At 41.1% G+C, this 144,179-nt stretch overlaps 1 protein-coding gene across 2 annotated transcripts; it reads left to right on the top strand.

Annotated features, from left to right (window-relative positions):
* Nucleotides 1–83,843: 83,843 nt before the first annotated feature.
* Nucleotides 83,844–127,654, top strand: LOC147443661 (bidirectional sugar transporter SWEET6b-like). Of its 2 annotated transcripts, none has more exons than XM_086526465.1 (6): nucleotides 83,844–84,091; nucleotides 84,672–84,708; nucleotides 85,161–85,377; nucleotides 125,777–125,944; nucleotides 127,034–127,153; nucleotides 127,244–127,654. In XM_086526465.1, exons 1-6 carry the CDS (start codon nucleotides 84,052–84,054, stop codon nucleotides 127,460–127,462), a joined length of 801 nt encoding a protein of 266 aa, XP_086382591.1. In that variant the 5' UTR covers nucleotides 83,844–84,051; the 3' UTR covers nucleotides 127,463–127,654. The 2 variants fall into 2 exon arrangements, with proteins under 2 accessions (XP_086382591.1, XP_086382592.1); XM_086526466.1 differs by having other exon boundaries at nucleotides 83,856–84,091; nucleotides 125,783–125,944.
* The last annotated feature ends 16,525 nt before the right edge of the window (nucleotides 127,655–144,179 follow it).

Below are 144,179 nucleotides of genomic sequence, written 5' to 3'. Positions count from 1 at the left end.
GATCAAATATCAGGAAAATTCTCAGAAAATGGAAAAGAACGAACGCGAGAACAAGCGAATCGGGAAAGAAAAGCTCGGGCTCAAACAAAATCACAAAAATATGAAAAAACAAAAAAAGAACCAACAAAATACCAAGAGTGGACCAAACTAGAGCGTAAACAGAAATACCAAGAACTGAAACGGTCTTTGAGGGAGATCTGGACCACTTAAGAGGATAGTGATGGTAAAGCGGAGTCAGAAAAGGGCAACATGAACGTACCACCTCACTATAGGAAATTTACTATCCAAAAAAGAAAAATCATCTTGACACCACCAATCAGGGAGAGAACCAACCAAGAATCTTACGACGGGCCTGAAAACGCAAAAAGAATAGACCTCGCAGAACCAGGTGAAAAGCCTCAGCCGGTCTATATAGCTAATGATTTAGAGCCTGAGGAGGAAGCACAGCTTACACAACTTCTAACGAAATATAAAGATGTGTTTGCTTGGTCCTATAAAGACCTTAAAGGAGTTGATCCATTAATATGCCAACATACAATTCCTTTAAAATCAGATGCAAAACCTAGCAAACAACGTCCTTATACATATAATGACACATTTGCCAAACGAATCAAAGAAGAGATTGATAAGCTGGTGGACGCTGAGTTTATCTATGAAATTGAACATACAGACTGGGTTTCACCCATTGTGGTCGTTCCCAAGAAGAATGGAAAACTGCGAGTGTGCGTAAACCTCAAAAAGGTGAATGCGGAAACCGTAAGGGATAATTATCCCTTGCCAATTACAGAACATGTCCTTGAGCGAGTGGCCGAGAAACGGGCTTATTCCTTTCTGGATGGGTTTTCAGGATACAACCAATTGGCAATAGCAAGGGAGGATCAACACAAAACAAGTTTTGCCACAGAATGGAGGATTTATGCATATCGAGTTATGCCATTTGGCCTAACAAATGCACCAGCCACTTTCCAGAGGTTAATGACTCACGCTTTCAAGGAATACCTAAGAATATTCTTAGAAATTTACATGGATGACCTATGTGTACACTCTCTTCTGCGAGAAGAACATATTGACCATTTGCAAAAAGTCTTTGAAAAGTGCAGAACATATCGAATCTGTCTAAACCCGGAAAAGTGTGTATTTATGGTTAAGCAAGGATGAATCTTAGGACACATTGTCTCAAGAAACGGCATAACCACAGACCTGGACAAAGTCAAAGTCATTGTAGACCTACCCAGGCCTACTAATGCAAAACAAGTGCAATCCTTCATGGGGCAGTGTGGATATTATCGAAGATTCATATACATGTATGCGGTTATCGCACAACCTTTGTATTGTTTGCTAGTCAGTTTCGAATGGACCAATGAGTGTGAGACTTCATTCCAAAGGCTGAAAGAAAACCTTATATCCGCACCTGTGCTAAAGGCACCAGATTGGGACAAGATATTCCATGTGCACATTGATGCTTCGGCATATGCCATTGGTAGCATTCTAGCTCAACCTGGAGACAGAACAATGGATTTTCCAGTTTGCTATGCGAGCCGACAGTTAAACAGTGCAGAAAAGAACTACACAACCACCGAAAGGGAACGGTTAGGAATGATGTATGCTGTGAAGAAATTTCGGCATTATTTGCTTGCAAACAAATTTGTGTTCTTCACGGATCATCAAGCTCTTTTATACCTAGTAAATAAACCTTGCAATACAGGGAGAATCGTACGCTGGTTTATTATATTGCTAGAATTTGACTTCACAGTGGTGGTCAAAAAGGGAAAAACTCATCTGCGAGCTGATCATCTTTCAAGAATACACAACGGGGAAGCCCCTCAAGGGGTAGATGATGACATACCAGATGCTTATCTTTTCAACATCGAAATGGTACCCAAATGGTCTCAGAAAATAGTTAGCATTCTATCCTTTGGAAGTGAGTTTGATAATACAGGATGTAGAAACAAACAGCGAACAATTCTACAAACAAAAAACTTCCAGTTGATAGCAGAATGGTTGTATCATCTTGAATCTGACCTAATCCTACGATTATGTATAAATCCGGAAGAATTCAAGTGCTACCTGGAAGAGGCTCATGTCTAGGGTTGTGCATTTCATTGTTCAACAGTGAAAACACACCAAAGACTGAAACAATTAGGAGTTTATTGGCCAACTATGTATGCGGATACACATTCTTACGTTACCAATTGTACAGTATGTAGTGCCAAGCGACCAGTGGATCACGCAACATTGTTTCGGGTGAACATAGCACCTGCATGGAGTCAATATATCATTGAATTTCTAACCACTAGGACGTTCCCTAAGAACACTACAAGAGCCAGCGAGAAAGCTATAGAGTTGGAAGCTCGTGACTTTCAGTTAATTGGAAATCAAGTCTATAAACGGGTCAAGGACAACCAACTCCGAATCTGTGCAAGTGAAAGCGAATACCTGCTGATTCTAGAACATGCACATAGCGGAGTAAGTGGAGGCCATTTTTCGGGAGATAAGACGGCGAAAATTGTCTTAACTGCAGGAATCTGGTGGCCTACATTGCACATGGATGCCGAAGAGTTTGTCAAACGTTGTGATGCATGTCAATGCACCAAGGTACCAATCAAAAGAGATGAGATGCCATTAAGGCCAATGATGGGGGCAAGGGAATTTGCAAAGTGGGGAATTGATTTTGTGGGACCTATATCACCCCTTGCATATCGCACCCATACCCAATATATCATTGTGGCTACGGATTATCTCACAAAGTGGGTCGAAGACAAAGCAACACAAAAAGCTGATGCACGCACCATGGCTCAATTTTTGTATGAGAATGTTTTTGTACGTTACGGGTTACCGATAGAAATTGTCAGTGACCGTGGAACACACTTCCTCAATGAAGTCATTGAATATCTACTAGAGGATTTCATGGTCATACATCGAAAATCAGCACCATACCATCCACAGGCCAATGGGCAAGCGAAGGCCACAAATAAAACACTATGCACGGTCCTCACTAAAATAGTGTCACATTCAAGGACCGACTGGGATCAGCAGCTACACTCAACACTATGGGCATACAGGGTAGCTTACAAAACCTCAATAGGAACAACACCATACAACATGGTGTTTGGGCTAAACGCTATACTACCCATAGAGTTTTTAATCCCAACTCTATGCGTAGCAACAAACTTGGAATGGACAGGGCATGAACTCTCTTCAAGAATTAATGATCTTGAAAAGCTAGATGAACTCCGCTTACGAGCGGTCGCTTCGATCTATGCTAAAAAGAGAAGGCAAAAGGAGTTTTTTGATAAACATGTGCGTACCAAAGAGTTTAAAACAGGAGATTATGTACTTGTTTATACATTGAAGCAACATGCCAAGAAACTGAAAAAGCGAGGGATGGGACCATTTGTGATTCATGATCTATCACAAAGTGGGGCCGTCAAGCTTACTATATTAGCAGGTGAAGAAATGCCAAACTGGATTAGTGGGTGTCGACTAAGGAGATATCACCTTCCACTCACACAGGAGATGCTCCAACAAATTCATCAAGGAAAGCAAAGAATGAAAGAAAAAGAGAGAGTACGAGAGGAAGCTCAAACCGAAGCACAAGAACGCATTGCAAAAAGACGGCTTCTGCGACAACAACAACAAAGTAAACCACCATTGAGAATCAATGCCATTAGACTCATGAACTTGGAAGAAGACACAATCGAGCCAATAATTACAGTCAAGGTGGGCAATGATCAAGTTGAATCACCAGCCTTGCTCGATTCGGGTGCTCAAGCAAATTTGATCTCTTACGGATTATACCAACACCTCCAAGTCGCAGATCAACTTCATCCTACTCCCCAAGTGCTGGAAAGTAGAACATCACATCCATTGAAAACATTAGGGTGGATTATATTGCATATACAGTTACATCAATATATTTACCGACACAAATTCTATATGGTGACAGATGAAAGCACACAACAACCAATGCTGCTAGGGCAACCTTGGCAAAAAGCATACAATGTCCAAATAGACTGGAAAGCACAGGCAGTCAAAATCCAGCACGAAAACGAATAGCAGGTGGTAGCTTTTGCTCAAAAGGAACATCCGGATCAAATGCAAGCCATGCAATCACTGGAAACAAATACCAAAGAACAAATACCCTCAACGATCAACACGAAACCTGAGACCAACTACCAGCTAACGGCCAACCATGCTCATCACAGACAGCTGAAATCACCGACTACACTGCAAAAATCTAGACTACCACAACAAGGTAAACAAGTATGGATGCGGAAGGATAGAAACGCCATGAGGGGGAAAACACAATGTGACAACAGAATTCTAACAAAGCAGATCGTGCAACCAAAAACCAAGGTAACCGAGCAGATATGGATTCCAAAGAAAATGCTTAGCCAGAACCCTCATGTCACTCACATTTGGATACCAAAGCAAAAGACAAAGCAAATACCTACGGTACAAGCAACGATGGAAAGTAGACATCTACAGGTCAACCGGGCAAACAAATATAAGTGGGTGCCGATGACAAACCAACAAGAGAAAAAGTTGGCCGCACCACACTACCAATGGAAAGCCAAGGCCATACGGCCCATAGCTATCACATCCTCCGAAATAGCTACGACTCCATCAACAGTGTCGGCAACGGAGTTGCCTCTGACCAAAAAGACCATTAAACAAAGAGCAGTAGAGTTACAGCTGCTACTTGCCAAGAAAATAGGAAACCTCGACGGCGAATGCCAATAAGCATCTTGCTTATTCCCTTCTCTTACACAGTATTAATTTTTCCATGCATTGATCGAGTATGCATAAAATAGGGCCACATTAATCGGCCACGCATTAGCACGACTTTTTCAACCTATGCACGGCACATACTCTGAGGCGAAACCTTGTCGCCCGGGAGGACTCCGACTAGGAGGGGGGGAGGCATTCTCAATGCGGAACCAATAACAGAAATAGCAAATAAGGGCACAATTTTCGACTATTTTCAGGGTTGACGTTTGATTGCGAAATTTTCTGGAGTAACCCAAGTATATATGCCCTTATACAGCATGAAGCTACAGGAATATGGGGCCAAACGCCAAATTAAGCCCCTAGGTGTGTGTATATATGTAGAAATAGCCATTTTTCAGGCAAAATATTGGTAAAACGGAGAAATCTGGCCACAAAAATTGCATGAGAGTGTATATAATGTGTTGCGGTGATGTTTGTGATCTATTATGAATTATGGACATTTTCTGGGTTTGATTTGCTATTTTCCTTTTAATTTTGCTAATTTTCGGCAGAAAAAACTTCAAAAATACAAAAAGCAGGTGAAAAACAGTCGTAATGAAAAACAAAAAATATGGGGATGACCAGTGACTAAAGAACAACCTATGGTACAATGGGGGTGCAATTATGAGACTGAAGCGGAAAGTGTGTTTTGGCCAGGTTTTGGCCGAAATGACAAATTTTTGGTAAACAGAGCAAATGGAGTCCAAATCAAGAATTTTTTGAGCCTAAAACGCATCTTGGAGAAAGATAGGAGCATATGTCAAATTTCATGAAAAATGGTTCGGGGACCTCCATTATAAGAAATTTTCACCCCATTTTTAGCTCATTCTCACTATTGACCTTGTGGAGAGAGCTTCTGCCACCTAGAGCGGATTGACCTTCCAGCAGCTTCTACGACGCGCACGTCTACCCGACCAACTCCAGACATGAGAGGTAGGCTCACCACCTTGAGCTTTTCGCGCATGTTTGTCATTCTGTCGCGAAAACTAGCGTAGAGGTCACACACAAAGCGAGCGATAGAGACCTACAAGTAGAAATGGCAGCCTAACGGCTAACCCGAAAGCAACAAGACTTCATCAGTAGCTTACCCTAGTCTAGGAGACCCTTCCTGGATAGCCAATGGCAGTGGGAAAACATCGGGAAAAACCCTAATTCCCAGAAACCCGCAAGAGGCCACCAAATGGGAAATCGACGAAATGGCGATCAAATGCTACCAAAATTTACGGGTAGGAGCATATCAACATGCTCGACAAGTCCATATGACCCGCATGACCAAAAAGTGACCCGAAGCGATACCAAACCTCAGAAACGACATTAGACAGACAAAGCGTCAAAATGCACTTGTGGCCAAACCGCAAGTCCGTTTGCCACCAAACTTCACGAGCTGCTTTCCTAGACCATCAACAACCAAGTCCTATGGTGGTGGACCACCACAAATCATCAAAGGTATGTAAACGCCTCCACGGGTGCTTCTAGAGCGACAAATTGCCAAATGAAGCTCCGGTGAAGCCAAAGTCGACAAAAATCATACGGCAAGGATCCCCAAAGGATTTGGAAGCTATGAAGACCAACATCGAGGAATTTTATCGCCAAAAACCACTCCAAAAGTCAGAAAACGGCTCAGAGGCTCTGAAGTCCACACAGGGATTTTTTACTTACCCCATTGACTTTTTTGTTGAAATTGGGCTTAAAAGGGACTTAGAGGAGCAAAGGGCAAGCACTGGGAGCACTAACAAGAGAAAAATCACAAGGAGACATCCTACGCGTAGGATGTCTCAAGGGCAATTCTTGGCACAAAACCCAAAAATTCTTGCCATGCACATGTTCTGAATGACATTCACAAGCCCTGCACCAAATTTCATCACCTTTGGAAGAGATTGGATCTCATATGCATGGAAAAACACAAAGATAGGGCATAAAGGCACTAAAGGGCCATTAACCTACCAAATCTTTTTCAAATCTCATGAAATTTGCACAACACATTCACATACACATCAGCTAACTTTCTGTGTGGTCTGGGAGCAAAAATGAAGAAAAAGACATCCTACGCGTAGGATGTCTAATGGACCTTTTGGGCATGAAGGAGAAATTTTGTCATTTCAGAAGTAATAACCTCATCAACAAGAGCCCATATGTAAATTTTGAAGCCCTTCTAATCATTTTTGACCCCCAACACCTTCAAGACACATTTTTTGAGCCCAAAAACACCTCATAGAGCCCTACATGCATCAAATATTATCCAAATACAAATCCAAGAACATGGCTATGTTCCACAGGTCAAGGACAACCCACTGATCAGGTTTCATGCAGTTCTGAAGAAAAAGACATCCTACGCGTAGGATGTCTTAAGCTTAGATTTAGACTTCTGTGCAAGAAATGACATCATAGGAGCTAATACCATGATGCATTGAGCCCATATACCAAGTTTCAACCCATTTGGACATCAATTGCTTCCCATGATGGACAATGTACCAAAATTGTGACTTAAAGCCTAAATCAGCCCAAAAATCAACTTTTTGACATCCAAATTCAAATCCAAGCTTATAACCATGTTCCATGAGCCTCACACTACCTACAAGTCAAGTATGAACCAGTTCTGAAGAAAAAGACATCCTACGCGTAGGATGTCTAGATGGATTTTTTTGGTCAAATTTGCACTGTGAGCACATGCACAGCTTCACAAGTTCCTTTTGAGCTATGATTTCAATTTTCAAGTCATTTGGATAAGTAAAACTCAGTTTAGCAGCTGATATGAAAAAAAAAAAAACGCTAAACTTTGGATTGCTGAGTACAACAGGGTCTATGGCAGCCTCGAAGTCACCGGCAAAGAAGAAGAGAATGACAATCAAAGACTATCTGGACGAGGTGGAACCATTTGTCATTCCACAGGGAACATTAAAGCCTACAAGCACCTGGATACAGGAAGATCTATTAGAGTCAAACGACCTAAAAATCTACCAAGGAGTATTCAAGGACAATGACGGAAATATAATAGAGCTGCCAATGCTGCCAAGGGAGCTCAATGAATTTGTCTGGAGCAAAACGGCCGGCTACTTGGAGAAAATTGACCTCCATAACTATTTTGAAGCAATCCCAGTAGGGGTGGATGTCAAAAGAGTATGGGAGTTTGTGACCAGCATTAGAGAAGATGGAGTGGCCAAGGTGACGGATTTGCACGGCAGACCCAACACAGAGATCATTATTACGGAAAGGGTTGTCGCCCATGCACTAGATCTCTCCAATCAGGGAGACAGTGTGACAAAGAGAAGGGCTGAAGTAAAGGTGTACAAAGAGAAAAAGGCTAATTACACTTTTGAAGACATCGCCAACCCAAAGGTGGCGATCATGAGCCAATTGTACAACCAATACTTCCACATGTGCACGAAGAGGCCGCAGAAGTACAGGATGCCGCCAGGTGCAATTGCCACAACCTTTACTTGGGAAATGACGAAGGGCACCCCAAAGATAATCAATTATGCGGCATACATACAAGACAGCCTGGTAAAGATGGGAAACAAAAAGCCAACCTACATAGTGCCAGGAGAGATGATAACCAAGGTAGTTTATGCAGCACTACATGCCAAGGGAAGGTGGAGTGACCCCCCATCTCAGAATGACTGGCTAAGGATAAAGGAAGACAAAGAAGACGAGCCACAACGAGCACCAAGGGTGGCTACAAAGTTGAAGAGACGACTGGAGCCAGTGGAAGAGGAGCAACCTGAGCAGAAGAAAGGCAAAAAAGAATCTGCTCAAGTGCCAGCCAAAGAGACTTGATCACAAAAAGCGGCTAGACTCGAGAGGCTAATGGAGGGTTTCCGAGCAGAAAGAGCCCTCAAGGGCGATCTAAACGAATTATGGAAGCCATCCCTTGAGTCAATGTCTGGATCCTCAAGAAGAGTGCAAAGGGACCGCTTCGAAAACTATATCAAGAATTTCGAGATTCTTGATGCTGCGGCGGAAAACATTCCACACATCCCTTTCACCGAGGAAGAAGTGGAGCAAATACGGCAAACGTTGCTAGATGAACAAGAAAACAAGGAAAGAGAAAGAAAGACGAAAGCAGATAGGGATTTCAAGGGAAAACCTACAGCTTTACCAGGTAGCCCTAAACCTAGCCCACCGCCATCACCACCTCCTAGCAGCCCTCCTCCAGAAGATCAGAAGGTCGGAGACAAGCAAGAAGAACACCAGGATGAAGAGCAAGAGCACAGGCCAGAACCTGAACACAAAGAAGAAGCCAAGCCTGCATCTAAACAAAAAAAGCTCGAGGAAGCATACTATGCATTTTTGGACCTGCTAGCTGCAGGCTATTCAAAGGAAGAAACCGCCACAGCCGCATTCGACTTGGCAAGGACACGAAGTGAAGAGCAGCTGCCAGGCATCCGGCTAGTTGAACTTAAAAAGATTGCTACTGACACGGTAGACCTGCACCCGCCCTCGAATGATTGGGATGTGGTGATGACAATGCTAGCTGGAATAAGGGCACAATCTGTGGCATCAGACGAAGATTTGATAACTCTAAGAGCCACTGAAGTAAAGACCAAAATGGAAAGAGATCTACTGCAGGCAAAAAGCCAAGGACACAAAGAAAGAGAAGCTGACCTCCAGGCCAGCCTAGCCACTGCTCTACAAAACTGCCAAACAAAGGAAGAAGCAAATGAGGCAGTGACAAAGAAATTGCAAGCAGCTGAAGAAGAGTGCCTGCAACTCAGCAAGTCATTGCGAAATGCAGAAAAAGAAAGGGATAATCTGACACTCCAGCTAGCAGAAGAAACAAAAGAAGTAGAGGCCTTGAGGAATGCTAAGGAGAAGGCGGAAATAGAACAAGAAGCAAGCCTGGATGAAGTCCTTGAGCTCAAGGACCAATTAAAAGTCAAAGATCAAACCATCCAGAGGCTGAGAGCATCACCTCCGTGAGTTAGAGCTACAAGCTCAACTCAAATTATTTCGGAGAGTCAAATGTATGAAGAGCAAATGCAAGAACTCCAAAAGCAGTTGACTCTCGAGAAGAAGCAGAGGGTGATCATGGCTGAAGGTTCTATTTCAATGCAAACCAGATTGGAGGATAGCCAAAAGGCCCTACAAGAAGAATTGACGAGCATCAAGATAAAGCTCGAGGAGGCAGAAAAAGTAAATGCTGAACTCAATGACCTCCTTGTGACTATGGGCGGGAAGCAGAAGCGGAGAAGCAGACACTCCTCACGCAAATAGAGGAGTTGAAAATCTGCCAACAAGCAGAAACAGAGAGCTCAGGGCCAGCTGCCAATGAGGGGATCGACCTCGACAATGTGTCGGATCCTGTGGACACACCCATGCCAGAGGAAAGCATAGCAGGCTCCTCTCAAGAGCCCCAGGATCTAACACAAGAAGAAGAGGAAAAATTGTGAAAAGCAATAGAGGAAGAGCTCAGAGAGAGCACCAAAGAGGCCTTGGAAAGGGAACAGAGGGTTTTCAAATCAATGAAAATTCAGAAAATCGACGCCAGCAATCTCAGGCGTGAATGGCTACAACCCTCTCTCCCATATCCTTTGCTTAAATATGAAGCGGCAACAATAAACCAACGGATCAGAGAAGAACCAACGGTCCCTCTCTACAACGCAGACACCTCGAGGCCAGAAGGAGTAAGGCTGATAGTAGATTCTCAACCCAAGTGGAGGAAAGCTTGGCTTACCAAGTACCCGCAGTACCTAATACACTTGGTAGAGGCACCTAAACACATCAGGGACAATCTCAGCTTCTGCCCTCTACCAAGGGTTAGGACGTGGAAAGCACACGAAATCATACAGAGAAGCCAACCCACTTGGCTGAACTACCCAAAGCTGCCAGGCGTGAAGGAAGGTTAGAGAATAAGTGTACAATACATGGTGAAAACCCTAATGGGCACCATAAAGTTGTTCACTGGCTCACCTGACCTTACATGCATCATGATGAGAAAGATCTGCAGAACCATCCTAGCAGTGTTTGAAACCTTCAAGCCAAGACAGGTGACTAACAGCATATTCTTCTTCCAGGACACATATAGATGTGCGTATGATATGTCAGGGCAACCTTCCAAGGAGGTGATACATGCATTATATCAAAGAATCATGTTTCTCCCATCTTATCACCTCCAGGTGTTTGAAGAAGCTTTCTACACGGGGTTCTTTACCATGCATACAGAAATCTTTGGGCCAACAATGCTGAATCTACATGCACGGTACGAATCGCTGCTAAAGATGCGGGAGACCATAAGGTGAAGCAAAAAGATCAAGGCCATGTCGGGGACAACATGAACAAGGAGGGGGGGGATGTTAGAAGCTGGACACACCCCACGGCATCTAACTACTCGGCGGATTATTATTTTTTGTAATTAGTTATTCATTGAGGAAAACCCGGTTTTTCACCTTGTAAATATTGGGACTTACAGAAGTTTCCAGATTGTATCCCAGTTTTGATAGTTAGAAGGAGTAGATGGATGATTTTGAAACTTTAGGGTTTGAGAAGTTGTAAGGTATATATATCACTTTTTGACCTTAATGAAGGATCTTTTGTCATTTTAAACAAGTTTAAGTTTGTGAGTGAGCGTACTGTGTACGTGAGAGAGAGTGTGAGCTTTGTCTTGACGCTACGTGTGCTACGATGGTCGGAATCGAGTGCGGAGAAGTGCAACGTGTTGCCCCCGACTAGAGCTACGAGCCGATACCAACATTGCGCGCATACGATCCGGCTTCAGGAGCTTCTTCTACGAGCTTCATCGGTTGTTTCGGTGAGCATACGTTGTTCGATTTTGCATTGCAGCATATCCACACGTTCACATTGAGTAGAACCACACATTAGGAACTTCAAATTTCGGAAACGAAGACCTGCAGATTTCGGCCAGACATCCTACGTGTTTCTGCACCGGGTGTTTTGGGTCGTGTTTTTGGTTCACAGACCTTAGGGAGAGTGGCCTATAGGTATTCGTAGGGTCTCCTTCAAGTTCTGTGGTGTTGCGGAAGTGTTTGATAGGTGTTTGGCTCTAGCAAGCGTTGTAGGAAGCATCCTCTTTTGTTCTCTTGAAGACTGTGACTTAGACAATTGGTAGGGGCCTCTGTAGGAACTAGTTAGGAGTCGGTCGAGTGCAAGTTGACACCTTATGCTTGCTTCCACGCGCCTGCGGGTCGAGCTTCGTCCTTAGCTGACATTACTTGTTAAGTGAGTTCTCGCTGTGCTGAGGTCCGTCGCGACGTATCCATCAAACAATAGCAATTTTAGATGAAATTATTTATATCTATTTTTTTTCAACTCCGTACATGCCTCGAGAACAAATCCTTGAAAGGTTTTGATGAGATTTTTTGTGGTCCATGAGAACAAGAATTTACAAAGAAGTTGCTTATAGCCACAAAAGTGGCTCATGTTCACACAACCCTAGTGTAAGAGGAATTTAATAATGAGCGGTTTCTTTCCGAGAGAGAGAGAACCAAAAAGTGAGACTAGAATTTTAACATTTGTTGTCACAATATCATGTATTTTGAAAACAGTGAACTATTTAGGTTATGATATATTCCAAAAGCACAACAAGGTGAAAGTTCACTATGGTTTACATAAGGCTATGAGAAGAATTTAATAATAAAAGGTTTCTGTGTGAGAGGAAACAAAAAAGTGACACTAAATTTCTTTAAAAAACTTGTTATCATCATATAATATTATGTTTATTGAAAAAGTGTAGCAATAAGCTATTTAGACTACAATACATTCCAATAACATAAAAAATAATGTCCAAAAAAGCACTTGGAAGCATTGTAGCAAATTGAAACAAGGTGAAGAATCATGGTGGCTTGCAGAAATTTAATTGAGTTTGATTGAGTGTGGAGTGGAGATATTAAAGTTGTTAGTAGGGGATTATAATGCATGTTGAGGAGTGATCTAACCACAGTACATTAAGTTTGTTCCTGTTTCACACTTGGAGATTATGGAGCTAGCCCATATGTGGTCCAGGGATGATCCGTGGATAGTTGTAACATCTTTTATTAATTGGTTGATGCCCCATTTGTTCAATGTGGAGGACAGATGGATGTATGAAGTATTTTGAGCATTAATGTCAATGTCAAAGTCACCTAAGATAACAATTGGAATTTTTTGTATCATGCTTTTTGAGAATTACAAACAATGCATTGATCAAATTTGGTAGTGGTACCATAGGGGAATTGTAAAGAAAAGCAACCTCAATGATTACGGTGCTCGTGATTTTGATAGTTTTGTGCAATATCTCTACTCCTGGACGAGAGATATGGGTTGATTTCAAGTGCGGAAAATTTTGTCGGTGGTGTAGGGAGACACCCATATTTGTATTGAATTGGTGTTGCAAGTACCCTGGTATGGCATGTGGCAAGTTATTTTCTATTCTTGTTTATTGCAAGCAGAGCATATGCGATGCCATTAGCATGGAATTTGTGGTAATCTTTTCACTGTGTTTGTTGAAAGACACGACACTTAGTGATCGAATGATAATGTGTGTGTTCGAGTAAGCTTTCATTGTCTTCTGGGTGGAGATCCATTTGGCTTGTATGTGGATGCAATTTCATTCTTCCAGCACAATTTGGTCAACTTTGATATGGGGAGGCTATAGTGTTTTGAGCAAGTGCATGTTTGCTGGGTCTCGGACACGTGACAACACGTATGCAAGGCCATGTGTTCATATGTTTTTGGGATTGAAAGCTAGTGTTTGCAATGTTAGGCCTTGTGAACAGTGGGTTGTTCATGCACTAGCTAGTCGTAGAGGGGATTGTGATATCGGCATTGTACTCAAATAATTTTTTCCCACCTGAAACTCGCACATGACATGTTCTATTAGAGTCCATTCTCTCATAATGGTCGATGAGTATAGTGCTTGATTTTCATAGCATTTTTTCTTTCCAATGATAGGGCTTGCAAAATGAACCCATATTAGTGCTTTTGTGAAATTCTTGTACTCACCTTCAGCACCATTAACCAATCCATCAAGAATGTCTATGTTTCCTCCACATAGCTCGACAACCATGCTTGCTTTTGAGATCAAAGTGGCATGCAACCCTCCAATTAGTTTGGGATTTATTGAAATATTTATTGTTTTGTTGCATGAGTTGTTTCTTTTATTGATGGTGATGAATGTATGCAGTTCTCCTTCTATTTCGTTGAATACTTGAAGGTTCTGGGTGTCCTTGTCTTTGTTAGAGTAAAATAGGTGAGATGTCATAATAATCAATATCTAATTCTACTAAATGATTTTCTCATGTTAAACTGATCATTTAATATGGGAAGTGCCAGGGGATAAAAAGCTAGAATATTGGTTAAGCTAGCAGACCGGCCATAGTAGGGATCCAAAGGAGGGAAAATGGGCTCAAAAAACCCTAAGGTTCAGTCCATTAAGACTTCCAAAATGCTCAGGTTCCAAAATTCAAAGGTTGTGTCCAAAGGCCAAACACTAGGGAAATTGGATGCTTAGTGTGTGTCACAAAAATTCTTTGTCAATCCCTACATAGGAGGGAGAGAGCCTTGCAAGTAGGGGATGAGAGAGAAACCATGCTCCCTTTACACAAAGGGAATGAGGGATACATGTCAGCTCCCTAGCCCAGATGCCCACAGGGTGTACCGAATTCCTATTGGATGGCCTTGGAGGTGGACCAATGAGAATTAGGCTAGAGTAAATCTAGTTTAATTAATTTAAAAACACTTAATAAAAGAACCAATAATAATTAAGCTCTTTAGAAGACTATTGGAAAGTCTCCTAAGGGGACCAATGAGCATTCAACAGCCCAATGGCTTGCCTGATTCCTATTGGCCAGGAGGCAAAGGGGTCCAATGAGAGTTTAGTTGAATTAAATAATTACCTAAATCTCTCACAAAAGAGGAAAGGGGGCCACATGTCAGAAGGCTATCACTTATACTGCTTAATTCCCATTGGCTAAGCCTGGGTAGGTCCAATAGGAATGTAGCAAGAGAAAATAGCAAGAGGGGTTGACCAAGAGAGAGAGGGGGATGATTTTTGCAACGAATTATCACACACACACTCACACAATCTCATGTGTGAAGTAAAGAAGACTCTCTCTCCTTATCAAGCTTTAATGGAAAGCTTATCACCTACTCCAAGCTTGTGAGAAGGAAGTCCTACACCAACAACTCTTGGCTTTGTGATGCAAATCCAACCAAGAGCTAAGCTTCAATGCATGCTCATCTACTCTACCATGCTAATTACTAAGCTAAGCTATGCTAATATGAGTGATTATGTAAGGAGATGTACATCTTTCTCATAAGAATACTCCTTCTTCCTCTCAATCTACTCTCATACCCCGCTAGGTCTCACCATCTTCGAAGGTGTGTGAGGTCCTAGGTTTGAGAACGTGAGGGAATCGATGTTGTGTTTGATAAGTGTTTTGAATAGTGCATGAAGTTTCCATCTTCATTGCACTATCTAGTATTGAACGAACACATGAAATTGTATTGTTAAATGTCTCTCTTGATGGGAGAAACCATAATACAAAGCCTTTTGGAGGGGGGACCGCCGGCTCCATGCAAATCCGGTCCTCAACTGTTGTCAATTGCTTAATTTCTCTCTCTTTTGAAGTATTGTTCATGCTATCTAACTAGGTGTTATGCTTTTTGTTGCTCTCCCCACCCAAGCACTCTTGTTAATCTCATTAGGAATCTATTCTAATGAAATGCTCGCTATGTTCATGCTATTTTCCGCTACACACAAGTTACTAGGCCATTAAATGTTACATTCATATCAGAGCACAAGGTTTCTCTTTTCTTGCTGAGGAAGGGAGGTCCTCAAGCTAGCTATAAATGGTTGGTACTATTAATTGCATGTGAGTAAGTAGAATAGGGATTTTTCAGCCTTGCAGTGCGCCTACCTTTGTGCAGTTAACGGGGCATCACCGTCGAGAGCTATGGTCTTAATAGTGGAGTCCTACGGGGCTTGCCTATGGCTTAACCACTATTGAGCTATTAGAAGCTTTGTGCTATTTTGGTGTTGAACGACCCTCTCTTCTATTCCTTGCAATTAATGGTATTTGAGCCACAGGTACAGTAGCTTGAGTGCTTTTTCTAAAGGGGTAAAGAGGAGTAGCAACTAGGGCTTGAAGTGCCAAAGTACACCTAAAACGTTTACACCTAAAAGTTGTTAGAATGGCTGACAATAGTGAAGAGAGTGAAATTAATGTTGATAACTTTGATTTTGGTAATGAGCAAGCTACTAATGATGCCCCAATACTTGTTAACTATCTTGTTTCTAGGCTTCAACAAGCCATGGGCAATCTATCCCTCCAAAGTGAAGTGCAACGGCAGCTTTGTGCTCATGGGATTCTCCAAGCTCCCCACCATGACGAGAGAACACCTAGGAAGCCTCCTTGCGAGACTTCCAAAAGAGGTCTCTCTCCGATTCGGGAAGAAGAAGAGGATCCCTATGAAGGGCTCAAAAATTGCTCCTTGATGACGCATCTCCTTCTCAAAGGGGAATTCAAGAGCCTCCACCAAAGGAACGAGAAAGAAGTGAGTCTCCCGCCACCTCGGCGGAGATGGCTCCACGAAGACGGCGGGCTAAACGCTCTCCATCACCTCCAAAATGGAGAAGACCATCGCATACTTCTCCACACCATATTTCAAACAGGGATGACAAAAAGCAAGAGAAGAAAAAGGCGAGAAAGAGGAGACCCTCTTCTCCATCTTCTTCATCCTCTTCCTCTTATGAAAGTGATGGTCTGGAAAACGAAGATCAAGGAAAGAAAAAGGAGAGAAATAGGTCACCTTCTTCTCTATCTTCCTCAAATTCTTCATCTTCTGAAGAAAGTGATGGTGCAACCTTTGAACCATAAAAAAGGAGAGGCCATAGGAAATCCTATGCCGCGTGGAAGAGGTCATCCAAGCTCAAGAAGTTCAAAGAGGGAGGGAAGAGCATCTCTTTCCTTACCTACGATGGCACTTTGGGTGCTACAGACAAAGTCTTGGCCTTTATCCAACAATTCGATGTGGCGTTTGGAGATGAGGGCTTCACATTCCTCTAAGCTACGCCATGTAGCTATGCACTTTCAAAAGTCCACCACACAATGGTGGTCTAGCCTAGGGGACAATGGTGAAGCTCCACGAACATGGAAAGCTTTAAGAAATTCCATTATGAAGTAGTTTTTGGCCACCAATGCCAAAGACAAAGTACTCACTAAATAGTGAATCTTGAAGCTCTCTCCCTATGAATCCATCCACAAATATGTAGACAAGTTTTGGGACCTACAACTCAAAGCCACTGTCTTCAAAAAGTTGGATTTTGGAGAGCAAAAGCAGCAATTTTGTGCGGGCTTAACCGAAGAAATGATGGAGTATGTCAACTCCCAAAGGCCATGCACCATATCGGCGGTAATACATCATACTATGGTGGCCTCTCGAATCAATTTCCAAACAGGGGGCTAAGAGGAATTCTAAGGTCCCTCAAAACAAGGGTTCAAATGAGCCTAAGGGGAAGGACAATGTCCAAAAGTCTCCTAAGGGAAATTCCAACAAAGCTAAGGAGAAGGAAGTTTACAAAGGCAAAAATAAACTCTCTCTCGAAGAGCTTGAGCATTATCGCAAGGATAACCGGTGTTTCAAGTGCGGCGAACAAGGGCATGCGTACCTCGCTTGTCCCCAAAAGAACAACCGCCATGATCCTCCTAGAGCTACCTTGGTCAAAATCCAACAGAGGAGGAAACTCACCACAAAGGATCTCCTCTACGCCATGCTTGGGGAAAGGTAAGAGAATATGATGCTTTTATTCTCTGACCCCGGTTCTACTCATAATTTTATATCTATAGAGTTGGCCACCAAGCTAGGCATACAAACCTACGAGATGGGAGATGTCCTACCTGCAGACAGTTCTTTCAAGGGGCAAGAAGCTTCAGTCACTCCCTTAATCAAGAAATTGAGGCTCCACGTACAAGCTATGTGGAAAAAGAGGACTTCTTTATCTCTCCTCTCAAGCATGAGGATGTAATCCTAGGGGCACCATAGTTTGATTCCATGGCTGCCAATGTTAAATTCCTTGAAAGGAGAATCTCCTTTAAGTTCATGGAAAAAGATATGTATATAGATGCTAAGGAAATGGGTAACACTATACCCATTGTACATACACAAGCTTTCAACAAGTCAATAAAGAGCTCTATTTCCGTGTACATGATTTTTGTTAAAGATTCTCAAAATGAACCTAATGTTTTAGCAAAAAAAAAAAAAACACAACCAAAAGGAATTAGAGTTATCCAATTTTCTCAAGGGGTTTCAAGATGTCTTCATTGACGACATCCCTTGTGAGCTACCTCCTAAACGAGGCAATGATGACCATGCAATTGAACTTCTTCCAGGAAGTTCACCGCCTAAAAAACCTCCTTATAGAGTTTCTCAAGCTCAACAAGAGGAGATTATGCGGCAAGTGCATGAGTTAGTTGAGAAGGGCATGGTTAGGCCTAGCTCATCTCCATTTTGTTCTCCTGTGCTACTAATGCAAAAGAAAGACGACACATATCCTATGTGTGTCGACTATAGAGCACTAAATAGGATCACTATGAAGAATAGGTTTCCCGTTCCACGGGTAGAAGACCTATTTGATAAGGTACAAGGGTCCACCTACTTCAGTAGGATTGACCTAAAAAGTGGCTATCATCAAATAAGGATAGTTGATCAAGACATTGTAAAGACCACATTTCGCACTACGTTTGGTCTTTATGAATACATTGTCATGCCTTTTGGCTTGACCAATGCACCAACCACATTCATCCGCTTGATGAAGAAGCTATTCAGGCCTCACTGAACCTTTACTGGAGTGTTCTTTGATGATATCATCATCTACTCTAATTCATTAGATGAACAGAACACAAGAGACACCTCCAGGTAATATGTCAAGTTCTAAGAGAGAATAAAATTTATGTTAATCGAAAGAAAAGTGAATTTTTCTTACAAGAGATTCAGTATTTAGGTCACATTATCTCTCAAGATGGCATCCAAATGGATCCATCAAAGTTAGAGGTAATAAAAGGATTGCCTAAACCAAGGAATCTTCATGAGTTAAGAAGCTTTATAGGTATGTGCGCATACTATAGATGCTTCATAGAAAAGTTCTCACTAATAGCAAGACCATTACATGACCTAACAAAGAAAAATGTTAGGTACACATGGTCTGCCAAGGAGAACAATGCTTTCGAAAATCTTAAAGAAAAGCTTATCTCTCAACCTGTGCTTACATTATTGGATCTCTCAAAACCATTTGAGGTCCAATGTGATACTTGCGGTGATTGCCTTGGAGCTATTTTGCTTCAAGAAGGGCACCTCATAGGCTATGAAAGTCGAAGGCTCGACCCTATTGAGAAATCTCTAGGCATATATGAAAAGGAACTCCTTGCAGTTCTACATGCCTTAGACTCATGGAAGCACTATTTATTGGGGACTCTTTTCATTCTGCGAACCGATCACCAAAGTCTTAAGTACTTCATGACGCAGACCAAGCTCTCCAACAAACAAATGAGGTGGGCAAATTTTCTTTCACAATTTCATTTACATATTGCTCACATTTCTCGCAAGCATAATCAAGTAGCCGATGCACTCTCAAGACGGCCGACAATGAATGCGGTTTCCATAGCAACTCACAATGATCTATCTTCTATGATAGATGAGTATGCTATTGATCCCGATTTTAGAAATGCGATTTCAGCCCTTGCACTAGGGAAGAAAGAGGAACCATTTACTTTACAAGATGGTTATCTTCTCTATGGAAATAGACTATGTGTTACTAGCTCACTACGTGAGAAAGTAATGTATGAATCTCATGCTTCTCCCTATGCACGACATAGAGGGATTCAGTCTACCCTAAAGGGAATTGAAACATATTTCTATTGGCTTACCATGAAAGCAAACATACAAGAATATGTTTCTAAATGTGTGGTATGCCAAAAGACGAAGTTTAATAGAGGGAAGCAACTTGGATTGCTTCAACCTTTGCCAATCTCTAATTCACCATGGGAGAGCATATCCATGAATTTTATCTTTGGATTCCGTAAGTCTATCCATGGGAATACGGGAATATGGAAGATAGTAGACATGTTTAGTAAACAAGCTCATTTTATACCTGTCAAAAAGACTATCAAAGCCCATCAAATGGCAACCCTCTTCATTTCACAAATCTTCAAGTACCATGGCTTGCCAATGTCCATAGTGTCGGATAGAGATCCTAGAATGACTAGTAATTTATGGAAGGGTCTCTTTGAGAATTTAGGAACAAGGCTAAACTTCTCTTCGGCCTATCACCCACAAACGGATGGCCAAAGTGAAATAGCTAACCTAACAATTCTCGATCTACTAAAAGCCTATGTAATGGAAGTAGATCAAAGATCCCAATGGGAGAAGTACTTACCCTTAGTGGAGTATGCCTACAATAACACTGTACATACTTCCACAGGAAAAGCACCTTTTGAGGTAATTGAGGGAAGATCAAAAAGTCCCTTGCTACTTAAGGTACACGCGAAGATCTTCGCTGCAGATGAGATATAGCCAAGACTTACAAGAATATTTCCAAAAGATTAAGGATGCTATCTCTATCTCACAGCAAAGACAAAAGGCTACTGCTGACAAGCACAGAAGAGCCCAATCCTTTAAAGAAAATGATTGGGTATTACTCAAATTTCCCAAGGCTCGATTAAGGCACACAACGGGCAAGAATCCTACGGGACACCAAAATTACTATGCTAAGTTAGCAAAAAGGTACTATGGTCCCTTCCAAAATCTTAGGCCAATCAATGAGATGGCCTATCAACTCAAGTTTCCCAACCATGGGCTCATACACAATGCTTTCCATGTGATGCTACGAAAGCCTTACAAAGGAGAGCCACCACAAGAACCAACAATTGAAGACCCACCGGAGATCGAGGACCAAGAAGAGGTGCTGCAGCCCAAGTCCATTCTCCGACATGAAAACAAGGTACTAAGAGGCGGTATGACTATCCGACGATATCTTATAAAGTTTAATAATTATCCTTTTGAAGATGCTAGATGGATGCAAGACTTACAATTAAAGGATAACCTAAACCTTGTCAATGCTTACAATGCTTACCAAGAGTAAGCAAATGTACAAATAATAAAAATGAAACAAATTTTTTGTCTTATAAGACTCTCCTTTTCTTTATTGTGCACAAAAATGAAGTAGTATGCATGCATAGATCAAGTTTGCGGAGACGATGTCTCTCGAAAACCAAGTAGAGCTTGTCACTCTACTATGGAAGATGATAGGACTAATGTGCAGACATGCTTGCGGGAGCCTTAGGCTCTCAAGCGCCAAATGGACTAGTCATCCATTGTGGAATGATGTCGTAGGGTAACATAGGGATCCTCTACCCGCTAGGAAAAAGGACTAATGAATATGCTTTATCTTCTCTACCCCATAGTCGAGGACGACTCTGATTTCAAGAGAGAGGTAATGTCATAATAATCAATATCTAATTCTACTAAATGATTTTCTCATGTTAAAATGATCATTTAATATGGGGAAATTCCAGAGGAGAAAAAATTAGAATATTGGTTAAGATGGCAGCCGGCCACAGTAGGGATCCAAAGGGGGGGCCATCTGCGAAAGAGCTATGTGCAACAATGGGCTCAAAAGACCCTAAGGTTCAGCCCATTAAGACATCCAATATGCTAAGGTTCCAAAATTCAAAGGTTGTGTCCAAAGGCCAAACACTAGGGAAATTGGATGCTTAGTGTGTGTCACAAAAAGTATTATGCTCCCTTTACACAAAGGGAATGAGGGACACATGTCAGCTCCCTAGCCTAGATGCCCACAAGGTGTACCCAATTCTTATTGTATGGCCTTGGAGGTGGACCAATGAGAATTAGGCTAGAGTATATCTAGTTTAATTAATTTAAAAACACTTAATAAAAGAACCAATAAGAATTAAGCTCTCTAGAAAATTGTTGGACAGTCTCCCAAGGGGACCAATGAGCATTCAGCAGCCCAATGGCTTGCCTAATTCCTATTGGCCAGAGGCAAAGGGGTCCAATGAGAGTTTAGTTGAATTAAATAATTACCTAAATCTCTCACAATAGAGGAAAGGGGGACACATGTTAGAAGGCTATCACGTATACTGCTTAATTCCCATTGGCTAAGCCTGGGGAGGTTTAATAGGATTGTAGCAAGAGCAAATAGCAAGAGGGGTCGACCAAGAGAGAGAGGGGGATGATTTTTGCAAGGCATTATCACACACACACTCACACAATCTCATGTGTAAAGTAAAGAAGACTCTCTCTCCTTCTCAAGCTTTAATGGAAAGCTTATCACCTACTCCAAGCTTGTGAGAAGGAAGGCCTACACCAACAACTCTTGGCTTTGTGATGCAAATCCAACCAAGAGCCAAGCTTCTAAGCATGCTCATCTCCTCTACCATGCTAATTACTAAGCTAAGCTATGCTAATATGAGTGATTATGTGAGGAGATGTACATCTTTCTCGTAAGAATACTCCTTCTTCCTCTCAATCTACTCTCATACCCCGCTAGCTCTCACCATCTTCAAAGGTGTGTGAGGTCTTGGGTCTGAGACCGTGAGGGAATTGATGCTGTGATTTATAAGTGTTTTGCGTAGTGTATGAAGTTTCCATCTTCATTGCACTATCTAGTATTGAAGGAACACAAGAAATTGTATTGTAAAATGTCTCTCTTGATGGGAGAAACCATAATACAAAGCCTTTTGGAGGGGGGACGGGCTCCATGAAAATCCAGTCCTCAAATGTTGTCAATTGCTTAATTTCTCTCTCTTTTGAAGTATTGTTCATGCTATCTAACTAGGTGTTATGCTTTTTGTTGCTCTCTCCACCCAAGCACTCTTGTTAATCTCATTAGGAATCTATTCTAATGAAATTCTCACTATGTTCATGCTATTTTCCGCTACACAAAACTTACTAGGCCATTAAATGTTACATGAGAAACTTGAAGGTTGTTCAGAACATGTCTATAGTAGTTTTTGTTAAGGTAGTCTACATCTTTAATGATATGTTTCCCAACTTGAAGCCTATTTAGGATATCTATGAATATTGGGTTAGTTTGTCACATAGGTATTGTGAGTTCATAGCACTTTGGATATGTATGCCAATATGAAGGAGGCACAATTTCTAACAATGCACGGTTTTTTGTAAAGATCCATATGTCTTTTACAGGATTTTCTTGACATAAGTCACCACATAGAATGACATCCAATCCATCCACCAAATGGGTTTCATGGACTCGTTTGATTGTACGCAAGCGTGAATCAATCATTGAGAAGACTCTAGAGAAGATTAAGGATACCTCATAAAAAACTATAGTTTTTAAATCTTTGTAGAAGAGAGTGCATCCAATTTTTCAGCGCTTAAACTTGTTTGCAACAATGGAATCAGACTTAAGTGGAGAATGGAGTGGATAGTTGTGCCACCGATATTGAAAGCTGTCTTTCTTGTGTAAGCCATTAGCAATGTTGTTGGGAAATTTGGATTTGGTGGTCTTTTATGGTTATAGAATCTCTGCAATCCTTCTACTACCAATAGCGAGATGAAATTTTTGTTTGTTGCGAAGCATTACGTGTTGTCGAGTATGTGTCGTTGTTGGGGGTTAAGTTTTTCAATGCCAGCATAGTAATGATCATTTGTCATCGCGATGTACTTGAATTTTTGTAGATGTTGTTGTGTCATAGAGCATTGTGGAATGTTCAAATCATCGAGAATATCTACTTCATGTGATTCTTGTGGGTCATTCTTTGTTGTGGTAGTTGTCGTTGGGGAGAGAATGTGTTGTTTTGTTAGTTTTTCTATTGAAGTGCTAACTTTATTGAAATTTTTTTCATTTGATTTTATGATTTGGGAATGTTCATCGTATGTGTCCCTCCATGAAGAGGATTGTTTGAGATGTTGGTTCTTATTTGTGCTCCAAAAGAGGTATAGCAAGCATTGTTCTCTATAGTAGTATTTTGGGCTTTTCAGAACATTATATTTCACCAATTGTATGATCTTAGCCTTACATAGTGTTTTGTATGTTTTTTCATCTTGCTTAATTGTTGATGCATATTCAGCCAAAAACCGGAGATAGTGGAGGCTTTTTTATCTTTTGACATATTTATCGAAAATAGTGTGAAAGAATATGTCTTTTCTTGATGGGTCAAGTTTTTGCAAGGAGGATTTTCTTTTTAGGACCAATGCACATTGATCAGAGAAGTTAGTGTTTATGTACACGAAGTCATGAGTTGCACTATAAAGTGGTATGATAGTGCTATATAAACTGCTTGTTGTGCACTAGTTTGTTGTGTATTTAACATAGTGTTGTCCACCTTGCATAGTTGCTCAACAATTGTTGCATTATCAGCCACACATATGTCAAATTGGGATTGTATTTCTTGGATTAGTGTATTGTCCATTTTGTCATGTATGAAGTGCAATAGCTTGCTGCACCGTGTGCATTCAAGATGAATTGAGTGTTAGTGTTTGCATCCCATAGTGTTGCAATTGTGGCATTGAAATTGTTTGTGTGCATGTCCTTCATGCGTCGTTTTAGAAAGAGCGTTGTAGTGGAGAGTGTGTCACTTATTGCCAAAGTGTACTCATCAAAAGCTATTTGCAAGCTTTGCAACCATGTATCGAATGGAATGTCATCTTCTAAGCTATTGAGGTTGTTTTTAATTTGTCTGAAAGTTGTTTTGTTGCTAAGTCAATTTTAGTGTTCATTGGAATTGAGTCTTAAAATGATTGTGAAAGGCATGGGAAACCTTGGAAAACCAAAGCGGCAAGATTTTCCTTTTTTAAAGAAAGTTTTTCTGTGTCAATTTCATTGTATTTCTTGAAGCTCTAGTGGGAGTATGGAGCTATATATACTTATGTGCTTATCAACAAATGTAGTGATGGTGCTATCTTTGTCATGATTGAGTAGTGGATCTTCTTCAACCCACAAAAGGACATGATCATGCTGACTACCACGGCTTTGAAACTCTGTTTTTGAGATTTGTTACAAGTGGGCAAGCCAATTTTTGTTTATGTTTATGTTCTCCTTTTTATATAAAGAGCTGTTAAGAAGAGCATAGGTGGCCTTTAATGTCAATAATGGTCTCACCAATCCAGATAAGTAGCAATGTGTAAACTCTAACTTACGTTTAATGCCTACCAACATTGAAGCCTAGTCTTCAATAAAGAAAGACAAAACTTGTTGTGCTTTTTGAATGTTTGTGAGAAAGTTTTGACTGTATATATATATATATATATATATATATATACATAGAGAGAGAGAGAGAGAGAGCAAGAGATTGTGTATGAGAGAGAGGGTGTTTTCTTGCTTGTGTGTATGTGTGTGTGAAAATGAATTCTAGCAAAAAGGTACATGGATCGCGATCCATGTTGGGAAGCATCTGGAAATTTCAACTAGTGGGGGTTGTTCATAGCCACATAGGGATGCTAATGTGCAATTTTCTCTGGTTTTGGGGTTTGAGGAACATGGATCGCGATCTAGATCGCGATCCATGTTTGGTAGCATATTGAAGATCTGATAATACCAACTGGTAGGGCTCATCAAGATGGTGCTCTGGTCCAAAAATTTTGGAATTTAATTCATTGGTTTGGTACTTGGGTCAATTTTTGGAAATCATCCTCAGACTTAGAGAAATTTGGCATTTTATATTGGATTTTCAAATCCAAATGGCTTGAAACTTCATGTCTAGGCTTTGGTGAATAGGGGGTGAATATACTAGGCTAGATGGTATGAATTTCTCTCTGGTTGGACAAAAAGGTACATGGATTGCGATCCATGTTGGGAAGGATTTTGATACAGTCTTTTGCACACGTGCTCCTATACGTCTTCCTAGCACACTTGTGAAATATTTTCAAATTTGGACATGGTTTTCTTGTAGGTACTTTCTTGATTTGCTTTGACCCTAATTACCTCTTTAAGTTACATTTCTTTAATGATTGTCTTCCACCTTTTTCGGACTTCATTCTGTTTCAGCTGGTTTTGGAATACAGTCCTAAAAAGTTCCATTTGCTACTCTGGCCTATGGGGTAGCTTCATACTCTTCTCCTAACCCTAACCCATGAGTTTTTTGTTGGCAACATACCATTTTTCCTTTGATTACTACCAAAAGACCATTTGCAGACCAAAAGTAACCAACCATGAGGATTGGATGATTTTAAAAGCCCTTTTTGTGATTATTTTTGCATGGTTAGTCATAATTTTGCATCCCCCAGCTAGTGAACCACTCCTGCCCTGATTTAGCAAAAGGTACATGGATCGCGATCCATGTTGGGAAGCATTTTGCAATTCCAACTAGGGGAGGCTGTTCTTGGGCCTATGGAGTAGCTTCTGTGTAAATTTTTCTAATTCTAGGGTTTGGGGAACATGGATCGCGATCCATGTTCCACCACATTTTGTAACTGTTTTTGCACTCCATGATTCTGCCAGTTACCAAGGATCTGTTGATAGAAAGGTTTTGGTTTTGGGTGAGTTTTGAAGTACCCCATTGGCCTTAACAGTTTGCAAATTTTGCAACTTTGATCTGGTTTGATCTGTTGTTTTGGTGTTGTTTGTGCAGTATGGGGCACACACAAATGTTCTTGTAGGGTTAATGATCATACCTGTCGAACTCGGTGTAGTAAGAGTTACCAAGGTGGTCGCAGCAGGCAGAAACAAAGCGCAAAACCCTATGCTTCTGTGGATCTCTCTCTCTCTCTCTCTCTCTCTCTCTCTCTCTCTGTGTGTGTGTGTGTGTGTGTGTGTGTGTGTGTGTGTGTGTGAATGCAAATGAGATTATGTTGCCCCATCATGGCTATATGTTCCCAATCTACCCGGAATGCCCCATTCATACTTACCTCCATTGATCATATCTTGTTGTTCATATCCACTACAGTTTGAAGCGTTCTTCATTTTGATATTTGTTCGACAAGTGGCCTTCAATCTACAATTTTGATCCTTTAGAAGTTGGCTCAAAATCCGTCGTGTGTCGAATCTTTTCATATTTGCCATGTTTGAAGCCCTTGCTTTGAAGTTTTGGCGTTTGCTTTCAAAAGTCAATTCCAACTTTCCTGGCTCAACTTATTAATTTTAATTGATTATTCGTCTTTTTTAGCTTTTTAGTAAAGGAAAATTAGTTATAATTATTATTAGTTGGTCAAAATTTTGCCAAAATTAGTGTATTCTCTCATACATACATATTCTTAACTTGGCATTTAGATGGTGTCAATTATGGCTCATGATTATGCCTACTAACAGTTAAAAAGTTTTAAAAATTTGTTAAAGGAAAAGAAAAGAAAAGAAAAAGAGAAAGAAGATGCTAATATATACAAAATGATGATCTTGCTGCATTTTCCCCCCTTCGTAGAGTGAGTCGCCCTAGATGAACATGTGTCAGAGTGCATGGGAACGAAGATGTGTCTATGCATAGCCGTATATCATGTCTCTATGATGTGAATCGAGGATATGCATGTGGTAACAAAGCGTTGTACAAGAGATGGGTTCTGACCAATAAGTTCATTGGTTTTTGATGGTTGGTGAGGTTATGGTGAAGCTGCGTGGTCCGAAAAAAAGTAATTGTAGAAAACGTGCTCTTTGTTGGATAGTGGCCTCTAGAAGTTGTGACTTTACCTTATTTTTTGATTGAGGGCTCTGTTTTGGTTGCCACTGAAATTGCTTGGATGTGGTCTTCATTGGCGAGGCATCCGGTTAGTACTTTGTTTTGGTTTCCATACCCACTTGACCTGTTTTGTTTGTTGATGTTGAGATTGGATTGGCCTAGGTTGCCTGACAAAAGCCTTGGTCGATTTGGCAAGGTCTAGTTTCTGTTGATGCATTGTGGGTGGGCTAGAATTTCCTTGTCGCTTGGGTATCCATAATTTCTTCGGATTGGTTTTCATAATGGACTTTTTTACCCAGATTCTCTTGACCTCTGTTGGAGAACCTCACTGGATTGCATCAGGTGTTGACTGAAGAGGTTCCCATACATAGTTTGTTTGTACAAAGGGTATGGCAAAAGATTGGTCATCTTGCCTGAGCTGCAAAGTATTTTCATGTGTGGCTTGATAAGTGTGCGTCCATGGCACTCCCAGAATAGCTTTTCATTAAGATCCTTATTCTCGACTACATGAAATTGATAATGATAAACTGTTCCATCAACCATTATTGGTAAATTTATATGTCCCAAATTGTTCATTTTTCCTTTATTGGCTACTTTGAACCCCATAGTATTTGGCATGAGAGGTTCCTTTGTTAATTTCCTGAAAGTAGAGTAGTTGTTTGACAACATTTTCTCTTGCCCAATGTCCACTAATGCACGCTCAGTGGTGCCATTGGCAAGTTACAACATAATGCGTAAATCCATGCCACCTAACCATGTAGTAGCCTCCGTTTGTATGGATGCTATTGGAGGGGAGTTGATACAATTGCTCTGTTTGGCCTTTCTCTGAAGGTTTGTCTGCTCCTTCCGCTTTAGTATTCTTCTTGTTGTGCCTGTTCCTGAATGTCGTGGACTCGACTTCTGTGCTGAGCCACCGCATGTATTTTTTGGATTTCTTCTGGTGTCAACGGAAGAAGATATTTCTTTAATCTGCAGGCACTCATTCAATTAGGCATCTCCTCTCTTGCCAATGTTGCAAGCATGATGGCACCACTTTGTGATATATCATGTATTACAAAAGGTCCCATCCCTCGCTTTTTGAGTTTTCTGGAGTGTTGTTGCTCGTGGGTGATAGGGTACCGATTCTCAATGGATCACCATGAATTCATCCAAAGTAAACTTTCAATGACGCTTTTCAAGAAGTGTGTTCCCCTATCGCTCACTATTTCAATGGGTAGACCATATCTTGTAAAGATATGTTCAAAAAGGAATTGAGTTGTATTCTGTGCATTGTTTTTCTGTGTTGCCTTCACTTCTGTCCATTTGGTCATATAATCTATTGCTACTATGATGTATTGTGCATGTGACCTATATGCAGGCGGTATTATGGGGCCAATAAAGTCAATGCCCCATTTGGCAAAAGCCCGTACGCCCATCATTGGTCATAATGGCATTTCATCTCTTCGTAGGGGTGATTTTTGTTGGAATTAGGGTTCCAGAGAAACACACACAGCTTGGAGAAGATGAAGGAAGCTCAAGGCACACAATAGAGAGTGTATAACTTAGTGTGCAATGGAAAGATAGATAGCCCTAGAGTGATGGGCATATATACAATGCACGGGGGAAAAAACCTCCTAAAGAGGGAAAAAATGCCCCGGCGGTCCTAGTGTGTTCACACACATCACTACCACATGTATATGGTAACAAATCCCCCCTGGAGTGATGTGGTGAACAAGAGCTGGCACATGAGTAAAGGGAAGTGCCATGCCCTGAGGATAGGATCAGTCCACAAAGGGGAGTAAGCCCAAAGCTTTGCAGAAAGCTTCAAGCTTCTCATGAGACAATGCCTTTGTGAAAAGATCTGCAAGGTTGTCCTGTGGTGGCACATAAGCCAAGCTGATCTCTCCTGCTGAGAGCCTCTCTCTGACATAGTGGTAATGCAATTCCTTTTCAACACTATAACCAACAAAAATACATTTGACAACCTTATCATCCAATTTTCTGCGTTGCACTTGTGGCACCAAAGCATATGCCAAACAGCCAAAAACACGCATGTGCTCAATAGAAGGTTTTCTATCATGCCATGCTTCATATGGAGTAATAGACTGCAAAGCTTTCGTAGGACACCTGTTAAGTACATAAGTGGCACACATGATGGCCTCAAGCCAAAAAGAATGTGGTAAAGCTTGACTTTTGACCATACATCGTGCCATTTCCGTCAGTGACCTGTTTTTCCTCTCAACAACACCATTTTCCTGAGGTGTATAAGGCACTGTACATTGGTGTTTTATCCCACGACTAGCTAGAAATGCATTAAATTCATGAGACATATACTCCCCCCCTTGATCTGAACGGAGGGTGTCCATAGTACATTTCGAGACATTTTCAGCCATAGCCAAAAATTGTTTGAAGCACATAAAGACTTTGGACTTCGCTTTAAGAGGAAATACCCATGCATTCCTGGAGTAATCATCAATGAAAGTCACGAAGTACAGGTAATTGCCCAAGGACGGAGTTTGCATGGGCCCACAAACATCACTATGCACAAGCTGCAACCTGCACGTGGCCCGAACTGAACCATCCTTTGGAAACTTAGAACGCTGCATCTTACCCAAAATACAGCCTTCACAAACATGTTTGATAGGTGCTTCAAGAGGTGGCAAAGAAGCAACCATATCAGATGTCTGCAAACGCAGCAAACTGGCAAAATTCAGATGACCAAAACGTGCATGCCAAAGTTTTGCATCTGAAATAGCCCTTGAATCTGCAACAGCATTTGTAAAATTTTGTCCACACTTGTCATACAAAGTGAGCTTATACAGCCCACGGCACAAAAGCCCAGATGCAACAATTTCATCACCAAAACTGAGATCATGAACTGTACATCTGTCATCCACAAATTTGACTACAAGTCCAAGTCCAGCAAGTGCGGATATAGACAAGAGATTCTTCTTGATCCCAGGTACATTGCATAAAGACCTGCTAAAATATCCCAAGCCTGTTTTGCAGATTTTGCTGAACGGATGTGAGGAACAATGGTGCACTTCACAGACAACGCAATCAATGCATGAGCCTGCGCATCCTTAACATCCCAACAAGCTTGTTCTGCCGTAGGCAAAACAACTCTAACAGCTGCAATCCTTGCAGAAAGACCTGCAACATCCTCAATATCGCCTACATCCTCAGAACCAGGACGTACATCAATGCCCTACACAATGTTCCAGACACCCTTTGACACAAGAACATGTTGCATCATATAAGCCCACATAGGGTAGTTGTCCCCATCCAACTTGTCCTCAGCAGCAAACATCTTGAACACATCTGTGTTGTTGTTGTCAGCCATGGTAAATGTTGCACCTGATGTGAAAACTGCCCGAAAATAGGAGAAATGGAGCGGGAACAACTTGTGCTATATAGCACAAACCGTAGAAGACTATAAGGCACCTGTTATGTAGAAAACGACACTAACTGAAATTCTGCACAAAATGGCGAAATAGCCTGTGCAGTACTGTCTGTAGTGGAAACGGAGGCCGAAATGAGCCCAAATCAAAATTATGAGCAGACCTTGCTCTTCGAGCTTTCCCAAAAAATTTGTCGACCTGCAAACGCTTGCCAAAGCTCACTGAAATCGGAGAAAGTGAGTAGGCGTGTGCTGGAGCAGCTGGTGACTAAGCCCAGGAGGACGTGACCTGCTCTGATACCAATTGTTGGAATTCGGGTTCCAGAGAAACACACACAGCTTGGAGAAGACGAATGAAGCTCAAGGCACACAATAGAGAGTGTATAACTTAGTGTGCAATGGAAAGATAGATAGCCCTAGAGTGATGGGCGTATATACAATGCACGGGGGAAAAAACCTCCTAAAGAGGGAAAAAATGCCCCGGCGGTCCTAGTGTGTTCACACATATCACTACCACATGTATATGGTAATAGTTTTGTGTGTTAATATTCATCAAATTGTTTGACATAGGCCTCTGCATCTCCAAACTGGGTTGGCCATTATATGCCTGAGTGAAGTACTAGCTTTGCTGTTTTATCAGCAGCAGCAGAGAAATGTCCCCCTGACTAGCCCGAGTGTGCTTGTTCTAGGATAACGTAATATTCTCTTTCCATAGCATACAATTGTACTTGTTCATCCTCTCCCCGCCTATATAGTTGGTTTGTGATTAGCAGATAATGTTTTGTTTCTGCTACAATTGTTGTTCTTGCTTTACACCATCCCTCTAGGAAGGTCTTGTTTCTTAAGTACACAGTTATGTGAGTACTTCATTTGGGTGCTTGTGCTACTCAAAACAGTGTGGCATGTTTCACTGGAGGTTGTTTCGTACAAATATCACATGGATTTACATAAGTATGGATGTTGTGTTCCATGTTTTGCCAGTAGACTCCCAGTATCTTTAGTCTTTGGTATGATTGCATTTCCCCATTGTGAAACCCCGTATATTGTATGTGAACCTGTTTGAGGTAGTATTCATATTCTTTTGGCTGTACACATAGTCTCAACATCACATCCTTACCGTGCTTGTACAGTCGTCCTGCTAAAAGCTGGAGATTTCTTGTTCGATGGATTATTGATGGGTGTCTTTCCACTTGCAATGATCCGATCGTGAGTAAAGGGATGACCTCTTCACTCGAGTAAAGGGATGACCTCTTCACTCCACCTTGGAACCATTTTAATGTTAAACAGGTACAAATCTGGAAGATCATGGTCAATACCTTCATGTGCTTCCCCATGGAACTGTCTCAAACAATGATATTCATGTGTGTGTGTGTGTGTGTGTGTGTAGTCCCCTTTCTTCCGACTACTGTGAAATCAAACTCATGCAATAGTAATAAACCAGCGAACAATCCTTCCAGTGGTGTAAGATTTATTGATCAGATATGATAGTGCTTGGTGATCTACGAAGAAAATGAACTTGTTTGCAAGAAGGTAGTGTCTAAATTTTTTGATAGCATATATCATTCATAGACCTTCTCTTTCCTTAGTGGTGTAATTTTTCTCCACGTTGTTCAGTTGTCAACTAGAGTAGCAAATGGGAAAATCCATTTTCTTCTCTTTGGGCTGGGCTAATATGCATCCTATGGCATAGGCTAATGTGTCAACATGAACGTGAAAGATCTTTATCCAGTCAGGGGCTTGAAAAATTGGAGCAGAAATTAGTTGCTCCTTCAATTTGTGAAAAGCCTGCTCGCATTCTTCTGTCCATTCAAACTTAGCCTATGAGGGCATACAATGTCTTAGCTATTACAACATACATGTATATGAAGCGCCAGTAGTACCCACAATGTCCCATAAATGCCTGCACTTCTTTCATTTTCGTTGGTCTCGGTAGTGCGGCAATTATTTGTATCTTTTCTTGATCAGTGGAATCCCGTTTTTGGACACAATCTGGCCCAAAATTTTACCTTGTCTTATAAGCCATGAAGACACATTTTTCAGGGTTTAAGAAAATACAACAAGTCCTGCACTTTTCAAAGACTTTCCCTAGATACGTTATGTGATCACTTCTCAGATGAGAATGAACACAAAGATCATCCATGTATATCTCTAGAAATTGTCAGAGATATTCCTTAAATGCATGAATCATTAGTCTTTGAAAAGTGGCAGGTGCATTGGTCAGGCTGAAATACATTACCCTATATGCAAATATACCCCACTTTTTTGAAAAAGTTGTCTTATGTTGATCTTCTGCTTTGATGGTTAACTGGTTGTAGCGGGAGAACCCATCTAAAAAACTATAGGCCTCTTTCTTCGCTACTCTCTCAATAACATGATCCGTTATTGGTAGTGGATAGTTGTCCCGGATGGTGGCATCATTTACCTATTTGAGGTTTACAAAGATACGCAATTTGCTATTCTTTTTGGGTACTATCACAATCGGGGATACCCAATCGGTATGTTCAATCTCATAGATAAACTTTGCATCCTTCAGTTTGTCTATCTCTTCCTTAATTTTCTTGGCAAAAGTCTCATTAGTACGTTGTCTGCGTGGTCTGGCATCACTTTTAAGGGGTATCGTGTCCTAACAAATCTCTGGATCTATTCCCTTTAGGTCTTTGTATGACCAAGCAAACACATCTTTATACCGTCTGAGTGTATCTATTAGCAGCCACTCTTCATCTTCGGTGAGGTCTGTGGCAATGTATGCCGGTTTAGGTTCCTCACCTAGTTCTGCTAAATTTATGCATTTGGCTTTTTCATGCTTATCATATAAAGTTCCAGGCTCGTTTGGGTCTCGTTTGGGTTTCTGCACCACAATTTTTCTATCTTGAATAATGTACTTCTTGTAGTGGGAAGGTGTATCAAATATATCATCATTTAATTCCTCATTTATTCCAGTTCTGTTGTTCAAACTTCCTTCAAAGCTTGTTTTAATTCATTGTACTTGTTTGTGTGCTCGGTTTTGGACAATTTTGTTGCTTTTTCAATAATACTCTCTGTTTGTGGTTTTTGTGTGTTCTTCTTTTTCATTTTCTTTTGGTTGAATCAAATTTCATGTACCTCTTTGATATCCCATCTTTAAGGCAATCAGTTGCTTCAACCAACCTTAAATACTGTGTTTTGTCTAATAACAAAGATACTGAGTATTCTTCTGTCTTGTTTTGTTTGTTCATGCATTTATTCGGATACCTACACTGTCTTCAAGGATGTTGGTTTGGAAAATCATAGTAGATCACTTGTTGATCCTTCTGTTTGATGTTCTAATTTGAGCTACTAGAAAGCTCATCGCTTGCGTTGTCTTCTAGCAGTTTATCCGTGGAGTTCTGAAATGCTTCTTCATCCGTTTGGTCAAGGTCCCTTACTGAGATCTCATCCACTATGCATCGACAATCTGCAACTTCTTCCTTGTCAGGGGCTTCCAATTCTGATTTTGAATTTAGGATGACACTCATCATCTCGAATGGAATGATATCATATCCTTCCTCATCACAAAATTTGGTCAGGGTCACCTCATTTACACATACATCAAGAATGGCCAGTATTTGCTGCCATCCAAAAGGTTCGAACATCTCTTCTGGAAAAGGCTCTGGTACGTATGCCACATCTTGTGTTGGCCTATCATGAATGCAATCCTCCTTTTTTAAACTACTGCCCTCAGAAGCGTCACCTGTCCAATTGTGAGCTTTGTTTTGTAGCAAAGCCGATATTTCTCCCTCTTGGTCAGCTGTGGAGTTTCGTTCCTCTCCTGGAGTTCGTTCCACATCTCTATAGCAATGGTCCATGACACTAATCTTCGTAGTGACATCCTTGTTTCTTAGGTAGATGTAGTCATAACCCCAATCTTGTACCATTTTGAGCTGACGCATAAATGGTCTGCCCAATATGATATCGAAAGTGCTTCTCTCATCAAAATTCATAATGGCAAACGTATGTTCATATGCAATTTCGCAAGAGGTCACTACGATTTGCTCCAAAATGCCAATAGGTCTCTCCAGATACCCATCTGTTAATTTGAGTTTCATTCTAGTTTTTCTGCGAGCAGTTTTTTCCCATTTTTCCCACATTGCTTTGGTGGCTATGGCTATTTCAACTCCACTATCCAATATTGCTATCAATTTTACGTCTTTGTACTCCACAAGCAGGGTAGTATTTCCTTCTTTCCCTTCACAATAATCTCCTACCTTGTTCACTAGCACTGGCTCATGTTTATCTTGTTTTAAGATTTGGGTATTCAGTGTTTTTGGAGAAGCATTTGGTGGCAGAATTACCAGCCCTATTTTCTCCAAATTTTTGCCCACCTCTGTCCAAAGATGAGGTCTTATATGCAATAACTCTGATAGAGTTAACGTACAACGGATAGGGTATGACATCAGCTCATAAAGAGTTTTGGTATCCATCATCTTAAGATTACCTTCCATTGAGATGATACTTTCTTTACCTGTGATCTGGTTTCATGGTTTCCAATAAATGAAGGTAAAGTCTTCAATGGTTGAGGTTTGCTGTCTTCCAATATCTCCATACCTGCATCACCATACAATGATCTAATATCATTTGGGTAGAGCCCATGCTCAAGGTGGATCTCCATGATTGGTGCTCACTGAAGAATTGCGCTTCCATATTTTCTATTTTTTATGTGTTCCCACAAATCATGTGGCCATTGTTTTTCCACCTCAAGAATTGGCAAAGGTTCTTGTGAATACATTCCATATGTTGTATTGGCTGCTATCCTTGTATCCAATGGCGTTTCCTTTACAGAATCTGTTTGGTCTCCATCTCCGATTCCACGTTCCTTTAACTCTTGAATCTTTTCGCGGATTAACACCTTAGTTTTTGGAGCAGTTGAAATTGGTGGTTCGATAAGCGCTTGAGCGGCTTGGATGAGCTCCTTGCACATCTTTAACCTCTCTTTTTCATACCTTGGGTGAGGGTACATTAGCCACCTATCCTCCTGGGTTTGGTAGGCATTAACTTAGCATCATAAGCTTTTAAGATCGCGTCCAAGGGTTCAAAGACCTTGTCTACAAAGACAGATCCTCCCGATGGTATTGCTGATGACTTTGCTACATCGTCTTTTTCCTTAAGGTCTCTTTCCATCCTCAAATGTTCCTCTATTTGCAGTAATTTGGTTTCCAAATCTATTTTTGCTTTCTCTCTCTTGGATTTTATATTGTCTCGTTTTGCCTTCCAAGATCTCCTAGGGGTTCCGACAAACAAATTTTCTATCTCTGTTTGACTGGCTAGGGCGCTCCTTGTAGCCTCATGTGTTTGGGCTCTAGTTACTGCATTGATCGGAATGGTTGGTTCTATTTTTGATCCACTTGAGCTTGGCACAATTCCAATTTTGTTTATGGTTGCTTTCCCTTTGTTATCAGGGTTTTTTGGACAATGTGGAACGAGATGGTCATTTGTACACCCTTCATACAACCCCAAAAGTTTGATTCATTCTCCTTTGTGTGGACAAATTCTTACCCAATGATCACCGTCGCATTCATAGCATGGTACTACAGGTGGTGGAGAAGCTTGTGGAGCCCCCATCAATTGTCTTGTTATAAGAGGATATCCCCTAGGTGTGTAGTTCTGGTTTTTCCATGAACATAAGCATATTTTCATCGACCAAGTAATGGTTTTTCGTTGGTTGTGCTATGTATGGGGGCTATTGCATCTCTTCAGGAACCGTCCATGGAATTTGTCCCTCCGAAGCATATGCATTCCCATCAAACCCCCTCTCATAGGTGTTATCTAAATCCTCGCGGTATGATACCACCTAGACCATACTCTGATCAGAAGGTGCTTCTATAGGTTGAGAAATCCTTACCATGGTCCTGTTTTCTTAGGGTAAAGGAGGTTGATGCCCCAACACAAGTTGAGGTTTTTCCTACCCTTGGATTGCGTTATTTGGCCCAACTTGGTATCTTGGAGGGGGTGGAAACTGCTACCCTCCATGTGGCCTGTATTGTAGCTCTCTAACATAGTTTCTATTAGAGAAACATTCGGTGGTTTCATGGTTTGTCCATTTTTGTTTAGTAGCACACCACTTTAGTATAGGTGGTACGTTTACTCCTAGTCTCTGTTGAAGGTTGCACCATTGAGTTGGGTGATCTCCTCAACAAGTGTCACATTTTTGGGTGGGTGATTGTCGTGTGTTTGGGTTTGTTCTATTTCCTTGGTTCATTCTTCTGATCACTTCCTCGATCATTTGATCAACGTCCGACGCAGTTGCGGTTTGCCCATGAAGTTTCATTGTGGACCCACTAGTAGTTGAAGAGGTGCTACTCATCCCTTCTTCTGTGTCTTCTATCACCTCTCCATATGGCTTGCAATTGTCTACCAGATACAACGCCTCTTTTGTGACTTGCTCAAAAGTAACACATGCCTTTAAGTGCAAGCCTTTTTTGACAGTGTCATTTCACAATCCTTCTATGAAAAGGATTGACAGTCTCTCATTCTAAGGTAGTTCTCTAGCAGGGCATCTTTCTATGTATTGCTTGAAACGAAGCAAGGCTTCCTTCATATTTTCCTTCTCCTTTTGTCTAAATGCATAGATCTGGGAGACAATATTATTCTTAAATTCTCTTTTTGAGAATTCCTTAGCGAATTCTTGGAGAAGTTGCTCAATACTTGAGAATTCCAGGCTGTTTAAAGGTTGAAACCAGGTCAAAGCAGTACCTTCTAAATTCAATCCAAAACCTTCATATTGAGTATGGAAATCAGTTACCTGTTTCGCCCTCAACACTTGTTTGAAGATCGAACCATGGGCGTACAGATCTCCTGATCCACTATACTTTTTGGGTACACATTTTGCCACTCGAGATGGTCGCAAGCATTTGGACTCCGCAACCATCCTAACCACCCTTGGTCCTCCTGGTGTGGTCTCTCTAGGTTCATAATCTCCCCTCGGCACTAGGATTGATATCCTATCCACTGTACGTTCATCAAGTCAATCTCGTGTAGTAGTCGGAGGGATTCTAGTGGTGTGAGTCATGTCAGGTGCTGCACTACCCCTATGTGTGTTCATAGAAGCCCTAGATCCCATTGATCTCATAGGCCCTCTGTTCGGAATTCGTTAATGTCCAAAAGAATCTTCCACTCTGGCTCTCATTGGGCTTACATGCCCAGTTTCCGGTCTCGTGTGAGTAATTGTGGTTTTCACTTCTTTTGGATTTACATAGCATTGGTGAAGTGGTCCCCCAAAATATGTATATCGTTCTAACTCCTTACAATCCATAGGAGAGTATTTTTTGCCATACTTGTCCATTATGACCACCTGAATACTTTTCCCCTTTGTGTAAGTGAAAATGTACAGCTTTTTGCTGTTCACTAGTTCCTTGATGTGGGGTTCATTACGTCTATAATAGAGTGTTTGTTCTCCATTATTGAACTTATATAGCCCCATGCAAGTGTTTTCTATATTAAGAAGCTCTGTCTCATTGGTGCGTCTGAGCACTGCATTTTGCTTGTCCATTTTGGGTGGTTCATCTGCTAGCTTTTATCTATCTTATCCTTGGTGCCAGTCATCCCCCATTTGTCCACGATAAAGGGGTTGTAAGCCACTAATTACATCTTTCCCTCTCTATTGAAATACCTATCCCTGTCATAATCCACATCCACAAGGTCTCTGAACTCGCTTGGCTTATTTTCCAACTTAGCACAGTAGTCGTCCATTCCATCCTTATAGATTTTGGCCTTAAGCACATTTTCAAAGTGAAACTTCAAGTAGGCTGTATGATCTTTCTGACGAGGTGTCATAAATGCTCTCCTCTATAATAGGTTTTAAAAGATGCAGTGGTCTTTGATTCACGCTACCTTCACTTGAGTGATTGCTCGCTTGGTCTATGATGCTAGGATTCCTATTCTGGTACAATCTTCCTCATCACAAATTCATGAAGAATTGGTATTGCAAAATCCAAACCAAGCTACCTCATTAGCTAGCCTGCATTCTCTCTTCTGATCTTACTTGTTGGGTAGTATTCTTTAGTACGTGCAATCAATCAAAAAATGGTTGATAGCTATGAATTTACAGCCTTTCCTGTTAGTCCTAGCTTTTAATCGACAAAATTTACCGAGGTTTTCCAATAGCACACAATTTTACTCACACATCAACAATTCAAGTCCAATTTCACTTTTGAAAAAACCACCAGGTTCCTATGGGCTACCTCTGTGTGGTACAATTCTGCTTTTATTCTAACTCAAGGGAACATGGATTTCGATCCATGTTGGGAAGCCAATTGACTTTTCTTGGTACCATTATATTCAACATGATTAGTAGGTACTATGGCATCAAAATTTCTGGGAATGAACCTCTGGATTTGAAATTAGGTCAATTCTCACACTTTGCCAGATTTCTTGACAAGTTTGGGCTTTTGGTCTGTTTTTTTATATCCAAATTCAATTTTGAAAGGGCCACTAGACTCCTTGTTGATGTCCTCTAGCTATGGTGCAAACTTTGTATCAAATTGTGCTAGAGGAACATGGATCACAATCCATGTACCTCAGTGCCAGAATGTACTAAATCTTGACACACAGCTAGTCCTTGGTCTATTGATGGTGGCTATGTGGTTTTTGAGTGTTTTGGAGTTTTTTAGGTCATTAAAAAATCAATTTTAGGGTCTCTTCAAGTGGTTTCTCCCTTTATCTTTTTTTTTTTGCCCTTTTGGCCACACCTTTTGACCTTTTTTTATAAGAGTTCTTTGGGAGAAAGTACTTCAAATGTTATCACTTTTCTACCTGTCAAATATCAGCTCAAAATTCCAAAAAGATACATGGATTGTGATCCATGTTTGGCAAGATTTTGGAATGATCTTTTGTGAGTTTGTGATAGAGGGTATAGTGATGTTCTTCCTAGAATCTTTTTGGATTTGACCAACTTTTTTTCCAAGTCAAAAGCAAGATTTTGTGTCTGCTTTGCGGTTTTTTTACAAAAAACTCCTTTTTTGGTATTTTGATAAGATTTTTTCACTTTTTTGTTGTGGCTCCTTTCGAAAAAGTTGTTCCCTTAGTAATCAGGAGCACACTGGTCAAATTTTCCTTGCAAATGTCTCCTAGGTACATGGATCGCGATCCATGTTTGAAAACATCTGGTCATGATTTTTTGTTCTGCTGGTGCCTTGCTTCTATTTGATCCCAATTCTCACCCCTTTTTGAATTGGACAAATAAAAGTTCAGTTTTCCCAAATTTTCTCAATTTTCAAGGTTTTGCTCTGCTTAGCCCAATTTCTTGATTTTAATGAGCTTTTAGCACTCTATTTATGGCCAAACCCAAGGTTCTGATGCTTGAGAGTCTGTTCTAAGCAAAGGAAATAATTTTTTCTCATTTTGCCAAAAAGGTACATGGATCACGATCCATGTTGATGGACAGACAAACTAGAAAAACCCTGCACAGTCTATATCTTGCACAATCTGTCTCTGGCAAGCTTGTATATCCCCTTTTTGCAAGTTTTGTTGGGTTTGGTTCAGCTTTGAGGCTCTGACCATCAATTTTTCAACTTTTCAGAGTTATGGTCTTCGGTACCAAAATAAGGTTTTGGATAGTTTTTCCCTGATCGTTTTGGCCCAAATTGATGGTGGAAATTGTTACTTAACCTACTCCTATAAACTGAAATAGATGCACAAACATAAATAAATTTAACAGTACAAAAAATGACAACGAAGTGTGTGGTGCAACAGTCCTTTCCAAGCATGGAAAAATCAAAGAACAAAATACTCTCTTGTACTTCACTCACAGCTTTCTTTGCTCATAAGGAGTAGCATTGGCTAGTCTCGGACTCCAGACTCTACTAAGCACTAAACCTATGTCTAGATGCTTTACTGTCTACGTGTAAACGAATTGGGTGTCAAAAGGTTTGGAGGGGAATTTTTGTATGTTGAGTCACTCACCACCTACTTCACTCACATCTTTCTTTGCTCATAAGGAGTAGCATTGGCTAGTCTCGGACTCCAGACTCTACTAAGCACTAAACCCATGTCTAGATGCTTTACTGTCTACGTGTAAATGAATTGGGTGTCAAAAGGTTTGGAGGGGAATTTTTGTACGTTGAGTCACTCACCACCTAAGGATCGAGTTCTTTGGCAGCGGCACCAATGTTAGCGGGTCGTCGCGAGACAGACGTCTGTAGCATAGCTTTTTGGTACTAACATAATGTCAATATGCAAGGAAACTACTTGGGATGGGGCACGGAGACTTAACAAGAGTGTCAATCTCACCAAAGTGAACTCAAAGAGCTATTCATACTACGTCAAAAGCAAATCAACCACTTCCTAGTCACAAAATCAGTCTATGTCCGATCTCACCGCTCTAGGTTATCACGCCTTTTCGGCATCCAAACGAAATCGGAATGCAATGAAACTTATGGAGAGGTATTACAACACCTAAGGGTACAATCCTACCAAGTTCTACAGTCATCTGGGAAGGTACATAAATCACGACCCATCACAAAAAATGTGCAAAAAACTGAAATAGAACTATACGGAAAGGTCTCCCTTTAACATAGAAAAACTTATCCAAGATCAAAACTTCAAAAACCATTTAAGATCTCAAATCAATGCATTTAGCTCACAAGCAAGAATTTGAAACTACAACAGAATCGAGAATGATTACACTTAAATTGTAGAGCAAGAGACAAGGAACTCAATGTGCTATTCGAAAAGGAATTCTGATTACCAGACAAGGAGAAAAGTGGATTACAAACTGTTACAGCAAGAGGCTCTCACAGTGAACGTCCAATCCTCCTCTTAGCTAATGATCATGTGTTTTCAAAAACTAAGGGTTTTGACTTAAGAGCTAAGGGGACATTCCCGCGGCCATTCGGCCACTTACAAGGGGTGTAAACTTAGAGAGGCTAAGAGAACATGACAAAATATATTACAATTACAAATCCTCATTAGCTAAATTACATTGTTTCGAAAAAATGAGTGAGTGCTATAGGGTTTGGTGTACATCCGTCTTTTACGTGTCAGTCCGCTATGTCCACCAATCAGTGTGTGACCCATATTCAATGGTCCTCTTTAAAAAGAGAGGTACACAAATGTCAACACCTCTCACAAAGACCTAAAAGAAATATGATTTTTTGTTGCCATGTGGCACTTATCGGCAAGCTTTATCCAATGGGCCACAATTGCATAAAAAATCCAACGCTTTACTAATTATTCCTTATGTAGTCCAAAAAGAGGTCAAGTAATGTAAGGCCATGAAATGAAGGAATCTTAATGGGCCTATAATCACATGTCATTTTTGTTGTATATGTGTGTGTGTGTATGTGTGTGTGTGTGTTCGAAAGAGAAAGAGAGAGAGAGAGAGAGAGAGAGAGAGAGAGAGAGAGAGAGAGAGAGAGATGGAGGGAGGTAAACTTCAAATTAAACAAGTCTATACTATTATAAAAGGGGGAGGGATTCTGGCTCCTCCCCCTAGACACATGGCAAAAGGAGGTTCCTCCGGTGGTGCTCCCTGTAACCCCAGCAATTCACATCAATTGTGCGAATAGAGAGAGAGAGAGAGAGAGAGAGAGAGAGAGAGAGAGAGAGAGAGAGAGAGAGAGAGAGAGAGAGAGAGAGAGAGAGAGCTTGGCCGGTTGTGACAGAAGACGTGTCCAAGGGAACCGATAGCTTTTGGGAGAAGAGAGAGAGAGAATCTAAAAGTTGTGACATCGGGCCCACTTCCAACGTCTCTCGTACACTGCTTTTCAAATTTCCCCGCAATTCTTTATTGGGCATTTCACTTAATGCTTACCTTCAAGAGCTGAAAGCTTGCAGAGGTGAATTAATCTTGGACGATGGCACTGCTAATCTCTCCCAAACCTGTGTGTGTGTGTGTGTGTGTGTGAGAGAGAGAGAGAGAGAGAGAGAGAGAGAGAGAGAGAGAGAGAGAGAGAGAGAGAGAGAGAGAGAGAGAGAGAGAGAGAGAGAGAGGCAGCCCCATTTTTTGATAGGTGAATGTAGCGAGTCAGCTCATGGTGGAAAGTGCATGTGTAGGTCACAGATACAGAGGCACACGTCAAGGTTGAGGTAACCTGATCGAACACTTCTCTCTACACTTAGAGAATACACACACTCTCTCCTTCAAAGCAGTTAAGGACGGCTTTGGGCTGTCGACTCCAACAAGTGAGCAACACGTCTCCCTAACTGGTAGCAAAGTTTAGGATGAAATCCTGATTTAAGGGGAGAGGATCAAAGGCATACCATGATAGCAGGCTGCTAGGAAAATTCAAAGGGAAATATGAGTGTTGGAGCCATGTGTGGGCCAAAGAGGGGGATCGGCCAGTCAGTTGGTCCCAAGGACAATGGAGCTAGCCCGGTTCACAATGTCGGCGGGAGATTAGGCAAGAGCAGCACTCGAAGAGGGGGGGGGGGATTCCGACTCCTCCCCTTGGAAACATGGCAAAAGGAGGTCCATTTGACGATGCTCCCTACAGCCCCAGCCATCCACAACAACTATGCGAAGAGAGAGAGAGAGAGAGAGAGAGAGAGAGAGAGAGAGAGAGAGAGAGAGAGAGAGAGAGAGAGAGAGAGAGAGAGAGAGAGAGAGAGAGAGAGAGAGAGAGAGAGAGAGAGAGAGAGAGAGATCTTGGACGGTTGTGACAAGAGACATGTCCAAGGGAACAGATAGCTTTTGGGAGAAGAAAGAAAGAGAATTTGAAAGCTGTGACATCGGGCTCACTTCCAACAAGCCCGCTTCCAATGTCTCTCGTACATTTCTTTTCAAATTTCCCCCGCAATTCTTTACGGGGCATTCCATTTAATGCTTCCCTTCAAGAGTTGAAAGCTTACAAAGGTGAATTAACCTTGGATGATGCCACAGATAATATCTTCCAAACATGTGTGTGTGTGTGTGTGTGTGTGTGTGCATGAGGTAACCCCATTTTTTGATAAGTGAATGGAGCAAGTCAGCTCATGGTGGGAAGTGCATGTGCAGGTGGAAAACAAAGAGGTAGATGTCGACATTGATGTGACCTAAGCTTGGATGATGCATTGGTAATCTCTCCTTAACCTCTCTGTGTGTGTGCTTGTGTGTGTGCAAGGCAGCCCTCACGACTAAGTGGCACAGGCATGGGAGGGTGGGATCTACGGTCAGGGGACTGTGGGCCGTAGATCTGGAATGCGGGTACCCTAGATTACTTTTGTAAAAAGTAATCTAGGGTACCCGAGTATTGAAAGCAATCTAGGGTACCCACGTTTGCGGGGGCAGTTTTGAACCCGTGACCTCACCCATGGGAGGCAGATACCCTAACCACTACGCCATGCGCGCGTTGTGAAACATGGGTGCCCTAGTTTACTTAAAACTTGTTTGTACAAGGGCCGCAGCCAAAAGTAATTTAGGGTACCCTAGATTACTTTTTAAAATAAAAGTAATCTAGGGTACCCTAGATTACTTTCGGCAGGATTTACGGCCCACAATCCCCCGACCGTAGATCCCACCCTCCTCAAGAACAACCATAAGTTTTTGTGATTCTTCTAAAGTGTGTACTAGAAGCACTACATCATCCGCATACAACAAAAGCATGATTACCGCATTGCAAATAGTGACCTCTTCAATGCCTTCTTCTTGCATAAAGTCAAGTACCATTTGTTCCAATTGATCAATGCATAGACCAAAGTGCAAGGTTGAAAATATCACACATCCACTAATGGGTAAAATCTCCCGTCCATTTGATCATCTCTGGCTTGATACCTTGAAGATCTCCCGCTTTGCGAGCGTGGCCTACTTTTCAAGCCCACCGCACACATCCTCAATATTAAAAAAAGAGGGCATACATTGGAGTGAATCATAAAATGACATTTTTTCAGCATTTGCTTACTTATATAATTGCCTACAATGTGTGTACATATCCACAAGACTCAAGTTACCAATATTCTCAACCTGCTTGCCCCTCAAGTTTCTCCAAAATCTTCCACATGCATGTGTCTTTTCTTGAACTTCAAAAAGTTGTTGCTTTACTTCCCATATTCTTCTCTTCTTTTGAATCAATGCCTTGTATATATGCAAATGAATTTGATAGTTGTCTTTGTCCCCTTAGCTGCATCAAGCTTTATCAAGGACTTTCAAGCATCTTGACATTCCTTATCGAACCACCTTTTGCGTGATCTATCTTTGTTGATACCATGGAGATGCTTTATGGAAAAGAATTCTTCGGCACAAGAACAAATAACTTTCTAGAAAGCTTTCCATTTAGTTTCCAATGGTGCCTCATATTGAATCTTTTCATCCATAACTTTGCCCAACCATTTCAATGTACATTGGTGCCCATTTGAAATCCATACATAGTGATAATTTCTCTTTCCTTTGGCTTGGATTATCATGCTTAGTTGCTTCTCCACATGAAAAGTCAATACATAAGGTCCAATGGTCGGATTTCGGTGTCCATTGGCCAAACATAAAACTCTTTATAAGATACATGATGGCTTCGTAGAGTAGCATATAGCCAATCACACTATTCTCATTATGTTTCCTACATGTAAATCCATTGGTTCCACTCCACAAAGATACACCATTGGCAATGAGCATACCCGTGCTATTACACATGTGTGAAAGTGACTTTTCATAGTGATTGGGCTCTTTCTCATCCATTGAAGTACGATCATACAAGTGAACTTCCTCCAAATCCTTTAAATGTATGGCAGATCAAATTGTTGAGTATCATATTGTAATGTTTTTGTGCGAGCATTCATATCCCCAGATACAATAACATCACCTTCGCCTTTGAAATAAGCATTGTCTTCTTCTAAATCAAAAAATGGATGATCTCTATCCATGCAACCATAAAAGGGGGAATCATGATGAGGAATGTAGCAACCAACTACAAAAATGGGTGCTCTTTCTGGTGTCATAATTTTTAGCCATATATAATGTTTGTACTTGTTATCTTTCACAATTGACACAAAATTTTCCAATCCTTTCTTAACTATATATTCTACCCCATCTTGCCCTCTTCGTTGCTTGAGATTCTTTGACCACATCAATGAATGTAAATTTTAATCCTCCAAACTATTAATCCCTTGTATATCATGCTCCCAAGTTTCAACAAGAAGTACAATATCGGCTTTGCTTGTTAGTTCATCAATGCCAGCCCCCGTATTCCATAGGTATCCATTACAATTCCAAAAACATATTTTCAATTGTAATTGGGTCTCATAGGTTACGCATCCCTATTTTCTCGATGGACTTGCCTCCTCCTTGAGCACATTTTCTTCATGAGAGATCTCTTTGTTTTCCTTATTCTTTTTCTCATATGCCTTGTCATAAAATATAATATCTAACTTTACCAAATGAAACTGATTATTTAATATGGGAAGATAAAAGGAGAACAAGAGTTAGGATATAGATATGTGCTTCTAGACCTATCTCAATATGGGACCAAAAAGAGAAATGGTTGCATCTCAATAGGGGTCCAAAAGGAGACGGTCTACCAAAGAGCAAGGTGCAGTAAGTGCTTCTAGATTTACCTCAGCAAGCATTAGGAAAAGTTTGAACTAAAAAATGGGCCTTGTAAGAAATGCCAGGTCAGCTTAGAGAGAGGTAATAAAAAGTCCCTAATTTCATTTTTGATATTCACTTTAAAAAAAACTCAGATATTAGATTTGGGGGGTACGTTTATTAAAACTCTCAAAAAGTGTTCAGACAATGATAACATACGACGGCTCCGAATTGAACGCCGAGTGTCTCAATCTTTGGGATTTTTCAAAACTAAGATTTGACGCTCAACGAGGTGCATTGAATGTTATTCTTCTTCTCATTTTCGCGTCTCTCTTGCTTTCCGCCTGCGCGTAGTCTCCTCCCTTGAGCTCTCTTCCATTTGCTCCACTCTTGCGCTCTCCTCTGTTTTGAGCTTTCTCATTTACCAAGTCATCTCAATGTCATTATCATCTTCACACAGAACTCAGACGAGGAGTCAAAACGATGTGTATCATATGCATATTGAACTGTCCAGAGAATATGAGCCCCTCCACAAGAAGAATAAGCGAGGCATCCTTTCCGAAGCTTCAAAAGAGAACTTCAGATTTCAAGGTAAAAAAAGCGTTGATCTTTGGGTGGATGGCAGGATATATCCTGAGCATCCTATCACCAAATCAACTCCACCGTTTAGAAACATAACGTCATTGCTGAACTATGTAGGAGACGGTTATTCTGGTTTATATGGCTACACCAAGCATTTGGCGGCCAAAAGTGATATTCTTAAGCTTGAGAGAGACCTTGCACACAAAGAAAAATTTTGCTTGAAGCAAACTGTGACAGAGTGCGCTCACCAACTGAAAGGCAAGGACGAAAGCATCACGTAGCTCACGCAAGATCTCAGAGAAAAAAATAATGTCTTGGGTCCTCGGTTAAGAGAACGACGCTTACGAGACATTGAACAACTAAAGGTTGGTTCTGGGGGTTTGAAGAAGAGGGTTAAAGCAATCAAGTAAGATTATCATTCAAGCAGTTTAATTCATCTTTACATTTGTAGTTTTATATCTTAATTTTCATATTTATGCTTAGATCGTTGTTACATCCTCAGTCAAATATTGACATCAACACACCAACTTCTTCAATTCCTTATGGTCTCATACTAAAACGCAAAGATGTCACCAGAATTTTGGACGATAAGCGCTACTGCAAGATTGTTGCTAAGCAACTTGACACTCTTTTGAAACAGAATCAACTCCTAACACGTAATGTTCAATCAATTCTAGATGAAGCCGGAATATCCAACAAAGGTTATTCTGCAATTTTTAGGTATGTCTGGTGTTTGAATCAATTGTCTTCACCTGTCAAATCAAATGTCTGCAATTTTTAGGTATATTGGATATGTGTAGCATTTGAAAACTTGAAAATAGTCCATTTACTTAATTTTCTGTTTACAGAACTATGTAGCAACAAAGTAAGAAGTTCAATCTCAAGCACACGTTGGTGCCAAATCCTTTCTCCATTCGAAAGACAAGACTGGAGATCAACCAGGAAGTGCTTCGGACATTGGGCACTCCTTTTCACATTGAAGCAATGTACAGACCGCCATCAGCAGAGGAAGTGGTCTATGACAAATACAATAATATATATTATGATTTAGTAGCTTTACAGACATATATTGTTCAATTGTTTGAGGTTTCTCAAGAGGAATGCAATGGAGTTTTGAAGTTTGTGCTTAAACTGGATGAGTGCGAGCTAGTGAAAGAGACAAAGGTTGAGCATGTCACAATAACACTTATGAATAGAGCATTAGATGAAATCATTGCTTCAGACGACCCTAGAAACTTTAGCGTGCAATCTGAAAACAATATTTTCTTATTAGCCACATTCAAGGTTTGATATCAACAAGTTTTTGCTTTAAAAAATGGTTAGACATGTTTCATTTGATTGGTTTGGTTTTCCCATTTCAGGTGCTTGCAGAGAATTTCGATATTCTTAACTAGGATTTCCATCAAACAAGTATTCCTGAAGTCATAAGCGAACAGAGAAATGGAAAGACACTCGATGTATTAGGCATGGGTTCATACACAGTAGAGTGGCATATGGATGGAGATCTCAAAACCCTAAAGTGTATGTACAACATCTCAAAAGGAGCAACAAGTAAAAGCCCTTGTTTGTATTGCATGGGAGGAGTCATTGGTCTTGACAAAAGAAATTGGAGGAGAGCACCGGACAGGCACTTGCAAGACCTTAACTTCCGCCCAGTGTTGGATATTCCACTATTCAGAGTACATATTTGCACGATGCATGCACTTTGCAGAATCATTGAGAAACTTATGTTTCTGTACATTTGTTTTTCTTGGACCACTCAGCCAGCATCAACAAAACAAAGGGCTATATTATCATTGGAAACAGTTTTCTCAGATATGGGCTTGCATGGAGGACATGTGAAAATAGAGCAGGACGAGAAGAGGTCTAAGAATGATCGAGATGTGCCAAAGAAGTTGTCTATTGGCGGTGTGAAAGCCCGTCTCTTCTTGTCAATGCCAACAAGTGGCAGAAAATGCAAAAGCCAAAGTGCTCGAGAAAGGTTGAAATTGAGATACAACCGGTGGATAAACCTGCACAATGCAGTGGTTGACCACGCAAACAATGGTGCAGCAAGAACTCGCAAAGCGAACGTGTGGAAAATTTTGGATTCCATATTCAAGTTTTGTGAGCTCAATACTTGGAGAGATACTGACTATACATTATTTCAAAACGCTCTGGAGACCTTCCACAGGTCTTTCATAGCTGCATGGACAAATCAACACATAACTCATTACATGGTATATTACTTTATTTGATAAAATTGTGATTATATATTTACATATAAACAATAGGCTGTTTTTTTTTTTGAAAACTCACTACCAAGCCCGTACTGGCTATTTCAGCCACACTCGTCACGGAGGTGGTGCAAACAAAGCCAACAGTTTGGAGGAACTACATCAATGGACTTATAGAAAAATTATGCATAGAACACACCGAAAGGAATGTGTCAAAGACAGTCAGATTGGCCAAGCAATGAGATTAGCAAGCAAACGACGGAAGAAGGAAATATGGGAGGCATCTTTTGCGGCATTGTGACATGCAGAGTGGCGACTTCAAAAAGAACGCATTGAAAAAACTTGGACAACTCCGACCCAAGTTGTTTGAGACTTCCTAAAGATAGCGCATTGTAACACAATATAATTTTTTATGCCAAGAGAAGACAACCAGTCACAAAAGTGAGAAACATAATGTACTCATTGTTTTGATAGAAAATTAACTATTTTTTGGCATCGACAATATACATTGGAGCTTCTCTATTCTTCATCTTTGTCAAGAAAAGTTACAAAATATTATGGCCTTTTCGCCTGTTGTGTGTTATCGTCTTCTTCTTGCCTTGGTCTTTTGCAACCTAGTCCTGCAGGTTCGTTTGTCAACAATACATTTGTCTCCACCTCCACAGCCACAAGAGACATTTCTTTAGTAGGCAGATGCGCAATTGGTTGTTTATTGCGAAACATAGCATGCTTGTCATACTCTAGTAATTGCGCAGGGTCAGTGATTCTGCATGCCAAACCATATGCTGCTTGGGTCAAAAAATAGCGACTACGCAAACCATACATTCCTGGCCCTTGGCCAAACATATACAATGCGGCCTTTTTTTCTAAAAGAATTATTTTATCTACGTTCCACCTGATGACGGCCCCTCCTAAATATCTTGAAAGTGTCTTCAACCTCATCAAGGGTAGCTCCGCATTGTCATTGGAGAAGGATGAATGGAAGACCAAAAAACTCAGATACTTAAGATTCTTTAAGTATTGGCCGAGAGAGGAATTCTTCCCTAAATCTCCCATGCCTCGTCCACGAGGGCGAGGAATGAAGGTATCATCATAGACCACCAACTGCAACAAATTAAAGTTATGAAATGAGATAAGTAGAAACCAAAAAGGTAAGGCAAATAAAAAAATATTACCTTCTGGTTTTCATCTTCCTCAAGTAAGTCCTCATTCCATAGGTTGATGCCGCCCTGACCTCCAGTGGGGGCGCATTGGAGGTTGAGGCCAAAGATGATGAAGAAGTGCTTGCCTTACACATTTCTTCAATCCCTAGCTTTTTTTGCACTTCTATGAACTCCTTTTCTGTTGGAAGAGTGCGTTCATACCTAACAACATCATTGTAAATCATCACAAGTGCACTTGCGGGGTCAACGAACTCATCGTCATTTACATGGGCATCTATAACAGAATACTTTTCGTGCTCAGGGTCAATGATAGCATCATCCTCTTCAACATTCTGTACCACAATGGCAAGGCAATAGTCCTCTCGAAGGTCAAAAAGCTCCATAATTTCTTTAAGAAAGACATACTACAAATCACCAATAGGTATGGTAGATAGAACACTAGTAGGCAAAGCACCCTCCGGAAGCTGCACTCCCTCTGAAACCTGCAAGGCAAGGCTTCCCCGAGACTTGGGCTCTTGACCCTCCCCAGTCTGATCCTCTAGCGAGGCCTCTGCAGCATCAGCATGCTCATCCAAATATTAAATGCAAATATAAAATAAAACCTGCATAATATTCAGCCACTCGACACTTGCGGTTATGAAGTGTACACTTGTAGTCTGTTATCCGCAAGTGCACTGGCAACTTAAGGCAACTCCTAGAAAATATGTGTTTCTTGGAGGAGTCCAAATTGATATCCTTCATGTGAACAAAACGAACTCCTTGTATCTCGACAATGCCACCAGACGTTTGCTGCTGGTAGGTCTGCTCAAAACCTGATAGGTAATGTTGCGCGGAGACAATCCACTCATGCAAAGAAAAATCTGGAATGAACATCGGCCTGATCTCTGTCTCGCACTGCTGAAGCCCAATGCGGTATAGAAAATGAGATAGTTTGTCTTGGGGGGCATCCTCAGAGCAAGGCACTTCCTCCTCTGTTTCAACATTGAAGGGGTCCATAATGGAAATTCAAAAGCGAAGATAGACGAGAGAGCACAACATCCAAACAAAGGGCAAATGGGGGAGCAAGTCATATTTAGAGGACTCCTGAGGACAATGATGACATAGATTGATGTGCATCATGGGGCTGGCGTGCATCATGCAGTCGTCGTGATGATTACGCCACGTGTTAGCCCCGCCGTGGAACGGTCGCGCCAAAACGCAAAACCCGTGCCGCCACACCAGAAAAGCTTCGCTATCGCGTTTTGGTGCAACAACTTATTGTCGCGTCATAACGCGATACGGCCAGTCAATAGTGCTATGGTCCGCCTCCTCGCGTTGTGCCGCGATGCCTTTTTTGTCGCGCCACGCGTGCATCATGCAGTCGCCGTGATGATTACGCCACGTGTCAGCCACTGTAGAATGGTCGCGCCACAACACGAAATGGGTGCCGCCGCTCCACAAAAGCACCGCTATCGCGTTCTGGCGCGACAGCTTGTTATCGCGTCATAACGCGATACGACCACTGCAGAGTATTTTGGTTTGCCTCCTCCCGTTGTGCCGCGACATACCATTGTTGCTAGGGCAACCCGTTGGAACGCTTCTTTCCTCGTCGTGCCACGTGGCGTAATCATTATGCTCGCACGCTTCCCGTCATACCTTGCAATGTCATGATTAATGCAGCCGCCTCTTCTCATTATACTTATTCCGCTAATATAAACACCTCCCCCCTCCCTCTTTTTTTTTCACCGTTTTTTTCGAAGTGTCTCTAGTCACTTTGCCTTTTTACCCACATTCAGATTTCCATATTTCCTTGCATTGTCCTCGTTCAGGTCATGGCCGGCACAAAGCAAACAGCAAGGAAGGTTTATCCTGGCCAGTCTGTTCCGCAGGGCTAGGCTAGCTCGTCTACAGTGCAACCGTCAACATCGCATGTGATTCCGGGCAAGACCATGCCGCAGTTACGCGCAACAATGCGAAGAAGAAGATACAAGTAGAATAGGAGCGTTCTACTCGAACTTGGTAAGCTCCAAAAGCACATTTCATTGGCAATACCTAAACTGCCATTCCAGAGAGTTTTCGCGAGATTTGTGAGCAACACAACCTGAATTTCCGGTGGTCTCGAAGTGCAATGGGGTGCTTGCACAAGGCCGCCAAGGATTTTTTTGTAGAGCTTTTCCAGGACGGCTTCATTCTCTCGGCCCATGCCCATAGGACAACATTGATGCCGTGAGACATCAACACACTTTGCCTTCTTAGGTTCAGGTATGACAAAACAATACCGCCTGCCGATATTTCAGACCGAAAGATGGACAATATTCTTAGAATACCACCTATTGACAAGGTCAAAGTTCATGAAGTGTCTACACAAATGCATCGATACAACACCCGTCTCAACACCGAGCGGGACGCAACAGAAGACGATAGTGAGAAATTGGATCAGCTACGCCTTGAGATGATGGAGGAACAAATGGCAGATGCCATCAGCGATGCCAAAGCTGATGATTTGTCATTGCTGTTTTCCTATTTCCATGTTGGCCTTCCTGTGTGGGGATGCATTCTGTATTTTCCTTATCACCCTCACAAGATTGCAATTTTACAGAACCGGACGAGGGAATTCACAGACTCTATCACAATTTCTTGCTTTGGTGCGTGCTATTCTTTTTTTCACAATAAATTCTTTTAATATATTCAATTTTATATGACACGAATTTCTTTACAGTTTTGTAGTTTCAAATTTGCCTTCAAATACGCAAGATGATGTCGCCCGTCCTTGGCTCGAACCTCTCGACCGTTTTGACGGCCGCGGATACATCTTTAGTGGAAGTAGTTGACTGGTTCCAGTCAGTGAACATGGATACGGCAAAATTTTTTGTTCTGGCTTATCATGAAGGGTACGCAATGTTTTCAATAGTGAAATTATTTTATCTTGAACTCTAATTTATTGTGATGATATATGTTTTGCTTATGTTTATTTGTAACAGATCTCATTGGAGTCTTGTTCTCTTACACCTTGAACGAGACCGGTGCTACCTTGCTAATTCATCCCATGGATTTCATGGTGAAGTACGTAGGTAAAAGGTTTTGTATTTTGTTCGGCATCGCATAGAATTTTGTTAAAAGTCGCTTATGAAATTTAATTGTATTTTGTGTAGATCTGTTCGGAAGCTTGTGTCTACTCTTGAAGCTTTAACGCAAGAGCAGATATATGAGAATCTTACGATTATTAGTTGCAAAGTCTCCAAGCAGGATGATGCCTACTCTTGTGGATGGAGGGTCTTATTCAATGCAGAAATTTTGTTAGGGGTCATGCTTGATGGAATTCGTAGAAGTGTAAGCATTTGACACTCGTTTACAGATTTGTATCTTAATAAGTTAGTAGCTATGTTAATAAACATGATGTTCTTAACGCAGGTAAGAAATTTGGAAGATTATTCAAAGGCTGATGTTTCTTCGTTTAGAAACAGAATGATTGAAAACTTGATCAATTGCGCGACAATGCGTCCAGACGGAGCACGTGATGCTTTTATCCTGCCAGCACCGAGGCCCACGCCTAGGCCTCCGCCGACAAGATACCCCATGTCTGCCACACCAACACAAGCACATATCAATATCTCCCCAGATGCCTCCCCAACCCAAGCTCCCACCAGCTCTCGTCCTGAAGAAACAGCTCCAGAACCCTCAAACCCCCCACCCAGCACCTCTCCTGCTCATGAACCAGCTCCAGAGCCCCCAAACCCCCCACCCAACAGCTCTCCTACTCATGAAGCAGCTCCAGAGCCCCCAAACTGTTAGGAAATAAGACGTAGCTAAATAGATAATTGAGTAGATTACTTAATGGAGAGAGATGGATTTATATACACGAGATTATAGAGTAGAGAGAGAGAGAGAGAGCACACACGATATACATGGTTCACCCAATGTGGGCTACGTCCACGGAAAAGCAGCCACTCAATGGCTTTAGTACTTCAAAACAAGAAGTAGTTTACAAAGGGATTATACCCTTAATGGAGCTCCCGCCTTGCTTCACTCTCACCACCTCACACTCACCTTGTTGCATCAACTTCACACTATGAAATGTGTGTAGAAATGGCCTCCTTTTATAGGCCAAAACGGCTGCCCTCTCTTATGAGAGACAGCCATGTGTAGCTGCCCTTGTGTGAATAAGTCCAAATCGGACCCTCCAATCCGCCCATGTGTGGCCGCCCTTGAGAAGACAAGTCTGCTTTTGAATTCGGCCACCGGCCACCGGCCATTGGCTTCCGACCACCGGCCACCGGCCATTGACTTCCGACGACCGGCCATCGGCCATTGACTACCGGCCACCGGCCAACCAACCGGTTGTTTTCCGACCACCGGCCATCGGCCATTGACTACCGGCCACCGGCCAACCAACCGGTTGTTTTCCGACCACTTTTCGGCCGCCGGCCGGCCATAATATTCCGGCGAAAAAAAGTCTCGGGGGCCTTTAAAGTTGCCCCTGATTCTTGTCCGTGAAAATTTTGGTTTCCGGTGAGTGATTTTTCTTCACGCACGATGGCTTCTCCTCATAATGGGGGCCTTACAAATGTGCGCTTTTACCACAGAAAATTACAAGGGTAAATCAGGCTCCATACTTAACAATCTCCCACTTGGAGACTGATCTCCAAACCAAACCTGTGACCGCTTTCCATTCTGACTTCTTATCCTTGAATGCCGATTGAAGATGAGCAAAAGCTCAACTTCTCCTTGTTGACCACCTTTGTAAACATGTCTACAGGATTTTCACTTGTATGCACCTTTCCTAGCTTTAGTTGTCCCTCTTCCAAAAGAGTGCGTATGAAGTGATATCTCACCTCAATGTGCTTTGTCCTTGAATGAAAGGCTGAGTTCTTCGCAAGATGGATAGCGCTTTGGCTATCACTGTACAAGACACAATTGTCTTGTTTGAATCCAAGCTCTTCTAAGAATCTGTGAAGCCAAAGAATTTCTTTGCTTGCCTCCGTCATTGCTACATACTCTGCTTCTGTGGTAGAAAGTGAAACCACTTTCAGCAGCTTTGAAGCCCAGCTTACTGCTGTGCCTCCAACCATGAACACATAACCAGTAGTGCTCCTTCGAGTATCTTTGTCACCTGCCATATCTGCATTAGCATACCCTTCTAGAAAAATATCAGTTCCTCCAAAATACAAAGCATTTGTTGTTGTCCCTTTTAGATACCTAAGTATCCACTTCACAGCTTGCCAATGCTCTTTACCTGGGTTGTCCATGTACCTACTCACAACTCCCACTGCATGTGCAATTTCTGGCCTTGTCCAGACCATAGCATACATTAGAGAACCTACCGCTGTAGCATATGGAACTTTAGACATATAGGCTATCTCCTCTTGTGTCTTTGGACACATATCCTTCGTTAGTTTAAAATGACCAGCCAAAGGTGTAGAAGCTTGTTTTGCATTTTGCATTGCAAACCTTTCTAGTACCTTCTTGATGTAATCTTCTTGAGATAGCTTTATTGTATTCTTCGTCCTGTCCCTTGATATTTTCATACCAAGTATCCTCTTTGCAGCACCTAAATCTTTCATTGAAAAATATTTGGACAGCTCCTCTTTTAGGTCTTTGATGTCATGCATGTTAGCACTTGCAATCAACATGTCATCAACATACAACATTAGGATGATGAATTTCCCATCTCCCAAATTCTTCGTGTAGATGCAGTGATCAGAGTTGCATCTTGTGAATCCATGATCCAACATCCATCGATCAAACGTCAAGTATCATTGTCTTGATGCTTGCTTTAAACCATACAAGCTCTTCTTTAATCTGCAAACCATTTTCTCCTTACCTTTTACTTCATACCCCTTTGGTTGAAGCATGTAGATTTTCTCCTCTAAGTCACCGTGAGGGAGTGCCGTATTTACATCCATTTGCTCGAGATTTAGATCATGAGTAGCCACAAGGCTTAAGACAAGACTAATTGAGTTCATTTTTACAACAGGAGAAAATATTTCATTGAAGTCAATACCTTTCTTTTGAGAAAAACCTTTTACCACAAGCCTAGACTTGTACCTTTTCTTCCCACCTTCTTCTTCCTTTAGCTTGTACACCCATTTGTTTTGAAGTGCCCGCTTACCTTTAGGCAACTCAACCAACTCCCATGTTTGGTTGCGATGTAGTGAGTCCATCTCCACTTGCATGCTCTTCGTCCATTCTTCTTTGGATTCATGTTGCATAGCTTCTTCATATGATTCCGGCTCTCCAGAATCTGAGATCAAGAGATGGTTGAAGGAAGGAACAAACCTTTTTGGAGGTCTACTTGCTCTTGTAGATATTCGGGGAATAGGTTGAGGCTCCTCATTTGGTTGACGTTGTTGCATATTGTCACCGTTTGCAGTCCTTGAGTCTTCACCGTCCTCAAGCTCCATGTACTCATCACCTGTTTCTTTTGTTTGTTTTCTTTCCAAGTAATCTTTGTACATATTTTGTTCGTTAAAAATTACATCCCTACTCCTTAAGATTTTACCATCTTCAGGATTCCATAGGCGATACCCAAAGTCTCACTTTGCATCTAACTTTGATCTTAGGCTTCTATCTATGTGCATGAAAGCCTCACACCCAAACACTTTGAGAAATGCATAATTCACCGGTTTACCTGTCCATGCCTCTTCTGGAACTCCCCCATCCAATGCCGTTGAGGGTGACCGATTGATTAAGTACACATACGTACTTATAGCTTCCGCCCAAAGCTCAAGCGGTAGGCCTGCATGTAGCCGCATGCTTCGTGCTCGTTCCATGATTGTCCTGTTCATCCTTTCAGAAATCCCATTTTGTTGAGGTGTCCTTGGGGTTGTCCTTTGCCTCCGAATGCCATTGCTAGCACAAAAGCTTTCAAAAGCTTGGCTGCAATATTCGCCTCCATTGTCGGATCTGAGGCATTTAACCTTACCAGTTTCATTCTCCACAAAGGCTTTCCACCTTTGAAATATGGAAAATACATCGGATTTATTCTTCATGACATAAACCCATGTTTTTCTAGTCGCATCGTCTATGAATGTTACATAGTACAATGAGCCACCAAGTGATGGTGTACTTGCAGGACCCCAAACATCAGAATGAACCAACTCAAGTTTTTTATTTTTTCTTTCATTTCCTGATTTTTGAAATTTTACCCTCTTTTGTTTACCATAAACACAATCTTCACAGAACTCTAAGTCCACTTCTTTCAAACCTGGTAGAAGCTTCTTTGTTTGAAGGATTTACATTCCTTTGGCACTCATATGCCCAAGTCGGTAGTGCCACACCGCACTGTCAACTTCTGTAGTTGCTGCACAAGCTGAAGGTTGCGTGCTAACAGTACACAAGTAAAGTGTACCGACTTTTTCACCCTTGGCAACCACCAAAGATCCCTTTGAGATCTTCCACCGTTTGTTTCCGAATGCAATGTTGTGACCTTCACCGTCCAATTGTCCTGTAGAGATCAAATTTTTGCGAAGAGAAGGAACATGCCTAACATCTTTAAGCTTCCATTCATTTCCGTTAGCAGTTTTGACAGAAACTGTACCTTTGCTGACAATATCACAAGCTTCATCATCTCCCAAGTATACATACCCAAAATTACCTTTGGTGTAGTCTTGGAAATGTTGCTTGTGTGGTGTCGCATGGAATGAAGCCCCGAAATCTACTATCCAGGAATTAGACACATTGTCTAATGAGAGAATTAGAGCATCTTGCTCTACTTTACCTGCCACATTGGCCTCCGATGTTCGCTTGTTGTCTTGAGACTCTGTCTCCTTCTTCTTCTTGGACCAGCAATCCTTCTTGACGTGGCCCTTCTTGCCGCAGTTTCAACATTCAAGAACTGACTTTGTGGGTGACTTGCTCTGCCTTGAGCGATCACGACCCTTTTGGTTTTTGAACCTCTCCTTAAGCCTTCCTCTTGTTTCCACTAATAGTGCAGCACTTGATGATTCTCCTGTGTTTCTCCTTCGCATTTCCTCGCTTAGGAGAACACCCACAACATCATCAAACTTAAGAGTATTTGTGCCAGAGATAGAATTGCTTACAGCCATCACAAGGTTGTCCCAACTATCCGGTAGAGATGATAGTATAAGGAGAGCTCGCACTTCGTCATCGAAATTGCTTTTCACTGATTGAAGTTGACTTATGTTTGTGTTAAAGTCATTTAGGTGTTCTGTAACTTAATCATTCTCTGCCATCTTTAGATTGAACAAGCGCTTCATAAGAAATACCTTATTCGATGCCGATGGTTTCTCGTAGAAGTCGTCAAGTGACTTCATCAAGTCCTCCGTGGTCTTCATCTCCGAAACATTGAAGGCCACCGTTGACGCCAAGCTTAACCGGATTGTTCCCAGTGCCTTTCGATCAAGGACAATCCATGCTTCATCTGCCATTGTTGCGGGCTTCTTCGCAAGACCGCCTAGTGGCAAATAGAGGTCCTTCTGGTAGAGATAGTCTTCAATCTGCATCTTCCAATGTTGGTAGTTTTTGCCATTGAACTTCTCAATCTTGAGCTTCCCTTCCTCCGCCATAACTCCCACTCAATTCAAGGAATCCTTTCCTTGAGATAATTTAGCTACGAGCAAACCTTGCTCTGATACCAGTTGTTAGGAAATAAGACGTAGCTAAATAGATAATTGAGTAGATTACTTAATGGAGAGAGACAGATTTATATACACGAGATTATAGAGTAGAGAGAGAGAGAGAGAGTACACACGATATACGTGGTTCACCCAATGTGGGCTACGTCCATGGGAAAGCAGCCACTCAATGGCTTTAGTACTTCAAAACAAGAAGTAGTTTATAAAGGGATTATACCCTTAATGGAGCTCCCGCCTTGCTTCACTCTCACCACCTCACACTCACCTTGTTGCATCAACTTCACACTATGAAATGTGTGTAGAAATGGCCTCCTTTTATAGGCCAAAAGGGCTGCCCTCTCTTATGAGAGACAACCACGTGTAGCCGCCCTTGTGCAAATAAGTCCAAATCGGACCCTCCAATCCGCCCATGTGTGGCCGCCCTTGAGAAGACAAGTCCGCTTTTGAATTCGGCCACCGGCCATTGAATTCGGCCACCGGCCACCGGCCATTGGCTTCCGACCACCGGCCATCGGCCATTGACTACCGGCCACCGGCCAACCAACCGGTTGTTTTCCGACCACTTTCCGGCCGCCGTCCGGCCATAATATTCCGGCGAAAAGTTGCCCTTGATTCTTGTCTGTGAAAATTTTGGTTTCCGGTGAGTGATTTTCCTTCACGCACGATGGCTTCTCCTCATAATGGGGGCCTTACAAATGTGCGCTTTTACCACAGAAAATTACAAAGGTAAATGAGGCTCCATACTTAACACAAACCCCCAAGCCACCACCTCTCCTCAACCTCAACCAAAAGCCCCCACGTCACCGCACGCACAATATTAGAAAGAGATTATGAAATGTACTTTTGACAAATTGATTACAAGCAGTGGATTGAAATTTGACTTTTGTTTTGATTATGGTTCAAAGTTTACAAAATGTTGAGTACAGTTTTTCAAAAAAATGGGAGAGTGAGGATCCAATGGTGTTTGGTAATGTCGAGAGCTGCCTTTGTCGAGTAATCTTTGAGAATAGTATTTGAATCATTGTGTAAAGTTAGTTCACTATTTTAAGTCGGTCGCTGGTAATCTGTGCACAAAGAGTCGTTTTTTCTTGTCTGTGAAGTACCTGCAATGCAACGTACGCGATAAGACTTTGGGATACATGAGCATGATAGAGACATCAACGTATAAAAGTAATACATGTAGCTTAATACCTTTCGCATGTTACACTTGAAAACAAATTTTGAAGGCAAATTGAGATCGGACTCATTTAACAGATCCTCTCGAACCTGTCTTAAAGTGACATTTGATCTAACCACAACAACTGTAAGCAAATAATTTGAAAACCATATCTCAATGGACATCAAGGGATTAAAAGCCTTGACCTAGGCAAGCTAGGGCTAACCTTGAAGTGGGAATCCTACCCAAGCATGAGATGCTAAGATGCTTAAAGTGGTTGTGGGAACCTTGCCCAAATCTTGAGGTGATTTTTATGCTTAAATGACCAAGGTTCTTGAAGTGTTCAATTCAAAGGTAAAATCTCAAGAGGCATAAAATGTTTCCATGCTTGATTGACTAAGTGTTTGAAGTATTCAATTCAAACCAAATGACTCAATAAGCATAAAAGACACATGTTCAAATGACCCTCCACATATGGCCCTCATGATGTGCTTGAATGTTATTGAATAGGTTTTAAAGGGATCCAATGAGAATTTAGATACATAAAAATAAATAATTAAGTTCTTTCTCTCAAAGAGGAAAAAGAGGACCCATGTCCAAATGAAATAATTAAATAATAAGAGAGAGAGAGAGAGAGAGAGAGAGAGAGAGAGAGAGAGAGAGAGGTGGTCCAAGTATGAGAGGGGGGTACACTCTCCCCCACACACATACACACACACACACACACACACACACACACATTCTCTCATTGTGTGGAGTACAAAGTGCAAGAGCTCCATCTCCTTCTCTAAGCTTATTGAGAAGTGGAGAGCCTACACCAACACTCTTGCCTATGGAATGCAAATCCAACCAAGAGCCATGCTTCAATGCTTAAGGTTGCCATCTTCTTCATCTTCATTACTATGCTATTATGCTATGCTAAGCAAGAACAGTGATGATAAGTGAGAAACTATTTCTTTCTCCTATAAAAGATTCTTCTTCTTCTTCCCTACTCTCATTCCCCGCTCGCTCTCACCACCTTCGAAGGTGTTTGAGGCCTTGGGATTGAGGCTTGAGATAGTTAATGCTTTGTGCAAAGTTTATATTATGCATGTGATGTACGAAGCTTTCCATCTTCATAGCATCACCAAGGTTACAAGGAACACAAAGACTGTATTGTAACAAGTCTCTCTTGATCGAAAATCTATAATATAAACGCCTTTTGAAGAGGGGACCGGCTCCAAGTAAATCCGGTCCTCAACTATTTTCATGTTCTCTAATACTCTCTCTCTTGCAAAAGTATTGTTCATGCCAAGTTAATTAAGTACTATGTTCATGTTGCTTCCATCAATTAAGTTCACCCTCTATGTTCTCAAAGTGATCCCACAAAAATGTTCACTGCAATTCTCTTAATTTTTCTATTCTCAAGGTTCCTAGGCCATTTCCATTACATGCCTTGCAACGCATATTTTGTTGCTTAATAGTGCATTCTTGACATACAAAATATTTTGTATCTCTCAAATAGATCCAACTATTATCAAGGATAATCTTTTGTTTGGTCCCATCCGACATGGTGCATACAATTGTCCGTTCTCCCGAGCGAGGAGCTCCTTGCTTCCCTACTCTATGTGCTCCATAGACCATAACTTAGGACATGCCAAAGTGGGTTTTGAAGAGATCTTTGATAACAATGGCAAGAGAAGGAGGTGTCTCTAACTTCTATTAGGGAATTCCACGAATAACAATGTCCTTGGAATGTCGCTCCCGTTCCTTCACCTCCTCCACATCCACATCCTCAACATTCTTTGTTTGAACCATAGCTTGCATGAGGAAGGTGTTGAACCATAAAGTGCACCACTCCCTATGCTTTACACTAAGGCCTATGGGAGCCATGAAGAGTCACCTTGAGGGAAGTGCCAAGGGGCATGGGAAAGTTATAAAAGAGAGTCCTTATGTTGTAATCAATCAATCAATCAATCATGTGAATGAATGGAATGAGAAAGTTGAAGTCTATTCTTGTCTCGTGTATCTCTCTCTCTCTCTTTCTCTCGCGCTCTCTCATGCGTCACCTCCCTAACCGCCACCTCTCTATATCTCCCCCTTCTACACATGGCGATCCTTGCTGGTGTCTCTTCTTGAAGAGATGGGAACGGATATCAGACATCATGGGAGAAAGGTTGAAGCGGTTATGGCAGTCCACGAGAGCATTCGGGGAATTGTGGACGAGTTCGAATCTCTGATTCATGCTACTTTTGCTAGCCGTTTTTGCGCAGGTAAAAGAGTTTTCTTGGGCTGCGCATCAGTGGGTGTCGAACTCGCAAAGTGCCACAGCAAATTGGGAGCACAACTGCCAAGGTAAGTAACCGTGTGTGATAACAAAACCCATACAAGATAATATATTGCATAGACAAGCCTGTGACGATAGCGAAACAACAATCTTTGTATGCAAAACTGTGTTGCGGGATGATGGTGAGTTGGATTCGCTGAGGAGTTGAAGACTCTCATTTGCCTAGCGCATTATCCACAATATCCACAAGACGGGCTACTGCATTCTCTCTTTGCGCAGGCCAAAATCAGTGGATGTAGTGCGGATGAGCAACCACACAACACCAAAACAAGTTTTGCCGACCTGTTGTGAAGGCAAAACTAATACTATGTTCTCGCACTCTGAGGTTTCTGAACCCATGACGGACTGGTTGCTATGCAGTTGCTGCATTGCACAACCATTTTGCAAATTGGGCATTCAACTGCAGAGTTCACGCTCGCAGTTACTCGTAAGTGAGGTATTGATGTTGAATATTCAAAAAATATAAACTACTTCTTTGATTACTAAGAGACAATTCCCATACTATTGCTGTGAAGTTCGTCAATGATAAAAGAATTTGTGTATGAAGTGGTCGGGTAAATTTCCGTTGCAAAAACACAATATTTGAATGCACATATTACATATTTGGAGTGCATTATTGATCTAAAATGACGGCATGGGGAAAAAATCCAAGCCACCTTGTAATTTATGTGGAGAATGTGACCATAATTGGGAAAAATGTTCTCGAAAACCGTCAATGCAATGTGATCATGAGAGTCATAAAGAGAAGCATTGCTCATTAGAAATTTTGGAGAAGTACTATATTCTCGAGCATGAAATTGTACAAAATTGTTTGCATAAACCCAAGGCATGGGTGACCGATTTTGTTGGTGCAATAGAGAAAGCATATGTATGGTTTCACAAGCATGGAGGGAGCACACACAATGTGTATGTGCACTTGGATCTCATTAAAGAGGTGCACCAGAATACTCAAAATTTGCATGAGTTGCTTCATCAACAAAAATTTCTTTAAAAAGTGTTGATAGCATGGCATACTGTAGCCGAAGAGGGAGTAGATAATTACTCAAGTGATCATGATGACCATGATGAACATGGGGATGGTAGGAATAGGGTGGAGATTGGAGCAAAGAGAGAGGACCCTATGAGCCAAGAGAGCCAAGGAGAGTCCCTAAGTAGCCTCATTCTCACATCTTGCACCATCAAACAAAGCATTGTGGATCAAATTCCATCAGTTTTTGATGGAGAATTGCATAATTTTGAGGTTTTAAATGATGATGACGACATGGATTTGTTTGCTGAGTACCATGAGATGGATCAAAAAATTAATGTTTGCAACTCTAAAAATGAATGCTTTGCTAAACTTTGTGATGAACCACTGAAGAAAAATCAAGATGAAAATGAGCTCTTACTTCTTGATGATGAAGAAAATGATATCATCAATGCTTTTGTAAACTCTCTCCTATTGGGAGAGGATTTTTGTGTTGCAAAAGATTTTGAAATGGAGACTAACCAAAATGATGCTCTTCTTGACAAAATTTCTAAACACAAACAACAAAATATGATGTGTTTGAAGCAGCCTATTTCACAAATTAATGGTATGCTGAATGAATGCTTTACATTTTCTAAATGCTTGGGGGGAAAAAGGGTTGTGTTTCATGGTTTATTCTGGTGTATATGTGTACCTTGGAGTAGAATCCAAGCACTGCACTTTGCATCATGGTATTCTATGAGCACTGAGTTTTTGGAACAAGGGATTTGTGGGTATCGAGTCAAAAAATTTTGTCTTTGATTTTTTTTTTACCACCGGATTGTGCCAGGTGTTGAACCATAAAGTGCACCACTCCCTTGGCTTTACACTAAGGTCTATGGGAGCCATGAAGAGTCACCTTGAGGGAAGTTCCAAGGGGCATGGGAAAGTTATAAAAGAGAGTCCTTATGTTGTAATCAATCAATCATGTGAATGAATGGAATGAGGAAGTTGAAGTCTATTCTTGTTTGGTGTATCTCTCTCTTTCTCTCACTCATTCTCATGTGTCACCTCCCTAACCGCCACCTCTCTATATCTCCCCCTTCTACATGAGGAATTAGGAACCACGTTGTTACCACATACATCATCCCAAGACTTGTTTGTGCATACATTTTTCTTGTCGCATACATCCCGGCTCCTGGTGTCAAGTTTCTCCTCTTTCAATACATGGTCATGCTCTACTTTGCTCATGCGCTCCTTCAATGCATTCAAGTCCACAAGAGAGCATTTACATTCCTTGACTTCCTCTTCAAGTTGCATCAAACGTGTTGTTTGCATCTATAGTGTCCTCTTGAGATTCTCATTCTCAACCACAAGTACTGTTAGTGTGCCATTCTCCGTTGCAAATGCTCGTAAGTCTTCGCCTTGTTTGTTTACGGTCTCTTGCAATGATACCAAGTATACCATGATCATGATTTTCGATGTCATTGTTTGGGTGGTTGTGTTGCTATCTCCACACTTAGAAGGTTTTGGATCATTTTCCATATTTTTTGTGAACCTTGTCGAAGAAGAAGAACCCTTGCGAGTGCCGGAAGATATTGTATGTAAAATAAGAGATGAGAGTCAACTTTCTTGAAACTGTTCACTTCAGAAATGTTGCTACAAAAACGCCTTCCATAACTCTAAAAATTATGTTTTTACATCAATGAGAGAGAGAGAGAGAGAGAGAGAGAGAGAGAGAGAGAGGTGGGGGATTGAAAAAGAGTACAAGGAACAATCGCATGAGGCCTTAGGATCACACACACACAGTGACATTGGAAGAAAAATCGTAAGTTCTTTCAAATTTATTTCCATAGCCTTGAACTCAAGTTTACATTGTGTGTGTGTGTGTGTGTGTGTGTGAGAGAGAGAGAGAGAGAGAGAGAGAGAGAGAGAGAGAGAGAGAGAGAGAGCGAGGAGGAGGAGGAAGAGGAGAAGAAAATTATTTCCAACATAGTTGGAACAACCCCAAAAGAATTCAAGGTTGCACTTGATAAATCTTGAACTCAAGTGTTGGAGTTGGGGGGGGGGGGGGGGGGGGGGGGGGGGGGGGAGAGAGAGAGAGAGAGAGAGAGAGAGAGAGAGAGAGAGAGAGAGAGCATATGATAAAAATAAATCGACACAAGGGGTGATACACACAAGTTGAGCACAACTTTTGTGGTATCTGTGTGTGTGTGTGTGTGTGTGTGAGAGAGAGTGAGAGAGAGAGAGAGAGAGAGAGAGAGATACATAGATTTTATTATCGTCCTCAGAGGTCAAATATGACCTATGGGACCAAAGTTACATGTGATGTAGTATGTGTATGGCTGATGAGTGACTCTCGATGCTCCAAAATTGTAGTGATGAGAGTCGCAATGGAGAGCCCACACTTTGGCTGGGAGAGGAAAGTGTGTAGGTCTAAGTTATGGATGAAAATGTGAGAGAAGCAATTTCGGATGTGATCAAAAGCTGAGCACTCTAGTAGTGTGTGGTACTCAAACTCTCGAACTTGCAGTGAGCATAATGTGCACAATCGATTTGACTCTTCTCCATTGCCCCAACGCCCTATCTCGCATCGAAGGAAATGGGAGCTAAGCCGAATTGCTGCGATAGTGCGTATCGCGGACAAGGGAATAGGCTCAAGCATGTAAGTGTGAGTACGGTTTCCTCTCTCAGCGAAGAACATGGTTTTGTAGTTGGGGGCAATATAGGTGGTGTAATGTATGAAGCGTGACCCACCGGATTTCTCCCAAGCCGTAATACATTGGCGTTGTAGAAAAGCTTCATTCACTTGAGAGTCAATTGAAGCATCATGTAGAAAGTGTAATGCATCCCATCTCCCAAACCACTTCTTTATGTCTTGCATCCATCCCGTGCTCAAGATCTTGCTTTTATGCGTCTTTTAAACTTTTTTGCTTGCTTCCCATGCAATTGTAGGAAGTCGATGTGAGGGGTTTTGATGCATCTTTATCATGTACTCCACAACCCTTTCCATGCCCATAACCTCAATTGGAAGAGATCCCGACTCAAGAAGTAGGAGCATATATGTTGTTTGTGTCTTAACTTGGAGAAAGTTTGTAAGAAAACGCTTTTGGACATTCTCAAACTCTTTCCAAGTAGACTTTGAGATGCTCCCGCTCCACACTTCAACTCCATAAAGAAGAACCGGTGTCACCAATGCATCAAAAAGATACTTCTTGAGAACCCAACACTTGATGTTTCCCGCATTACACATGTTCTCAAATGCATAATATGCTCTCTTTCCCGCTTCCAAATGACGCATAGCACATTCACGCCACTTGTGATTGGATGGAACCTCAAGGCCAAGGTACTTAAAGCTCTCAACAACTTCAAGTGTCTCGTTGTTGTACACAATGCATGGCTTCTCCTTATGGTTGGTTTTCACAAGCATAACCTTTGTTTTGGATTCATTTACAATCAGCCCACTATGCAAGCAAAAGTTCTCAAGGACAACCATAAGCTTTTGTGCATCTTCTAAAGTGTGTGTAGAAGCACTACATCATCCGCGTACAACAAAAGCATGATAACCGCATTGCAAATAGTGACCTCTTCAATGCCTTCTTCTTGCATAAAGTCAAGTACCATTTTTTTTAAATTGATCGATGCATAGACCAAAGAGAGTTGGTGACAATGGACATCCTTGTTTAACCCCAATAGTGCTTACAAAAATTTCTGAAATTTCTCTTCCCATGCGCAATTGACAAATCACCTTCTCATAGATTCGAGAAACCGCAAGCATAAACTCACTTGGCACTTGGAGTTCTTTCATCCTTCTCCACAAATTGTTACGTGGAATCATATCAAAGGCTTTCTTAAAGTCCACAAAACAACAATACAATCGCTTGCCTTTCAACCGACTTTCCTCCATGAGAACACGAAGAGTGACAAGATGATCAATGGTGCTATGGCATCGACGAAAACCCACTTGTCCCTTTGCACGCTTGTCATTCTCTTCAGCCCAATCACTCAATTTCATCTCCATTATGCACCCAAACAACTTTGCCATAAGAGACCCAATCATTATAGTCCGGTAGTTGCTTACATTCTTTACATCCCCTCCTTTATGCAAAGGCTTAACCCAATTAGTACTCCAATCATAAGGCATACCATGTTGAAGTGCAAGGTTGAACATATCACACATCCACTCATGGGTAAAATCTCCCGTCCATTTGATCATCTCCGGCTTGATACCTTGAAGATCTCCCGCTTTGCGAGTGGCCAACTTTTCAAGCCCACCGCATACATCCTCAATAGTAAAAAAAGACGGCATACATGGGAGTGAACCATAAAATGGCATTTTTTCAGTATTTGCTTGCTCATATAATTTCCTACAATGTGTGTACATATCCACTAGACTCACGTTACCAAAATTCTCAACCCGCTTGCCTCTCAAGTTTCTCCAAAATCTTCCACATGCATGTGCCTTTTCTTGGACTTGAAATTCTTGTTGCTTTACTTCACATCTTCTTCTCTTCTTTTGAATCAATGCCTTGTATGTATGCAAATGACTTTGATAGTTGTCTTTGTCCATAGTTGCATCAACCTTTATCAAGGACTTTCGAGCATCTTGACATTCTTTATCAAACCACCTTTTGCGTGATCTATCTTTGTTGATACCATGGAGATGCTTTATGGCAAAGCATTCTTCCGCACAAGAACAAATAGCTTTCTTGAAAGCTTCCCATTTAGTTTCCAATGGTGCATCACATTGAAGCTTTGTCATCCATAATTTTTGCTCAACCATTTCAATGTACATTGGTGCCCGTTTGAAATCCATACATAGTGATAACTTCTCTTTCCTTTGGCTGAGCTTATCATGCTTAGTTGCTTCTCCACATGAAAGGTCAATACATAAGGTGCGATGGTCGGATTCCGGGGTCCATTGACCAAACATAAAACTCTTTATGCGATACATGATGGATTCAGAGAGTAGCATATAGTCAATCACACTATCCCCATTATGTCTCCTACATGTAAATCCATTGGTTCCACTCCACAAAGATACACCATTGGCAATGAGCATACCCGTGCTATTACACATGTGTAAAAGTAACTTTCCATAGTGATCATACAAGTGAACTTCCTCCAACTCCCTTGAAATGTATGGCATATCAAATTGTTGAGTATCATGTTGCAATGTTTTTGTGCGAGCATTCATATCCCCAAATACAATAACATCACCTTCACCTTTGAAATAAGCAATGTCCTCTTCCAAATCAGAAAATGGTTGATCTCTATCCATGCAAGCATAAAAGGGAGAATCATGATGAGGAATGTAGCAACCGGCTACAAAAATGGGTGCTCTTTTTGGTGTCATAATTTTCAGCCATACATAACGTTTGTATTTGTCATCTTTCACAATTGATACAAAATCTTCCAATCCTTTCTTAACCATACATGCTAACCCACCTTCTCCTCTTGGTTGCTTGAGATTCTTTGACCACATCAATGAATGTACATTGTAATCCTCCAAGCCGTTAATCCTTTGTGTATCATGCTCCCAAGTTTCAACCCCCGCATTCCATGGGTATCCATTACAATTCCAAAAGCATATTTTCAATTGTAACTCGGTCTCATAGGTCACGCATCCCTATTTGCTTGAGAGACTTGCCTCCTCCTTGGGTACATTTTCTTCATGAGAGATCTCCTTGTTTTTATTATTCTTTTTCTCATATGCCTTGCGACGCATATTTTGTTGCTTAATAGTGAGATCTTCACATACAAAACATTTTGTATCCCTCAAATAGATCCAACTATTATCAAGGATAATCTTTCGCTTGGTCTCATCCGGCATGGTGCATACAATTGGCCGTTCTCCCGAGCAAGGAGCTCCTTGCTTCCCCACTCTATGTGCTCCATAGACCATAACTCCGGACATGCCAAAGTGGGTTTTGAAGAAATCTTCAATAACAATGGCAAGAGAAGGAGGTGTCTCTAACTTCTCTTGGAACGTCGCTCCCGTTCCTTCAACTCCTCCACATCCACATTCTCAACATTCTTTGTTTGAACCATAGCTTGCATGAGTGAGGAATTAGAAACCACATTGCTACCACATACATCAGCCCAAGACTTGTTTGTGCATATATTTTTCATGTCGCATACATCCCGGCTCATAGTGTCAAATTTCTCCTCTTTCAATACATGGTCATGCTCTACTTTTCTCATCCACTCCTTCAAAGCATTGAAGTCCACAAGAGAGCGTTTACATTCCTTGACTTCCTCTTCAAGTTGCATCAAACGTGTTGTTTGCATCTCAAGTGTCCTCTTGAGATTCTCATTCTCAACCACAAGTACCCTTAGTGTGCCATTCTCCATTGCAAGTGCTCGTAAGTCTTCGCCTTGTTTGTTTACGGTCTCTTGCAATGATACCAAGTACACCATGATCATGGTTTCCGATGTCGTTGGTTGGGTGGTTGTGTTGCTATCTCCACACTTAGGAGATTTTGGATCATTTTCCACAATGGTTGTGGACCTTGTTGAAGAAGAAGAACCCTTGCGAGTGCCGAAAGACATTGTATGTAAAATAGGAGATGAGAATCAATTTTGTTGAACCTGTTCACTTCGGAAATTCTGCTACAGAAATGCCTTCCATAACTTTGAAAATTTTTGTTTTTACATCAATGCGTAGAGGACTTTGTGCTCTTCGATTGAGGCTATAGATCACCCAAATCGGAGTTCGGATGAAGAAGTTATGATCAAAAGAGTGGACTGCTGTCTACTAGGTCAAAAATCACTAATAGAACTTATGTATTATCTGACAAGTGTTGAAATTAAGAGCTATTACAAGTGATCTAAGAGAGAGAGAGAGAGAGAGAGAGAGAGAGAGAGAGAGAGAGAGAGAGAGATCTATGATCTTCATAAAAGATGACCCTATAGCGTACTTGAATGCATGCAATGGTGCATAAGTCCATCTTAATTCCTTTGTCGTGTTGGTGTTATCATCATTAAGTAGATTGAAAAATGTATTATTATATATGATAAAAGCTTTATACATTGATGGAGCATCCATTGTATAATTGATATTACATGACAGGAACATAAATCAAACATTGATCTTTTTCTGCTTTGAAACATAAGTTAGTTTCATAAGAATAAAGGCCATGTTTTTTTTCCTTGCCGCAACAACGCATGGGTCACATACTAGTCCCTCTTAAACTCACTCCACTACCCATCTCCATTCCATTATGGAAATATATTTTTGGACTACATAAATAGCCCTTAGTAAAGGATTTGATTTTGGGTGCATCTCTAGACCATTGGATAAAGTTGCGGATTAGTGCCCCAAGAGGAAGCCAACCGCATGGAAATGGCCTTCTTTGAGGAGGAATTCTCAGCGGCACTAAAAGATCTTGGCAATGAAAAGTCCCCCGGTTGGGATGGACTGACGGCTGAATTCTTCAAGGAATTTTGGGGTGATCTCAAGGGTCCAGTCATACGGATGGTCAATCAAGCTGTTTCCGAAGAGTTGTTGGATGCAAGTGTTAAGAGAGGGCTTATCAAGCCCATCCCCAAACAGATCTACTGCTCTCAACTTAAACATTTGTGTCCCATTACGATGATGTCAGTAGCATACAAAATTATTGCCAATGCAATAGCTCTTAGACTTGCCCCTGTCTTGAGTCGGATCATTTCTCCCCATCAACACGGGTTCATTAAAGGGAGATCTATATATGAAAATATCTTGGCAGTAACGGTAGGAATAGAGTATCCATCCTTCTCCAAGCAAGAGTGCATCTTGGTGCAGCTAGACCTCAACAAAGCCTATGATAGAATAGAATGGTCCTATATAGAATAAGTCATGGGAGCTCTGGGCTTTGGGCCTTGCCTTTGTCGCCTCATACGCACACTAGGCATTGGCAACCAATCAGAGCTCCTATTTAATGACAGAATTGTGGGCTCCTTTGAGGTTAAAAGGTCTATCAAGCAAGGATGTCCCCTGGCCCCTTTGCTTTTTCCCATCGGGTCGCATCCTCTCATTACGATGCTTGAAGCCAGTGCTGCGCAGGGAGAGATTCAAGGTCTTGCATTATCCGAAAACGACCAACTATTAGCCAAAATGTTCGTAGATGATTCGCTCCTATTCTTGAAGGCGTGCCCTCAAGTTGTCAAGAGAGCTCTGGAGACTGTGCAAACATTTTTCATGGCCTCGGGATCCAAGTGCAATATAGAGAAGTCAAGACTTATCTCCCTATCGGAGAACGACTCTTTTGACCCTGCAGTATAGACAAGAGAGATTATCTCAAAAGGGAGTGTATCTAGACACCTGGGAGCCCCTGTAGGGGTGGACATAACCCACAGGAAAAGATTTCAATGGGTCCTTCAAAAAATAAGCTAAAAAATGAGAAGATGGGAGTTTGTTCTCCTCCCCTTCCAAAGCCGGATTAGACTGATCAATGCTTTTATGATCCCGTATATTGTTTTCCTCAACCCTGTGCTCAAGATGGATAATTGTAACTGGAAAGAATTCTTAAAACCAGTGAAAAGGTTTCTTTGGAAGAACAACACGAAAACCTCCCAGCCATGGCAATGGGTTAGATGGGAGGTAGTTGTTTGCCCGATAGACCAAGGACGGCTCGGCATTCTTAACACTGTATCCCATGTTGAGGCCCTATGTGCCAAATTTATGGTCTCATTGGCTAAACAGAACCAAGCTTGGGCTATCATGACCAAAGAAATGCTTGATGCAGTAAAACTGGGATTGAAAGGGGGAAAGCGGAAGGGGGTTGTGATGCACAACAAAGTTGTCGCCCCAAAGTGGTCTTCTCTTAGATCTGGTGGACTCTCAGAGGAACTGATGAGGAAGTGCAAAAGAGCAGCTGAGGTTTTAGAATGGGGGGAAGCAACGAGATACTTTAAGAACTCCATTTTGCACTGGTCCCCTTGGCTCTCTAAAATATTGGGGCCGCCGCAAAGCCCCTATTGGATAGAAATGGCCAGGAATGGGAATAATAAGGGGCTCGTTCGACTATAGCAATTCTGGGATGGCAACAGTAAGTGCTGGAAAACTGTTGACTCTTTAGCCATCCGATATCAATTGAATGGCTTTGAGATCTTACTAGTCTACAAATTGATGAAAGATCTTGATAAGGTGGTGGTGCCAATTTGTGAATCCAACTTTGAATGGGACGCTTGGAGATGGCCCACGAGTATACTCTTTTGGAAACCATGTTCTAAAGGCATTTACCATGCACACAAGGCTAATTGGTGTAGCCCCCTCAACAAATTATGGAAGAGGCACTGGACGGAAAAACGGTGGGAGGGAGTCATGGAGAACATCTGAAGCCAAGGTGGCCTCAGTATATGAAGATATTTTTGTGGAAAGTGATGTGCGGTGCTCTACCGAGACGGGCGTAAAGATTCAAGAAAGAGGAATCGGGTCCGATCCTTGCTCGTGGTGCAGAATAGCTGGTGAAGACCTAGCCCACCTTTTCATGGGATGCCAGGCAATCAATGGAATGGCTGGGAAAATATGCAAGTGGATTCAAAGGACATGGAAAATTAAGTTCTTCAAGACTGATCTGTTCTTTGGTAGTAACAGGTTGGGAAGTCCTGCTCTTCTTGTCTCCACTCAAATAATTAGGTACTACTTCTTTCACCAGATTTGGCAAGCAAGGAACTGCCGCGTGTTTGAGGGGGATCTGGCTGTGGCGAGCTTTTGTGAAATTATACAAGAGAGCAGAGTGACGATCCACATGATCGGAGGCAAACAAGCATCAGAGGACTAGTCTAGAACAATACATGTCATGATGACATCTTGTAATAAGTAAAGCCTAGGAGTAGTTGTGGTTTCTCTGTCAAGCAGAAAACTTGTAATCCTTTGACCCTCAAGGCTCGGTGTGAGCTCAAGGTTGGTGTATATTTCTGATGTTCTTAATACTATCCACTCATAATTGTGAGTTTTGCAAAAAAAAAAGAAAAAAATATATAGATTAATGCCACATGGAAAGTTAATGATAATATTACAAAATTTATTACTTATTTTAGGCCTTTGTAATAGAGTATTGACATTTTTGTACCTCTCTCTCTCTCTCTCTTTAAGAGGACCTTTGGGTATTGTGTTAAAAAATTTGGAATGATATACTTTTGGAATATATTATAATCTAAATAGTTCATTGTTACACTTTTTGGCTTTCTAAAAGAAGCTTTAGAGAAGAGTTGGGCTGGCATACTTTCAATGTTTTGAGTGATGATGATTGAGACTTACCTTAAATGTTATTTCAGTTTTAAAATAGTAAATGGATCTTTTTATTTCACCTTTCATTTCACATCCTAACACGTGTTGACTTTTTTTTTTAGAATGTTAAAGTGAAGCTTCACCTTGCATAATTCTAGTAAATTCTACACACACACATGTATTGATGACTTCTTCTTATTTCACAGCCTCACATGGCTTGGCTTTTCTTACATTCTATAAATTAGTTATAGTCAATATTTGAGAAAGTCTCTTTTATTAAGCAGTTATCAATTGAATTTCCTTCTCACAAAGAAGCGAACCTGATATTTTTGAACTATTTTCTCATATATTTCACCATTTTTCTTCCTTTTACCATGGTTTGCAACTAGCTAGTTTCGATTATCAACTGGCTCAAGGTTAATCTGAGGCAATCCTTTTTCAAACACGGAATTTTCAGTTAAACTCAACCTAATGACTTTATCACTTTCTTATGTTTTTAAAAATCCATCGTAACCCTCACTTGTTTTCCAAAAATATGATATTTTATTGTGATACATGTTTTAAAATATTAGTATCACTTTCCATTTTTCTTTGTTAGAGAGAAGCCTCTTATTGACCTCCAAAATGCCATAGGGGAAGGTTAAGAAAATGAGCATCTTTTAAGCCATTGATGCAAAGGTCTTTAATGGTGAACAAGTGTTCTCTTTTATTGAAAAAGAAGGTTTTATAAATACTATATCTTCTTTTTATAATGTAAATGTTCTTTCTATCATTGTAAATTGGTCCTTTAATTAATTTCTCACGACTTCTCTTGCTATTTGTCTTTGTTTAGTTTGTAAATGGGTTCCTTCATTTAAGGATCTAATGGTTTTATTTATAACTTTTTTATTTAAAACATTTTATTTTATTTTTTTTCTGTAAAATTTTCTTTCGTTTGAAGAGACAATTTACAACTACTAATTTATAAATTATCCTTAAATGAAAGATTTTTTTTTCACAATTAAGAATGAAAGAATAGTACACTGTAAAAAAAATAAATTTCTTCACAAAAAGTTTAAATTGTCTTTAAACAAAAGAATTTTTTCACAACTAAGATTTTTCTTTTTAACGTTCGGTTTTAATGTGCATATATCACCTTGTAACTTTAGTGTAATATGTATCATTATTAAGGGGTGGGCATTATCGATAAACAGAGATTTGAATAGCTTCTGTTGATCAAAAACAATAAAATGAGAAGATGGAAGTTTGTGCTCCTTCCCTTCCATAGTAGAGTCTCGATTATTAACTCTTTCATGATACGTACATTTCATTTATGTCGCCACTGTTGAAATTGAGCAAATCCAATTGGAAAGAATTCTTGAAGCCTATCCACTTGGAAAGCATTCTTTAAGCCTATCAAACGGTTTCTGTAGCAATGGGGGAATGGGAATGGGTAGCGAGACCTAATAATCAAGGCAGAATCAAGACTATTGACTCCATGGTGCATGCAGAAGCCTCATGTGCCAAACTTATTGTCTCTTTGACGGACCAAAACAAATAGGCTATCATGGCCTAGGATATAATAAACGACGCAAAGCTTGTTTCGAAAGGGGGCATATGAAAGAAGGCCATTGTGCCTGACAAGATCTTGACACCTTTATGGACATTCCTAAAGCTAGGCAACTGCACAGAGGAATTGGCACAAAAGTGTATTCAACCTTGGAATGGAGGAAGACTTTTAAATATTTCATGGATTCCTCCCGCAATTGGTTTCCCTAACCCTCCAAACTTGGAGGGGGCTCCATGGACCCTCTTTGGAGGAAAGTTGCACGGCTGGTAAACAATAAAGGAATTTCTAAACTTTCTCATCTTTGGGATGCCAGAAGCTTTTGGAGGAACGATGTGACCCTAGAGAGATCGGATCTGACACTTGCTTTGGTTGCAGGGCAGCCTCTTAAGACCCACTTCACTTGTTCTGCACGTGCCCTACTTCACGGGGACTGGCTGCTAGGGTTTGCAAATGGGTAAGGAGGACTTGGAAGACCGTATTCTTTACGGATGAATTGATCTTGGGAAGTCGTGCGTTCCAGAGCTAGGCCATTTTGGTGTGCAAAAAAATTATCAAATTCTGCTACCTGAACCAGGTATGGAAGTCTAAGAACCTTTGAGTTTTTGAGGGCAAACTGAATGTAGCTCATTTTGAGGATATCGTGCAAAGAGCATCGAGCTCATACATGTAGTAGGAGAAAAAAGAGGGGCAGACAAGGATAAATAATGGATTCAGGTAGTGAACTACTTAGAACACTCAAGAGGGTAGGTGTATCATCACTCTGTTTCTGTGTACGAGTTTCTATTGGAACCCTAGTCCCTTCAAGACACATATAGTGCTTGAGAAAAATTGTATTCTTTTCGTGCTAATATAATTTCTCTCAACTTGTAATTGTGAGTATGGCAACAAAAAACCATGTATCATTATTAGGGATTAAGTTTAGATATTCCCAATATTGATAAAATAAATTTCAAAGGAGAAACTCATATATACATGTCACATGTAGCACTTGATTAAGAGAATTTTGCAAGAAAAAATTTATCATTAATTAGTATCATCTTCATGAAATATTATTAATGTTATGTTAAATTTTCACAAAATTTTATTTAGTACCATAATTCCTTTGGAATTGTTTCTATACTGAAATGATCAATGTCATTTGATGATGTCATTTAAATGTCGACATTAACTCTAAAATCCCAACCTATAATGAAATAATCATATTCGTTTCTTTACATAGTTCACTAAAACATTTATCTAAAAAAACAAACAAACTAAACTTTCAAGTCGGCCAAATTTGGTCAACAAATAACTTCTCCATGTTCACCAGTGAAACAACTTGACCTACTAGTCACCTTTTGCCATATATGTATTACTCCCTTTATAATATATCCTCTCTAAAACCTTTCAAAATATTGGGAAAAAAAAATCCTACAAAAACAACTCTAATTTATTTTTGCATTACATTTCCTTCGGTGGACACCATGATTCTTCACCTTGTTATGAAATTCTTCTTAATGGCCATATGTAGGCCATAGTGAATTTTCACCTTGTTGATACTGTTGGAAAAAGACCATGATATGGCCAACCAAAATAGCAATGGAAACCACTCACCTTCTATGATTTGCATCTCTTGCTTACTACCCATAGAAGTGAGCACCCCTTAACTTTAGCAGGCCTTCACGACTCCTCCCCTTGTTTTTGAATTTTTTTATTTTCATCTTGTAGGAAAATACTGTCAATGAAAAGAGTACAATTCATATAGGCCACAAACGTGTAATAAAAGCCTTTAAATTGAAGTGATTAGAAAGGGCTACCAAGCTTTTAAAATAAAGTGGTATAGGAAAAAGCGAAACTTTAGTGGTCTCCCAAAGGCAGTGTCTTATCGACGACAAAGGCTTCTCAATGGCATGTGTTTTTTGGAGGCTACTTTATAGAGTTCTCACTCTAACATGCTCGCTCTTTTCTCATTTCAATAGATGGCATCTCAACAGATTCCATCCCAATCTCCATGAGGCCAAAAACACCACTCTAATGGGAGTTGAACCCACTATGTCAGCACCAAGAAATCGTCTAACTAAGCCACCCCTCTGTCGCATGTTGCTTGTTGGACATAACACCTTTGCACTTAAAAAAAAAAACAAGTTTTTGGCTGTGTCCACCAACCCATCACCCCCCTTCGCACCATGTGTGCGCTGTCTCGATCCCATGCAACTTATGCTCATTGTGTTTCTCTCCGTTAATGTAGAACATTCTGCCAAGTGCATTGGCTTACTTCTGCTAGGCAATCACTCTGAGCTCTTTTCTTACTTTGTCAAGTTTCATGTTGATCTCGCTAGAGATCTTGTAGCTCCTTATGCCATGCTCTAGCCACGCTCATCTATCGCCTCCGAATTCTACATTTCCAACCTTGCTCGTCTTGCCGATCTCATGTGTCCCTTTCCCTTCTCTTTTTTTTTTTTTCATTTTTCTTTAGCTTTCTAGGAGCATTTCCCTAGATTCCCAATAATACAAATGGCAGAGAATTGTGACCACACTACAGCCTTCAAAATAAATATATTCAGTACTTACATAGTGAAAGGACACTCTAAAGAAAAAATTCTTTAAAAAAAAAAAAATTTAAAAAAAAACAAATGTAGTAATAAAATTACCCATTTTATATATATATATATATTTAAAAAGAAGCCTTTTAGCTTTCCACTTTGGTAGGTCTTTTCATTTCCTAATCTCACCCTTTACTTATTTACTTTTGATGTTAAAACCTTTTTAATTTTTTTAGATTGGGGAGACCTAGTAGCCTTGTCTCTTTTATTGTAAAACTCTAGATCTTTCCAAACCTTCTATGTCTATCTATACGCTTTATACATGTGCTTCTTGGAGGTTACTTTATAGCCTTGTCTCTTTTTTTTTGTGAAACTCTAGATTTTTCCAAACCTATTATATCTACCTATATGCTTTGTACCGGAGCATGGAGCATAGGAAAATGATGAAAGCTACCATTTCCACGTGCCATATGAAGGGTGAATCCACTTCACTTTTTCTTTTGAAGGCTCCAAGTTAAAGAGAGTTGGGGGGGCGGGGTGGGTGGGTGGTTGGGGGTTGTTGTGTTGTGTTGTGGGGGTTTGACTTTTTCTCGTGAAAGCCATTTGAAGGGGGGCTCTACTTTTCTTTTTGAAATCCATAAAGAAACTCCCATTTTCTTTTATGATTGTTTTTATAGAGGTTGAGAAAAAGGAGATCACTTGCCTATCTATGTATAGATTTGCGGGTATTTTGTTTTGAGGACATGCATGCAAATAAAGGGCTTGTCGTCTATGTTGTTGATATATATATATATATATATATATATATATATATATAGAGAGAGAGAGAGAGAGAGAGAGAGAGAGAGCGAGAGAGAGAGAGAGTGCTTGCAATTGTCAACCAATTTTGATAAAGCGACAGAGGGAAAGAGAGAATGATGAGCAAGAGCCTCCTGTCAACATTTGGGTAAGATCAATTTATTCAACCATACATAATTCCTTTGCTTGGATTTCCCAAGAGAACATGTTGAAAAGTTGAGATAATTTGTAATATAGTTCGATGAAGCAATAGAGGGAGAGACAGAATGATGCGCAAGAGTCTCCTGTCCGCATTTGGGTAGAGAAATTTTTCAACAATTCCTTTGCTTGGATTTCCCAAGAGGATGTGTTGAAAAGTTTAGGTAATTTGTAATAACATTTACACTATTTTTATCAAATTTAGGAGGAATATTTCTTTTGTTGATGTACTATGTGTGGGGATGATAAGTGATCCTCGATGCTCCAGGATTGTGGTGATGAAAGTTGCAATGGAGAGCCCACATTTTGACTAGGAAAGGAAAGTGTATAGGTATACTTGGGTTAAACAAGGATGCATGTTGTCACCAACTCTCTTTGATCTATGCATCAATCAACACTAGAGTAGTCAGCTTTTGTTCACATCTGAACTTGCTTCCCTCACATTTTCAAATTGCCATGACTTAGACCTACACACTTTCCTGTCCGAGCCACAACGTGGAGTCTCCATTGCATCACAATCCTAGAGCATAAAGAATCAGTTATCAACCTTATACATAGTACATCACATGTATCTTTGGTCCCATAGGTCATATTTGACCTTTGAGGACGATAATAAAACCTGTCCCTCCCTCTCTCTCTCTCTCTCTCTCTCTCTCTCTCTCTCTCTAGGACACATGCATAGCCCAAGCCTTTGAGACCCTTCTTGCATCTATCCTTTGTAGCCAGAACGCCCTTCATTTTGTTGATATATCTAGAATGCAGTGCAATTTTTCCTTAAATGGCACATTTACTCCCCCATTAAGATGCACACCAAAAGTTTCAATAGAAATTTGCAATTTAAGAGCATTTTTTGACTACCTTATGTTTTTATACTCGCTTTTCTTCACGTTAACTCAGTTTGAGACCAGCTAATTTAAACTCTTGATCGCTAAGCTGAGGCAAACCTTCTCCAAACACTGCTGGCAATGAGTTGTCTTGTTGCATAGCTTGTGTGTGTGTGTGTGTGTGTGTGTGTGTGTGTGTGTGTGTGTGTGTGTGTGTGTGTGTGTGTGTGAGAGAGAGAGAGAGAGAGAGAGAGAGAGATTGTCCTTAAACGTAAGGCTGACCTATGGGACCAAAGACAACATTTAGCATGCTTGAAGACTATAAATTTGAGGGGGGGATCTGAAGAAATCCATGACGTTTTTAGGAGAGAAAGAAATATAGCCCATGGTTCGGGCTAAAATGTAAGAGAATCACGTTTGATGTGATCAAAAGGCAAGCACTCAAGTAGGGTATGATTTTCATACTCCTAAATTTTTAAGGGACATAATGCGCATACAAAAAGAGACTCTCCTACACTACCTCAATGCTCGATCTCACATTAAGCGAGTGGGAGCTAATCCAAATGGCTAGTATAGTATAGATTGTGGGTAAGAGAATAGGCTCAAGCATGTAAAGGGCTGAATACATTATGCTCTCTCAAAGAAGAACATATTTTTTGTAATTATAGGAGAGAGGGATCAATGACATACATGATTTCAAGTCAAAGCCTCAATTCTACAGCGCATCCTTCAAATTTAACATTATGGCTAAAAGTCATGGAAAAATTAAAAAATAAGCGACCTTATTTTTCTTTCATTTCTATTGCATTTTAAGCTGCCAATGGAGCCTAAGTGTATTTTAAGCTGCCAATGGAGCCTAAGTGTATGTGAATAAATAGTGTGCACCTTATCGTATTGATTTGCATACATTGTTATTATTAAGTGATTTTGTACACTAAGATGCAAGCGAGGCATCTATAGAGCAACACCGATGGAATGGTCAATCGTATTTATGATATGAAAAGAAAGACAACTCATATCTTAGAAGCTCTCCTTCTACATGGAATGGAGGGCTTTAATCTATTCACAACTCCACTCTTAGACAATAAAGGTTCATGATTACACGATATAGCAGTTAGGGACCCATATCAAAAACTTGTTTACTTACCTAGCTTGTATTTTTGGACTTGGTAACACTTTTGTCAACCTTAGGTAGACCAAGGGGAAGATGCCTTCCCTACTATATATTAGGTTGTGATATGCACTACTACTATGTCTTGCTCACCAAAAAGACTCAAGGATAGAAGGAAGTAAGAGAGTGGAGCAAAGACATTGAGTCCAATTGCCAATTCTCAAACAATTTTAGAACCCACTCCATCCTCAAGCAAAGCTTATTATTATATTGACTTCTCTTAGCTTTCATCTCTTCACACCATGGTAACTTGTCTTTGTCTGATATATATAACCAAATTTGGTAACATTATTAGGGAAAGAAAAACCGAAAGGAGGATTCTCTCTCTCTTTCTCTCTCTCTCTCTCTCTCTCTCTCTCTCTCTCTCACACACACACACACACACACACACAAAAAAAAAACCCCAATAGAAGAAGAGCTCTTCTAAGTTTGTCGAACAAGGGCTAGCAGCTCACAAAAAAAATGTATATGAGAATCTTTTAAGCTTGGTATCAAAGAATGATTTGTAGCCTCTTATATATATTCATGTTTATTTAAATCTATCAAGAGGTTGTGTCATGCATCACTTTTCTAAATACAATAGACTATATATGTACAAAGAGAGCATTGATAGTGTCTATGTCCTTGGAGAAGCAGATAGGCTTATCACAATAGAGGTCATGTTTCTTTGGCCATAGAGATGCATGGGTCACATTCTATTTGAAATAAGGACTCCTCATTGTCTATGCATCTAGTTCTAGTTTGTCCTATTACACAAATGAGAAAATAAAATAAAACACTTTTTCAACTGGACAGCCCTCAAGGGCTTTGATCACTTGTTGGCTTTAGAATGTCAATGTGAGCCTTCAACTTTTTCATTGTTAACTTCTTGCTTTTTCCTAGCCTCTACACACCAAACTCATACATCATATGCACACATGTGCTCAGTGTACGTGCACACGTGTGCTCACGTGTACGTGCACATGCACACACGTGCACACACAAATTTTTATTTTTATTTTGTAAATCTTGTTGATGTAAATTACAAAGTGGAAAACCTCAAAACAAGGAAAACCCACCAAACAGAAAAGATACAAAAAGTGGAGCAACATGAGGCTCCAAGGGCTAGAAACAATCAAAATAAATCCTTCAGGCATCAAGAGTGATGTCCTCAGCATCATAGGCAAAATGCAACACCGACCCAACGAAAATTTGAAGTAGGAAAACGGGTCAATAGCAATGCCTTGGAACATTAAGGAGTTGCGATGGTGCCAAATGGTCCACAGAACCCAAATTCTGACCCAACCAAAAAAAATGTAACTGAGACTATAGAGACTAAAGCTCCCCAAAATACCAAAACCTATGTGGAAAGTGACAAAAGGAAAATGCAAGCAAAGAGCACTCGATCCATGTTAATGAAGGACCAGGTGCAACGATAACCCCACAATAAGTGCGGCGCAATCTCCTCAGTATCATGACATCTGAGAGAACAAGAGGGTGCAATATGATGAGCACGCAAGAAGTTGCCAACTGGTATAACTCCCACCAAGAAGTGCCACAAGAATATATGTTCCTTCAAAGGTAGATGATTCTGCTAGATACTAGCCAAGGTTTGCGTCCACCACAAGGCTGATTTGGAAAGGGACCACAACTGATTACCATGCCGCATAATCCATACATCATATTGTGATAGAGCATAAACATTAGTAGCATAAATGCAATCCAACCTCAAGTTAGCAAGCTTCCAATAAGAAAAACGTGAGTCCACATTCAATGGAGGAGTAGGGGAAAAATCAGCAAGCATCCTCTGAATCTTCCGCCAGAGAGAAGAGTAATGATGCCCCAAGTGGCGAAAGTGAGATGCCTTATTAGGGAATGAAAGACATGTCCAGTGTCATCCACCACCTGATGCATCAGACATATTCCTTTTTGCAAAGAAAATAGGCCTGGCAAGGAGATCACTGAGCCAAAGTTGAGGAGAAAGCCTTGCTCCAATGCAAACTCTCCAATCGAAGGGAATTGCCAAGAAGGTATTGGCGACCATGCCATTGCATATGTGAGGTGATAACCTTCCAGTCAACAATGAGAGAAGAAGTAAAGGGGCATCCTGGAATGTTTCCTTCAAGCTGCCCAAAAATAACTTCCCAATATGTCGACTGCCAATGACCAAAGGATGGCGTAATAATATGCTCACACATATGACACCATACATGTCCAGGGTTGCTGTTGTTGCACCAAGATTGGTAACAACATAGCTTAGCGAGCTAGAACATGGGTGCACAAATCCAAAATATTCAACCCGTCAAGGCGCTTGTTTGGGAGAACACAACTTGTCCATAGAAAAAAGTCAGAGACCTATTTTGTGAAATGAAGTGCGCCATAAGTGCTCCAAAAAAGTAGACATAAGGGACTACAAGCGCAACCGAGACCAAGATAACAAGGGTAAGAAAAATTGCATGTAGGCCATGAGAAGGCATTGGACAATCTTGAGAAGCGCTCCAAAAAGGTAAACATAAGGGATTGCAAGCGCAACCGAGATGAAGATAACATTAAGGGTAAGAAAAATTGCACATAGGCCATGAGAATGCACTGGACAACCCTGAGACGTACATGTAGTGGCCAAGTGGACAATTTCCAGTAATGCAACTTAAAATGCACACACTGAAGTACACAATCCAGTTTATGTGCAACCGATACATTCCAGGCCAACGGATAACCCAGTTGGCGAACTACGACATGAGGAGGAACAATCTCCCTTGGCCATAATAGCTTATGGCAATCATACTCATTCAAAGGCAATAACTTGGATTTGCGAAAATTGTCGCCAATCCAAATAAGTGAAGAGTGTGCATAATCAATTCCACATCATCATAGTTATTGCAAGGCATAAACAAAGAGTCATCCGCATAGGTCATACCAAGAAAATGTTTCCCAGGCAAGACCATGCAATCGACCAAAAGTAGTGAAGAAATCCAAATACACAAGCAGGGGGTGAGTAGCGATTGCTAGAATAAAGCACTGAGAGGACAACCTTGCCTAAGTGATCGTTCCAGAGGCCAAGGGTCTGCGCGCGCGCACACACACAAAAGCTATGAGTAGGGATGGTGATCCGCTGCCAAGAGTGAAGTTATGAAAAACATGAATGTCGGGGTGTGTGCACGCGTTGTTGGTTGCACTATATGTTTTTGTGTCAAACCGTTTGAAAGGGGATAAGCGATGCGCATAAATGAGTGTTATAGTAACCTACATGGTGAGATTTCGTGCATATTTATAGGGGGACAGTGTGAGTGGGGCAAGCAAGGAGGAGGCAATGTTGGCGTGAGAGAGAGAGAGAGAGAGAGAGAGAGAGAGAGATGGATGAAGTGGGGAGAGGGGACTGAAAGTCGGGCATTTTTGCTGCGAATCTGTTGTTGCCATTTCCACCATACACAGCACGCCAAGAAACCAAGCCTTATTTAATCAAATACAACTCCTTGGTTGCGGAATCATCCTCCTAACACACACACACACACACACACACACACACACACAGAGAGAGAGAGAGAGAGAGCGCGCGAGCGAGCGAGCCCTTTTCGACTTATATATACACACACACATACATATATATATATATATATATATACATATATATAGGTCTCCTCCTCCTCTTCTTATTGTTGGCAGTATGGCGCTGGGAGTCATCCCTCTTGCCATTGGCATTATAGGTGCAATCCACATTTCATCTCTACATGTTTTTATATGCATATGCCATATGCCATATCCCTCTCCTCTGCATTCTTTATTATATCCACCCACTCATGCTCTAACCGGTAAATTTCTACTGGTTTTAGTGCAAATGCTCCAAATTCTAACCTGCATACCAAGAAAGTTTCAAGTGTGCCTTTTTTTTGGCTTTCGAAAACAAGCCTTAGTGAAGAAGGGAGCTAGGCATACAATTGATTTGAAGTATTGACTGTGAGCCTCAGATGGGTCCATTTCATTGACTTGTTTTAGAATGCCCACATTTCTTGAGGCGGTGGTCTTTGATCATTCCGATCGAAGACCGGCCTGTTGTTGTTACCTCTCCTTGCATTCATATCATTATATTCATTGCACCCAAATCCTCTCATTCAATTACTAATTCAATTACTAACTCTTCAATCCAGATTAACCTTGCAAATAAGAGAATAACATATGATTATCACTCTTTGCATGTTTGATGGCATAATTCTTGAAGTCATCCTTAAGTACAACTTTCCGTGTTTTCCTAATTTTGGCTCACTTCAAGTCGTTTGATTTGTGTAGGGAATGTCTTGTCCGTGCTTGCATTTTGCTCAACAATGTGAGTCTTGATCTGCCTATCGCATTTTTGTACTTGTTCTCTTGTGATTTGCTCATTGATAAGGAGCATGAGCATCGTCTTTAGCGCAAGCCATCACAAGAAGTTTTGGACAGATTGTCACAATAATTCTGACACTGTGACTTACCTCAACATCATGAGCTTCTGGGAGGGAGGCACCGCATACCTAGCTAGGTACGATTGGGGGCAGGGGACTGCCGACCCCCCCACCGGGCCGGCAGTCCCCTGCCCCCAATCGTACCTAGCTAGGTTTGTGGTGCCTCTCGAGCAGAAGCTCATGATGTTATGCATTGTATGAAAAACATTGAAAAGGACTCCATTTTCCTACATGAGAAAATTTCTAAATCTTCTTGTGTATATATGGTGCATAGACAGAATGGTTGCTGTTGTGAATGCTATTTTCTTTGTGTCTAAAATAGCTTAACCTCTTGTAGACCGACATTTTGGAGAATTGTAAAGAAGAAATCTGTGGAGAACTTTAGCGATCATCCATACATCTTCTCCTTATTAAGTGCCCTGCTTTGGGGGTTTTATGGACTTCTCACTCTCAAAAATGGAGGTTTGATGCTAGTTGTTATCAATGGCATTGGATGCATCTTCCAATATGCATACTTGGCTCTTTATGTGGCCTTCTCACCCCCCCATAAACAAGTAAGTACTTTAAAATTTGAACATCCTAATTTTCCTCCTAACAAAAACATGCTTATGATACATCAGATGGACATTTTTGCAAGCTTGATTGAGTCACTTTGTTCGAGTAAATCTATGATACAAATAAAATATCCCAATTAAAGTACAACTTCCATTATTGGATGCATGTATGTATTGAGCAATTTCTCTCTCCATTTCAAAGAGCTATGGTACTTTTAGGGCCGGTTCAGATTTCAGACTAGGCGGCGAAAGAGAAATACATAGGGGCGTCAATGCTCCATGTCAAAATTTGATTGGTTGGAGTTGAGGCACTCTTCCGCCGCACCCTCCATTTTTCTTCCGACCTCCCCCTCTTCATGGAAGAGTTGATTGCCTCTCTCAACCCCCTTCACTTTTTCACTGTTCCTCCTCCACACTGTTCACACTAGGTGACGGTAGATTTGCACAGATGTGTTTCTTCTGCCGGTTCATTCTGAACCCAGTCTTAGACACATCTTCTTAATTTTTTTACCTCAATGAATATAACATATCTACCTACAATTGGTTGCAAGAAGAGAAAATTTAATAGGGTGGTTTTTAAACGGAGGCACCACCTTTTAGCTTTACTCTAAATCTACACGTGGACTTGTGGTGTATGCCCAAGTGTGCAAGCATCATGGTCATGTTTTAAATTTTCAACTTTATGATGTCAAATAGATTGCTTTTGAGGCAAATTTTGTTAGAGTTTAGGCATCTCAAGTGAACTGCCCAAAGTGATCTCATTATTTATTTTGGCTTTTAGGCATTTAGTTTACTTATTTGTCAAAGTCTCGGTAAGACAATTTATTGAGGTTGGTATATATGCAACCCCTTGTCTCCATTGTATTACACATTCAATTATTCATTGCCAAGGTTGATTGGTTTGAGAGACTCTCTCTCTCTCTCTCTCTCTCTCTCTCTCTCCCCCCCCCTAGCTCTATATGCTTCCGCATCGTCGACTTTGACATGGTATCAGAGCTGTGTTGTTGAACACCCTTGGTAGACGAGGAGTTGTTCAAAGTAGAGATCATGGAGAAGGAGAAGACTCCTTTGTCGCCAGCACCTTTCTGCTTTCTCTATTGTCGTCGGTGTTCAGGACTTTCTGGCTGCACCGAAAAGCAACCGTTGCTTGCCTTTTTGAAAAGCAGTTCTGTTGTTGCCGCTGTCCTCACTCCCCCTTGCCGCTAGCATGCTAAAACACTAGTCGGCAGTTCCAACTTGGATCAACACTCTCACCTACGTCTTGAGACGCCTACTAGCATCCAATAGCAACACCTGACCCACCTTTCTTCCATTACAACGTTTTGATATGTTGTTTGCTAGCCAACATCTCCCTCTCCGAACCTTGATTTAGTTTTGAGAAGTGCCTACTGACAACATTTTAAATCGCTGCTAGTGGCTAACCACTAAAGGCTTGGATTTTGACGAGGTCGTTCTGAGCCATGAGGAGCTGCTTGGAGGCAAGGAGATTTGATCTCTAGAGAGAGGTGTAAAAGTCCTTCTGTGGAGCAGTTTGGGAGAATCAAATCGTGGAGCCCATTTTGGAGCTCTCTATGCAGAGGGGTGGATCAACTTGGAGATTTTGCGGCTTGGTTCGTGCAGCCACCCTTGGAGTGTGAGAATGATTACCAGATTTCGTGGTCTTGCAACTTCAATATGCCCCCCCCCCCCCTTGCTCGAGCGTCTGTGATAAATTGAACGGAAATAACTACGCTCATTGGGAATTTGATCATGTGACTTTGGTTCTCATAAAAGTCTTATGGGATATTTTCAACGGCTCAGAGCTCCATCCCACGAGGGATCCTAACAGGTACACCCACCTTCAAGATGATGAATATCTCAAATTTGAGTCGATTGGGATGCATCTAATGCAAAGGCAATGTCCGCCATTGCTGAATATCTTACAAAGGATGTTTCTTCATCTACTCATACTTTGAAGATTGCCAACGATATGAGCTTCAAGCTCGCCAGAATGATTCTATGATGGGAGCAGTCACCCTTCTTGGAATTTCCACGAGAAAGTTCCATGCAATCATTTCTTATGAAGTCGAAAGTTATTCATGATCAACTATCAGTTATGAAAAGTGCAATGACAAGTACTCAGTTAGCTGCTTTGTTTGCGTGAGGCGCATGAAACTGTGTCTAGGACAATTCGGCTACAAAACATGAAGGAAAAGATAGAATTTGATGATCTCAACTATTTTCTCATCGAGGAGGAAGCTTGTTGAAAACTCAAGGCAAAATTTAGATTTTTGAGACAGGTGATGAAGCACTTGCTGCTTCGGATTATAGAAAGAAAACCAAGAGCCGTTGTTACAATTGTGGAAAGCGTGTTCATTTGGCTAAGGATTGTAGATCCAAAAGCAAAGATAGAGATTGTACATAGGAAAAAGGTAAAGGCAAGTATCAAGAAGAAAGCAGTGATGGTGAATCATGGAAGGACAACAAAGAGGTTGTTGGTGTGGTGGTGACTACACTGGCACGAACTCCCACCTACTAGTCGCATGGAGACCGGTGTTGCCACCAGCTTTAGCTAGAGAGAGACTTGTGAGTGGTAGAGAGGGGCAAACAATGCTCTGTATAATTAATTTGGACCCTTGTATTGGAGTTCAAGTTATCAGTGTTTGGACCTGCGGATCAAAGTTCAAGGAACATGCATGTGGAGATGAACCAATAAAACACTATGGATGAGTGAACCAATCCATTGTTGTTGGTCGGATCATGGATATGGTGTGCTCCACAGTTCATTATCGGAAGTGTTATGGACGTGATGTGTTCCACAGTTTATTATCTTGGAAGCATTTTGGACGTGATGTGTTCACAGTTCATGAATGGGGATTCTTGGACGTAGTGTGGTCTACAATTCAAATTTTCTAAAAGAAACCCGATGCTCAAGATGGCATTTTTCTCAAGTACAAAGTTGACGGTAGCAAAACCGATCTGTACCCAGTTGATGGCCACTTATGGGGTGTCATTGGTAGCTTCTTCATCGACTTGGTCTCACTATCTATGTCCACTATGAGCTGCAAAGATTTTGTTAGAGTTTAGGCATCTCAAGTGAGCTACGAAAGTGATCCCATTATTTATTTTGGCTTTCTGATATTTATTTTACTTATTTGTCAAAGTCTAGGTAGGGAAATTTATTGAGGTTGGTATATATGAAACCCCTTGCCTCCATTGTATTACACATTCAATTATTCATTGCCAAGGTCGATTGGTTCAGGAGTCTCTCTCTCTCTCTCTCTCTCTCTCTCTCTCTCTCTCTCTCTCTCTCTCTCTCTCTCTCTCTCTCTCTCCATCTCGTGCTCACTCTACTTGGTCTGTACGCTTCCACATCGTTGACTTTGACAAAATCCTCTCATGATCACATTATGTAATATTCCTCATGTAGACCTTCTATAAAGGAATAGTAGAAACTTCTCCCCACCCCCACCCCCCACCCCCGCCCAACTCACAATAGCGAGTGTGTGTGTGTGTGTGTGTGTGTATATATATATATATATATGTATTATTTTTTTTTACAAAAAAAAAAGTTATATGAAAGTCATGCTCCAATCAAGCCATGGAATCTACTAGCAACATCCTAACCATACATCGTCTGACAAAGGGAGCCACCCTGAGATTGTAAGTAGCTTAGGGATCCAAGACTGTCTTGGGGGTTGCCACCAAGGAGATAGCCCTGTCACAACACACCCCTCGACTGCCAAGCCAGGGCACTAGAAATCGAATGCTGAAAGAAAAGATCATCTTTTGCTTGAGCAAGATAACAATACTAGTGCAGGTCTTCTTCCCTTAGCCTTAGCAATGTGGCTGATGAGGTCTATTTTAACATCCTGAGCATCACTTGCAATAGGCTCCGGCCTGTAAGTTTCATTGGGCATTGGTGTTCCAATGCCTTGATTACCAAATGGCTTCGGTCTATCCTGCATCTCCTTCGTTGGGCTTTCAGTCTCTTTGCTTGCCTCACCAAGGGACCAATTGATGCAGTTGGTTCCTCTTGTACCTCCATTGAGGGGAAATCCATTTATTTAGCCACCTCTCCGCTTGCCCCTTACTATTCACTGGACTTCACCTCCATCCCATTGACCTCCTCTAAAGGCTTGTCCTCTCTAATTATCCGCCTCCAATTCGTCCTACGTTGTAGAACGGGGTTGCCTACTATCCTAATGACCCCTACTGCCTCGGGGAAATTCCTTGCAAAATGACCAATTCTACTACATTTGTAGCAAGCATTGGGGAAGGAGGCAAATGCCAGCTCTTGCCGAGAGGAGCCAACCTCTCCCATTTTGAGCTCTATATATTTGGGAACAAGTTGGCTCATGTTCCATAAGACACACACCTTGATGTTTAATCCAGAACTCACCTTTTACAGTCTTGGGACAAACAGGGCTTGGCCCAACATGGAAGCAATGGGGAGAACGTGATCATGAAGCCATAAAGGCAGGCTCTTCAGTGTGACCCACACAGGGCAAAAAGTCATCATCTCCTCATTGGGGTAAAATTCTGGCATCCACAACATGACATACGCAAAGCAGGATGACCCCTAGATCCCTCCTCCTATCATGAGGTCTTGGATTACTTGCTCAGAGATGCAAGCAAACACATAGAACCCTTTGCACATAGCTGTGAAGTAGCTAATCTCGTTATGATTGCCAAGAGCTACTGCCTCCCACTCCCATAATCCTTGTGTGGTCATCCACCGACCCATGAAGTAAAGGACCACATATCTGGTGCAGCAAGTATCCAAGCTCTGTAAAGCTTCGATTGAAATCAAAACTCAAAACATAGCCATCCTGTTCCTTATTCTGACTGAGCATAACCACCCCAAGTATCATCTTTTCGGACAGAGTCCGCTATCCGAAAGAAGAGGAATTCAAGATTTTCCTATGCTCATTAGTTTCACATCTATTATCAACAGTTACGGCCCTCCAAATTGAAGACAAAGTTCAAATCCTGCATTGAGTACCTCTCCTGCTCCGAACATGTTGTTCACTCAGTGACTTCGGTTGACCCACATTTCCCATCGTGGCATCAATGTCATGGGCCATGGCTAGCCCCAAAGGCAACTAGCAGGGCTACCCACAATAGTAGAAACTTCTATGAAAGAAGACCCTCTTCTAGTATGATTTGAACACATATACGTTACCTCCAAAAGAGAAGAAATAAGGTGTGAATAAAAGGTAGCATGCTAACTCTACCATAGAGCCATGCATGCTCTATCGTAGAGCCATCCATGATAGCGAAGTCAAGCAACTTGAGAGCTTGGATTTACAACCCTCAATGATTTCAATTGAATGCAAGGAACAAAGTAGTTTCTGTAGGTAGAGCTAATCAAGGATTGGATGTTAAAGGTCTCCATGAAGGCTAATCAAGCAAAGCTTAGATACCTGAGTCAAATATCTACATCCCTAAATGCACTTGCTAGTTTGAATAAAACCTTGAGTAAAAGAACTCGTTGCATTTTATTAGGAAAATAGAAATTATATAAAAGAGAGAAAAAAATGATACATGATCCCATAGGTAGGGGGAGGGATGGCCCCAATAGTGATACATCACAATAATTTCCTTCCTAACCCAATAGTAAATGCAAACATTGCACCACCTTCTGCACTTAAAAGACTACAAAGGATCTAAGAACCGATTTAGAAAATTACCCAAATTGTTGTTTTTGGGATGCAGCTCAAATATTCCAAAATTCAAAAAATTCAAATATGCAACAACTTGGTTCTCACCAACGCTTCTACTCAAACAAATTAAGGCAAAAGAAAAAGAAGAGAAGACATCGTGGGATATATTCTAAGAATTTTCTTAGATCTATCCAGCTTGCCTTGAACCAAAGACTTACTACTCAAGAGGTCTAGGCTACACTATAGCCAATCTACTACCCTTGGGTAATAGGAATGTTATTATAGTATCCTTTTCTCTAATACATGCATTCTCTCTCTCTCTCTCTCTCTCTCTCTCTCTCTCTCTCTCTCTCTCTCTCTCTCTCTCTCTCTCTCTGTGTGTGTGTGCGTGCACACATTCACAATAAATGTATTTTGAGGAATTGTTCAAAAATCCCAAAAGACCTCGTAGATCTTCCCAATAACGAACACATATGTGAGAGAGATAGATAGATTTTATTATCGTCCTCGGAGGTCAAATATGACCTATGGGACCAAAGTTACATGTGATGTAGTATGTGTATGGCTGATGACTGACTCTCGATGCTCCGAAATTGTGGTGATGAGAGTCATAATGAAGAGCCCTAACTGTGGCTCGGGGGGAGAGAGAGAGAGAGAGAGAGAGAGAGAGAGAGAGAGAGAGAGAGAGAGTTTTTCCACACGTGTCGGAGGCTGGAACTTTCATGTGCACTATGTGCGAGCCTCAAAAGTCTGCAAGCACACAACTAGACGGTCCTCCTAGCAAGCTCAAAGGGACAAGGATGTGTCACTCACCAGTCAATGTGTCCATCGTGAAGGATTCTGTGCCAAGAAAAAGAAGGAGCTGTCGTCATTGCTGTGCTCAACCACCTCGCCGCCATCGATGTCGCTGTAATGCTAATCTCTCTCTCTCTCTCTCTCTCTCTCTCTCTCTCTCTCTCTCTCTCTCTCTCTCTCTCTCTCTCTCTCTCTTAAGTATACACACACACACACACACTTGAGCAGACGAAGGAGAAGGAGACAGAGATGGAGCAAGATAACTTCTTAGCTTACACCTCAAAGAATGAGGATTTTTAGGTCAAATGGACCTTTTATAAGAGTTTGATCCATTCACACATAGGCGCCCACAATGGTCAGTCGTTGCAAAAATACTGTAAAAATAAGATAAGTGGTGCACCTCTCATCGGCAATCAGCTACACACCTATTGGACCGACAAGCCCAATCAATAAATAATAAGGCGTCCATCGAAGGTGATAGGGTGTCCGTGAGGGTTAACATGCCCCCCTTCCTGATGTAGATTCCGTCCTTAGAAGCTATTGAGATGAAGCTCGTTCATCGAGGTGGAAGAGCATCTGAGATTGAATGTCCTTAGTCTTCTTCAATCTCATATACAATTAAAAATCATATGCAGTTGTAGGCACACAAATTGATTGGTAACATAATAATAAACAATTTGTTAGCAATAAACATTAAACTGTAATATAATCAAACGCATAAGCAGTTCTAAAGGTCAAAAATTAAACAAGTATGGGGTTGCTAATTTAACGATCGAAAGGTACTATAGGTCAACTATTAATAACATGGGCAAGATTCTCAATTCTCAATTCTCTCTACTCATTAAGTTGTTTAATTGCGAGAGCAAAGTATTTCTTGTCCGAGGGCTGACTAGAGGCTATACGTAGAAGACCTTGTAGTTAAGATTCGATAAAAGGAATTGCTTATGAAATCATTGCCTGTATTATTCCCTTTGTTTGACCCCACTTTTTTTCTTTTCAAGAAAAAGCGTCCACACCGAACCTCTAGGCCTCTAGTACCATAGGCAATACATGTGAGTGAAGTACCAAATCAAGCTGGGATTTCTCTTCCAGCTTAATATTTTACATTGTGGCACTTTTGATATTTTTGTTTGTTTTTTTTCAGCATTTCAATTTTGTAACTTTGGGGGGTCATATGACACTGTTACCCTCCCCAGGCTTATCACATAAGTAAAATCCCTTTATAATACGTAAGCTAAAGGTCAATAGGGATTAAGCCCACTAGAAAGCCCTAGTACATTTCACACAATGCTGCCTAAATCGGATTAAGAACCTAAAGTAATCATTGATTATTAGGAAGGCATTCCCCATGGTATTAAGAGATCTCTAACACCTAAGTTGGTAAAACTAGCTTAGTCAAACTGCGTGATTCTTAAACCTAGACCAGGGATTATGACAAAAAATTATATAGAATCTAATGTTTAATCTAAGCAAATGTGATGAATATTGTGCTACCAATCACACTTAAAGTAGACAAACATGGATGCAAAAAAAACAAGAGGCAATGCTAACGCGGTCAAGAGAAACACCTGTTCGTGTTGATGATCGTGCTTGATTCAATGAAGTTCAAAATCCTAGAAACAATAACACGTTCCTATATACACTAGAAAACACAAGGAATACCTCTAGGAGTCACATCAGTGGGAAGAGGCACCAACCTTTATTGAACACAATCAAACAACATAAGGAACCTTAATCTATTGTAGAGATGGGGAGGAAACCCTAAAGCTAAACCCGTATCCTCGTCATCATCAAGAAAAACAAAGTCATCATTTGTGAGACCATACATGCCATCCGTGTAATCATTAGAGGCACAAATGTTCACTAAGAAAGACGTCTATAGTCATCTTGGTCAAGAGGGTAAGCTTGTGCAATCAAAGAGACATCCTCTACTAAGTATGTATCAATCAAGGTCAAGAGACGTATCAGCCATTCTAGTTCCTCAAAATTCTTCTCACACGCTAGTGTATCTACCAAATCATCATTAGAGGCACAAATGTTCACTAAGAAAGACGTCTATAGTCATCTTGGTCAAGAGGGTAAGCTTGTGCAATCAGAGAGACGTCCTCTACTAGGTATGTATCAGTCAAGGTCAAGAGACATATCAGCCATTCTTGTTCCTCAAATTCTTCTCACATGCTAGTGTATCTACCAAATCCCATTCACAAGCAAGCACCAAGTAGACTATGTGAGATACTTGTGAAAAGTAAAGAGGATACATCTCACCCAGGGTAGGAGTGGATGACTCTAGGGTACTAGCCAGATCTGTACACACATATAGATTTTGGTTAGAGTGCAAATATTATAAGGGTCATGTCAAAAGGTTGTGTCCTTGTGTATAATGTGTTAGTATGAATTTGTAGGTTTCCAGATTTTTGTTTCGTGGCTCTTGCTCTTTTACTTTTTTATTTTTGTTTTCTTGAGTATAGGGCCATATATATACATTCCCTAAGATTGGGAGATTGAGAGGTCATGGAGGAAGGTTAAGAGGGAGCAAGTGAATGATGGATGTCAACAAACAATCCACCCTTCCTTAGATAGATCATACCTTTTGGAATGATTTCGTCACCTTTTGAACCAATTGTTCCAAGTTGTTTATGGGTGAAGACTTTGACCAATAGTTTTTGACCCGCCTAGGCGTTTCATCTAGTTGCAAGGGTGGTAAGGTACTCTCCCATGATTTTATTTGCAATGTTGTTGTAGGTGGTGAACTTACAACGGGAGGTGCAAATTCTTTCTTGTTTGTATGAATATGTACAATGGTAGTTGGAGGTTGTGTTGAAGCTTCTATTTTTATATATGAACCAGATGAAAAGCAAGAATCTTCATTTGTTTTTTCTATGTTTGAGCTGAGTGAAACAAGCCTTTCTCGCTTGGGTACCCAAACTAGCTCCGGATCAGGTGTATAGTGTTCTATGATCTTTCCCTTCCCACGATCTTCAATCAACTTAATTGTTATAGGATTTGAATCACATGGGTCAAGTGATCGGTAAGAACATAATTTACGTTTTGGCACCCACATTTGATAATTTACTTCATAGTAGCCTTGGACTTCCAATAGTCGTTAAAGAATCCAACGGAATATTTTCTTACATTTCTGGGAGCAAGTGGGGTGTCCTTTACAAGGCTCCTATTTTTAAGCATCAGAAATTGTCACTAACAGAGCTTTAGGGACCCATTTGTATGTTTTCCCTATTATATCACAATGGGTCTTGTGTATTTCAAGTTTTGTTTCAGCTATAGAAGTTGAAGATCTAGAGGGTTGGGCCATAGGTACATATGGTTCAACCTCTTGGACATGCAATGTTTTGGGTTGTAATTTCTCATGAGGCAATATCTCAGGGACTATGGCTTGAGTGGCAGGGCTAAGAGTTAGTTTTTGCGTTGTGACACTCCCGGTCCCCCAATCAATAGTGCATTTGGTGGCTATCATCCACGCACATCCTAGGTTTATATTGCCTTCCATAGTTCCAACAGTCATGACCAAAAGGTCTTCAGCCACAACCCCGTTGTCATAACTAACAGAAGTGTGCCATATTCCAAAAACCGTAATTTTTTCTTGTTGACACCCTTGACTTGGATAGTACTCTCAGATAGAGATGTCTTTCCTAATTGACATCACACCCCATATGATAATAGATTATATTTAGCACTCGTGTCCAATAAGGCATTGCATAGCACTTTTCCATAGGCGCTATTTAGCTCAATAGGGTATCATAGAGGTGTGTCAGAGTCCAACCAATCATCCTCTGTTTCAACGTGAAATTCAGGTGTAACTTTAAGGTTGGCCTCTCGTTGGCGTCTTATACATTGTTGTCGTTCCTTAGCCTCAACTTGAGCTTGTATCTTTTTCAATTCTGTTTGTGCCTCAGCTGCCTTTTTTTAATGAATGGCACGTAGCTCCTCTTCGCTTAAAGGATCATAGTATCTTTTAAATTTACTCCCAGAGGAATGCAATGGTTTCAACTTCATTGAGGAATCCAATGGTTTCCACACAAATGGTACCTTGTGGGGTGATTTTGCATACTCTATATGGTCCTTTTCCGCATATTTCAACTTTTTCTTCTCCTTTTGCACTCCATACATAAGGACTTTATCCCCAACCTTGATATCCTTGTTGTTTAGATGACGGTCAAACCGTTTCTTTCTCCTATCTTTCTCCACAAGTGCATTTTGTAGATCCAATTGCCTTTCTTCATCCAACCTCTCAAGGATATATAAGCGCTCAACTAAAGGGTTACCATCCCAACCTTCTTGTGAAGCTACCCTTAGACTAGGAATTACAAACTCCCATGGCATAACTGCTTCTTGGCCATATACCATTTTGAATGGTGTACAATTAATAGCCACTTTGTAAGCAGTACGATAAGCCCATAGAGCTGATGTCAACTTCAAATCCCAATATGTGCGATGAGCTGCTACTATTTTGGTCAAGATAGAAATTAAGACCTTGCATCAGCCTTGCGTGTCGCCCTGGCTTCCGTCCACTTTGTCACATAGTCCGTAGCAACAATAATATATCGAGATTGAGTGTTACGAGATGTCGGACTAGCTGGGCCTACAAAGTCTAAACCCCATTTTTCAAATGTTTGAGTCACTTTAATAGGATGTAAGGGAATCTTATCCTTTTGTTGTGTGATCTTGTAGTGTTGGCATTCATCACAACCTTTTGCAAAAAGTGATGCATCTTTGAATAAGGTAGGCCACCAATAGCCTGATTGCAACACCTTTCTAGCAATTAATTCCCTTGAGAAATGTCCTCCGGCTAACCCATGTGGGCTTCTTTTAGTATGTATAAATACTCATCCTCACGAGCACAGCGTCTAAGAATATCATCCCTCCCTAGCTTGTAGAGAGTTCTTGCAATTAGAAAATAAGATTCACATTCCTTTAACAGTTTTCGAGCTATATCTTTAGAAGCTCTTCGGGTAGAAAACCATTAACTAAAAAGTTCACAATCTTCTCACTCCATTCAGGCATGGTCTCGACTAGGAACAGGGAAGTATTCGAGCAATTCATCATCGATTCCCATAGGGGATTCACCATTGGGTATGCGAGACAAATGATCCGCCATGACATGTCTTTTACCAAGTCTCACCACAACGATAAAATCAAACTCAAGAAGAATTATCGTGTAGTTCTTTTCGTGGAACAAGGTTTATTTACTAGATACAACAAGGCTTGATGATCAACATAGAAAACAAACTTTCTTAGCATTGAAATTTCTTCACTGTGTAAATCATAGCTAAACCTTCCCTCTCTATAGTGGTGTAGTTCCTCTCAGCATCATTTAATTGACGACTTGCAAAGCTAATGGGGTAGTCCAATTTATGTTCTCCTGGTTGAGCTAGAACACACTCAATAGCAAAGTTCAATGCATCAATATGCACATGAAAAATTACATTCCAATCGGGTACTCATAAAATTGGAGCACTTGTCAAGGTCTTTTTCAATGACTCATAAGCATGGTCACACTCTACGGTCTAGTGGAACTCAATAAGAAGCTCGTACAAAGGGCAAGCTATCTTGGTAAAGTTTAAAATAAACCGTCGGTAATGACCAGCATGGCCCATGAATCTTTTAACTCCTTTATAGTTTGTAAGTGGTGGAAAATCTAAAATGGCTTTAATTTTGCTCTCATCTGTGGAAATCCCATTTTTGGACACTATATGTTCTAAATGACTCCATGTTTAACCTAAAATTTGCATTTGAAAGGGTTTAAGGAGATGCGATACAATCCGCACTTCTCAAACACTTTTTGTAAACATGATAGATGTTCCTTCCAAGAAGAATAAACACAAAGGTCATCTAAGAAATCTTCGCAAAAGTCCCTCAAAAAACAATGCTTATTAATCTTTGGAAGGTAGCAGGGGCATTGGTTAAGCCAAAACCCATAACATGAAATGTGAACACTCCAAATTAAGTTATAAAAGCAGATTAAGTTTGGTCCTCTAGTAAAATTGTGATTTGATTGTATCCAAAGTACCCATCTAAAAAGCTATAAGATTCCTTCCCTGCAAATCTTTCAAGCACATGTTCCAAATATGGCAAGGGGTAATAGTCTCTCCTAGTGGCGGCATTGACCTTCTTGAGATCCACTCATACTTTGAGTCCCATTCTTTTTTGGCACAATACCTATTGGAGACACCCATTATGAGTGCTCAATAGGGTATATGAATCCGCATTTGATAAACTTTTCAATCTCTTCTTGAACAATCTTTGCATACTTAGGATTCATTAGATAGGGTCGTTGCTAGACTGGTTTAGCCATGCTATTCATGGGAATTGTGTGTTGCACCACGGAAGGTGGAATACCTTTCATATCATGATATGTCTAAGCAAATATATCCTTGAATTCCTTGAGAAGTTATTTAAGTACATACTCCTCAGTCTTTGTTAGATCTTGGGCAATGAAAACAGGTTTGGACTCCTCACCTGGGTTTGCTAACTCTATTTCCTTAACTATCACTAGACCATCATAGACTCCATTACTTCCATCGATAGGTGTTCTCCAGGCCATTAGAGAAAATTTGGACTCACAAAGGGGCCTTATAAAGAGTTTGACTTCCTCTCTCATGTCCAAAACGGGCGTGTGGTAACATTTTTGCAAATCAACTCTAAACTTGGTGGAGATCGGCAGTTAGAATCTACTCTTCAAGCTCTTTCTATTAATATATAGCACGCCATGAGATTCCTCATATTTTGAAAGATTCTATTTTTAATTCTCTAGATTCTAGATGGAGTTGTCATATATAAAGCCCCTTTGTGTGTAATGGAAATGGCCTATGAACTTTGAGAATAGAGGAATTAAGAGAATTAGAGTGAACATTTTTGTGGGATTACTTTGAGAATATGGAGGGTGAACTTAATTGATGGTAGCAACATAAACATAGTACGTAATTAACTTGGCATGAACAATACTTTTGCAAGAGAGAGAGTATTAGAGAACATGACAATAGATGAGGACCGTATTTACTTGGAGCCGGTCCCCCCTCCAAAAGGCGTTTGTATTATAGTTTCTCCCATCAAGAGAGACTTTGTTACAATACAATCTTTGTGTTCCTTGTGAACTTGTTGATGCTATGAAGATGGAAAGCTTCATGCATCATGAGCTTAACATAAAATTTGCAAATAGCATTGACTATCCCAAGGCCTCAAACACCTTCGAAGGTGGAGAGAGCTAGCAAGGAATGAGGGTAGGGAAGAGGAAGAAGAAACATTCCATAGGAGAGAAAAAATAGTTCCTCACTTACCATCACTCTTCTTGCTTAGCATAGCATAATAGCATAGTAATGAAGATGAAGAAGATGGCAAGTTTAAGCATTGAAGCATGGCTCTTGGTTGGATTTGCATTCCATAGCCAAGAGTGTTAGTGTAGGCTCTCCACTTCTCAACAAACTTGGAGAAGGAGTTGGAGCTCTTGCATTTTTCACTCCACACAATGAGAGAATGTGTGTGTGTGTGTGTGTGTGTGTGTGTGGGAGAGTATACCCCCTCTCTCATGCTTGGTCCACACCTCTCTGTCTCCCTTTCTTGTATTATTTTATTATTTCCTTTGGACATGTGTCCTCTTTTTTCTCTTTGAGAGAAAGAACTTAATTATTTATTTTTATATATCTAAATTCTCATTGGACCCCTTTAAAATCTATCCAATAGCATTCAAACACATCATGAGGGCCACATGTGGAGGATCATTTGAACATGTGTCTTTTATGCTTATTAAGTCATTTGGCTGAATGGAATACTTCAAGGACTTATTCAATCAAGCATGACACGTTCATGTCTCTTGAGAGTTATCTTTGAATTGAATACTTCAAGAACTTTAATCATTTAAGCATGTGAGAAACACCTCAAGCTTTTGGGTAAAGTTCCCACTAAAACTTAGCAAGCCAACAAGCACCTCATGCTTGGGTAGGATTCCCACCTCAAGGTCAGCCCTAGCTTGCCTAAGGTCAAAGAACTTTAGAACACTAACTTTTGGATTTCCTTAATGAAGCTAACCCTACGGTCTTTAAGCTCCGTTACGTAGCATTTCTCTTTGACAAACCATCTCTCATTTGGACCCCTTTACCATTGGCCTCGTGTTCAGATAGATCCGTAAGCACACATCTATATTCTAACCCTTGTTCTCGTTTATTATCCCACATTAAATGATCAGTTTAATATGAGAAAATCATTTGGGTTGGTTAGATATTAGATTTTATGACATTGTGAGTCCAAATTTTCCCTAATGCTTTGTATACACCACCTTACACTCCTCTATGGTGTAGGATTTGAAATGATCAGGTGCAGGGTGTAAGTCTGTGGGGTCTTGTTGTTCTATGGACTACGATTTCTCTTTTTCTTTCTTTTTTTGTTGATCTAGCTCTCAATTTTGTGGTCTCCTTACAGTACGACTCAACTTTGGCTTCTTTGTAGCTTCTAGCTGTGCGATGTCAATGGGTTGTGGACGGCACCACATGACGCTTTGAAGGTATTCACCCCAATTATCTACCAAATTTCGATGAGCATCACATGCCCCTATACAATTAAGCCATTCTGCGGTAGATTTATTTTCATTTATCCTAGCACGCACATTTTCTCAATATCATCGCCTCTTATATCTCTTACTCTTTTTGTCTATTTTTTTATTACGGCCAATTTCCAGTGAGTCACTAGAGGAATCGCTACTCGTGTCTTCTCCTCTCCCGGATAGATTGTCATCTAGGGTACCACTGGGCCTTGAATGGTTTTTCCCCACATTTTCACCAAGGTTTAACTCATATTATTTGTCTTCAGAGTCAATTCTAATTGATGTTTTTGACTCCAAATTGTATGGGCTAGAGTCTTTTGAGATGCTACTGGTTCCATTGTCAATCAAGCCTTTATCTTGTAGGTCATCAGAAACTATATGCATTACTCCCATCATATTTAAAGGTACAAGTGGTGGCATTTTATCCCCCTCAAGTGTTACCTAGGTCGTCCCCCTATTTCCCCAAGTATCTATGGTTGCTGCTAGGTGGACCCAATCTACATTATCAGACTTAGTCATCCCAAGTAGAACATCCCTATAAGGAGAGTCTTTCCCAACATCAGTGTCCATTTTACACGTGTAACAATACTGCAATGGGGCCGAGTGAATTGTGGTGTCAGATATATGATCAATCATAAATTTGTTTCCTAGAGGATGTGCCCGATCAGTTACAAGATCAACTCAAATGATAGAGTCTTGGAATTGCAAGTAGACATGGTTTTTAGACCAGTCATGCACCATTTTTGCTTCCCTCATGAAAGGATGTCCTCAGATCATCTCAGATGACATAGTGTTCTTGTAGAAATCCATGACAATGAAGGTGTTCCTTATTTTGTATCCAAATACCTTGATCTTGAGATCTTCTAGCATCCCAATAGGTTTAACAACATTCCCATTGGACATCTTTACCACTATGTTTGTAGTACCAAGGTGAGATCTTTCCATAGTTACCCAACAATTCTTAGTTACAATGCTAATCCCAGCGCCATCAGCAAGGATTCCCTTCACAGTTAATCCCTTGGTAGTGATTGGTATGGTCACATTGGATTCATTGCCTTCAAAGTATTGTCCCAACTTGTCAACATGTATTTCAACAACAGAGTTCTCATCTAGGTTGGGTTATGGATCTAAGTGTTCCTCCTCTTTTGGTAGCTCCCTAGCTCCATCCATCTGTGAATATTGTGGTAGCCCGACTTTCAATTATCCATTGAGAAAAGCTCGAAGAGCTAACTTATAGCTCGGGGTCTCCATATAGTTTAGATATGATGGCGGTTCTAACTTTTGAAGCCATGAAATCGATCAATTTTGAAAATTTAATGATACTTTGGACTTTAGTCCCTTGACGTGGGAAAGATGGAATCTCCATTTCTTTGATAGGGTCAAGTAATCCCTCTGTAAACATTATCTCCAACAAGAAGGGAGTATGTCCACTTTCCCATGACTTAAAGTCACTTTCTTCTTGAATGACACTAGGTATGGCTAGTAGTCTATGGTCTTTGTGAGGTTTATTTCTTGTAAAGAATACTGTGTTAGTAATTTGGATCTACCTAGGTGCTGTATCTAGATCCCTTTGGATCTCTTCTACCAAACTCCTTAATTGTTGGAATCTCTCGATCTCCTCTATAGGGTTTAGGTAAATTCCTGTCTTCTTCTTGGATTCTTGTCATTGTGGCTCATGACAATCTTTCTTGTTTTTTCTTTTCTAATGGTCGTTCTGGTCTCCATGGTTTAATTTGAATCAGAATCCTCTTCAACGTCGTTCATATATACAGGGTCATCACCAGTCCCTATGTTGGTCTTTGATCTGGGGTCTGACTTCACTGCTTTTTGCGATTTCTTTCTTCGTGTTTTCTTTTTCTTCTGAGATTGGGCAATTGATGCTATGTCTCTTTTGTTGAGAATATAATTTTGGTTTTGGAGCATCGATCGTGTGAGCACATTTATTGGTACCACATATGTACTTTGTGTTGGCTCCTTAGTAGCCTCAATTAAATTCAATGGTGTTATCTTTGGCGCGTTTGGATTATTAGGATATTGGGCAATCAAATGATCTATGCTACATTGATTACAAAATATCAGCATTGTGGATGTGCTCAATTGATTGGTTTACATTAGTGTGGCATTCTTTAAGACACTCGGCTACACGATGTGGATCCCACACTCGTAGCATTGTAGAGGTGGTTGTATGGAAAAAAATAAATAAACAATTATTTAATCATGCATGCAAGGCATGCTATTTAAGCTTAAATCCTTTGCTAGATTGTTTGCTTACTCTTTGGCTTGTGGATCATTAGATGTGAGACAAATGACATGCTTGATTGAAATCTATTCAAGAAAGAGTTGTCCTCCTATTCCTATACATTTTTGTGTGAACATTAATAATATAAGATGCCAGAGATACTCTTCTTGGTAGTGTTAAGAAAATAGTTCTCCTCTTAGACACCAACCTTTTGGAGAGGGATTTCACCAAGAAGGAATGCTCTGAAGTGCGGCAAGCTCTTGGTAAAGAGAAGGCCCCAGGGTGGGGCGGTTTGACTACCAAGTTTTCAAAGAATTGTGGGATGATCTCAAGTCCCCTATCACTAGGTTGGCTAACCAAGCCCTAACCGAGGGAGTCTTGGACTCAAGAATCAAGATAGGCCTCATCAAACCTATCCTTAAACAAGTCTTCTGCTGCGAACTAAAACATTGGTGCCCCATTACTATGATGTTAGTGGCCTATACAATTATAGCCAAATGTGTAACCCTAAGGCTCTCCCCCCTCTTGGACAAAGTTATCACCCCCCATCAGCATGGATTTATCAAAGGAAGGTCAATCTATGACAACATTATGGCAGCCATGGTTGGCATTGAGTACGCAACATTCTCCAAACAAGAGTGTCTATTGCAACTTGATCTCAACAAGGAATATGACAAGATCACGTGGTCGTTAACTGAGGATGTCATGAAAGTACTAGGCTTTGGGCTGCGAATGTGTCACCTGGTCAGCACCCTGGGTGCTAGTAGCCAATTTGAGCTAGTGTTCAATGAAAGAGTTGTGGGTGCATTCAAGGTCAAAAGATCAAATAAGCAAGGTTTCCCCTTAGCCACGCTACTATTTGCTATTGGATCTCATCCTTTGGTAACAATGCTTGAAGACATCACTGCTAGAGGGGTTGTCACTTCCTAACAACGTCCAACGTATTGCAAAGATGTTTGTAGACGATTCCCTTCTTTTCCATAAAGAGTGCCCTCAAGTGATAAAAAAGGATTTGAAGATTGTGCAAACATATATCGTTGCATGAGGGTCAAAGTGCAGTATTGAAAAATCTAGATGGATTTCTTTGTCAAAAAAAAAAAGTGATCCCTCCTTGTGAACGACGGTTAGTGGTCTGGCAGGAAAGATTTGCAAATGGATGTAAAAGACCTAGAAGATTGGTTTCTTCAAGAACGAGCTCCTACTGGGTGGGATTATTTTCAAGAACCATGTGCTGCTTATCGGCACTCAATTCATCAAACTCTATTACTTCAAACACGTGTGGAAGGCAAGGAACTGTCGAGTATTTGAGAACGCCTTGGGAACTGTTAGATTCTCTGAGATCATAAAAAAGAGCACGGAAGCGTTTGTCGCCACGGGAAAACACATAACTCTGACGAGTGGAATAGGGCTTTTGATGCCGCAATGACTGGTCATTGTTGGTAAAGTAGAGGTCTCTTACTACATGTCACGGGGTGGCTCCCCTGTTAGCCGATGTACCTATGTTTACTGAGGAGATGTCATGGATCGGCTCGAGCATGACTTGAATTTGTAATTTTTTGGTTATACTAATATAATTCACTCACAATTTTCAGTTTTACAAAAAGAAACAAATATGCAATGTTGTTGTAAGTTAAAAATAGGATAGGCTTAGAAGACATCCTTTTTTTAAACTCTTGATTAAGACATGCAAATGCCGTGGAGCAGGGGAGCTCATAGGTGGTGCTACGGCAAGGAGGGGTCTATGCAGTAGATGTGGATGTTGGCGTGGCGTCGAGACGGACGTGGTCGCTCTAGAATGAGGGGCCGTAAAGTCTGTCGTCGTGTCCCTTAGCTGAGGCCCTTTGTTTTGGACATGCAGGAGAGGTTGCTGCTCCCAGTCCCTCTTGGAGGGCAACCAACAGCCAGCTCTATTTGATGCGGCCCCCAATGGGTGTTCTCGGAATGCCAAAAGCCTATCTAGAGAAACCTTTCTCCTTTCGGAGGAGGCCAGCCATGCACATTTCTTTAGGCCCCTAAAGTCAAAAGAAATCGAGGCCTGGTCTACTCACTCACATAGGGGGATGGAAATGATCTTGAGGATCCAAATAAAATGGCCCAATTAATGCTTAACCACCTACGACAAATTATAGGTCAACTTGAGGACCACTCCCTGAGGTGGACTATGCCAGATTTACTCTTCTTGGGAGCGTCAAAAGAACGATTTCCCTCTCTGAAGCAAACCTTACAGAGAAGATGTTCACCAAGGATGAATGCTCTCTCATGCCACAATATTTAGGCAAAGAGAGGCCCCCTAGTCAGGATGGATTGACTTCTGAGTTCTTTAGAGAATTTTGGGACAATCTTAAGTTCCCTACATGTGAATGGCTAACCAAGCCCTGGTTGATGGAGTCTTGGACTTGAGCATTAAAAGAGACATCTGATTAAGCCTATGCTTAAACAAAATTTGTTGCTCCCATCTGAAGCATTGGCGTCCCATAACGATGATGTCTATTGTCTATAATATTATTGCCAAAACTGTAGCCCTCAGGCTCTCCCCCCTCCTAGACTCACACCACACCAACATGGATTCACTACAACACGTCGCACGAAACTCGATGTTTGTACCGACACAAATAAATGTGGTCTAAAATTAAAATACTTCGAAATAAGCATCCATATACGCATCGGAATCCATATACTTTCTATACCGACGTGTATACCGACTCTTATACCGATGCCTATACAGACGCGTATACCGACGCTTATACAGATGCTCATATCGACGCCTGTACGATGCCTGTACAGACGCCTATACCGACGCTTGTAGAGACACCTGTACAGATGCCTATACAGATGCACATACCGACCTCTGCACTTGCAATTTTTTTTTCAGCACAGAGTAGTGCCATTTGTTTCTACATGTGTTGCAGTAACAAAGGCACAACCTCTCTACTCAAAAGAAGAAGGCACATGTAATTGCACTTTGCATTAAGATAGATTGATAGTGCATCCTAAAAGAATAAATAACTGTTAAGCAATCGACCATTAATACAAATTAGAAATTGCAATAATCAAAACCATGATAACCATAACTATTCCCATTGCCATAAATAAACACAAAACTATAAGTATAACCATAATGATAACAGTAAGATAAACCATAACCTTGAATTTAAACATATTGATTACCTTAACCATAAATAATAAATAACCTTAACCAATACCAATGACATAATCATAAACAAAATCATGACCATTGCCACTATCATAACCATAAACATAAGCATAAGCATGACCATAAAAGGGTATCAAAACCATAACCATTGCCACTGACATAATATATAAATACATATCCAAAATCGTTGTTAACCCCATAATCCTTGCCACTATCATAAGTATAAGCATAAGTATAAACATAACCATAACCATAACCATAAAAGAGTGATCAAAACCATAACCATTGTTGCTAGCATAATAAAATATAAGCAATAACCATTTTTAGTGACATAGCAAAAAATAAACCATAACCATAAGCATTATCATAAGCATAAGCATAACAATAAAGGTATTGTTAGAACCATAAACATTTTTATTATGTGCATCATAAGCTTAATCATAATCATAAATAGTGATTATGTGTGTATATTTATGCGTATGTATGTGTGTGCTTATGTGTGTGTGCATGAAAGAAAAAAAATAAGCACTCACATGTAAATAATATGAGTGTGGGAGAAGTACGAAGAGTCAAGCAAATACCTGTGATGGGGGCTTTTCACAAGCCAATCTCCCATACCCCTCTTCTCTCACCCCCACCCCATGAAAACCCCCTCTTAGGGAGGGAGTGATAAAAGGCATTGGAAAAAGTAAGAAAAAAAATAAAGTATGATTATGTAAATATATAAGAAAGGTAAAATAGGCCACCTCATGCCTGCGGGGTAGCCCATCCCCACCTTGCCTCCTTTTTCTTCACTGTTGCCCCGTCGGGTGTCCCTTTTCCTCTCCTCCACTCAAAAGGTCAACCCCCTCTCTCTTCCCCTTGTCCTTTCTCCTTTCTCTCTCCCCTCAAGCTACCCCACCTCTCACCAATAATGCATTATAACTCACCAACAATGCACCCTAACTCACATGCAACTTACCCTATCTTCCAAAATAGTATACCCCACCCCCTCTTTCTCTCTCCTATCATATCCCATGACCCAAATACCCCCCTCTCTCTCTAAACGACGCCATGTCTCTTGTCTTGTAGCTAAATAACCTCCCCCACACTCACACACACTCAGTTTCACTGAAAAAGGTGCCCACAGACCCATCCCCACCCGGTGGTTACCTGATTTTTCTTGTGTTTACACACATCTGCAAACAGAGTCACCTCTGAACACACTCCCCTCTCTCCCCTCTTGTAATTACTTTATTCTCCATGTCACCTCTCACTTTTTTTCATCAACCCATCTCTCTCTCTTAGTCTCTCTCTCATGAGACTGCTGTTCTGGCACATATACACACAGCCAGACAAGTGGGGCCCACAGTCACATGGCCTATGTAGATAATGATTTCTTCATTTCTAAATTCTAGAATTCCTCCCCCCTCCTCCCCTATATAAAGAGGGGTCACCATCACACTAAACACACACACACCATCACCAAAGAGTACACTATGCACTGTGTGTGCCTAGTGCACACACACACACACCCACACCATCACCATCACCGCAATCACCATGCTTGTCTTGAGCATGAACTCTACACCCTTGGCTATGGAAGATGAAGGGCAACTAAATGAAGGATGATGGCCATAACCCTCGTGCGAGTCTTCGCCATCAACTCCCACCTATCCACCATGTGCTCTACCACGCTCTCCCTTCTCATTCCCCTACCCTATGCTCCCCATTTCATCGCCTTATTCTCTAAATAAAGCTTGAGGTTTTGTGAGTATTCTTTCTTGCAATGTTTTGCCGATGTGAGGTGTGCGGAATCGCCACCTAGTCTTGTGTTTGGAGTGAGCTTGTGTATGTGTGAAGGGTGTGCGGATTCACCATCCTTTTGTGGTGCCTATGTACTAAGCCGCTATACCCCCTCCCTCACTCTCTCTGTCTCTCTCACTTGATCTCATTCCCTTTCCTCTTCATCATTGCTCCCAAGCATCCATCTCTCTTGGATGAAAACTTTGTTATGGTGGTGTGTTGTTTGCGTCCTAGCCGCTGAAGCTAGGTGGTGCCCCCTGTTTGCTTTACCATGACAGGCTCGAGGCGCGATATTCGGTCCCCGGTGTTTTAGAGGCCGTCGGGGTTCGGGGTTCGCTTTGCTCCAGTCATTTGGTGCCCCCACGGAGGATCTTTTCATGAAACCCTTCAGTTTACAAGACGGAAACCCCTAAACTATTGTGAATGGATGAATGGCTAGCAGGATTTGCTAATTGGACGACAGAAGAAGAAGAGCTCCAAGCACAACTAGACGAACTCTGCATCTCCATCGAAGCTCGAGTGCCAGGCGTAACGGTAATCGATTTGCAGTGGGAGAGTCAACCAGCACGCCAAACCCAGTGGATATACATAGGCCAAGTGCCAAGAAGAAGAAGGAGAAGGTCGAAACCATGTCCGCAACCTACAACCAACCCACAACAACAAAATGGAAGGATCTCTACACAATAGAGAATCAACACTATTCTACTTTGAGAATCGGGTAACTCAAGTCATCGAGGTAATTATCACAGTCAGTTTTCAAGTCACACCTGATGCTGCAGCACAGATAACGGAATCATTGGCTCACACTCTCACTAGAGAAACTAGGGATCTACTGAGTTTGTTTCAGGAAAGAACACCACCCTCTCCCACAAGCTTGGACAGTGACTAAGCACCTCTAAGCTTCACATGAATCAGTACAACCTACCTCAAGACAGATCACACATACCAACACGTGTACGCTCAATCAAGGTAATACTGGATTTGAAGGCTCATTACCAGCACGTCATTGACACCATGCTGGGTGGGGAGAAATTTTTTGAGGTTCTGGCATCAGATCAACCATTTGTCCTACCTTTGGTACAAGGCAATGTACCGTTTGAAGTTTTAATCTATGTCCTAGTATAAGAGGGTATACACGCCTCCTTGTAAAGAAGAAAAAAACTTTTGCAAGTTAAGCAGTGTGTCTTTCTAGCTCTCTCTCAGTAATCATGGCAAGTGTAGCATTTCCAACATTTAAAGGAAAGAAGGGGGAGGATCTGGTAACAGACTTCCTAGATGACTTTGAAGTAGCATGTGTAGTGAGTAACAAAGATACAGATGAATCCCGGGTTAGAATCTTTAAGCATCTCATGAAGCTAGAAGCTAGATCATGGTACAATGCACTTCCACAAGCAACCAAGGATGACTGGGAACCCTTAAAAACCGCTTTTAAGAGGCGCTTTGGGGGAGGTACCACTTCAGAAAAGTTGTGGGACAAGTTGAGAGACTTGAAGCAGGAGGGTCTTTTAGAATATTCCACCTATGAGTCCAAATTTGTGGATTTGTGGGAACAGCGGGTTGAGTCACTGGCAAGGGGGGAAGCGGCACCTGATTTCCTAAAAAAAGATCGGTTCACGCATGGCTTATGGCCGCTTCTCAAGGAGAAGGTGAAAAGTAGATTCCCGGCTACGTACGAGTTAGCCGTTGAGATTGCTCGCCTTAAGGACAAGAAGCTGCGAATGAAAGCCAAAGAAACCGAGTCAACAAAAGCAGGAACATCGCGTCGACCAGCAACTATGACAACCACCATACCACCACCACCGGCGCTTGGGGTAAGAGATGACCAACAAGATATGTTGGCCCATATTACTGACCAACTGCAGAATTTGTCTGTCCACTTAATACAGCAAGGGAGGAGTCAAGAAAGAGATCAAGACCCTGGAAGATCACGATGACAAAACAGGGAGTATCATTGCTACAACTGCGAAGAAGACGGTCACAGTATGTACTATTATCCCAAACCACGACAAAACTATAATAGAGGAGGTAGGAGGAACCAATTGTCACCCCCTAGAGAAAGAACACCCCCACCCCGAGCACCAACACAAATTCTACGTCCACCCCAGACACCACTACAAGCATCCATTCCACCTCTTCCACCAGCCCCACCACCTGATCGCCCTGTAAACATCATAAGGCTAGAAGAGAAAGAAAAAGCCGTAGTAGTGGATCCACCCAGAGAAAAGAAGAGGGACAAGGGTAAGGAGAAGGTAACCTTTTTAGAACCACTTGAGGCCATGACTGTGAAAAGAGCTAGGAGGGAGAAGGCTACACAATCAGATGATGAGAGAAGCATGAGAGGAGAAACTAGCAAGAGGCCATCCAGGCCACGACGGAAATTGGGCATCACCGACTTCCAGCTAGGGGAAAGTTCTAAGCCCTATGATCTAACATTGGATGTGGCAGAGCAAGGACCGAAGATTACATGGCCACAGCTGCTACATCTTGTACCTAAAGTAAGGCGACAATGGTCTAAAATGGTAAGTACAAGACGCTCCAAAACAAAGGTAGCCGAAGCAATTTCGGGATGCAACATGGATGACATCCTTCCAATTGTCGACGTAAACATAAAAGGAAAGAGGGTTGGAAATACCTACATTGATGGAGGTGCACAAATCTGTGTAATGAGCAAAGCTATGATGCTTCGATTAGGGCTCGAGGTTGACAGGCCTTCTCCATGCAAGGCAAAGATGGCAAACAACGCAAAAGTAAAGTGTGTGGGTGTGGTAAGTGCCGTGAAAATCAAAGCTTTCAACACTGAGGTAGAGGTAGATGTTTTTGTAATGCCTACTAAGGGGGAGGGCTATCCACTAATTTTGGGAAGGCCATGGTTGATGGCCATGAAGGCAAAACAGGACTGGGGTACTGGCCTTCTACGCATGACCGGTAAGAAAGGGGAGACAATCTACTACGACATGAGGATTGGCAAGCAAAAGCAAATGAATCTGGAAACATCGGCAGATGAAACCACTAGCGAATCTTCCAGTTCTGAGGAGGAGACCACATCCACCGACGAAAGTGACAGTTCCATTGATGTGATGGGTATCATTATGAAGGATCCACAAAGGGTAAGCACAACTGGTGATCCATCACCAAAAGGGCAACCCAATGAAGAGGAGAGCAAATCACCTGGCCTAGGAGGAAGTAGGTTGAAGGGTATGTTGTCTATGGAATTAACACTTGAGGAGAAAGATAGTTTTTTGCAAATGTTGAGGGGATTTCCTAACCTTTTCATTGACAACTATGAAAGAATCACAGGCATTACAGTGGTGGAACATCATATTAAGCTGAAGGAAGGGGTAAAACCAGTTGTGCAAAAGCTACGACGACTGGGGGTCATACAAGAAAAGGCACTCTTGGCCGAGGTAAGGAAACTGTTGGAGGCGGGATTCATCTATCCTGTAGAAAACTCAGAATGGGTGTCACCCGTAGTGGTGATGCCTAAAAAGAATGGTAAGTGGAGGGTCTGTGTTGACTACAAACCACTAAATGCAGCTACAAAGAGAGACCACTTTCCTCTTCCTTTCTTGGATGAAATTCTGAATGAAGTAGCGGGTTTTGAATGCTATACCGTCTGTGATGGTTATTTAGGATACTTTCAAATACGCATAGCCTTGGAAGATCAGCTAAAAACCACTTTTATCATGCCATGGGGTTGTTTTGCATACAGGGTTATGCCATTTGGTCTCACAAATGCACCTGCCACATTCCAAAGATATGTCACATATGTTTTTCAACCGTTCTTTGGAACGTCCATAAGAGTGTTCATTGATGATTTTTGTATATATAGCTCTCGTATTTCACATTTAGAAAAGGTAATTGAAGGTTTGGCCAGGTTGTAGAGCCTAGGTGGGCAACTTAATGTGGATAAATGTCACCTTGGGGAGAGTAAAGTCATTCTACTAGGCCATGAAGTTTCAGCAAGAGGTATCAACGCCGACCCAAGTAAGGTGTCCGCACTCATAGCCCTACCTTCACCAACGACCGCACGTCAACTGGTCTCTTTTCTATAGAAGGTGAGGTACTTAAGTAGATTCATACATCTACTATCACAACTTGTTCTACCACTGCAACAACTCACTCAAAGATCAACTTTCACTTGGGACGAGGAAAGCGAACATCACTACAACAAGGTAAAGGAGGTCTTAGCCACTCTGCCAACTATCTCACCACCTAAGTGGGATGAAAAATTCTATGTCACCTCAAATGTTGGTGATGACTCATTGGGGGCTGTGCTACTCCAAAAGGATACGACGACATCTTTCATGAGGCCAATCTACTTCTCTAGTCGAATGATGACGGCAGGAGAGAAAGGTTTCACTCATGTGGAACACTTAGTCCTAGCTCTTAGATTTGCAACTACAAAGTTTAGGTCATATTTTCTGCCTAAGCAATTTGTGATTCTAACCACGGATGAAATATTTCCCTATGTTGTACAACACATGGATGTGTATGCTAGAATTACTAAATGGCTAGTTCGTCTGCAAGAGTTTGACTACACGGTACAGGTAGAAAGCACGACAAGGGCAAGTTTGGGGGGACTCATGACCTACCAAGTCGAAGGAGAAGCAATCTAAGGAAGGAGAAGTCCGATTACCTCCAGTACCACCGATGGTAGAAGGAGCACACTCTCTCTACTTTGATGGAGCCTACAAGCGAGCGTCCGACAAAGCAGCTGCAGGCATAGTGGTCTTTGATGACAAAGGGACAGAGGTATTTTCGTTGGGCCAATTGTTAGATTCACATTCTAACAATGAAGCTGAGTATGCAGCACTAACCAAGGGTCTACAATGGTGCGTCTCACAAGGTGTACAACGCCTTAATGTATTTGGGGATGCTCTACTTCTGGTAAGGCAAGTAGATGGAGCATGGACATGCAAGAATCCTAGTTTAAGGACTCACTTAAGTGGCGTAAAAACCTTGTTGGGTAAGTTTGAAGAAGTTCAAATACACCATATCCCAAGGGCTCAAAACCAAGAAGCAGATGCCCTAGCAAGTGAAAGACTACAGGAAGTGGTGGTTGGATCAATAAAACTAAAGCTCCCTATATTTCAAGGAAGTGATGCCTTGCCTGACATCATGCATTTTTTGGAAATAGGGGAATGCCCATCAGATTTAACAAAGGGACAGAATCAATGGCTGACGCGGAAGGCCACAAGGTATCGACTCATCAATGACGGTTTGTACTGTAAGGGTAAGGACCAAATACTCAGGAAGGTCCCTCTCTCTCACGAAATAACGGGAGTAATTGCTAGCTATCATGACGGGGTTTGTGGTGGTCACTTTGCCCTAGACATAACAAGTAGGAAAATCTTGCAGGCAGGCTTCATATGGCCTAGCCTCAACCGTGATGTACACCATTGGTGCAAAACGTGTAAGTTGTGTCAAAAGGCCGGCACTAGGTCACTTATGCCTGAACCATAGACACCTATTCTCTCATATGGCCCATTTGAAAAATGGGGTATCGATGCCATTGGGCCATTACCTAGGGCCAACTCAGGAAAATTCTACATTATCATGGGGGTCGATTACATGACTAGATGGGCAGAGCCTACAGCCACCACTAGAATCACAGCGGTAGAGGTAGCTAAATTTATCTACGAGCACATATGTTGTAGGTTTGGCACACCTTTAGAGATCATCTCTGATAGAGGGCCAGGTTTCAGAGCAGACTTCGTAGGAGAATTAATGCAGAAACTGGGCATTACAAGGAGGCACTCTTCACCATATTACCCTCAATGTAATGGCCTAGTTGAAAAGGTAAATGGAATGGTTTCTAAAATTATTACCAAGCAGGTAAAAAATCATCCTGGAGACTGGGATAAGTATCTACTACCAGCTTTATGGGCCTACAGAACTTCATTTCGTACATCCTTGGGATTCACACCGTATCATCCAGTATTTGGTAAGGAAGCAATCTTGCCCATTGAAGTGCAACTACAAAGTCTTAGAGTAATGGCAAGCCAGCTTCAACAACCCAACATGCATTTGAGAGATCACATCATCAACTTGGAAAGACTACAGCTGGACAGAGAAGAAGCAATAAATTATTATGCAGCACAAGCAGAGCATAGACGACTTAGCTTTAACGAGCATCTCCGGAAAAAAGAATTGAAGAAAGGAATGTTGGTGCTCCGCTACGACAATCGCTTCGACACGCGCAAGGATAAGAAACTCCTGCTCCGATGGGAAGGCCCTTTCATTATCAGAAAAAAGTATGCCACTGGAAGCTACCAGCTTATGGAGGCTGATGGAAAACTTCATAAAACCAGGGTAAATGGTTGGCGACTTAAACCTTATTTTCTTCGATTTGACCAGGCTCCACCAATTGACATTCCAGATGAGGACACACCATCAGCCGCCACCTCCGACGATAATGATCAAACAGATGAGCTAGAGACATGAATGCCTCTAGCCAAAAGGGGAGGGCTAATGATAGGGGCTTTTCACAAGCCAAGCTCCCATACCCCTCTTCTCTCGTCCTCACCCCATGAAAACCCCCTCTTAGGGAGGGAGTGATAAAAGGCATTGGAAAAAGTAAGAAAAAAAATAAAGTATAATTATGTAAATATATAAGAAAGGTAAAATAGGCCACCTCATGCCTGCGGGGTAGCCCATCCCCACCTTGCCTCCTTTTTCTTCACTGTTGCCCCGCCGGGTGTCCCTTTTTCTCTCCTTCACTCAAAAGGTCAACCCCCTCTCTCTTCCCCTTGTCCTTTCTCTCTCTCCTCAAGCTACCCCACCTCTCACCAATAATGCATTATAACTCACCAATAATGCACCCTAACTCACATGCAACTTACCCTATCTTCCAAAATAGTATACCCCACCCCCTCTTTCTCTCTCCTATCATATCCCATGACCCAAATACCCCCCTCTCTCTCTAAACGACGCCATGTCTCTTGTGTTGTAGCTAAATAACCTCCCCCACACTCACACACACTCAGTTTCACTGAAAAAGGTGCCCACAGACCCATCCCCACCCAGTGGTTACCTGATTTTTTTTGTGTTCACACACATCTTCACACAGAGTCACCTTTGAACACACTCCCCTCTCTCCCCTCTTGTAATTACTTTATTCTCCATGTCACCTCTCACTTTTCTTCATCAATCCATCTCTCTCTCTTAGTCTCTCTCTCATGAGACTGCTGTTCTGGCACATATACACACAACCAGACAAGTGGGGCCCACAGTCACATGGCCTATGTAGATAATGATTTCTTCATTTCTAAATTCTAGAATTCCTCCCCCCTCCTCCCCTATATAAAGAGGGGTCACCATCACACTAAACACACACACACCATCACCAAAGAGTACACTATGCACTGTGTGTGCCTAGTGCACACACACACACACACCCACACCATCACCATCACCGCAATCACCATGCTTGTTTTGAGCATGAACTCTACACCCTTGGCTATGGAAGATGAAGGGCCACTAAATGAAGGATGATGGCCATAACCCTCGTGCGAGTCTTCGCCATCAACTCCCACCTATCCGCCATGTGCTCTACCACGCTCTCCCTTCTCATTCCCCTACCCTATGCTCCCCATTTCATCGCCTTATTCTCTAAATAAATCTTGAGGTTTTGTGAGTATGTTTTCTTGCAATGTTTTGTCCATGTGAGGTGTGCGGAATCGCCACCTAGTTTTGTGTTTGGAGTGAGCTTGTGTATGTGTGAAGGGTGTGCAGATTCGCCATCCTTTTGTAGTGCCTAAGTACTAAACCGCTATACCCCCTCCCTCTCTCTCTCTCTCTCTCTCTCTCTCTCTCTCTCTCTCTCTCACTTGATCTCATTCCCTTTCCTGTTCATCATTGCTCCCAAGCATCCATCTCTCTTGGATGAAAACTTTGTTATGGTGGTGTGTTGTTTGCGTCCTAGCCGCCGAAGCTAGGTGGTGCCCCCTGTTTGCTTTACCATGATAGGCTCGAGGCGCGCCATTCGGTCCCCGGTGTTTTAGAGGCCGTCGGGGTTCGGGGTTCGCTTTGCTCCCGTCACCTGCAAAAACAAAGCATAACATTTTTACCCACACATAGCATTAGGTGAAATTTGGACTCACAAAGGGGTCCTTTTAAGTAGTTTGATTTTACCTCTCTTTATCAAAACGGACGCATGGATAAATTTTTTCAAACAAACTCTAAATTTGGCAGAGGTTTGATAGTTAGAATCTCCTCTTCAAACTCTATCTACTGATATATAACACACCATGAGATTCCTCATATTTTAAAAGATTTTTTTTTTTGACACATCATAGGTGAATTAAAAAAAAAAACTTCTAAAATATGAGGAATCTCATGGCGTGTTATATATCAGTAGATAGAATTTGAAGAGGATATTCTAACTGTCAAACCTCCGCCAACTTTGGAGTTTGTTTGCAAAAAATTATCCATGTGCACGTTTTGTTAGAGAGAGGTATAATCAAATTCTTTAAAGGGCTCCTTTGTGAATCCAAAGTTCACCTAATGAAACACAAATATTTATGTGTGTGTATGTGTGTGTGTGTGTGTGTGTGTGCATGAAACAAAAAGAAGGAGCACTTACATTTAAAGAATGTGAGTGTGTGAGAAGTACGAAGGGTCAAGCAAATACCTGCAAAATCAAAGCATAAGCATATGCTTATGCTATTGACACAGCCAAACACAAATTTTCTCACACAAATACAACAAAAAAATATACCTTCTTTGTGTAGAACTGTGTGGAAGCATAGATGAGAAGTCGGAAGAGGCAACTCCATGAAGGTCTGCAAGGAGGGAGGAGGAGATAGGAGAAGCTATGGAGGCAGCCGCGGTGTGGAGAAGAGAGAAAACACAAAAAATGAGCTCTCGAGTATTGTAAAGCACCAGGTCGTCGATACAAACGTCTATATAAGTGCTGATATAAAAAAAACGTTGGTACAAGTTTCGGTATATGCGTTGGTATGAGCATCGATATAGGCGTTCAGTATATATGTGACGGAATTTAAAATTTGAATTTTGAATTGAGCAATGTCTCCCTCCATCTTTATCAACGCTTATACCGGCACCCGCCATCGACGTCGAAAAAATGGCATCGGTAACCAAGTGATCCCTTGTAGTGATTTATAAAGGGAAGGTCAATTTATGATTACATTCTGGGAGCAATGGTCGGCATTGAATATATTGCTTTTCCCATCCTTTGGTCACATTACTCGAAGACGGTGCTGCTAAAGGGGAGATTCAAGGGCTAACTCTACTAATTAACAACGACCAACTTCTGGCTAAGCTCTTTGAGGATGACTCCCTACTCTCCCTCAAAGCGTGCCCTCAAGTCATCAAGAAGGCTCTAGAAATTGTGCAAACATTGATGGATTTTTGAACTATCTCGTGTGACGATGCATCTAAAAGCTGGATAGCCTTATGATTGATCACTCCCATAATGCCGATGCGGGTATTAAAGCAAGTTCCAGGTGTATTTGAGTGGAAGCTTCAGAAGTTAAGCTCATCAGAACTTGTCTACTTCGAGATCGACTTGTTTAGAAGCTTATAATCGATCGTCATGTAGGACAACCTTTGGCCAGCAAGAAAAACGTGGATATTGAGTAGAGGCCATGAAAGAAGCTAAGAGGGATATCATGAGAGGTCGCATGCCATTTGCGCAAAAAAAGTGATGGAGGAGCAACAAGGAGCAGTAGCTCTTGAACATGTCCGTCTTAATCACGCAAAGGAAGTGATACCCACTCTACAAATTTCAAGCGGATGCAAAGTTTGGCTAGACCTTTTGGTGACCCTGTTGGGAAATTTATAAGGTAATGCAATGCCGAGAGAGTTCTCGAGGCCATGCCGCCCACTTGCAAATAAAGAAAGGGCCAGCGACAGAGAGGGGGCTGCCGATTTCAGAGGAGGGCCGCTCGGAGAAGAAATGAGACGAAGGTGGCAAGCTTGAAGGGAAGGGGGAGGCTCTGAATACAGAGAGGCGAAATCAGAGGCTTGTAAAGGGATTCGGCTCACGGATAGCGTCTGAATTTGGGACAGAGAGAGCAAGGAAAACGCAAGAGTGAAAGGGGCGACAAGCCACCATGCCATGGGAGTAGGAAGAGGAGCTTGCCATACGGTTGGGGTAAAAGGAAGGACTACTCAATGAGCGATGACATGCGGTAGTAGTCCACCAGGAGGCGGGAAACATTTCCTTCCTTTTTTTTGCATCTTCTTGACCCTGATAGGTTGTCATGTGTAGATAAGAAAAGAATGCTCAAAGCTATGGATGGCTGAAGTCAATCAAGCTTTTTTTCTACTCATCTGAGGTGTTTTTTGTATGTGTGTGTATTTTTTTTTGGGAGGGGGGGAGGTTGGGTGGGTTCGAGAGGTGTATTATGTAATCATGTTAATGTATAATGTGAGTTCGAAAGGAGAGGTTTTAAAATGTAAAAAATAACAGAGATACATGAAAATAAATAGATTTTTATATTCAATTTTGAAAAAAAATCATGAAATAAGAGGTCATTTTATTCATCCAAACATGTTAAAAGAGGGGTTTTTTCATTACCCCACGAACGCACGTCATATAGGGGATACTGAATAATGAACCCCCCGTGGAGGCGGGTAGAGAGAGAGAGAGAGAGAGAGAGAGAGAGATTGCACTCATAGCAAATCAAATCGAGGAGGAATTTGAGGAAAGTCTCGGTTGAGCTATGCGAGAGCAATCATGGAATGCTTTAGTATATGTTTGTACGAAAGTCAGCTAGAGGTGGGTGGTGTCTAGATGTGTTTGCGTGAGCCTCATCAACGTATGCCTTATCGTCAAGGTCGAGCGTAGTATTGAAAAATCAAGATTGATCTCTCTCTTCGAGAACGACTTATTTGATCCATCAATGTGGACATGGGAGATAGTGTCAAAAGGATGATTTGCTGGCAGTTGGGAGCCTCTTTGGGGGTGGACATGACCCACAAGCAAATATTTCTTTAGGTCAAGGACAAGGTAAGGAAAAGGATGAGAAGGTGGGAGTATGTGCTTCGCCCCTTTCCAAGCAGAGTTAAGGTAATCAATTCCTTTATGCTCCCTTATATTGCCTTTAATGGTCCCTTGCTTAAGCTAGCCAAATGCAAATGGAAAGAGTTTTTGAAACTAGTGAAGAGATTCCTATGGAAGAACAAGACTAAAGTCTCGACGCCTTGGCAATGGGCTAAATGGGACATAGTTGCAAGGCCTGTGGAGCAAGACGGTCTTAGGATTCTTAACCCTTGTACGCATGTAGAGATGCAAATTATGTGCCAAGTTTTTGGTTGCACTCGCTAAGCAAGACTAGGCTTGGGTTATTATGACTAAAGCTGCTAAGGCTATGACAAACAACTCTAAATTATGCTCAAAAGGTGGCCAGTGGAACGGGCTTAAATGTGGACGACAAGCTTCTAGCCCCTCGGTGGGCCAACCTGAAACTTGGGGGATCAACTGGTAAGCTCACTCAAAAATGCAATACGGCAACAGAGTGCTTGGGATGGGGAAAGCTATCAAGGTATTTTTCACAATTCCATAACTCATTGGTCTCCTTGGCTCTCTAAGGTTGAAGCATCCTTCTGACCCCCTTTTTGAAGGGAAGTTGTCAGAAAGATTAGTAAAAGGTATCAAATATCTTGGTCAGCTTTGGGATTAGAGTAGTTATAGTTGGAAAGAAAAAGACCAACTGGCTCTCCAATTTAACCTCAGTGGTACTAAAAGAATACTGATCAGTAGAGTCCTAGAACGGCTTATCAGGTGGTGTCTTCCAAACTATGAATCCAAGTTCGAGTGAAAATCGCCTCGACAGTGGCCTAAGAACATACATTTTCTTGAACCGCAAGACAAGGAAGTGTACTCCGCACTTATGTATTGGAAGGATTGGTTCTCTCCGCTTAACAAGCCGTGGGGCAATCACATTGTCGGAGTCAAGATGGGAGATAGTCGTAAAGAACATATGGCATTCGCAATGGCCACATGGGATAAAGCCTAAAGGTCTTCTTATCAAAAGTTTTATGGGGAGCCTTGCCTACTAGGGTGAGATTCTTCACCAGGGAGATTGGTTCAGATAGACGCTCATAATGTAGAATAGCTAGCGAAGACCTCCCTAGGAGTGCCCGACGATTTGTTACCCAACAGGGAAGATTTGCAAATGGATTCAAAAGATTTGGAAAATAGGATTCTTCAAGAACAATCTCTTCGTGGGAGGGAAGATGTTGAAGAGCCAAGCGCTGCTTATCGCAAAAAAAATTATGAGATTACGTTACTTCAAACATATTTAGAAGGCAAGAAACTATCGAATATTCAAAAATTGCTAAGTTCACGGAGATAATCCAAGTAAGCAGCGCGACGATCCTCAGAAATAGATCAACTTTGATGAGTGGAACAACGCCACTGCAATGAAAACCGCTAAGTTCACGGAGATAATCCAAGAAAGCAGCGCGAGGATCCTCGAAAATAGATCAACTTTGATGAGTAGAACAGCGCCACCGCAATGACTAAACTTGCATGGGTAAAGGTGGGGGTTCATTGCTTGTCCTTGGGTGGCTCCCCTATTAGCCGATGTAACTATGACCCTTTGAACCTCTCATGGCTCGACATGAGCATGGCAATTTTTTTGGTAATTGTGAGTTTTGAAAAAAAAAAAGAAGAAGAGTCCAATACACTTTTGAAGTTCCCCACTCTACTTCCCCACTCTACTGGCTACTACCACTACTACTGGGTCCACTTCAAATTCATTAAGGCGAATCTTACTAGATTCGCTCTCTTCCGTGCCCTATGCAAATTAAAGGGCACTTTGCAAACTAAATGTTGCCTTCCCCCCCCCCGGGGTCGATATCGTGCCTGTTTCGTGGCACTTTCTCCTATCTTGCAGCACGTCAACGACACCCTGCAACAACTTGGTTAGCAGCGACCTCTTGTACCCCAAAGCAAAATATCCACCCATACCTTCAACATCAGTGTTCCCTCATGCCCCTCCCATTCCAATGGCCTGCAACCTGCACTCTGCCCTGCAGCGAACAACTTCCACGCACGTCGTGCTTGGCTATACCCTTCTATCCTCTCAACAACCTGCACCTGTTGTTACTCGACATCTGGCCCTTGTGCGCTGCGCCTTTCACCAACCCACAGAGACTTCTTGACCTTCACAACACACCCACACTCCTCGTCAACACTCAGGCCATGCATTGCCACACTACTTAAGTCCTTGTTCGGCCGGACGGTGTTGAACACTTCGCAACTGTCCTTGTCATGGCAGTTTCTTCTTACTTCTGACATTCACTGCAACGATCTATGCTCGAGCTTCTACCTGTACACATCTCTGGCCATTCGTAGTAAGAGAATCAGCGAGGCACAAAGAGAGAGAGAGACACACACACACACACACACACACACACACACACACAGAGAACATGAGAGAAGTGCGAACGTATAAATATCTCCATGCTTCCATTTTCCCAAATCAAATTCACTTAATTTGTTCGACACATGGCACGACACACGAGAAGAAAGATAAATTTCTGAAAAATGGAAAGACCATCACTTTCTTGAGAAACTTTTCCTCCTCCACTCACTTTCCCTCTAAGAAAACAAAGTATCTCTTAAGATTCCGTTAAATCAACCCGAAAGAAAATTGGCAGGGCCTAGTTGAGAAAAAAATGTTATCCCTAAGCCTAAGCAATAACTTTTAGAAATTGATATGTTTACCTTGAATTACGGATGAGCACATTGAGTGCTTATTTGTTATTTCCATTTTGTGAAGTGAATATCTTGGTGGTCTACATCATTTTTTTTCACATCATAAAAGAAATTAGACTTTCTTGTGACCAAAAGAAAAATTTTGTTTCCTTGTGTTTAAGTCCATATAGGTACACTTAATCTCCACATGCTTAGTAAACTCTATAAAAGAATTCTATTGTTCTCACAAAAGAAAAGCCATGGATGGAGTAGTAGCTCAGGCACACAACCATATCGGTGAGAGAGATTCCAAAAACTTTTAAACTCCACAATCATATGGATGTAACACAATGCTCAATCTTGTCGGAAAGATATTTCCTTCGCCCTTCTCTGATTTTGTGAACCTAGGATAGGAAAATTAAGCAGGTGGGAATATCCCAGGGGATCATCGTAGTTAATAGTATTTTATTTTGTTGAAGCCAGTAAGTCAGTATAGAGAGAGAGAGAGAGAGAGAGAGAGAGAGAGAGAGAGCGCTCTGCACACACACCCCCCCTTCCCTCCCTCGAGCCTTCGTTCAGCCCTGCTAAGGCTTCTGCCAGCGACTGCCTCGACCAACAGCAACATTGTGCGCCTTCCTTTTTGCCCACCTCACCCCTCCCGGCTCTTCTCTGTCTGCGTGCACCCGCTTGTCCTCTGCAGTGCATCCACCCTCGCTCGACCTGCCTCGAACCCCCTGTCTAACTGCCCCCCCCCCCCCCCCCCGGGGGAGTGCACTTGCCTCCCACCTCCCTCGCCTCGACCACACGCCCCCTTGCTTCCTCGTCCCTCTGTTGAGCCTGCGCGTCAATAGCCTGTAAAGAGACGTGCCTTGCGGAGAGAGAGAGAGAGAGAGAGAGAGAGAGAGAGAGAGAGAGAGGTCCTATCGAGGCGACGCCTTGCTGCAACACAGTAAGTGATCTGCCTGTAGTTCGCCCTTGCTGCACTCCTACTCGCAGCCAGCTGAGACAGTGCATCGAAGCCCGAGGACATAAAAGGAGAGAGGGGTCGGTTAGCACACTCCAGAACCTTCTAGAGCTATGAGGGGAAAGAGTCGGTGGGCGGCGAGATAGAGAGAGGGGGTCGGTGCCACAGTCGTTGGTAGGCGTGAAAGCACGAAGGCAGATATTCATTTTGCACCTGGAGCGCATCACTTGAAGGTTCTAAATTTTTGATATTTTTTCTAAATTGTGCACCCAATAGAATAGCCTATTTACTATCTATTCTATTTACTATTTAGTATGGCTCTATTCTCAATTCATTAGATGGAATCACCATATATTCTCTCTAAACTTAGCTCACTAAACCATGGCTTCCTTTCTTAGCTATACGATGGCGATCGAGCTCGAGACATCTCAGGTAGAGGCTACTGTCGCCAACCAACCCACCTTGTTCGAGGCTCTTGTCTGAGGTTCAATGAGCCTTTGCTATTGCCTCATCTGCACACACTACACCTGGTGGGCGACTACAACCACACATTTCCTCTTTCGTTTCTTGCACCTGGATGCATGGAAATGGAATTCTCAACTGTTTGCTAACCATCCGACTACTCAAAGAACCATTGTTCCCACTACGTAACGATGGGATTTTGTCCCCAACCTGCACTTGCTCGTAATGTCCCGTGGTTGCCTCTCTAGCACACTCCTTTGCCACGTGCATGCCTCTCACTGCTTCCTCAATCAATCACAATACACATCTTTGCCTACTTTGCCCTCCCTCTCTGCACAACCTCACTTGCACCTGACCCCCTTCCCCTTTATACACAGACAAACTCTCTCTCTCTCTCTCTCTCCATATATATCTATATATATCTTCCTTACATCAAGGAGCTGCAAAGTGTAGCTGCAATCACACATCTTAGTCCTTGTATTTGCTCCCTACATGCATGTACACCAATAGACATGGCCGCCATAGGCGGTTGTATAGAGGATTCACCGGCTCTATGTTGTCTCATACAATCTGTCACTACCAATCCCATTGTGAACCTCACACCATAATGACAGGGAGACACATGGACACACACACACACACACACACACATAGACTGACAATCAAGCAGGAGAGAGAGAGAGAGAGAGAGAGAGAGAGAGAGAGAGAGAGAGAGAGAAGTTGACATGTGGACCATCACGTTTTTCAAAATCTCGTTTTCTTGTTTATCACAAGTTTTGTAGTTGGACACTCAAGTGTCCTATTTTTCAGCAACTTGTCATAATTATTTGGTGAAACTAGATACAAGATTTATAGGTCATGTTCATACCTTAGGTCAATTATGAGGTGAAGAACATAGCCAAATTTAAATTTTACCAAAATTAGTACCAAATTAAAATTACGGTGATAAGTTTCAAGATGAAAAAATCATAAAAATCTAGTGCAATTTTAATAAGATTTCTATAAATGGAATATAACTTCACATCAAAATAAGTTTTGTCATAGAATTCAAGGTGTATGGATAGGGAAAAACTTATTATAGCAATAAATCAAGCTTCATGACTTAGTTAGTTATGAGACCAAATTTTTGTTTTAAAAAAAACCCAAATCCTGAAAACGTTGACAAAACGAAAACTTTTGGTCTTACAAGGCCTCTTTAATTAGCGTGATGAGATTATGGGACAAAACTTAAGATCCATAATGTATCTATAGGCCAACACCCACCATCAACTAAGCATTTTTCAAGGTTTCAAATTCATAAGCATCTTGTAATTCAAGCTCATTTAAAAAAAATTGAAGTGCATAATTTCTTACAAAATGAACATTACTGTGAACAACTAATGAAAGTGTGTATATAGATTTCCCAATTGTATCCATGAAAGGTATTTGTATAAAAATTAAGTGAGATGAATAAAAAAACTCTAAAAATAGACTTTATTTTAAGGCTAAATGTGATAAATAAAAAATAAAAACTGCAACATCTATAATTTTTGGGATATGAAAAAAATCACCAAAGGTGGCTTGCATAACCATCAAATAATATCACCTTAAGTAACGGAGTCATAGATTTAGTATATTTGCATCATAAGGCATTACAAATCTAGATGAACTAAATGTTTTATGTGGTTGTTCATTGAATTCAGGAGCGTTGCATATTTGACCCACACGAATTTTTACATTTAATTTTAGTCAAAAAGAATTTTTTTCCACATGAGATTGCAAAAATGTAAAGTATATATATAAGTAGCTACCATGGATTATTGCATGCAGCGTGCTCATTTTTTCTTAGATGAGAGTATGTCAAGTTTTAGGAAAACATTGACTATTGTTTTGTGTAGGTGCTTTTCATGAGGCTGTGTACAAAAAGTGATGGATTAAAATTTTTATAAATACTTTGAATTTTCTTTGTATTTTTATAAATTTTCCCCTTCTCCCCTTCTCTCTCTCTCTCTCTCTCTCTCTCTCTCTCTCTCTCTCTCTCTCTGCCTCTGCCATCTCCCTCTATCTTCGCCTCAGAGAATCCTGATGCTTTCATTTTTCTGTAGGACACACATGTGCAAAGTGATATTTTTCTCTCTGGCACAATATCCTGATTCACAACAATCTCTCTCCGTCTCTCAACAATTATCGATGCACAACAATGACATCATGTCCCCCCCCCCCCCCCCCCCCCCCCTCCACATGTCGTTTTTGTGTGTCTTGACACGTATGATAGACGCAGAGAAAGGCTTTGTCTTCCAAGCACCTGAGCGACAAGAGCCAACACATAGATCATCGATCAGATTAAAAAAAAAAAAGATTAAAAAAATTCAGCTTCTCATAAGAAGACTGATTGTCTATGAATACAAGATGCTAACATTAGAATTTTAGTTGGTTTGCCTTTTTAGACACAATTGCCTTTTTTTCCGATAAATTACATCCTAAGCACTCAGAAACGGATCTCAATTGTCAAAAAGAATAAAGATAAAAATAACTCGAACAAGGGAATTTTGGGAATTCTTACAAATTAAAGGGATATTTTGATAATTTTACCTTTTCATTTTGATGGCGCACACTCCACCTATAAAAAGTCTCTCTCTCTCTCTCTCTCTCTCTCTCTCTCTCTCTCTCTCCACCTGTCATCTCCCCAGATCCTTGCCTTTATCGATTTTTCCCCTTAAGCCTTGGGAGGATCTTTCCAAATTCTCCTTAATTCACCTCCTTCCCAAAATTGGGAGGACCTATTTGGCTCTTTGTCCATCACAATGTTTTGTATTTTAGGAGCCAACATTGTGATCCTATATTTTCTCAAGGCTATGTCAACCTACATGCTCTATTATATAGTGTCACAATGTATTGAGAGTGGAGCTTGGGATAAACCTTGGCCAAACAATCATACCCACTTGTACAATTTTGGCATATTGCCCACTCAAAGGAAACAACAAATATGCCTTTCAATGGAGCTCGTGATGACAAAAAGTTTAAAAAGTTTAAAAGTCTTAGATAACATGCATATTAGCAGGCGATCATGCATTGAAATAATAACATTACTGTTATCTACACCAATGGATTATTTTGAAAAACTAAGTAGAACATGCTAATTAAATTTTTAATAAGATGCAGATGGTCACCGGGGCCTTTGTGGCCGGGGTACATTTGAGTGTTATGGCAATAGTGGTGATGGTTAAATTTTTTCTGAAAGAAGAAAATGTGCGACTACGTGTTATGGGGATATGCTCTTCCATGGCGGCTATTGCCATGTTTGGATCTCCCCTTTCCATAATGGTAAGACATATACTTTCTTTGCTAATTTGTTATAAGAAAATTCAAACATAATGATAAGACATTTAGTAGATTATTATAAGAACATCCAAAAGTAACACGCACACTCTATCCTTCGACCAATGCTAAGCTCTCCGATCAATTTTTGATCCATTAACAGGTGGAGGTGAGGCTCCAAGCACTTCCAAGAGTCCCCTCGTCCCCCCAAGGCATATGTAGTGCTTGTGGGAAATTGTATGCTTTTCGAGTTAATATAAATTTAAACAACTCACGATTGTTAGTATGCCAAAAAAAAAAAAAAAAAGAACATCAAAAGTATGGATGGTTTTATAGGTCACTTTTATTTCTTTCTCTCTTAAACATTGATTTCAATTATTTTTCATAGATTTTGTCACCCATTTTTGGTACATGGAAGCACGACAAAATATCACTCAAAGTCATTCACAAATAGAGTTTTAGTTAAAATTATGTGCTAAATTCAGTTATTCTTACAATAATGTGAAACATTGCAATGGATCACTTTGCTTACCTTTTGTTTTCTCTCTCTTGCTTACTTTATGACGACTCTCTTTCTCTCTCTCACACACACACACACACACACACACACACACACACACACACACACACACACACACACACACACATTTGTGAAGCATCAATAAATGACGACTCCTTTTAGAAATGCAATAGGAAGTCTAAGAACCTTCAGGTATTTGAGGCCAACTCGCTGTAGCTCATTTTGATGATATTGTGCGTCTGAGCACCTAGCTCATCCATGGTGTAGGAGCAAGAAGAGGGCCAGCTAACAAGGATGAAGAATGGATCCATGCGTTGAGTTGTTTAGAACACTCAAGAGGGTAGGTTTAACACCTCTGCATTGGTATCCTCTTTGTTTATGTACAAACCTCTATTAGAACCCTAGCCCTCTCAAAGCACATGTAGTGCTTCAAGGCGATTGTATTCTTTTCGAGTTAATATAAATTCTCTCAACTCACAATTGTGAGTATGGCAAAAAAAAGAAAAGGACGTCTTCCAATTCCTTACCTTTGTTAGAATGCACCAACTTTTTACTTTGATCTTGTTTGCTTGCAGGGACTTGTAATTTGCACAAAGAGTGTGGAGTATATGCCCTTTCTATTGTCATTGGCATTTGCCCTACGTACGGGTATATGGTGTGCGTACTCATATGCTATCCACGATATATATCTAGAGGTAACACTCCACCCATCATCTTGCAAGTATGTAGGTTTTGAGAGTCTTTCTTACTTAACAATGGTCACTAATGAGTTCCTTCATTTGTAGGTTACAAATACAATTGGGACAGCATTGGGCTTAGTCCAATTGATTCTCTACATGATTTATCATAGGAAACCACCAAGAAAAGCATGTGAGAAAGATGTACGTTTGCAAGAAGCTCAAAGTGGACATATTGATGGGGATCAAGGTGGTAGCATTCATATTTCAACAGACAATTGTGGTGTAGGTGAAAATATAGGTGACAAAACAGAGACAAAAGTCTAACTAGGTTAGAGATTACCATACTAATTAAATGTTGGAATTTGAGGAAAGATCTAACCTATGCATTTCTAATTATCAACACCTCTTTGTGATCTTCAAGCTGTAGACATACTAAAAATCCCCAAAGCTTCATGCCCTTGTAACTTGGCATATTGTAGTACATTGTTAGAATGACAGTGAAAACCAATTTGCTTCTCTTGTCTAGTCCTCTTGCACACAGTTCAATCGGAGACCTTTAAATCACATGAAGCTTAAATCTCTTGTTTAGTGTATATGAACTAAAAATGAGGTCCGTTTTTCGACTATGCATGCATTTTCGCTCTAGTTAAAAGCACTAGAATATTTGGATAGATACAAGACATGATTACAACAAAAAAAGGTTCTAACCTTGTTTTAGTTTGATAATATCAGTAAACATCATGCTATTGTAAATAAAACTAGTCAATGTTCAAAAACTTGCATCCATTTCAATACTTTCTCTAGTAGATCACTTGAAAATTAAGCATTATCTTCTTAAAGTGTAGACAAGCCATATTGGAGAGCATAGTTGATCGCATTTGGAGGGTGGCCCTAGCTTTGCATTCATGGACTTGCCTAAATCGAGAGATAACTTGCAATAAGGGCAATCCAAGAGACTACATCTTGAACATGAATATTTTCAAGAACTTGTTGTGCTTCAAAAGCACAACCGGCTTGGCATATGTGTCAAATCAAATTGTGGCCAAGCACATCATTGTTTTTCAACAGCCCCTAACAAAGTATTTAGTTGTCTTGTTGAAATCTAGTTAGGAACTTGTTTCTCACTAGCTCATCAAGAACTGGTTGTCATGGGCGATGTCCTGCATGTTGCCACATGTCTTGAAACCACAAGCAAAGCTGATTGCATTTGAGAGTAGCACTAGCTCCAAATTCATTTGAGAAAGTTCAAAATTTCTTTGTGACTCACCCATAAGGGACATATATGCATGAAGTGAAAATCCAAGAGTCCACACCTTGAATATGAAGCTTTTCCAAGAACTTTTCGAGTTTACAAAAGCATAGCAAACTTAGCATGCATGTTGATATTCTTCAATAGCTTGTGACTAACGATGTGAAGGATTGGTTTTTTGAAAGCTCTTTTACTAGCTCAACAAGAAGTTTTTGGGATGGACTGCCCATCCTACATGAGGCCTAATGCCTTCTAAATAAGCATAGGTGAGCATGGTTGGAGAGTAGCTCTAGCTGCATATTTCCCAAAAAGAGTCCAAAGCTTCTCAAACATGTCCATGTTGGATGTGACATGCAATAAGTGCAATAGAAGAGACTACAACCCAAACATGAATCTTGTGAAGAACTTGTCATGCTTGGTGTACATGTTAGGTAATGAAGGGTTAAGCAAAGTGACATTTATGATGAGTACACATAACAAGCAAGAGAAATGAAATGGAAACTTGACCATTGATTGTGAGAAAATGAGAGTACAAGATAGATGTCATTATAGCCTTAAGCTAGGCATCATATGTGGGTAGTAAAATGTGTAGTGCTACTCAAGAAGAGCTCACTGCATCCTCAAAGAAGAGGGGCTCACAACATAGGGGCTGAATCTGGAATCTAGTAAATGCATCAAATAACCATTTAATCTCATGTAATGTCATCTCATGTGAATGTGAATGTCATAATTCCCATTCTCATCAATCCCTCCCTCAAGATTTAGTCTATGACAAATATAGGAGCACCTCATAGGTGACGGTTCATATATCAGGGGTGAGCTCAAGGTGCCTTAAAAAATGACAATCATAAATGCCATAATGATGGATAAAACCCTCCTTTCAAATTGATGGTCACAAACACAACCAAGGATTCCTAGTGCTATCGCTTAATACGATACAAAAGAGAGAGGTATAGGTGATCATAATGTCATTGGCTTCACTCTTTTCGTGATTCTTGATGTTAGTGATGGTCTTCTTCTTTGGATGAGCTTTGTAGAATCATCGACTAGGTGGGTGAACTATCTTTCCACAATGGGTACACTTGTTGTTCTTGTAGAAATCTTTGGGAATGTGTCCTAGCCGCCACATGTGTCAAAATTTGTTTTGGATATTGAGGCTAGATATGATCTTTCACTTGAAGAGGATTGTGCTTTCTTTTACCTCTTGTAATGAGTGGATTACACTTTGTTGAGTAGGTGCTCCTACTCAACATGGAAGAGCTCCTAGAAGAGAAACAACTTTTTTATATTCTTGCACATCACATTTTATGTTAGTTAGCAATGTATAATTGTTTCTTTAGGATTACTTTGCTTTTTTAAATTTTATCTCCAAACTTTTTTACTTTTTTTTGTTGTGGAAAGGAACATCAGACTTTAATCTACAAGTCTAAACAAAGCTATGGTTCAGTTTTGTAAAAATCTGTTATTTGAGTACTTTTCATGCTATTTTTAGTTTTTCATGCCTTTCAATGCTTTTCATCGTCCGTTTCCTTGTTCAGGTGGACAAAGAGAAGCCATGGTTTAATTTTAAAAAAAAGTTTTTTTTCTTCTTATTCTTTTTTTATCTTTTCATGCTTTTCGGCGTTTTCAAAAAGCAATGTACTTTTTAAAATGGCCAAAATCTAAAAATTATAATTTTAGTGACGGTTTGGGTGAAAACCAATCATATGATAAAGAGACGGGGTTAAACGAGATTTTTACAATAACTATTTTAATGAAAAGCGACATTGTATATACATTAGGACAATACGGGATGCCATAATCGTGCTAGAGTATCGTGGTGCAGCCTAGTTTATTCATGGCCATATTAGGACGAATTCACAGACATCCACGGTCAAGTGTGCGGATGTCCTCAACATGTCCAGCTATGTGGCACTAAAAAGTGAATTTTTTGTCCACTGACATGCATAAGGATTTCACAAACAAGTGCCCACACTTCCACCTTTTTTTCTGCTCTTGTGTTCAGCCCACAACTTTGTATTTTTGCAACAACAAACTGCCATCAACTAGATGTGTTCCATAAGTCGAATAACCAGTCCATCATCCATGTTATGCATGTACTATTACATAGCAGTTTGACAAACCAAAGATAAACTGATAAAAAAATATTGTTTTGCTTGCACCATTTCTCTCTTGACTCATTTGTACTTTCAATAGAAGTACTCTACTCAATAAAATTCAAATTTCCACATTACATTGAAATAAAGAAGAGAGCACCCAGAACATCATAGAACCTGGCATAGTCAAAACTATTTCATAATTGACATTGAACCAAAATAATTTCTGAGGCAAAAGCAAGACAAACTATGACACAACCATAATGAGTAGGTTATTAAATCAACACATTTCTAACTGGCTTGCTAGCACAACCTTCATGCTTCACAATCAAGATTTTCTTCCTAAGATGCATTGTCATCATGCAAGTGCCTTCTCAAAAACTCTCTATACATAGACTTTGTGAGATTCACCAATTTTGGAGCCAGATATCTCCACATCCTCCTCATCAGCCTTATTTGCTCCTTCTTGTCCTCGCCACACTATATCAACTTCATCTTCAATTGATATTGCTTCCACCTCAAGAAGCAATGAGCATGCTAAGGGTCGCAACTCGCCTCTGACAAGTAGCAGCTAGATCACCTTGCGCCTCTCGAATCCAACCCATATCACAAGTATCTTTATGAAGAATGCACATGTTATGAAAAGCTAGACATGTGACAACCATATGTGGCATATTGGCCAGATCAATGTCACATCTTTTCAATAGAATTCAAAATCGAGCCTTCAACATGCCAAATGCCCTTTCAACAAGCATGCGAGAACTAGTCTGCACAAAGTTCCAAATCATTTTCTCTCTTGGAAACCCTTCCTTTCCTCTCTTGAATGGAGGAAGCATATAGCTTTGAGCTAGATAGGCACAATTTCCCAAGAGACAATAATGTCCAAAGTCCCCTTGCTTACATGCTTGGCCAAGATCACTGCAAGAAAACAACCCAGAGTCATGAAGAGAACCTACCCATCCAATAGCATAATCCCAAACTCGACAATTAGCCATGACTGTCATTTGTAGTAAGATGGAGTGAAATCCTTTGCAATTTCAGTAATTAGCTGGGTTTTCCTTCGGTGTGATGATTGAGATATGGGAGCCATCCACTACCCCAATGACATATGGAATGCCATGCATAGCCTTAAAAGACAAAGAGATCTCTTGCATTTGTCTTGCATCAGTCTATCTTATGTATAGATCATGCAATCGTGACTTTCTAATGGTGGTACAAAAGTCCATGACAATACCACATGTAGTGTTGGTGGCGCATCCATACATATCTCCAAGCTCTTGAAGCAATATTTCAGTGGCCAACATTTGCATGGAAATACGTACGTGCTTTTCCAAGGGAGTTGCAGTTCGCATTTGCGTGTCCCTGCGTTGCATATGCGGGAACACCTTCATGCAAATGAAATTCATTGTGTCTTTGCTTAAACACTGTCGTGTCGTGGCACGTATATAGTGTGAAATAAAAACATTCACCTCACTTTTGACACTTCTTGATGTATGGAAAGAAAAGCAATAATGTACATATTGTGATATATGATAAAGCGGCTACTGCATCGCTATCATGTACATAGCTATCCAAGGAATCGTGGGCCTGGATGTGGCACCTTTGCGTGCTTTCCCACTTGATAAGATGCTTAATTTGGCTTGAAAATATACATACTGCATGAGTTTTATATTGGCACACTCATCTTTCCTATAAATATTGATGCGCGTGTCCCACAAATTTAGAGATTTTTTTGATTCCGTTTGGGAGTTTTCGTATAAAAATGGCATTTTTTGGGTAAAAATGGAGTTGAAAATGGCCTAGTTTTGGTCCAAAGTGGAAAAATGTCCCAAACATTGACACATTAACTCATATTAACGTGGAGAAGAGGGAGAGGGATGCTTTTTACTGAAAAAACCTGCAATTTATCACTATTGTGCAATAGCTTCCATGGTTGCCTAATGTATGTGTGATGTAGTCCTGCCTCTTTGCAATCTTGTATCTGAGCTTGTGAGGGAGTGAATTAGGGTTTCCCCTTATCAAAACGGTGTGTGGTATTCAACTTAGAAGCTCTTAAATCTTTGCAAAATCATAAAATCATAGCCGTGAAGGTGCAAGCTCGAGCATTGTTTTCAATTGTTTGATGTTACGGCTATGTAATTGGGGGCGAGGCTACATGATACCATGAAAGAGGTTTGGGTTTTGATTGAGATTTGTGCTTGTATGAGCATTGAGATCTCATGACTGAAACTTTAGTGTATTTAAATGGTCTTTTTAAGTGAAATTGAACATGATTTGATGATCCTCTCATCATAATCTCAACTACAAAAACAAGAAAATTCCAAGCACAATAGGAAAGAGGGTTTGTGATTTTGCTGTCACGGACGCTCTTAGATTTTCATTCATCCTTAGAAAGAGGGTTGGTGATTTTAAATAAACGATTTTTCTTAAAGTGTTTTTCACAGCCACAGGTCCTACACCTTCCCATCTAGATCGCACACATTCCAACATTTCTGGTGAACCCGACGCGAAGCACCTCGGGTGGGGTTCAATTTTTTTTGAAAGTTTTAAATACAAATAATTAAAGCTATGGATCCGCAAGATCTTGCAGGGACTGGTAATATGCACAAAGAGTGTGGAGTATATGCCCTTTCTATTGTCATTGGCATTTGCCCTACGTATGGGTATATGGTGTGCGTACTCATATGCTATCCACGATATTTATCTAGAGGTAACACTCCACACATCATCTTAAAAGTATGTAGGTTTTGAGAGTCTTTCTTACTTAACGATGGTCACTAATGAGTTCCTTCATTTGTAGGCTACAAATACAATTGGGACAGCATTGGGCTTAGTCCAATTGATTCTCTACATGATTTATCATAGGAAACCACCAAGAAAAGCATGTGAGAAAGATGTATGTTTGCAAGAAGCTCAAAGTGGACATACTGAAGGGGATCAAGGTGGTAGAATTCATATTTCAACAGACAATTGTGTTGTAGGTGAAAATATAGGTGACAAAACAGAGACAAAAGTCTAACTAGGTTAGAGATTACCATACTAAATGTTGGGATTTGAGGAAAAATCTAACCTATGCATCTCTAATTGCCAACACCTCTTTGTGATCTTCAAGATGTAGATATACTAAAAATCCCCAAAGCTTCATCCCCTTGTAACTAATTGCATATTGTAGTACATTGTTAGAATGTAGTACATTTTTAGAATGACAGTGAAAGCCAATTTGCTTCTCTTGTCTAGTCCTCTTGCCCACAGTTCAATCCGAGACCTTTAAATCACATAAAGCGTAAATCTCTTGTTTAGTGTATATGAACTAAAAATGAGGTCCGTTTTTCGACTATGCATGCATTTTCGCTCTAGTTAAAAGCACTAGAATATTTGGATAGATACAAGACATGATTACAACAAAAAAAGGTTCTAACGTTGTTTTAGTTTGATAATATCAGTAAACATCATCATATTGTAAATAAAACTAGTCAATGTTCAAAAACTTGCATCCATTTCAATACTTTTCTCTAGTAGATCACTTGCAAATTAAGCATAATCTTCTTAAAGTGTAGACAAGCCATGTTGGAGAGCATAGTTGATCGCATTTGGAGGGTGGCCCTAGCTTTGCATTCATGGACTTGCCTAAATCGGGAGATAACTTGCAATAAGGGCAATCCAAGAGACTACATCTTGAACATGAATATTTTCAAGAACTTGTTGTGCTTCAAAAGCACAACCGGCTTGGCATATGTGTCAAATCAAATTGTGGCCAAGCACATCATTGTTTTTCAACAGCCCCTAACAAAGTATTTAGTTGTCTTGTTGAAATCTAGTCAGGAACTTGTTTCTCACTAGCTCATCAAGAATTGGTTATCATGGGCGATGTCCTGCATGTTGCCACATGTCTTGAAACCACAAGCAAAGCTGATTGCATTTTAGAGTAGCACTAGCTCCAAATTCATTTGAGAAAGTTCAAAACTTCTTTGTGACTCACCCATAAGGGACATATATGAATGAAGTGAAAATCCAAGAGTCCACACCTTGAATATGAAGCTTTTCCAAGAGCTTTTCGAGCTTACAAAACAATAGCAAACTCAGCATGCATGTTGATATTCTTCAATAGCTTGTGACTAACGATGTGAAGAATTGGTTTTTTGAAAGCTCTTTTACTAGCTCAAAAAGAAGTTGTTGGGATGGGCTGCCCATCCTACATGAGGCCTCATGCCTTCTAAATAAGCATAGGTGAGCATGGTTGGAGAGTAGCTCTAGCTGCATATTTCCCGAAAAGAGTCCAAAGCTTCGCAAACACGTCATGTTGGATGTGACATGCAATAAGTGCAATCGAAGAGACTACAACCCAAACATGAATCTTGTGAAGAACTTGTCATGCTTGGCGTACATGTTAGGTTATGGAGGGTTAAGCAAAGTGACATTTATGATGAGTACACATAACAAGCAAGAGAAATGAAATGGAAACTTGATCATTGATTGTGAGAAAATGAGAGTACAAGATAGATGTCATTATAGCCTTAAACTAGGCATCATACGTGGGTAGTAAAATGTGTAGTGCTACTCAAGAAGAGCTCACTGCATCCTCAAAGAAGAGGGGCTCACAACATAGGGGCTGAATCTGGAATCTAGTAAATGCATCAAATAACCATTTAATCTCATGTAATGTCATCTCATGTGAATGTGAATGTCATAATTCCCATTCTCATCAATCCCTCCCTCGAGATTTAGTCTATGACAAATATAGGAGCACCTCATAGGTGACGGTTCATATATCAGGGGTGAGCTCAAGGTGCCTTAAAAAATGACAATCATAAATGCCATAATGATGGATAAAACCCTCCTTTCAAATTGATGGTCACAAACACAACCAAGGATTCCTAGTGCTATCGCTTAATACGATACAAAAGAGAGAGGTATAGGTGATCATAATGTTATTGGCTTCACTCTTTTCGTGATTCTTGATGTTAGTGATGGTCTTCTTCTTTGGATGAGCTTTGTAGAATCATCGACTAGGTGGATGAACTATCTTTCCACAATGGGTACACTTTGTTGTTCTTGTAGAAATATTTGGGAATGTGTCCTAGCCGTCCACGTGTGTCAAAATTTGTTTTGGATATTGATGCTAGATATGCTCTTTCACTTTAAGAGTATTGTGCTTTCTTTTACCTCTTGTAATGAGTGCATTACACTTTGTAAAGTAGGTGCAAGCTCTTTTCCTTCAAGTATGGGGGACTATGTGATCATAGTGACTGGGTAGAGCTCCTAGAAGAGAAACAACTTTTTTATATTCTTGCACATCACATTTTATGTAAGTAAGCAATGTATAACACTACAAGAGGTTGTGTGCACTTGTGACACTGTTAGCGACGAAAATACATTGGGTTTTTATACTCCCCGACATCGCTAAGACCGTCAGCACCGTCGATACGGGAACATTGCTATGAGCAACAATCATAGCGACGTTTACAGGCCACCTATAGCGATGCTACAGAGCCTTATATAGTGACGGTCATAGCGACGCCCAAGAGAATTTTTTTGGTGGCAGGGCATTCAAAGGGCATTGAATGCCCTGCCATCCATCAAACATATTGAATGTTTCAATAATTGAGTAAACCTAAATGCATCCAAGATAAGCCTAGATTCACCTTTGAAAGAAAGTGCAAGCTTAGATATAGACCCATAGTAGTCACCCACAAGAAAATATAACCATTAACTCCATCATCCATAGTTTTGTTTGCATAATAAAGAAGATACAAAACTGACAAAAATAAATTGATGAAAGTAAATCAATGACAATTGTCTACATCATAGGCAAAATCACTTGATTGTTAAACTTTGCAAATGTAATAGTTACAACACCATTGTTATTACTGAAAAATATACATGGTTTCCAAAAAGACGTATGAACGTCATCTCATGATACATATGCTATGACAAAAGAAAACTAATTCTATCTAGTTGCGGCTAGACTGACGTCGTCTAATCAGACGTCTCATCGCGTCCAAGCGGTGTATCTCTCGGATTCTGCAAAAAAAAACAGTAAGACAGTTTTTTGTAAGTATAAACATATAATTTACAAAACAATACAACAAACACAAAAGAGTAAACCCTAATACTAACCATGCCGTCGTGAGAACTCAGAATGTCCATCAAGGTGTTTAAGCCCTTCCTGCCTACGTACACGCGCTCGTACGGTGTGGGGTCACGTCCTGTCATCGACCACTGTCAAAACATACAAAGAATCCATTATGTTAGAATTTAAAAACCCCTAAACCCTAAACTATCAAACCTAAAGAGCAATGTGAAAACACTTACAAAATCGGCTTCAAATGATGCCCACCCGCCGCTCTCCAAGTGGTGCGAGCTCCCTACCTCTACTCACTCTCTGGCTGCCTCCTTTTGTTGCTTCCACTTGTCGGCATTCTCACTTGTTGCTTTCTTTGCATTCTTCCAATATCCTTTGGCCAGTCAATCTGGTCTGTTCCACCCATTATTAATTGTTTTTTGCACTTCGAAACACTTGTGCTTGCAGTATTCGCGCATTCGAACCTTCATCGGGTCTTCATTGAAGCGGTCATCCCGTGTTGAAACGAAAAATTTGTCATGCAGCATGCTGATGACTCTGTCTTTTAAATCACTTGGTACTTCACTCCACGTGTTTAGTATGTAGTGTCTAAATACCTGAGAGCAAAGACCGCGCATGTATGAGATCACCTTCTTACCTTCATCATACAAGATGATGCCGCCGTTGAAGTTGACGGAGTAAGGCAAGCCCTCTCGCCGGTGATGCGTGAACATGGGTGTCCCGGCAGGGGTCTCTACCGGCGTGTCGACGGGGGTACGGACGTCAGGTGTCTCCACTGGAGTCTGGGCCCCGAAGCAAGGAGTGTCGACTCGAGTGATTCCTGGAAGAGTAGCTAGTGGTGTGTAGCTGCTAGGAACAGCCGTCAGCGGCTCAAAACCTGGTGTAGATGCCAATGCCGTGGCTCGTGTGGGGGCGGGTAAAGAAGGGGAGGGTAAAGAGCCTCGTCGAACATGAGGCGGTGTCGAGGCATCGGCGGCGGCATCCCCACAATAACCGCCACCGCCAGCACTAGAGCGTCGGTGCCTAGATGAGTGTGAAGATCGTCTCGTCGATACCGAAGCTTCGGAGTACGCTGAATGCTTCGGAAGAGAGGGAGACGCTAAAGGAGTAGGAACGCATCATGGTGATCCAGAATGATGACGCTCCACGTACCACTGTCTCTGCTCGGGTGACAAAGAAGAAAGAAACTCCTCATCATCCATACCTGCATTAAACACACAAACATTTAAACTTAATATTGAATGAATGGAGAAGAAAACATGGACAAGTATAGAGAGAGAGAGAGAGAGAGAGAGAGAGAGAGAGAGAGAGAGAGGACTCATAAAGGGGGAGCATGCTGAATGCTTCGGAAGAGAGGGAGACGCTAAAGGAGTAGGAACGCGTCATGGTGCTCCAGAATGATGACGCTCCATGTACCACTGTCTTTGCTCGGGTGACAAAGAAGAAAGAAACTCCTCATCATCCATACCTGCATTAAACACACAAACATTTAAACTTAATATTGAATGAATGGAGAAGAAAACATGGACAAGTATAGAGAGAGAGAGAGAGAGGGGACTCATAAAGGGGGAGGTATCCCTGTGTAGAGAGATTTCATTGAATTTTTGTGAATTTGTAAAAGCACTACGCTCCGGGTGCGATGGAGACTGAAGTTGCATCGCGAAGGTCTGCTCATAGAAGTTGCTTGCCCCACCACTAAATCTAATTTATTGGGTGAAGGAGACACTGAGAAGCAGTAGTAGTGCTTCTTAGTGTCTCTTTCACGAGATCAACTAGATCTAGCGGAGGGACGAGCAGCATCCATATTTAGCAGACCAGCTTTGCAATTGCAGCTTCAGTCTCCATCTCACTCGGAGCACAGTGCTCGTCGTCCCTGCTTGTGAGAACATACCTAGAGCATACGTATCTCGAGTGGACAAAAAGACCATTAAATACAATGATGCAATGACACATATAGACAAAATGGACAAAAAAACACGTGAATGCAATATACATTATAAAACGGAGCTAAATTGTTCAAATACAATATTTATGGCTTTAAGAGGTCTCTCTCTCATCCTCGCAAAGCTCAGCATAACTTCCTATATCTATATAGAGCTCTCCGTTTAAATAGACGTTTCTCTGTTTCATTTTGTAGATCCTCGGCATGCAACCCATAGAGAGTAGCAGCTTGATGCTTGTGCGCGTCTGTCGCACATGTTAATGCAAGGAACTTGCAGATACACTGTGTGCGAGCCACAAATGGCTCCAAGCACGCAACTAGCCTAAACTAGTAAGCTCAAAGATGGTGATGGTGTGTCACTCACCGCTCTACGCTTACTGTCGTGGAGGATTCCTCGCAGCGAAGAAGAAGGAGCCGCCGCTGTGTTGCGCTCAACCGCTTTGCCGCCACCATGCCATCGGCGCAATGCTCGATCGCACTCTCTCTCTCTCTCTCTCTGTCTCTTTCTCTCTCTCTCTCTCTCTCATACACACACACACACACACACACACACACACACACACACACACACACACAAACAAACAGAGGAAGAAGAAGAAGATGGAGATGGAGCAAGAGCACTCTTCAATTGCAAAAATGAAAGAATGAGTGAATTTGAAGTTAAGTTGACTTTTATATGAGCTCGCCCGATTCACACTTGGGCGCCCATACTTAGCCAACTTATCCCTTGAATGTTCCAGTTAGAGTGCGCCTCTCATCGGCGATCACTCTTACCCTTTTCCTATTTGACCGACAAGCCCGGTACCTAAAATCTACCAAATAAATAATACGATGTCCGTCTTAGGTGATAGGAATGTGTGGTTAACATGCCCCCCTTCTTGATGTAGATTTCGTCCTTGGAAGCTATTGAGTTGAAGCTCGCTCGTCGAGGTGCAAGAGCATTTTGACATGAATGTCCTTAGCCTTCTTCATTCATTGCAAAATCAAACAACATTGGCACAGTAATTGTATTCTCATATACATTTTAAAAGCATATGCAGTTGTAGGTAGACAATTTGATTGGTAACAAAATTTTAAACCATTTGTCAGCCAATAAACTAAAATTGCAATATAATCAAACGCATAAACATTTATAAAGGTAAAAAATTAAACAAGTATGGGGTCACTAATTTAACGATCGAAAGGTACTAAAGATCGGCTATTAATACCATGGGCAAGCTTCTCGATTTTCTCTGGTCAATTAAGTTGTTTAATCGCGAGAGCCAAATATTTCATGTCTGAGGGCTGACTAGAGGCTATACCTAGAAGACCTCGTAGTTAAGCTATGATAAAAGGAATTTCTCATGAAATCATCGCCTGACTTATTTCTTTTTTTTTGACCCCCTAAAGTCTTGTGTGTGCTTATTGCGTATGCCTGGGGTTTTTTGCTTTTCAAGGAAAAGCACCCACACTGGGAACCTCTAGGGCTCTAGTACCATAGGCGATACATGTGAGTGGAGTACCAAGTCAAGTTGAGGTTTCTCTTCCAGCTTAAGATTTTACATTGTGGCACTTTGATTTTTTGTTTGTTCGTTTTCACCATTTTAATTTTGTAACTTTGGGGGGTCATATAACATTGTTACCCTCCCCAGACTCATCACCCTAGTAAACTCCCTTTATAATACTTAAGCTAAAGGTCAATCGGGACTAAGCCCACTAGAAAGCCCTAGTACATTTCACACAATGATGCCTAAATCGGATTAAGAACCTAAGTAACCATTGATAATTAGGAAGGCATTCCCCATGGTATTAAGAGAAGATCTCTAATGCCTAGCTTGGTCAAACTAGCTTAGTCAGATTGCTTGATTTTTAAACCTAGACAAGTGATTATGACAAAAAATTACATTGAATTTAAAGTTTGATACTAAGCAAATGTGTTGAATATTATGCTACCAATCATAATTAAAGCAGACAAACATGGATGCAAAAAGATAAAGGGCAATGCTAATGGACAAGAAACACCTGTTTGTATTGATGGCCGTGCTTGATTTGAAGTGTGAACGAGAGAAATATTCCATGAAGGTCCAAATCCTAACAATAACAACACGTTCCTGTACACACTAGGAAACACAAAGAATACCTCTAGGAGGCACATCAGTGGGAAGAAATAACTTTGCTAATCACTCAACTCTAAAACAGAAAACACTCCTATTGTAATAATCTTACCTATCCTCCATCACTCGAGTGATGAGAATCAAAGGTGTTTGATGGCATAGATTTCTGTTTCAGTGTACCGGATGTGAATGTGTAGGTCTGGGTCAATGTTTTGACTTTTATTGTGCATACTCGTTTGCTAATTGCTCTTGCTCTTTATTGTTTTTGTTTTTTGTGAGTATAAGTCTTTATATATACATTCCCTAAGATTGAGATATTGAGAGGTCAGGGAGGAAAGTTGAGAGGGGAGTGAGTGAATGATGACTATCAGCAACACTCCCCCCTTCCTTGGGTGCTCGTCACCCTTTGAAACCAATTGTTCCATTTGGTAATAGGTGAAGATTTTTTCCAGTAGTTTTCTATTACCTAATACTACTACCTTAGGTGCCTCGTCAAGTTGCAAGGGTGGTAAGGTACTCTCCCAGGATCGAACTTGAAGTGTTTCATCAGGTGATTCTTACCTCTATGGACATTAGGAGAAATATGAACCTTACATGGGCCTTGTAAGGAATCCTAATTTTTATGGATTAAAGCTAATGTTGTGTGGGGTTTAGGGGGCAAGGACATTGAAGAAGGTAGTTTTGAGTGTGGGGTTTAGGGTGCAAGGGCATTGAAGAAGGTAGTTTTGAGTAGGCTTTTCTAGCCTTTTTTTAAGACAAATGTAGGATGTGGACCTAAGGAGTTACTTTCTCTTTCTAACATTTTTTAAAGTGAAGGAAGCATAGGGGTGTGTCCACATCAGCAAAAACGTGGGTCACTAAGAGTCAAAATTTGACTTTAAAAAAAAATATTCATTTTTACTTGTTTTTTACTTAAAACTCCATCTCAACATATATACATATCCCAAAATCATTTTTTGACCCATTTTTTAACACACAAGCTTAGAAAGTTTATTTTTTCAAAAATCTTTTCCCCCAAATAGTAAAAAACATTTTGTTCTCCCCTCCTCCTCCCTCCTCTCTCCCTCTCCTCTCCCTCCCTGCCCCTACCTTCCACCTCTTTCCAATCTCTCCCTCCTCCCCCTCCCTCCTTCTCTCCTCCCATCTTCCTCAACCTCCCTACCCTTCCCTTCCCCCTCTATCTTTTCATCATTTGCTTCCTCACGCAACATCTTTCATGGTGCTCACGGACATCACAAATGGTTTGCTTCCACCACCACGTACTCCGCACACCAAAATCATACATATTCGCTTACCCATGGCATTTGCACCGAAGACTGCTAGTGAGGGTGATCAAAGGTCATCACAGGAACGTCGCACTGCTTGTGAGACCAATGTTGACATTTGGGTGGATGGCCATTTGTACCCTTACGATCCTATAAGCCGCTTCCATCCACCGTTTAATAGCCTTTCCACATTTCTTCAATTTCTTGGGAGGGGAGAAGCAGGCTTGTTAGGCTATTGCAAGCGGTTGTGTATGGGTGCAGGTGCTTCTTTGCATATGTGGATGCACGAATGTCAATCTCTTCACCTCAAGACGACGGCATTACAAGAGAGTGTTACCTCTTCGGAGAGGGTGGTTAAAACTCTTGAACAACAAATGCAAGAAAAGGAGTCCCACATCAAGAAGCTTACCAACACCATCACATACTTGAAAGAAACACCCCTTGGTGCAAGGGAACACAAACGCACGTATTCATCCATTGAAACTCTTACACATTCGGGAGGAGCACGCAAACGACGAGTTACAGCCACAGGTTAATTTGGTCTTTACTTGCATGATGCATTCTTACTTCACACTATTTTCTAACCTTTATGTTTTATTTGTTCCTAGAAACTTCATCCAGGAGGCATGCGGTGGAACAAGCCAAGATGATCGAGTCAACCTCTCACTAGTTGTCTCAATACCCAGGATGTGATTTCTATCTTACAATCACCTGGAGGTAAGCACATTAAGGATGCAGTCACCAAGGACCTTATGTGTAAATTAAGAAATGTGGTTAGTGATGATGACGTGCAACAAACTTGTGATGAGGCTGGAATCAGCACCAAAGCCTATCAGGCTATTTTCCAACTCCTAAAGGATGCCTTCAAAGATCATGGCATTGTGGAAAACCTATTTCCCGTTCCTCACAAGGTCAAGCTTGCAAAGAAGGCCACAAACGAAGATGTGTTCTCCCGCATTGGGACATACCTACACATTGAGGACACAATGCCAACTTCCCTTTATGCTTCGTGCGCAACAAAGACAAGGGAAAAACGTAAGAAACAATCCATAAGACCTTGGGAGAAGGGATTTCCTTACACAATGTGGAAAAATATTTTCGTGGATCTCAGAAGGCTTCAAGAATCCATGCTACGAGTTACCTGAAGAAGGTGACACACGCTAATTTTTTCTTTGGTATTGTTCTTATCATAGACTCTAAAGTTTAAGGTCTTGGCACTATTTATTTTGTAGTGCTTGGCACAAAAGATGCTTTTGTGCTGGAACTCGATGTGTGTCAAATAGTGAAAGGCCGAGGGTTAGAGAGGCTAAGTGTCACTCTAATGAACGAGGCCCTTCTGCAAACCAAGCGAAGGGATTCAGTCAAGCCATCTTCCATCCCATCTTTTAGCGTGCAATCAGAGAAGACATTTGGTGGTTGGGTGCTATTGAGGTGCCCAAAGAGACCAATGGAGTACTTTCATGGATTTTTGAGAGAACTCAATGGATCACAGAAGTAATACACTCCCAAATTGCAGGTCAGAAGTTGGAGATTGAGGGTTTTGGTAGTTATGATGCGGAGTGGCACTTAGGTGGGGATTTGAAGACCATAAAATGTTTGCTTGGCTGTAAACAAGGGGCTTCTTCTGTCATGCCTTGTCCATTTTGCACTCGAGGGTACAAACCTAACGGAAAAAAATCACATAAGAGCATTGCAAAGGTCGGTTCCATGCTTCCATGGCAAGGGCATGGAGAACAAGGGTTAGATTGTCATGATGTCGGAGATGAAGTTAGAGAATGGGAAGCGTCTATTCTGAGATGTCCCATGCTCAATGCTCTAGACCGTGATCAAAAGGACCACGCTTGGAATCCAATCTTTCCATTTCCTCTATCAAATGTACATTTTTGTACTTTACACGAATTCATACGCATTTTTGATAGGCTATTGAAGCTCCACATTGACTATGCTTTCACAATTAAACCATTGGAAAAGTCCCAGGAAGCGATCGAAAGAGTGGAGGTACTCTTGAATTCCATTGGCTGTCACAGTGGAAATGTGTCTATCGTTGCTGCAAAGAACACAGGGGAGGCCCATGAAATTGCTCAACAAGTGTCAATGAGTGGACAAAAAGCTAGACACTTTTTGAAGAAAGTTTCCCAAGGAAAGCCAAGTCGATATGATGCTCAAAATAGCTCCAACCAGCAGGCAACCTTTGGGAGCTTTGGAAGGAGTTATGCAAATCTACTACTGACAATGATTCAAATGGCGAGCTTGCAAACAAGCAAAAGCAAGTTTGGGCACATTTTGATAAAATGGTCAAGCTTATGGGCCTTAA

Source organism: Adiantum capillus-veneris, chromosome 13 (genome assembly GCF_014529385.1).
Source record: "Adiantum capillus-veneris isolate H3 chromosome 13, ASM1452938v2, whole genome shotgun sequence".
NCBI lineage: Eukaryota > Viridiplantae > Streptophyta > Polypodiopsida > Polypodiales > Pteridaceae > Adiantum > Adiantum capillus-veneris.
This window is presented reverse-complemented; position numbering and strand designations above follow the sequence as displayed.

Excerpts from the sequence above, each read along its gene's own strand:
- LOC147443661 (XM_086526465.1), top strand. The coding sequence starts at position 84,052 with ATGGCGCTGGGAGTCATCCCTCTTGCCATTGGCATTATAG. Across the intron at positions 84,709-85,160 it reads CTTGCATTTTGCTCAACAAT|ACCGACATTTTGGAGAATTG; the intron begins GTGAGTCTTGAT and ends AACCTCTTGTAG. Across the intron at positions 127,154-127,243 it reads TCCACGATATATATCTAGAG|GTTACAAATACAATTGGGAC; the intron begins GTAACACTCCAC and ends CTTCATTTGTAG.